Here is a 144,179-nt window from a genome sequence, read left to right on the forward strand (position 1 = left end):
TTACAAGCCAGTAAGACTCACAAGTACAGAAACAAAAATTTGATCCCTCAACAGCTTCCCATCTGCAGGCAATGACAAAGGGTAGATAAACACACTCAGCTGTGACAGAAGTACTATAGCCAGGGACTGAACCTGGGTCCTTATGGTACTATGACTCAAATTCAGGATTCATAATTCTACTGTTAAGAAGATGCATCTCCAGGTTATCCAACCAAGTTGACACCATGATCACACTGAACAGACATATATTCCAGGTGGGTGTAGAAGAGTAGCTCTGCATGCTAATCAAAAGGCATTTAAAAAATAGTTTTAATAGAAAAACAACCCTGGAATTGTCACTATCACCATGTAGGTCTTCAGGTAAACAGTTAAGAAGTAAGTGGAATAGCAGGAATGATAATATAGTCTGTTAAGCATAAGCTGTGTGTGGTGGCCTCTTGCACTGTGTATGTATAGCTGATGTGTTAATAGTGGGATGGGTGTAGGTGATAGCAGTGTAGCAGTGTTTAGTCCCATCCCACATATTAGCAGCTGCTTTCTATCCATCCATCACACACAGCCAGTGTGCCTGAAACACACCACCAAATAGACACATTTATCAAAGCCTCTGAAGATGGAAACACACATACACACACACACAAACACACACATGCACCTCAGCCAGGCCTACAGTAAATGCTTCTGTAGGACTGGTGTCAGTGTAACACACACACACACACACACACACACACACACACACACACACACACACACACACACCCTCTCTCTAATAGTGTTGTGGTTGACAGAGTTGTATGTGATGAATTGTATGTCTCTTCCAGACTTCTCAAAGTTAATTTTCTAAAGACTGCTGCCCATTGGAGAGGAGAAGAGATGATAGGAGACTGGACAGTGTGTGTGTGTGTGTGTGTGTGTGTGTGTGTGTGTGAGGGAGAGAGAGAGTGGGATGAGATGTCAGTATCATTCAGCTGGTTTTCTGTCTGAAGGTTTTACCAGCTCTGGTGGCTGTTTAGACAAAGGCTTTACTCTCATTCACTCCATTCTGCATCAGCCAAAGACTTAGTCAGTGTTTACTGGAGAGAGATGGCAGCTGTGGACACATGTTCGCACAATCCTGAGATGCACAAACAGTGATGCATTTTACACTGTGCTGTGAAATTCATAGAAGAAAACTCTCTGCACTGTCCAGAGCAAAGGTAGAGGAATGACCAAAAGGGAGACAAGATACAGCATTAGTGCAAATCTAAAGCTGAGGTCTTCATGTGTCCATGCAAAACAAGTTTGATGTCAACATGTGTCTGCAACACAACTAAAGTAGATGTGTCGTAATTATGCACTCTCACCCCTCTCTATGATACAAGTGTAGCCATTCAGAACAACTATACAACACTAATATATTTCTCCCACATAAACCAGTCCACCCATACAACTCCAACCACTGACTGTGTGCTCCACATATTTAGAGTTTAAAATCCAACTGAGTCCTTATACTGTGTGAATCTTTTTCATATTAGATATCATTGTATTTTGTTGTACCACACATTTTTGTATTTTTACCTTGGTCCTCTACAACAACCAAAGAAATGATGGACCGCTGCAGAGGAAGCTCAGAGTTTTAATGAGCGAATGAGTGAGTGTAATGAGTTAGTATATTGTGAGCTAATGAGTGGAAAGAGAGAGAGAAGAAAATAAGCCTAAAGGACAAGAAAAGCTGAAAGGTAGAAAGCATGGAGAGAAGAGAGGACTCAAGGAAGGATGTTAGCAAGAGAGGACAGAATCTGCTGAGTGTTAGCTACCTGTCATCATCTTCCATGTCCCTCTCTCTTTCTCTCCCTCTCTCTCTCACACACACACACTATGACAATTAGCTAGCCAGCTTGCCGTGTGTGTCCCTGTGTGTGTGTGTGTGTGTGTGTGTGTGTGTGGCTGTGTGTGTGTGTGTGTGTGTGTGTGTGTGTGTGACAAAGTGCTGCCATTATCCCCCTCTGACAAAAACCTCTCTGAGGGCAATTTCTAGAAATTATTTCAACAATGGAGCACGCCAAATGTCAGCATTCACTAATTATGTTTATGCTAATTGTTAATTAGTGTCTTAATGGGATGATCTTAATTAACAAAAGGTTTGTGGCTACTGCTGGCAACAGGGCTGCCATAAAGGAGATATAATTGCTGCACATTGCTTGATGAACATGGATTTATTGGGCATTTTAACTACAGTGCTTGTCGTTTAATTCAGTGATGGATAGAATGGACGAATAGAGCAGATAGAGGAGGCCTGATGAGAGTGTGTGTGTGTGTGTGTGTGTGTGTGTGTGTGTGTCGGGGGGTGGGGGGTGGGGGGGTGTTTTATGACAAGCAGCAAACAGCTAGAGTTGTAGAATTAAAGAGGTAAAACAAGAGAGTTATTTCTCGCTGATCTGTGGAGGTGCTGCAGCTCAGGGGAGTGAGATCCCTCACTGACTGTCTGACTATGGGACACACATTGTTTCACATTGTTACACTGTTTGAAAACACAAATTGGAGATATGAAAGTGAGATATGGACATGTGAGGGTAGCTTCTTCCAAGACCATGTTCACACACATAATTACAACTTTGATGTCAGTCCTTCCATCCACCTCCTGCTAAGAAAAGCAAACAAACTGACTTCCCAAAATGCTGAAAAACCTCTGACATAAGAATTTCAAACTGTACATTACTTCCTTGTTACCAAGTGATGCATTAATGCCTGACAAGGGATATGGACAATATCAAAATAAAGCTTTACAAGACTTGACAAGACAATGAAACATGGCTTTGAACTGTTGTTTAACTAATGAGGTTGATGGCAGCAGTATGCTGAGGCAGTGTCTGGAGATACATAGAATTCTTCAACCAAAGTGTCAAGTGGAAATCAATTGAAATTACTTTTACTGGTAAAGCCTACCTGGCTAGCTTTATAGTTACTTAAATAACTACAGCACATCTGCATTTCATGGGCAATGGCAGAACTGGGAGCAACGTATTCACAGCATCAGGTGACAAATGAGAGGAGAAGTAGAAAAAGAAGGAATGCAGATGCTTCCACACAGGTGCAGTGCATGGTACAGTGAAGACAGTAACATTCCGCCATGCTCTGTGGCATGTATAAAAATACTGAGCAGGCTCAGTTAATTTTGATTTTCTATCAAAATGGTCAGAGGAAAAGACCTAAGTGAAGAGGGTTCTTTGTTGGGACACAGACAGCTTCAGTCAGACTGCTCAACTGGCTGGTGTTTGAATAGAAACGATCCATGGGAAAGACGTCAGTAAATAGGGTTGGAACCTGTGGTCGATGGAGCACGTTTGATGGGTGTGATGCTCATTCATTGGTGTATATGTAAGGAAAAACACAAAGCAGCTCTTCCTCAGGGGACTGAGAATGTCAAAGCACAACGTGATCAGACTCTGTCAGCAACAACATCTGTCAGCTACAGCTACATAGAGAAGGACATTACAGTAGGACTGCAGTGAGCTCAATGGTGCAAAAACCACAGGCACTGGTTTACAGAGATGTTTAAAACAGTGATATGGTCAGATGAGTCATCCTTCACCATTTTCTCCACAAGTTGGCGAGTGCATATGTGTTGGACACCAAGACAGTGGTACAAACCTGAATGTTTGACCTCTACACTGAGGGGTCTGGGGCCTCTGTCATGCTGTGGGGGGTGTTTTACTGGCAGGGTTTGGTTCCACTTGTCCCCTTATAGGGAGGGGTCACTGCAAATCAATACAAAGGTGCTCTGAGTGATCAGCTTTATCCTATGATCAAACAGTTCTATCCTGATGGGAGTGGTCTCTTCTAGGATGAAGATGCTTCCTCTATAGGTCATGAGGGGTCGTTGAATGTTTTGATGAGTATGAGAGAGATGAGAATCTGATGCTGTGGCCTTCACAGTCACCACATAACAACTCAGTTGAATATCTATAAGAGATTTTGGACGAACATGTTAGACAGTACAAAACATCAAATGAGGGAATATCTGTGTTTCATCCCTCCAGTAGAGTTCAGAGACAATTCTTTACTGAGACATTTTATGCTTGTTTTTCCTTTAATTTGTCACCTGTCTGTGCTTTTAATGGTCATGTTGGTTTAATAGATTTTTTATAATTAGCTTCCACTGGCAGATATGCTATGTTTGGACCATCAGTTTTCTAATAATAAATTAAAAATGTATTGATACAATATCTGAAAACTTTGTTGCATACTTAAAATTGGCAACAAGCAATTAACAAGCATATTTTTAAGCAAGCAAAACAAAGCCATTGTCTTAGTTGAGAGTAACATTCATACCTGTACATTACTGCCTGCAGGTTGATCAGCAAAGCTCGTTCTCTACACTGTCAGGTTTTTACACATGTTGAGGGGAACAGTTGTGTTCTATGTTAAAAACAACCCTAACTGAGTGTAAAATAAATAAAGCAGCTGATAAATAAAGCACCTCACACCTCATATCCTACTAGAATCAAAAACGACACAGAGGACCATAAACACTCTTGGTCCACTCGTGTTACATTGCTCTTTCGAGTGTGTTCATATTTGTTGCGTGTGTGTGTGTGTGTTCATATTGCAGTCAGCAGTGTGTGCTGATAGGCCCATGGCTTGTGTTAGACTATGTGTGTGGTGGTGGTGTTGGTGGGGGGGGTGTGGGGGGTCATAAACAGCAGAGTGGATACATTGTGTTGTGGAGATAAAAGATTCCAGTGGACAGATCAATAGGCCATATCAGCCTGCTGTTAAATTACTGATAACACTATTTGCTTTATTTGCTTTTTTTCTGCTGCTGCACACATGCCACATTTCTCTGCCTGGAGCTCTGATGTTATACTTGACAGCTGTGTGTGTGTTTCTGTGTGTGTATCTCTGTGTGTGTGTGTGTGTGTGTGTGTGTGTGTGTGTGTGTGTGTGTGTTTGTGTACATAACATCTTCCCAGCAATAATAAAATGAGGAACAGTCTGCATGTCTGACATGTAAACTTCAGAGCTTCAGCTGCAGTTTCTCTGCATTTACATCTTTTCATAACAGATAAGTATAGATATAGATTGAGTACACATTTTTTTTTTTTCATTTAAATTTCATTTTATCATCACCATCATTGTGGTTCTTTGGTTTATTTGTGTTTTTGGTACCTGAAGCAGGTATCTGTCCCTCAGTGTTCTTGTGCATAAACACAGTAAAACTCACATCAGCAAAGTTTGTTCATGTATCACAGGTGGTGTCGGTACAGAACCCAAATCACACCTGCTCACTGTGCTAGCAGGTGAATATGTTTAATCAGCTCATGTGAAGAGTGAATCCACTGATCTCTGCATTTAGATGCTGAAGTTTCTACAGTCTTCAAAAAAGTAGCTGCCATGCATTCCCTCTGCACAGTGCACTGTAACATTACCTGTGTATATATGTATGATTATACTCTTTACTGTAGCTGTACAGAGATATAGAATGCAGGACTGGTCAGAAGGAAATACAGTATGCATGTGTGTGTGTTTGTGTGTGTGTGTGCATGCTCCAGAGGAGTTATTTAGTTTCTTATTCAGTCTGTGACAATACCGATGGCTATCAGTGTAATTCACTGGCTTAAGAGAAGTGATATGTCTAGTTTTTGTCCATTCTTAAACAGGATTCTCTCTGTTTTTTATGTGGTTTCAGCAGGTTTACACTCTCATTCACCTCAAGTGGCAGCCAGCAACGACTGATTCCTGCTTTAATAGGTACAAACAGTTTGTCTGTCTTCAGACCCCCAGTCCTCTGAAGTTAACTTCTACACAGTGTAGAAAAACTGCTTTCACAGTCTGTGACACTGAGGTATTAATGTCTCAGACATATTTTGTCGGTTTCTGGGATTTTCCGAGGCAGCTGTCTGTCAGTTCACGTATAGTTTTATTTATAATTAAATGTCTCACATGATCCATACACTTTGAATAGAATGTGTACTTCAGACAGTTTCCACAGTTTGTTATGGTGGAGGGTCAGCACCATGGACAGCACCCAGTCCAGTGTGGTACTTCTGAAACCTTCCTGTAGCTTCAGTAACTGCTATGTTTACAATGAATACAAGTATGACAATGCTGTTGTTCATTGTCCCGACTTAACTAAAATTATTCACTTATTCATTTAATCTGGCATTTTAACTACAGCATGACCATCCTATGTAAAATTAACTTGACAGTCGAAGACAAATTTTTGAAATTCCTACTGGAGTCAATCAGTTAATAGTTTAGATTAATTTTCTCCCCTGGTATGAAGTATAGAGTCATGTGACTCAGGTGGGGGAGCAGGTCCACTGGCTGATGTGTGATACGAACACCAGCATCTTGTCTTTAAGTGTTACTGAACCTCAAGTACAGTTCAGAAATCAAGACATGGTGAGAGTGTTCACACATACACAGTTTTATTTGACCTCCACAGTCTCATCCATGTTCGTCCATGAACGGTCAGAAGCTCCACAACAGGTGAATGAGTAGTCCTGGTAAGTCAAGATCAGAGAGCTCAACTTTTTAATGTTACAGTTCTGTGACAACTGGGTAAACTCCATTTGCTGATAAAAACTGGAGGATGGGGTCAAAAACTCTGAAACAAGAATGTAAGTGGGTTTAGAGAGGAGAGCATTGTTGTTGAATATATTCATTAATGGCTGGTATCACAGCACTGACACTGTAAAAGTGTTCACAGTGGATTTTTGTTTAGCACTGAGATATAGCTCTCTTCTTTACAGTGTATGGAGCTGGTGTAGCTTGACATTCTAATTGCCAGAGAATATGACTTAATTATCCAGGCTGCAGCTCCTCAGATTGGAACATCTTCTCCTAATTATGAAGAGTGGAAGTCTTTCTTCCACTGTGATTGGATGTGACAGAAACAAGATAGCTGATGACAGTGGGGACATGAAACGGTCAGAGAAGAAATAGAAGTTAGTGATGTTTTCTGTGACAACTACATTTGGTCATATACCTCAAAGTACTAATTACCATATTACTCCAAGAACATGTAAGCAATCTGCTGCGCTCTCCTGGAAGACATCCTATCATTTCCCCCTTCACTGAATCCACTCTGACTTCTTGGGGAATTATATATAAGTTTAAAAGGCCTGGTTATTATCAGAGCTGCATGAACCCATGAAGTTACACAATAACTTAAACCACACAATACATAAAACTATTTGCAACAGTAATGGTAAACATTCAAAAATATGTCATCCTGAAAAGGTGGTAGACTCTCAAAGGGTGTGTAAAGTGTGTGTGCTTATCCTCCCCTGTGTTCCCGTCCATAACATGTGGCTACAGAACAACAGCTCGCAGTTTCATTAGTTGAAGGAATGTGAGTGGACTGTGGTGGAGAGAAGATTTCCCTCTCTGTGTCCTTATAAATGTTGTCAAGTGGCCAGCTATGACCCGATAGCTGGCCACTGTGTGTGTGTCCGTGTGTGTGTAGTTGTGTGTGTGTAGGTGTCTCCTCCCAGCAGTAAAGTGTATTTTATTGGAGTTAACACTAAGGTCAAATAAAGCAGATTTATTTCTACGGATTACTAGCACTCTGCTAGCCAGTCCATAAAACAGAAACCAATCACTGACACACACACACACACACACACACACATACACATACACACACACACAGTGAAGACTGTGCAGTGAAGATATCATTGCTACTGTGTGAAAGAGCCACTCTGAGAATAAGGTGTTATGTTTAACCATTTTAGCCCTGAAGACTCACAAAGACCTTAAAGTGATTTCAGATGTTTAAAGCTGGACTGGTTTAAAGCTCTCACCCTCACTGCCTTCTCATCTCAGAGCAGTCTCTTCCCCCTGGTGTGCTGTATTAACATCTCTCCAAAATCCATTAGCCAATCATTTTCATGGTATTTTACATTGTATTTCACTGCTGTCCCACTGCAACTGCAGTGTTTACTGTGATGTTGGTGCAGATGCAGATGAGCTTTATGAACACTTTATTACTACCTGTTCAACTTTATTACTAAACACTACACTGTTTCCATGTGTCTGAAGGAGATGAGCACAAATTACTTCAATTCAAATGCAAAAAAATGCAACATTTATTTGAGTGGGACAGTTGTAATAACTTGGTTATGTGGTATGTGGTTGCCTGTTTCTTCCAGAAGGTGGATTCTCAGCAACTTCCCCCCGTAAGACGACTCCTGCACAGAGGTAGATTCAAAAGTGAGCAGCTGTTATCAGCCATTAGTGTGAATATTCACAGGTTCTGCACACACCAAATGATATGACTGTACTGTGATGGAACACATCAGTGTTGGTGTTGATATCAACATTTCCTACCAGACTTCTAAAAGTACGCCATCTGCTGTTTTAAATCCACCTGAACCTTACAAGGCCACTGCTGACAGAGTCCACCACCAGCAACATATACACAACATGAAATTGATATACTATAAAGAAAAAAATATAATGTGAAGGTTTTCTAATGAGAGGTGGAAGGGCCCACCTCCTGTCCTCATGTCTGTGAAGCCACACTTATTTTCAAATATACGCTGATTGAGACATTCACAGGATTTTTTTTCTTTTTTGTTCACTCTCTACTAAGGTTCCGAACTAAGGTTCTTTCCTTTCAGACCCTCATATGACTACATGCTCTGCTCAGAGAGCTCAGGGAATTTACTGGTGCTAGAGCCACCAGAGTCCTCCACACTGTAATGTCCAGTTCAAGGTATTGTGGATGGAGAAAAACCTCAAAACAGCTCTAACACAGGTGTCTTATGAGCACCAAACAGCAACCTAACTTCTATCCCACCAATGTCTTACTCTGCTCTGTGCAGACATGGGGCAGTGTTATTTTCTAGAAGCAGTATAGCAATACTGAGCAAGCTGATGAATGATTAACTGATTAATCAATTAGCAGACAATAAAATGGCATTTCTGAACTTTGACTGCACTGATTGGCTGCCATAATTTCCTGCTTTGTCAGGAGCATGATAGTTCATAAATATTGATCTGCTGGTCATCTGTGAATGTGTGTGTGTGTGTGTGTATGTGTGTGTCAGCACAGTGCTTGGTCAGCAGTTGACTGTCATTGTTTGTTAGATGGAGTGAAACCACTGAGGCCTTGTGCTGAAATATTAAAAACATTAATGTTGCAGGCCAGTTTAAGAGATTTGACCGTGAGCTTAAGAATGCATTGAGGGAAGCCATGTTGCGTCACTGTCTGCTGCTGTGTGAAATTAGAGTGAGGCATATATTAGTATCATCCCCCGGTTTGAATAAAGGAACAGTGGAGTTGGATGTTGGATGAAGCTTCAGACAGTTAATGTGTGATTAAAGAGTGGCGTGAGAGTTAGAAATACTCATTACGTAGATGTTGACATGAACTGTATTTACTGGGCCTCCTGTGTGACATGAACGCAGCATCGTCCTGTAACAGGGTCATCAGTGTTGTTGCCTGCTGATGCAGGTTGTAGTGATCTCTGCACAGTGATGCTGCTGGCTGTGTGGGCTCTACCTGGGGACTTTTCTGTGGCTTTTTGATGGGTAGCTGGAACAAACACACAATATCTCATTGGTGGATTATTCTGAGATGATTATTGATGAGACTGTTGGAAAGTCATGACCTTTCCTTTGGCACCACTCTTCCACCAAAATTTCCAGATGTTCTCATGTCATTATATTACACTGCTCACACTCATTGGTTTAGTTACTTTTCACTCATACCAATTAATCGCAGCATCATTCATGCTGCGATTACAGGAGATACACTGACTGAAAACTGCTGGTGTCTCGCTCTCTGCAGTGTGTTCGTTTCAGCTATATAGCTGAACTAACTGCTTTAGAACACACAGACACTGATCACTGAGCTGTGACTTCCACCAATAAAACTCATCTGTCCCCACTGCTTCACCCTAACCTCAGGGTTACCACAGGGATCGCCCAAAATGACGCCACCCGCCCACCCCTCCCACCCCCACCTCCCAGCCTTGCCTCCAGCCTTGCCTTGCCTCCCCACCTGACTGGTGGCTAAAGTCACCTCTCTGTCACTCTGAAACTAAGCATCCATCCATCTATCCCACTCCTCCTCTCTTCAGCTAAAAACAGTCCCCAACAAATGTGTCATTCCCATTATTAAAAGCTGCAATGACCAGCTGTACTTGTTTAAAAGAAGCTTTACATACGTGTCAGCTGTTTTTAAAGATGTATACATTAGGTGTGTGTGTGTTTGTGGTAATGAAGGTGGATCACTGGTGTGTTTTAACAGTTTTGGCACAACAGTGGAGCTCTGTGGCTCAGAGGGAGAAGATATATGAGGCTTTGATACATACACACAGTACTGGTTAGTGTGAGACATTCAGTGCTGGTCTCATTTTTAGGGGGAATTTGTTGACTATTAGAAAAACAAATAGAAAATCAGCAGCTGTATCATTTTAGTGCTGATAAAAGTACTGTAAATGAAATGATAAAATATAAATGAAAAGCATAAGAAAATCAGGTGAGAGAGAGAGAGACAGGCAGAGAGACATGGGGGAGACAGGGACAGGCAGACAGTAGAGTTTAATGATTCCAGATGAGCTGAGTGGTCTGCCTGACAACTGAAATGAACAGGAATCAATAGTGAGAGCGTCTGTCTGCAGCAGATAAGACACACACACACAATGTTGACTATTAAAGACGACAGCTTGAGATATTACACTATTAGTTATGCTATTTTTAATCAGCTATCATATTTAATTAATTCTTCAGGTCAGATGCTATCTGAGTGTCTAACTGTGGGTATGTATTTGTGTGTGTGTGTGTGTGTGTGTGTGTGTGTGTGTGTGGTGTGTGGGTGGGTGTGGGATGGGTGGGAGGGTCAAGTGTGTGTGAGTGGAGGATGGGGGACTATTACTCCTGTAATGGGGACAAGGAGGAGGGCTAATCTAAAATATAGAACCTTGAAAAGACACAAACTAGAAAAGCAGGACGGATGGAGGGAGCGGAGAGATGTATGAAAAAAGGAGGGAGACATGGAAGAGTCAGAGACAAAAAAAATCCTTTGAACTATACATTTAATCAGAATAAATCAGGTTTCTGAGCACTGTTTTTTGGGGGGGGACTGATGTCAGGTGTTTGTTGATAACAGACGCTTTGTGTCAGCGTTCAATATTTTATATCTAAGTATTCAGTGTTTCTGCTTCCTGTCAAACCTGTCAGACTTTGACAGGCCTCAGAAACATTCAGACTGTGAGACATTAAAACTCTGAAACTCTTAACTCAAATACAAACACACTGCACAACATCTGCTGAGCAAAATACATGTGGTGGCTGTGAGAGCTGAAGCTGACTGATGCAGTGTTTGAAGTCTGACTGACCACAGTTTTATAGTATTGGTTGTATGAGAGGAAGTGGCTTTAAAATGCTTGATGTTTAAGTACATTTAAATGGCGACGCTTATACGACTCATAATAATTCATAAACTGCATGTGTTATTATCATGAGTGTGTAACAGCATTTTGGAATCTGAGAGGAGTTGGTCCTGAACACAGCAGCTGAAATATGCATGTGATGGAACCATCTGCACTGAGTGTGGCTCGATTTAATCAGCAGTAATACACCTACATTTACATTTAGTCCTTTGGCACAGTATAGGCAGTACATATGGTTTTTGAGTATTAAGGGCTCCAGGAGAAATTATGCAGGAAAGCAAAAACATATAGCTAATAATAAGAAGATATATACTGGTGTGGACTGTGTCTCTAACGTACGTCGTTTGAGTGGAGTATGTGTTCAAACAGAGACAGAGGCAGCAGAGGGGTGAGGAGGGGAAGGTTGTAGGTTTGATGAAAGCCTCGCTGTGACCAGCCACCAGTGTGAGATCAGGCAACTCCAGCTGCTAATTATAGTAATTATGATTCATTACTGGCTGAGATTAATTTAATAAAGAGGAGGTTGAGCAGAGCTCATTAACCTTCATTAGAATAATTATAGACACAAGACACACAGACTCTCTGTGTCACACACACACACACGGAGACTGCTGAGAACGAGAGAGAGAGTGTGTGTGTGTGTGCAACACAATGCTACTACCATTGTGAGGAGCAAGTGTTCTCACAACAGTAACAATATCATGAGGTAAAAAGGACTGCAGACCCTCAGTTAAAGTGAGTCACTCATTAAGAGTCAGTGAACTCCTCCACACACACACACACACACACACACACACACACAATTACATTATGGTATTCTACCAATACTAGAGACTGGTGAATGTTTTTGCTATAATTGCATTACTACATAATTGTAAATAATTTGTTTATAATTATCATTACATTATAACTGACATTCTTCTTGTTATATTCCTCCTCTTATTATTCTAAAGCAGCAGTACAGTCATTACAAATGTCATGATGTCAGGGTGCTGTTAGACTACAGCTGTGCTGCAGATAAATCAATAATAATAATAATAATAATAATAATAATAATAATAATGACACTCCTCCATATCCAGGTGGCTGTGTCTCCTCCCTCTGTTCACTCTTCCTGTCGCAGTGTGAGCTTTACCATTTTCTTCCACTTGTTAAATGCTAATATTTCCCAAGGTGAATAAGCTGCCGTAATATTCAATGAAGTTAATACATTGACTGTTTTCAAATAAAGTCATAAAGCCTGCGGGCGGAAGCAGGAAGTAGATCAAAAGGCTCGTAATGGGTTCAGCTCTCTGATTGGCTAATCATGTCTCATTGTTTCAGTCATTATTTTGCTCAACTTTTAATTTCGTCCCCCCCTAAGGATCATTGAGCAAGGCAATTACATGGAGCTGACCTTGTGTATTAGGGCCGGGGAGGAGGACAGGAAAGATGTCCCATCGCCTCTCTTTCTTTTTTTTTTTTTTTCTTTTTTTTTTTTTTTTTTAAATTTCTTCCACAACAATATAAAAAGTGTGGCGTCAGAGCCTCATCACTGCTCCCTCCTCTGTGGCTCAAAATGAGAGTCAACGGAATATTAAGTCTCCGGCATTAGAATAAACACGTCGTGTGTTAAATCAAAATCCAATTCTGTGGTCTATTATTTTCTGGCATAGTAATGACTGCCAAGGATTAGGAATCAATATTTCACTGCAGCGGGGACATTACCGGCTTTATTCAGGCCGTAATTGAGTTTTGAGGAGAGAGGCCTTGCCCTGGAATCTGCATCCGAGATAAGAGCAGCGCTCGTGTGGATGCGCGAGTCGATCAGCTATAACACATCACTGTGAGCGCTGAGCTCCGCTCCGCTCACCGCCTACCTGTACACACCTGCAGGCCGCCCGGTGTCTCACCTGCGTACAGCGCGTGTCCCTACACAGACTCACACCAGAGGTAGAGGCGCCTCGGCGGACTGTAGACTACACTGAGGGAGAGCCAGCGCGCGCGCTTCCCGCTCTCTGTTTCCCCTCGTGCTCGGATAGCGAGCCGGGCCCGGACCGTACCGTTCCGTGCGCGCGACACCCCCCGAGATAATAGACTATTAGTGGAAGTGGGATTAATTTGTAGCCAATTACAACCCGCGGTGTTGAATAGGAATGCATAAATAAGGAGGCACACACACACACACACACACACACACACACACACGCGGACATATGTGAGTGCATGACGGAGGGTCCTCGAGGGGCCGGCTAAAAACCAAAAAAGGAGTTGAGAGCTGCACGAGCCAAGGGAGAGAGAGGGGAGGTCTTCACTTAACTAATGGGAGAGAGAGAGAGAGAGAGAGAGAGAGAGAGAGTCTTCACCATTAGAGAGATAGATCAGCGTCCGTCCCGCCTTCATCTCCTGTCAGGCTCGCAGAGCGCGCACCCACCGGTGACCAGACGAGCGCGCGAGGCTGGAGGTCGGGACGCCGCTGGAGCGCTGTGTTTATGTGTGTGTGTGCCAACACGGGATAACGGCACCGTGCGAGACAGACAGACGTTAGATGAGCGGTGGACGCGGAGGATGAGGGGGACAGAGCCGAGAGAAGAACTTTAAAGTTTGACGGGGACCGCGGACTGATCCAGCTCCAGCCCCGCACCTGTCCACACACACACCCCCAACCCCGATGGAAAACTTTACCGGGCTGACGACACCTCCTCAGACTGGATGCTGACCGGCCTGTGGCGCCAAGTTATTCTTTTGACATGAGTCTCATACAGTCCCTGTGAAACGGTTTAGTCGGAGTCTTTTTTTTTTTCCACTTCACACCGCTCCCGCGCTTTAATCCGGATTCTCACTTTATGGGAAAGGGAGAGTAAAGTGATGAACCGGGACAGAGCGGTACCGGGGCCCGGAGCGGACGGGGTCCAGACCGTAATAAGCCGGGACAGAGCCGTAGCGGGGCCCGTGGCGGACGCGGTCCAGCCCGTGATGAGCCGGGACAGAGCGATACCGGCGCCAGACGGGGACGGGATCCAGACCGTTGTGGGCCCGGACGGCGGAGACGTCCTGGACGGAGTCGCGGCCGGAGAGAAACGGCTCTTCTCTAACGCGGCGGCCGGAGGCAGAGACGCTCAGGCCGTGGAGAACCACACGGAGCCTCCGCCGACGAACCCGGTGTTAGTCCCGCCGCAGCAGGTAGATACACGGGGAGCAGAGGTGATGGATGTGTCAGAGAGTGGAGGTGTGACAGCAGACATAAACACACAGAGCAGGAGAGAGCGAACAGAGAGAGAGAGAGAGAAAGAGAGAGAGGTGACCCGCAGAAAAAGATGAGTGGAGGATGTTTAGGATGTTTTTCTGTCTTTCTTGTCTTTGCTGATGGTGGTGGAGGAGGAGGAGGTGGAGGTGGTTTGCCGGGCCCTGTGTGCTGCGGTTCAGACAGACAGATGAGGCCTCCATTGAGAAATATCAGTAAAATTAACAGCCAATTAGCTTCGCTGCTGTGACGCCAAACAATAAAAATTAACTGTATACGTCACATTAAAGCGTTTCCATAAACGCACAGAGTGAAACGGACTTTTTCTGTTTCTGCTCCAATCGAGAACAAAAATATTAATAATAAAAAAAAGATTGGAAACAGTTTGAAATTTTTAGCATGTCAGTGATCTAATCTGCCATCTCCCCTCAAATGAAATAATCCTCACATCGACGACAGCTTCACAGAACATTAGTTGAAGGACAGGTGTCATTTTGAAATGATGTTTCTGCTGCAGGTTTATCGTGAACAATCAGAAGTGAGATTCTCTGTTAATCCCAGCTCTGTGGGATTGTTCTTATCAGCTGATGTTAACAGGCCCCACGGTCCCGCCCGCTGCTGCCCGGATTATTTCAGGACAGAATAATAATATTATTAATGTGGGATTATTCATGTAGACATGCTCCAGACTGGCCTCATTAATAAATGAATGATCCTAATCAGGATGTAGCTGAGGAGAATAAAGACACGCTGAACCACTGCGCCACCTTTTATCTGCTTATTACACTCGGCCGCCTCCTTGGCCTGACATAAATCTGAAGGAAATAAATTCAGCGTGTATCCGCGCGCTCCAGGGTCAGACTGATGTGACGACCGGACGTTTATGGAAACCGTAAATTAACGCTTTCACTAAATTCGAAAAGAGAGAAATAAGTCGAGGCGCGTGTTCGTTTTACAGCTCACTCGGGAGAATAAAGAGAAGTTTTTCTTTTTCTTTCATCAGTAGAGGTTTAGAAATGTGATCTGACCGCTGCATGTCACAGAGAAAATATCAGACTCCTTCTCTTTATGAAAACTCTTTATTATCTGTGATGGTTCAACTCGAACACCAGTTTAACCCGAGCTACAAGCACAATGTGTCACCGCTGTATTTCAACGACTGTAGCCTACTTATTACAACTGTTATAATAATGACGATCATAACATTATTATTATTATTATTATTATTATTACAAATAATAATAATAATAATGTGACTATTATTAGAATTAGCTTATTATTGTTATTTTAATTATTATCATTAGTAGGCTGGTATAATAATATCAAAGTGTTATTATTATTATTATTATTATTATTATTATTATTATTATTATTATTACACCGAAATAATAATAATAACAACAACAACAACAATAATAATAATGATAGTAAATGCATGATGCTGTGGTCTCAGAGAGCACGTGCAGTGTGACTGTGAAATAACGGCAGACAGAAAGCTGATGAGTTCCGGTGTGTTGTTTTGTCAGGGCCCCACCGGGCACCGGACCACCTCTTTCTCCGTCCTGGACATCCTGGACCCCAACAAGTTCACGAGCAACCGAAGACATCACCAGCAGCAGCACGCGAGCAACCGGGGTGAGCGCGAGCTGAGCGCGTACGGAACGGAGAACCGGAGAGGAGGAGCCGGGGAGCGCGAGCCCAGTCTGGAGCCCAGCAAAGGCTGCTACGGTGCCGAGGAGTACCAGAGCAGTAAGTCTGAGTTTCTACACGGAATTAACCTTTAAAGCCGGACTCCTTAGAGAACCGCTCGAGCGCAGCTCTGTGTTTGGTTCTTTAGCGGGCTTTATTTACCCGCCTCTGTTCTCTGAGCCCTCAGTTTCCGACAGAACTGGTTTTATTTTTCAGACTATTTATTTATTTTTTCTCTGGGATCTGTGAGTGTGTTGATCCTGATCTGAGGTCTGCGAGGCAGCAGCAGATCAACACTGTGACTGTCAGGAAACTGATCCTCAATCAGCCAAACTTCGTAAAAGAATTGGTTGAAATTAAAGTGAAACGTTTTCCGGTTGGTGTTTTCTGCAGATGGTTTCAGTCTGTCTGTTTGTCTGGTTTTAATATGACGGAACCATCAGTTTGGTCTGTGTCTATTTACTGGGATGATTTCCGAAGTGTCTAAATCCCGGGTTATTGACGTGTCACAGAGAGGTGTGTGTCAGAGCCCAATGATCAGGACGAACAGGCCGAGTCACAGACTCACACTCTCACTCTCAGGTTTTAGTTTGAGCCGGAAAAAAAAAAACATCTTCAGCTGCAGCTCAGCTACAGGCACGAGGCAACTGTCAACGGTGTGTGTGTGTGTGTGTGTGTGTGTGATCGGTATTATTGATTGTTGAATATCTGTTTCAACCGGCAGTCTGTGTGTGTGTGTGTGTCAGCCTCCATTCCAACCCATTAACTGCAATCAGCTCCGTTTCCTCTGTTTGATCCACGTCTGTTTCTGTCGTTCCTCGGTTTCGTTTCTTTTTCTTCTTTCATTTTCTTAGTTTAAAGTTCGTTTAGACTGAATTCTCCTGACGCTTAGTCTCATCAGACTTTTTTAAAAAAAAAAAAAAAAAAAAAAACTTCTTTTACATTTTAAACGCACGTGGAGCAGATCTGAGCAGCTGGTGTCAGACTTCAGTCTGTCCTCTAGGAAAAATATTTTCATCTAATTAACAATAAATAAAATGTAGAGAGAAGAGAAGAATCATTTCATTTGCAGAAATCAGACCCAAATATTTTCCCTAACACTGTCCAGAATAAAGGCCCACATCTGACCTGTAACAGAGATTTCCTCTGTCCTCAAACACACCTTGTGATGCTTTTTAGTTTTTCCTGTAGTTTTCAGAGGAGAGGAAGAAATAACTGTGTCACGTGCTGGAAAGATTTTTTTTTTTTTTTTTTTTTTTACATGTTTTGAGCCCTCTGTTTAAAACCCTGTCGTAATATTCTCCATATGAACTGATCATTAAATATGTTTTTGGCCCAAAACAATGAAACTGCAAAAAGTCATACTCAGCAGAGGGCTGTTGTTCTGAAAAATAAAGTGAAGTAGAATATTAATAATCAAATGCTAAGTGTGTGTGTTTTAAACTGAGGCTTGTACAAAAAAATACAGACTAATAATAAATAACATTTCATGTTTACACTCCACACACACTGAACTGTTTCATGATCACACTTTCTCTCCCTCGTTAGAAATTAATGTGTGTGTGTGTGTGTGTGTGTGTGTGTGTGTGTGTGTGTTTGTGTGTTTTCTCCTGTGCCGTTGAAGCTCTCGTCCTCTGTGTGTGTGAGCTGGTCAGCTCAACCACAAACACATTTCATTCAGAGTTTTCCATATTTGTTCTGTGATATCTGACTCTCCGTCAGGCCTCCTGTCACATGACGGAAAATTTTGAAAAGTCACAGAGTTAATAAGGAATGTTTTTATTACACTGCACTAAGTTCTTTTGTTTATGTTGCTCTTGTTGTGTAACCTGAATTTTTCTAGATGTCTAGCTTTAGGATTTTTTTATATTTTAACTGGAGATTTTCAACACTGAGGCTCCGGCTCCTCTGGGCCTCAAAGCTGAGGTTTTACAATGTTTGTGATATTTTTAATAATTGACAATTAGTCTGGGATCAATTTTTAAAATAGAATCTTAAAGCACAAAATGAACTAAAATAACGAGGGTCAGAGTTTTATGGATCATTTCATATTAAGGCTGTGTGCCAAAATGTTGTCATCATAACTTTATTTTTTTTTTTCAGTTTGTTGTCATTGTTAAATACCTAAATACAGACCTACACCTAATTATGGATGAAAATAATTATCAGAGTTTATTTATTTATTTGGTGTGTTTCGTTATCATTTTTTTAAGATACTTAATTACTTTTATTTTTTTTAAATCTAGTGAGTGTATTTGACAGTAGATAGTACAGCAGGGCAGCAGTACCAACTGGACAAAACAGGAAACAAACACATTTCCACCTGGTGGTTCTCAGGACCTTGAAGGCCTCAGGAGGACGTCTGATAATTAATGTGTGGTCATTTGATTAAATAGAAATGAGTTAGTTAGTTATGACAGATGCTTTAAGGCCGGCCCTGTTTCAAAAGTTACATTTAATACCTTTATTATTTGAATTAATCATTAATGTAAATTTCAAACTATATTTGCTTTCAAACAAATAATCACAAACTAAGTGACACACCACTAAAATCTGAGGGAGATTTTTCTGGGCTCTGGGGCAAAAAACTGTGAATTAAAATCATCAGGATACAAATACAGACGGTGATAAATGAAAGGAAAAACCAACATAAATCGTCTCAGTGAGGCGTGGTGCACCACGAGCCTCCAGGACAGCCTCAGTGCTCCCAGCCTCTGAACTCTGACACCATTCTGCCAAGAGATATTCCCTCCATTTGGCGTTCTGATGATGGAGGTGTCGGTCCAAGATCTCCCACAGGTGTTTAAGTGAGACATGCGCTGTAAAAACTCCAGCGTGTAGTCTTTGGCATCAGTAACAGTCAAGACCAGTGAATCTGAGATTCATTACAAACAGAAAGTTCTGTTCTCTTGTTATTATTAGAACTGAACTGTTTAGTTATGACTTTCAGAACCAATAATCATGCGTTCAATTAACAAAATGTTAACTCATCAGTTTAATTTATGTAGAAACGTTTGTGTATATTTCCCAGAATGCACTGCAACCAGCTTAAAATTCCCCAGAAATCCTTCTTTGTTGTAACATAAAAGCGTGGAAGGACAGAGACTGTGGTGATGTGTCTCTGAGGAGTCGGTCCTTACTCTGGTTAACAGTAAAACAGAGTTAAACCATGATGAGGACACGTCTCATTCAGACACATCCTGTATCCTTCTGGTGATAATACTGAAGCATAGTGTGACTGCACTCACTGCATTTACTGACCAAACAGTAGAAGTCGTTGTGTTGAATAAAGAAAAGGACTGAAACAATAAAAAGTCACAGCTCCTTGATAAACAGGATTTTCCAGTCGGGTGCAGAGTACAGATCTGAGAGACTTTAACTTGGAGTGAATGAACAAAAGTAAAGATAACATGTTACTCAAATGTAAAAGATTTTCTTCAAATCTTAAAATTCAAAAACCTCGTTGTAAGCTGCCTTGAAATCTGTGCTGCTCACTGGGGTCCTGTTTCTGGGGACTGGGGGGGGTTAGCTGAGTGCAGCAGCCTGTAGTGGTGATTAGAGGAACTGCAGTGTGAGTGCTGAGGAGGGTTTACATCACAACTCACCTCTGACGATGGAAACAACTGTGATCTGACTTTGTCTTTGTTGTGTGTATCTCCAGAGGAAGGCTTTGTGTACAGAAGCCCAGATGAGGATGACTACCACAGATCTGGGACCCCAGACTCAGAGGCTCCAGATGGGCCCTACAGCAGTGAGGAGAGCAGCTCAGCCCTGCCCAGTAATGAGGAGAGGGATCTGGGCCAGCACAGCCACCAGGACCCTTCCAGAGACACCAAGAGCCCAGGAGGAGGTCCCGCAGGCCAGATCACCAACGTCCAGACCAACGGGGGCCAGGGGGCCAAGCCCAAGAGGAAGCGCTCTGGCTCAGACTCCAAGTCAGGGAAGCCCCGCAGAGCCCGGACTGCCTTCACCTACGAGCAGCTGGTGGCGCTGGAGAACAAGTTCAAGTCCACGCGGTACCTGTCAGTGTGCGAGCGGCTCAACCTGGCCCTGTCACTCTCCCTCACTGAGACCCAGGTCAAGATCTGGTTCCAGAACCGCCGGACCAAGTGGAAGAAACAAAACCCCGGAGCCGACACCTCTGCCCCGACCGGCGCGGGAGGGACCGGGGGTACGGGAGGCGCGGGGGGAGGGGCGGGAGGCCTGGGGAGCCTCAGCCCTCTCAGCCCCTCCCCGCCGGTCAGCGGGCACCTGGCCATGCACGCTGGCTACGCCGGCCACCATCACCCCCCCGCCGGCAGCCTGGTCCAGCTGCCTTTCCTCACAGCCAGCCACGTCCTGTCCCCCTTCATGCTGGGGACGCAGAGCTACGCTGCCCCCGCCTTCTACAGCACACACCTGTAGACACACACACACACACACACACACACACTAAATTGACAGATACACCCTCAAAGACACTCTGAGCCCAGAGAGACTGGAAGGTTTCAGCCTAGCAGACAGACTGTCAGTGCTCAGCTCTGCTCTTCTTTTTACTACCAACATTTGAAGGCTTTAATTTCAACGGATTATTTTGATAGAATGTGAATATCAACCAGAAACTGTACATAAATCTATGTTCTAGCTCCCTATTCTGAATGCTGTTTTAAACTATGTAATAGACAAATAGCTGATTTCTTTGTTTTGAAAAAAGTCTGTATGAATATTGAATGTTTATTTATGACTTAAGGAATGGCTTGATCTATTGTCAGTACTGTGTAACTCCAGCTGTGATTGTTTTCATTGGGACTGTTTCTGTTATTTATTGAATTTGTTGACAGTTTCCAGAAAATCCTTGGATGTACTGAATCCTCAGCTCAACATGATATACTGTCTTTGATATTAAAATAACCACAATTAAACACTGAAAACCTTCTCGGTGAGCTCATTTTAAATTTGATAATGCCCTGAAGTGTAGAGGGGTGCAGCTGATCAGTGATTGGCAGCCTGGGCTCCTGTGTCACAGCCGTCTGTGGAGCAGTTGGTCAGAGGTATGAACTGTGCGACAGACCTCGCCCACGTGTCCTTCAGTTTTAGTGAATCCACGGCTTGTGGCGTTTCCTTTAGAATGAACAGACTCAGGTCCAACTGGGCCCTGTGACCCTCAACAGGATGGTGTTAGATTGGATTCAGCTCAGTCTGACTTAGGCTGGCAGCTGGCAGCGGCAGTGACGCTCTCACAGGACAACTTTAAATCACATCAGTTACAATCATTAAGAAGAAGATTCCCACCAAATATCAGATTGTAAATGTCAAGAGGCACAGTTACAACCAGTCACTTCTCAGACAGCTTTATTTATACAGCAGCTTTGTGTTTTACATGAGGTGAAGAAATGCACTAAATTCAACTGAAACTCTTGAATTACTGGACAGCTGCTCAAACATCACTGTGAATCACTGACATTTAAAACTAAATGCTGTTAGTCTGACACACTCACTGAAACTCTACACGTCTCATCAGAGATCTGATCACAACACTGGACAAAGAGCTGCTCTTCACCTCAAAGCAGTGAGAAAACTGTACATAATGTCAGCTCAAACTGAGCTAACTAAACCCTGCATTACAGGGTGTTACTCTCAAACAAACAGGTGACAGGAAAGGACTTCTTTAATAATAACAAACATGTATTATGTATCAGTTTCATATCGTGAGGTTGGCAAGTGGTTGTCCAATCCTGTCTGAGTCATCGTCAGCATGGAGGTGGAGGTTTGTAGGCGCAGCCCAATTAGCACTGTTGACTTTCTGAACAGATACGAGTGACTACACCTGTGTGAACTACACACACTTTCTCTCACTCATCACTTTAGCTGTACAGCTCCAGCTTGTTACAGTCAGGATGTGCCAGCCTCTGCTGCTTTAGTCTTCTGAGTTCCTTTTCATAGCATGCTCACTCACCTCAAAGACTAAACATCTTTTCTGATCTACATCAATCCATTTCACCAAATTAAAATGCAAATATGAAACTGAATTCATGAATTCACATCTGTTCTCAGTTATTTCTTCAGTAGCTGCAGGTCCAGACTTGAATTACTCTTGTTAAGGACAGAATGGACAGACTTCTTGTGGAGGACAGAACAAAGACACAAACACAGTAGGCTGAGGACAGAGACTTCCACTTTACTACTACACTACAAATCATCACATGACTTCATCCCCCAGAAACCCCAAACACTTAGAAACATCAGCTAGAAATTCAACTAGACAACAGCAGAAAAAAGAAGTAGAAATTCAGTCAGTTACACAAAATGAACATTGGCAGATACAAAGGCAAAATGAAACTGAACCATCTGTTCAGTTATTATTAAATATAACTTTAATGATCATTTTCATTTTGTCATACTTGATCATTTTTCATAAATGTGATACATCTGAGTAACAACCATATTCCTTTAAGCAGTTAAAAAGCTCATAAAAAGGTTATCAAACACAAGTCAAATCATTCCAGCATTACAGTGTTCAAACACATAGTGTTTTAAATATTATTTCCTTCATAAATCAGTCTATTTACCTGCTAACCAGATTCATATACAGCACATGCACATCAGTATATTTCTATCAGTCTTTCAGTGAGTACAATAAAAGTCTGTTCATAGTCACAGAGAAGCACTCAGTCCATGTCATTCAGTTAAAGGCATATTGAACTGGCTTGGAGGTCAGTTGAGAGAGTAGTTGAACTGGTTGGAGAACTTGTCGTGTTTTCTTCTGTCAGCTTTAGCCATCACCTGAGCTACTCTGCGCATGGCGCTCCTGGAGGAGGGATAGAGTGGAGAACAGGAGAGGAAGAAGGTGAAAGAAAATAAGAGCGTTAACATCTTTCCACACAAAAACCAATGTTCTGAAGAGACATGGCTTTGCACTGTGAGGGATCATAAAGTGACAGACCACAACACAGGAGGAGCAGCTGACAACACACGGTGTGTCACCTCTACACTGAATACAAGCTAACACCATTCACTTCAACCAGTCTTCTTGACCCCATGCCCACCTGGCTTTAACATGTGATCAGTGCTATTATATACCACCTGGATGGTGACACCTGATCACAGGGCCTCAGCATTTACACATACATTACAAAGGTCTCAGTTATAAGGCCTCTGCCCACACTGTGATCAGACACATGAAGTCACTGCACGTACTTGTTGAAGACTTTCTTCTCGAGCCTGCAGCGGGACGTGTTGGCGCTCTGCTTCAGATCACTGAGGTTGGGGAACTTCTTCTTCTTCCCTTTTCCTTTTTTACCCACTCTGTCAGAACCCAGGTTTTCTCCTGTTGCCGCCTCAATGTCTCGCATCAGCTCTGCATCACGCCAGTCTACAACACACAGACAGAATCAGTTAGCTACTGAGGTACTGGACTAAGCTGCTTATTTCTGTTCTGTTTCTCCACAATAAAAAGTACCTTTAAAATGAAAACATTGGCAACATGTGTAACAATTTTCAACAACTACACAGTGCTGTGAGAAATGGGCTGATGGCCAGGAGCAGGACGTCCACTCATCCAAGGGTTTGGATCCTCCTGTCCACATGTTGAAGTGTCCACGGGAAACACACTGATCCACAAAATTCCTCCTGATGGTCAGGACCAGAACCTCATATAGCAGCTCGCTGCACACACATGCTGTGTGTGAGTGGGTGAATGATAAGCAAACTGTGACTGTGGAAAAACACTAAGTGTAGAACAAATATAGAATTCATTTCTAATCCCACTGAAATATTAGACAAGAAGCAGTGACACCAGTGGGACCAACCACGAAAGCAGTATTCTGCTATTTATTAAATGGTAAGCTAACGTAACATTAGCATGTGAACGCTAACATTACTAACATTACTTTTAGGCCACCACCCTCTGTGTTTGTGATCTCAGGATTACTGTGGGCTCTCCATCGTCAAAATCTCCCTGCAGGTCTTTGCTAAAGGAATATTATTACATCAATGGTATCTGATGTTTCAGGCCCTGGTCACATCAGAGATGGTAACAGCTGCAGCAAAATGAGGCTAACAGTGCACCGACAAAAACCAGACTGAGATCTCTTCACTTTTTCTTGACTAAAACTGAGACAAACAACATTCAAATAATAAATAACATTTTAAATATAATCTAAAATGTCGTCAAGACTTAAAGCAAATTAAATCTAAATCAGGTGCTAACATGAGGGGCGTGCAGAGACCCACAACAAAGTAAACTCAAGTCTTTCGTGCATGTTTCCATCATTTCTACATCAACTCTCTCTCTGCTGCAATTACAGACTGAAACTTTCACAAAAAGTAATCTGACTGAAACGTGTAATGAAGTCATTTCAGCTGATAACATAAATGAGCTCATACTGCCCACTTTTACAGAGCATAAGTAGTAAACAGTGTGTTGTACAGGATCATTTGGATCCAATTCTGGTGTTAATGAAAAGTGTAATGTCATAATTGTGGGTGATAAAGTAAAAGTGGCTGTAATGCAGAGTAATGACGGTCTAAACGAAGAGACACTTCTACTTAATGACGTACCCCAGTGGAATTAGAGATAAAGCTGCAGTAATGCAAAGTAATTACACTGTGATTGTGATGGGATTGAAGCGGGGCTCTGTGCTCTGTCAAAACACTGACCCCAGCTCAGTGTGTGTGTGTGTGGAGTTATTAATCAGCCGGCCTGACCCCGGGGTCTGACTGGACCTTCAACTATCCCTCATTACACAAACACACACACGCACACACACACAGGGAGAGGAGCAGTAATTGAAAAGCAGCTGGTGTATTTAGGAGAATCATTACTGCTAAAAGAAGAGCAGCTGCATTTACATTGTGTGTCTGTGTGTGTCCAAGGTGTGTGTCCTCTATTACAATTTGTTGTTGTGATCTTAGAGGAGTTTGAGAAAGAAAACAAAAAGGAGAGATGAAAGAAAAGAGAGGGAGAAATGGGAAATACAGAGAAGTAAAGAAAGAAAGGAAACAAGAGAAGAGAAGAGAAGAGAAGAGAAGAGAAGAGATAGCAAAGACAGATAGACAGTCTTCTGAATTTAATCTGTGTTGCAGCAGGGCTCTTCTCTCTGTCAACACCTCTTAGCCCTTCCAGCTGGGGTCTGTGTGTCTGTGTGTGTGTGTGTGTGTTTGTGTGTGTGTGTTCAACCAGGGAGCACCCAGGCCACACACTCATCCACTAAGGCATTTGGGGTCTTTTGGTTTGTTCAAATGTCTCTCAGCTACGCACCACTAAGCACAGTGTGTGTGTGTGTGTGTGTGTGTGTGTGTGTGAGAGAGAGAGTGTGAGTGTGTGTGTGTGTGTGTATCTGTGTTTGAGGGAGAGAGAATGAATCCAGAGCAGCACAGGGGAGCCGAGCATCTCTGTCTGTCACTCAGCTGCATGAACTCTCAGACAGTGAGACTCATTCAACACTTTACTTAAACACTGGTTCAGACAGACACAGAGCTACAACAACAAAGTGCACAAACTTCACCAGATACATCTCCAGCTATGGCTCATCAGAAGAAGCCTCTTCCTCTATTGACTACTACTTTTTTCTGTGGAACTGATGATGGAAAACATCTGTCTGTCCTGACTCTGAGCAGCAGGTCTGTCCTGTGGTGATGTGCGTCCTGTTTCTGCTGGTCTCAGGTTTAAGGAGGAAACACCAGGACTGGCTGAGTGTTTTAGACTTACATGTACATGAAGAATAGAAACAGTGGAAAAGAATGGGAGAGAGTCACAGGTCATCAACCAGGAGTCAGTGGACAGCTGGGGAAAGACCAAGGAGGACACATCTCACACCAGAGACGGAGGCTAACATCTCCCATATGTCACATGGTTCCAGCCTGACAAATTGTGCATTATGAGGTCAATACAAATATTTGAACTATATATAAACACTGAATACAACATTCCCACTAAGAATTCTTCAGCTGGTTGGTAAAGAACAGTGGGCACAGTGTTCTGAGCTGCTCGTTTTACATTTAGATAAATAACCTCATCTCAGTGCTCTGTGCTGGGAAAACTATTTAGGAGCAGCAGGGTTTCTACATAATATGTCAATAACACAGTGTCTTGTTACTAATCCTCTGACATATACACCAATGCAGACACAAATGCAGTGAGTTAATATCAGCTGATGTATTGGCCCTTCTGATTTATGGGTCAGGTTGAACATGTGATAACATCTACGTGTACACCTCTTTGAATTGAGGTTACTGCATCACACTGACAAAGTAAATGTAAAGGACATGTCCAACTCACTCAACCTATATATTTGTAACTCTGTTGAAATGATTCTGCTTGCAAAGCACTGTGTCACTTGGTGCTTAAAGCAAAACACAAAAGAAACATGGCTGCCTGTTTCCTCACATGTTCCTGACTAATATGTGGAGGCCAAGTGTATTGATCACTTTAATTCTCTCTGCCAACTGGGAATGACCAGTTCCCTCTGCACTATAGTCCATGGTACTCTCAGTCCTCACTCTTGTTTTGGAGAGGCAGCAGACAGCCGCCATGTCACCACCTGTCTCTTTTTATCTGTCAGTGAGAAGCTTCATAAGAAGCTTCATAATATCCCTCACTGCACTAAAGACTCCAGTAGAAGCAAGGTGACTGACAGGAGTCACTGGTATGATTGACAAGTGCAGTAGCAAACACATGATGCCTCCTCAGTGTCCCAGCCAGCAGCTCAGCCTGTTAGATTTAGTGGGGAACCTGGCCAAACAGGAAGCATGTCTGCTGAGAGCTCCAGCTCAGTGCTACAACATGCAGAGACAGCTTCACTCTCCAGAGACTGATATTACTGCAGTCACAGTCATCACACGGTCACGGTGTGGAAATACAGTTTAGAGTGCACGCTAACTATAAAAATACAATACAGTGTTCACTGTGATGAAGGACCTAACTCAAGAGGTTAGGAAATCTCTGCAAGGTTTTTTTTCCATTGACAACACTAATACATTTACTACGTCAGACAGACATCCACCAACCTTTAGACTTGAAGTTCTGTTATTATTATCTGTTACAGCAGCATACCATCATTTCACCTGACATGACTCTGAGGACACTCAACTATGAGTTTTATGTCAAACACAGGCCACAGTTGTGTTAATGGTCCGCTCACAAACATGTCAGTAAAATAGCCATGTTGGCTCCATATATGTTGCCATGGGAACTGGTCTCAGCTGACCTTCACAACGTCCCTCACTGTCTGTTTAATGTCACTGTATATAAACTGCATGCGTGTGTTGGAGTGTATATGTTTAAGTGTGAAGGTGTGTGTGAATAGGTGCAGGGAGCTGAGGCCAAAGGTCCATCAACTCATTCAGGCCACTGTCCCCCTTACTGTGAGATTGATTTGTGCCTCTGCTGTGTGTGTGTGTGTGTGTGTGTGTGTGTGGGAGAGAGAGGGAGAGAGTGAGAGTGTGTGTCTAGGTGTGAGATTGACTTGTGGATCAATAGCGTTGTTGGTAACAAAAGATGCTATTTCACAACTCACTGGACTGCATGCCATGGCCACACACACACACACACACACACACACACACACAGAGTGCTGCTGGTTAACAAGACACTGCAGGCAGCTGGTGGACATACTGCAGACTGGTGACTCTCTCACACACACACACACACATTGTCAGACAATGATAATGTGTAAAACAGACTATTACTACACAGATGACCTGTTCTGTTATTTTTCTTTACAAACTCTCATTGTGTCCTCTCAGTCCAGTGACTGGACACACACTGAGCTGTGATGGATGTTATCAGTAGTGCCTGAAAAGGAAAATATATCATCAAACCAAATCCACCCATCAAAGCCAGGTACTCACAAACTGATCTGAGGTGTTTACACCACCAGCAACAACAGCTAAAGCCACTAGACCACTGTTACTACCAGACTGATTCACATCAATGAGACTTTTGGAGAAAACTGACTGATGGTTACTGTACGGTGACAGTGGAGCTATTTCTACACAAGAAACCCATGAAACCCATGTAGATGTATACTCCAGAAAATGCTAGTGAATGGACCTTGATGTATTCAAAGTATACAGTATACAGTATAACCCCTTACTGTGTCCAAGCTCAAACATTAACTTTCATGCCTAGTAAAATATTTTTTAAAACTATATTTACTTTATATACCACATTTGTGTAGATAAAGGTGAAAGTCTGGAAAAAGGTAGTAAGTGGACCTTGAGTAACATAAACCCTGATATACAGAGCATTTAAGTACATTTTTCATCTTAGAAACATCAAGGTTTCCTCTGTGGATGGAGTTTGATCACTTTCTGACAGTAAATGTAACTCAAGGACCACTTACATTTCAGAATGAAATCTTTACCAAAAACTGAGAAGAGGAGAAGACTGAGAGGCGACTGACAGCTCCATAAGAAGCTAATACAAGGATCATGAGTTACAGGGTTTTGTTGTCCCAACTCCCAACTGAAATCCAGACTACAGGCATTACATCAGGACAGGTATGTTTTTAAAGCAAGTGGAGCCACACCAACGTTTGAATCCGTGCGTATGGATGCAGTTTTCTGTTTGCTCTGCTGTCTGTGAGAGTATAGTGTGTGTCTGTGTCGCTCCTCACCAGGCTGCTCCTCCCTCTTCCTCCTCTCCTCCTGCTCCTCCCTCAGTCGGTCCTCCTGCCTGCAGGGTCGACCCTCCTGGTCTCGAGGAACGATCTGGCCATGGAAAGGACACTGGAAGAAACACAGCCGCAGCTCAAACACACACACACACACTCACAGTATAGGAACCAGAGACAGATATAAATGTGTGTAGAATCACTTTGTGTTTGTCCTGTTACCTTGAGCCGATCCTGTCTCTGACACAGCTTTCCGTTGCCTAGTGGAGCTCTACAGTAATGGCTGACAGGAGTGAATCTTCCAGGGAAGGAGATGTATCTGCTCTTGCTCTCTGCCAGCAACTGCTCATTCTCCACCTCTTCCTCCACCTCGATGGGAACCCAGAACTGATGCTGAGAGGCCGCCCTGCACAAGGAAAAGCAATCCACATCATAGACAGTTCAAGACAGTTTTATTGCTATCTGGACATAAATGTAAAAACTAAGTAAAGAAAATCTAATTGTTAAGACAACAGCATATTTCTTATTCAACAGTACAAGAAGAAGGAGAGCGTGAAATTTAATTTCCAGATGCTGGGTTTATTATCATATTGTGTAAGAACTCAAACTGTAAATGTAGTGGATGTTTTGAAGGACTTTCATTGCAGACATTAAAGTTCTTCCACTGAAACATATGCACTGACAGTCATTCATTCTAATAATGCTTTTACAAAACAAAGTCAGGAATGTAATTACAGGTGATAATTCTACTATTATACTGGGATTATACTGACAAAAATGAGACTCACAGCCCAATGACCTGTACAGTTATGTGTATAATACATTTGAGTCTATCAGTGATAAATTGTGTGTGTGAGTGTGTCTTTATTACTTGATGATCTTGCCAGCATTGGGCTGCTCCTGGCCCCAGTAGTACAGGTCCAAACCAAATGGGACCACAGGAGCATCAGCAGGCTTCTGGTCTGAACTGGATTGAGATGAAGCGGGGTCTGAGGAGCTGCTGCTGCTGTGTGGACAGAGAGACAGAAACAAAGTCAACACAGTGCGTGTAGTCAACAGACAGAGTGACTTGGGGCACTGACCTGAAGGTAACACCACCTGAAGGTAACCACAACTTTTACACACTAGCCTGACAGACAGAGGACTGACAGTGTGTAATCACATGGAGCCTGTGAGTGTGTTTAATGCAAACAAGTAATAACAGAGCAGCCAATACATTCACAGTGTTTAACTGCCTGAACTACAAACATCCTTCTTAATTATTTATTTGGGGTTTTCATCAGACAGCAGCATTGCTCTGCACACACACACACACACACACACACACACACACATCTATACCACGAGTTCTTTGACTTTAAAATAGAGATGACTAATGGTGCGTTTCAGCTGAACACCCCCTGAAGTCAGAATTCTAACTTGGAAACCCCACCAACCCCGACATAAGAAATCAAGATGGCTGCTACTCACATCAATAGTAGTGAACACTCTGCTCATATTACTGTTTATAGCAGTTCTGTCTTATTAGTTTCACAATAAGTCAGTCATACACATAGTACTGTTCAATGTTTGTCCATGGACATGTTGCTATGCTGTTTGTACGTGCAAAATACTGCACAGTGTTGTTATCAACTGGAATTTGACAAATTAGCAATGACAGTGGCTTGGCTGGGATACATATGAAACAGTTCACGTTCATGGCGTTTCTTTTTTTCCTGAACAGGTCATTTGAACCACTTTTTAAAAACACTCTCAAGTGTTTGCATTAAAATCTAATGTTAACAACTGAGGTGTTTTTCAGGTGGAGCAGATTTGTTTAGAAGTTGTCTTTATACTAAAGAGCAACTATGAAGGCTCTGAGCGTCCATGTTTTTCTGACCTTTCAACTGGAACACTGTTAACCCAGAGGCGATGTCACTCCCAGGTCCCAGTTCTGACCTCAGATGTAAATGGAATGCAACATAAACTGACTGTTGCTATTGTTGAACAGGACCGGGTTCTCAGGTTGATGTGACTAGCCCGGTCATTAGGGGCTCGGCCTTTAAGGCCTGTGATAATGCCTGCTTTCAGAGGCCAGTGTAGTTTTGTCAACATCACTGAGGAAACATGGGCTAGTCTGCTTTGTCTTACATGATGCTGTACAGGAAATATCAACTGACAACATAATGGAGACATTAGGGCCAGTGCTTGTGTTTTGATATTAATGTTGATAATTAAATTCACTTCTTCCTCAAGAGAGTCATGTCAAAAAGTTTCAATTACACAGAACCATGCCTGTTAAACAGATTAAACTTAATCTGTCTAATTTATTTTTTTAAATAGCTATCTAATAAAGCCATGCAATTTTACCTGTATGTTTGACTGAGCCCACAACTAGTTATCAACTAGCAATATAATGTTCAAGCTGGAACTAAACTTTACTCTTCTTAAAAATGTTAACTTAAGTGCTTATCATATGACACATTTTAAGTGGACTTATGAGAAAAGCATAAAAATTAAAGTGCAGTAATTACATAACAGCACTCTACAATAAAAAGAGATGGAGGAGAACAGGTGAAAAGGCTGGAGAAGAGGAGAAATATGGTAAGAGGAGAAGGCGGAGGCTAACTGGGAGGACTTGTCACCTGGACTCTGCAGGCAGAGGGAGGTTCTGTCTGATGAGGCGCAGTGTTGCAGCTGCACAGGTTGGATCCTGCTCCTCTTCTATGATCCGCTTCAGACGCCTGGAAGTAGAGGAGGAGGAGGAGGAGGAAGAACGAGGGGGTGGAGCTGCAGGTCGTTTAGCAGGAGGTTTCCTTGTGACAGGTGCTGCTGAGGTGGAAGGAGAGGGATCCAAACCTGCCAACAAAGACGAGAGGAAAATAAGATCCAACTGTGCACTTTAATGTGATAGAACACACCCTCATCCTCATCATATGAGAAACACATGAAACATTTCAGTTCATTACAACCCATTTATCATCACTGAATTTTCTTTAAATATGTCTATGGTGTACAGTCAGTGTTCAAAGACTCTAAAACGCTCCACAGAGCTGAGGGGAACTGCAGGGTGGATAAGTATGTGAGGACTCATCGCTACGAGCAACACCTTCAACCTTAAACACATTTGATACATTATTAATGTCAAAATTTTAATTAATGCAGCTTTAAGCTTTTCTCCCTTGGAATGTTATTCCTGGCAGTATAGAGGAAGATATGAAACATGAGCTTTTACAGGAAGGTATAACTGAACATCTGACTTAATAAAATAACCCAAGTAGTTACAAAAAATTAGGAGACTTTTTTGGTTTCTGGTCAACATGAGAGGTAATGGGTGTGTTGAGGGGACTCATGATCCCAGTATTTATTGTATAAAATCCTGCTCATGGTCCTACAAAACGTTTTGATAGTCTGTGTAAAAGGCCGAGGACGCAACAATGCAGTTGCAATCATTGTTGCACTGTTCAGTTTCCAAAGTGAGATGTTTCTTTAACACAACCAGATATGTCAATAGTTAAGTGATGGTCCATTATCCCAGGCTCTCTCTGCCTCACCTCAGCTTCTCCTCCCTCTATCATCCCTCCCTCTCTCTCTCTCTGTCTGATGGTGAAATACAGACTCAATGTGCTCCTCTCAGACCTTTTCAGACCAAACAAAATGGCAGAGGTTTGTCTGGATTTCATGGATGTTAAGACACACAGATCAATGGGAAGAAAGCAGTGTAGTCGTAGTACTGGGTGGATGTGTGTGTGTGTGTGTGTGTGTGTGTGTGTGTGTGTGTGTGTGTTTGGGGGTGGGGGTTAAAAGAAAAGGAGAAAAAAAGAGAAAAAAGGGGGTTGAGAGGAGAGAAAGCAAAGAGAGAGGAAAGGCAGAAAGAGGTATTGATTTTCTTGGCTTAAGCAGGGCCTGTAATTAAAATGTTAATTTGGGAAAGAGAGATAGTGTCCTGACAGCACAGAGTGGGATAAGACGACTGATAATCAGAATGACAGAACAGGACATAGGAGAGGAAAGAGGAGAGAGAGGGGGAAAGATTTAAACTCACTGAGCTCTTTATTAGGAACACCACAGTAACACTGGGTAGATCCTCTCTTTGCTCTGGATTCCTCCAGATGTTGGAAACTTTCCTCTGAGATTCTGCTCCATGGTGACATGACTACATCACATCATTTCTGCTGATTTGTCAGCTGCACATTCAACCTGCCAATCTTCTGTTCTACCACACCCCAAAGGTGTTCTACTGGATTCAGATCTGGTGACTGAAGTGGTCGCTGAAGTTCACTGAACTCACTGTCATGTTCATGAAACCAGTTTGAGACTTTAGCTTTGTGACATGGAGCATTATCCTGCTGGAATTATCCATTAGAAGATGGTGAACTGTGGCCATAAAGGGATGAACATGGTCAGCAACAACACTCAGACTGTGACATTCAAACCATGACTGATTGGTATTAAGGGCCCAAAGTGACTGTTGACATAAGGCAGGTTGGCTCCATGGATTCATACTGTTGAAGCTATGTTCTGAGCCTACCATCTGCTGCCTCAGCAGAAATCCAGATCCATCAGACCAGACTACATGTTTCCAGTCTTCAACAGTCCAGTTCAGGTGAGCCTGTGTCCACTGCAGCCTCAGATTTCTGTTCTTGGCTGACAGGAGTGGAACCTGACGTGGTCTTCTGTTGTAGACCATCCACCTCAAGGTTGGAGGTGTTGTTCACTCTGATGTTTTTCTGTTCACCACAGTTGTAAAGAGTGGTTATCTGAGTTACTGTAGCCTTTCTGTCAGCTCCAACCAGTCTGACCATGACCTCTGACCTCTCTCATCAACAAGATGCTCACTGGATGAGTTTTGTTTTTGGCTCCTTTCTGAGTAAAAACTCTAGAGACTATTGTATGTGAAAATCCCAGAGTTTTCACACACACCAAGATAGTAAGTTAGCTTGCTTACTAACCAGACAAAACTTTTAACACAGATTATTCAAGAGAATATCTCTCATACAACTGTCTGAAAGCATCCATCTTTTGTCGATCAGTTTAAATTTCACAAGAGTGAGGTTATTTATGCGTGATGCAACACAGAACATTCTCCGTTTTAGATTCTTGGGTTCCCTTTTACTTCAAAGGTCAGCACTATCCAGACCAAAATTTTATGCTGTGAAGACTGTTATGAATACTGATCTGACAGGGCCCCAAAAGGGATTTTAATTTTAATCTTTTATTTACAAATTAAGTACCTTGCTTTTATATGACTATTTTATGCTTACGTCTTTCACCCTTCCTCCACATTAGACATTTCTCTAACCAAGGATGTACATTAACCTGAATAGGACTCAGTATCTTTTACAAGATAAGTACAACCAATTGCATTGGCTGAGTACCTAACAATAGCATACAAATATTTTACCTACATATTTATGTTTTCACATACCACAATATGTCATTTGGAAGCAAATGTGGACACTGCTGCCTTGGGTATTCACTAGCAAACCAAACATGTAGTCATCCACAGCTAAACATATACACTGTCCCGCTTACATTTACATATGTTAAAAACTGTCCAGCTGTCTTAGGAAATTACTGAAGCCTCAGTTAGCCTTGCGGACGCACTCATGGACAGCTGCAGACTCCACAGACGTATAGTTGTTCTTATCTGCTACTCCAGTAAAATTCTTAAGGAGATACAGAGGGTAAACAAACCGAAAATGTCTGCTAATTTGCAACACAAAAACATCATTCTGTGAGCCCAAGCCTAAATAACTTATAATATTTCACATAAGATTGTAGGTGTTTGTGTGTGTGTGTGTGTGTGTGTGTGTGTGTGTGTGTGTGTGTGTGGTGAGTGCAGGGCTAATAGGGGCTCATTAAAGAGGTTGCATTGTTAATTTGGTGTGGCCCCTGTAGATCGTAATGATCTAGCCCACTAATCACCCTGACACACACACACAGCTGTTTTGGACCCATCAGATACAATCTAATTACTTTTGTGTCTAATTGATTAGTAATGGAGGGAGGTAGGAGGAGAGAGGGACGGGCTCACAGGTAAAGAAAAGGCTCAGTGTGAATATAATGACTCAGGAGGCTGTTGGGGAGTACACACCAAGGATCAAAGGTCACCTCACAGTCACAACAATATGGCTGACCTAGCAATAACAGCACTGCCAACATGTTCTGTTATGGCGTCATTAACACAGACACAGATAAACACATAGAAGTTCATATATGAATCTATATGAGTGATGGTGAGAAGCTTGATTATGGCTGACAGAGCAGCACTGTCAGAGTTTTAGTGTTTACTGTTGCCTGGAGCCTTCACATAGCTACTGATAATGATATTAACAGCATTCAAATTCCATCTCATATTTAGAAAAAAAAACATGTTGCTATGTAGCTGACACAGCACTAAAATGAACAGGCAGTTGGTTAATGACCTGAGCATTTAACCTCTAACCTACTGCGCTGCCCAGAGGCTAGACATGATCCATACAAGTCCAATGCAACTTTGGTGCAGAAAGGAACAATACTATAACAGCCATTCATATGTAGGTAGTGCAAATGGATGTGTTGACAAGACAGTATCCATCAAAGATACACAGGGAAACGGTTGCGGAAAATCTGTCTCCATTAAAAGGCTCTGCCATATTCCAAATCAGACAAATACACATACATCCATACACATACTTCCATCAGAACCCAGCAGGTGAGACTAGGCTAGTACACTAACTCACTCAGTGTGGGCTGGGTAGACTCATTAGGCATTTATATTAGTGGCATTACTTTGCAAACGACAACAGTTTTCCTCCACTGGATAATCACACCAGTTGTTGGGCTGTGCTTGGTTTGTGCTTTAGGTTGTTAGAGCTAAACTATTAAAGTTTCTTACAAAAAATGCATTGTACATGGAAAAGGCGAACAGTTTTCCTGTGTTACCTGTTACCTGTGACATACTGTAGCTAGCTTTGGGAGACTAACACATCTAGAATGGTTCTTCTTTTGTTTTTTTGTCTGATGAAACACATGCATGTGTGTGTAGTTGGACTCACCGTACTCAGCTCGTAAATGCTCTGGAATGTGTGGCTCATATCCTTCTTTCTCTGGAACGTCATCGAAATCATCGTCGCCATCGTCATCATCATCATCTTCCTCTCCATTTGAAGAAGCCTTCATCTGAGAAAGAGGAAGTAAGACTCTGTTAATATCAAAATTAGGAAAACATGAATTCAATTTTAAATAGTTCAACAATTAACTTGTAGAAAATGGTCCGTATGATTCTGTACATTGTAGTGTATTGTGTGCAATGACAGACCAATTAACTGACTAACATAAGGTCGACTGACTTGTTCAACCACATTTCATCAGAGGACAGAGAAAATCCCAGCCCATAATAAAGAGTAAGAGGACCTTAAGTTGAGATTGATTTGTCAAATTTTCAAGGTTAAGAATGAACCTTTGCACTAAACTGGTATGTGTTGCTGCAGACTTTATACCTCCAGGTTATAGTTGTGAGCCAAGACTGCAGGGCAACAGTTGCCCAATAAGTGCAACAAATTGGTTAATACTTCAGCACTATCTCTGTTTACCTGCTGTACAGTCTTTGCGTATATGGGGCAACAAATATTACCAATTGTTGTCACCCTTCACCCACCATGTGTTGATCTTAACAGTCTTCAGTCTGGTGAGACTGAAAACGTGTGTTTGTGTGTGTGTGTGTAGGATTGTCAAGGATATTAACCCCAGTGGACAAAGCAGCCTGGCAGTCTGATGGACAGATAAGACAGAAGAGTACAGTGAGCCAATTATTAGAAGACTCTCTGAGTGTGGGGGAGACAGAGGGAGATGGACACAGGATGAGTCTGTTATTATGATGTACAGTATAATTTAGAACATAAAGAAGTAAGTAATCATATTCATAGATTACACATGACACAACAGACAAAAACAAACTCCTGTGCATGTACACACAGACTGTGGTGGAGGTGATTTGATGACAAATTAAAATTTGATCATATTTCACAAGGAGATGGTGATCATAATGACACATTCCAGTAACCTTCAGAACATTTAACAATAGTGAAGCTTTCCATTTTCCATATAAAAGAGGTGTTGAGAGGACTCAACAGAATCCAACTCACACTGCCAGATTTGAGACACAAACTCCCTGCCCCTTGGACATCTTACCAACTTCCTTTCTGAAGGAGTTTCTCCCCACTGTTGGTCCTCACATTTTGTCTATTGTTACCAGCTCTCTGAACTCTCTTTTCCCACCCACTCCCCTTGAGACTAAAGACTCAACAAACATCAGCAACCTCTTTGATAAGTTTCAGTCAGGTTTCCATGCCCTTCACAGCACCGACACTGCCCTCCTGAGGGTGACCTCCTGCTCAACTGTCTGGAGGACCAAATATTCATCTGTGGAGCTGCCCTTCAGTGGTTCACCTCCAATCTAACGGACACTTTTCAGGTAGTACAGGTGAATCTGTGTCTTCCTCAGCTCCTATCCACTATGGCGTCACTCAGGGCTCAATTTTAGGTCCCATCCTTTTATCCCATTACATGGTCCCCCTGAACAACAGCATATAAAACCACAACATTCAGTTCCATTTCTATGCTGATGACATGCAGGTATATCTTCCAAATAAACCCAATGATAAAGCCGGTCTACAAACCCTGCATAATTGCTTGACAGACATTGAAAGCTGAATGTGAGTTTACGTTTTACTGTTTTTACATACATAATTGTAATTTTCCCTGTTTTATTTGCCTTGCTTTCCTTGTGTTTTATTGCTTTGTTCTGTTTTATTTATGTACAGGATTTTGTAACTCTGTTTTGAAAAATGTTACATAAATAAAGTTATTATAAAACAAAAACAGTTTAGAGCCAAACAGCTCTTCATTGTAGGTTACACTACATGTTTAGGGACAGTTACATCACAGAAATCATAGCCAACACATATACTATACTATAATAAAGTGACGCTCTTCACCAGTGCAAAACAAAATATGAATACAATTAAGGTCTTCTCATAGGATTTGTTGACAATACGAAAACTGCAGAATATTGCCTGTCTTATCTTTCAAGCTCAAATGTGCAAAACTAAGCCTCACAACTAAAACTACATTCACATATATCCTTAACTCAACCAATCAACTGTCAGCAATGTGCTCAATGAAAACATCGGCCAAACTACATATACTTGATGGCGAGTAGTTACATACAGTTTCTCTTTCATTCCTTTACTCTCCATGGTTGTGTGATTTCTTTGGCTTGGGGGAGAAAGGGATGACAATGATTGTGTGTGTGTGTGTGTGTGTGTGTGTGTGTGTGTGTGTGTGTGTGTGTGTGTGATGAGCTGCTATCAACGCTAAGCAGAATTTATGGTTTTTAATTTCCAGTGAGGTTGTTAGCCATTGGCTGGGCTACAATGCAGAACACAACACTCCTATACACACAGGGGTCATTTCCATTACACAAATGTGAGTGTGTGTGTGTCTGTGTCCTCAGCTGTTAAAGGCAAAGCAGCCATTCAAGCAGCCACTTGTACACACACACACACACACACACACACACACTCTTCAGTCGAGCAGCATAATAATCACAGTGATTAGCGTTATGAGGAGCAGTAAAACCTAACGTTAAACTAACCTCTTATTCCCAAAGGCCTCTTTTTCATTAGTGTGTAATACCTGTGTCTGTGTGTGTGTGTGTGTGTGTGGTGTGTGTGTGAGTGATAGAAGGCTGCTGGGTTACTGCTGATAAAGCCCATTAAAATGTTAGAATTAGCTAACGAATGATGAGTCCTTAGATGATTATTTAAACATATCCACACACACAACTGAACCATAGGAGAGTCAGTTAACCATGGCACAGCTCTGTAGGCACCTTTTGATCCAACACAGAGAACTATTAAAACACTTCATATTACAAATCTCACTATTCAGTTAACCAGCAACTAAACAATTAATGCCTAATTAGTTGTCATTAATGCAGCCACAGACGGTGGGTGGTCTAAAAGGGAGAGAAATTAGGCCTCATTCATAAATTTAAGTATAGATACATGTGTTAATACCTTGACATTAAAAACAGCTCATTGCCCTGCGTGTATTCTTCCTTTGTCTCTCTCTATTGTCAAAGAAATTAGACAAAATAATGTAAACACTTTATGGAAAAAGACTTTACCTCCCAAATGAACCATTAACAAATTAAAATAAACACTGATACAAAGGTATTTGCTTGAAAGCCTATTAGCAGCAGTTGTCAGCTCCTAACTACCTGCCTGCTCACCGCTGCATCTCTGTTTATGGTTCAATAAGTTGGTCAGGCTTTTGAGTGAATGGCTAATACTGATCAAACACAAAGAAGTGTCAGTGACAGGCTCTTACAGTAATCTTGCTGATGCATTTTTGTTGTTAGTCTACCCGTCCATTTTATGTTTTCTCTTTTCACTTATTCTGTATATGTTCCTGCAAAATAAATGCCCTTAAACACAGTCAATTTATCAATTAGTCAACTGACAAAAAAATGGGGAACATTTATTTTGGTCATTTTCAAGCAAAAATACCCAACATTCACTGGTTCTAGCTTCTCAAATGTTAGGACTGTATCATTGGAAATCAAATATCTTTAGGTTTTGAGTGTTGGTTCAACAGATGATGATCCAACAAGAACTTCATTTGAAGCTTACTGACCTTTTAGAGGCTTTAATTCATCTAAGCTCTAATTTAAGTCACCACTCACCTTTGAAGACAACAAATGTGGTATAAGTGAAACTGTGGTGAAACCACCCATATGTACTACTCTGTCTACGTGTCAAAAATGTATTTTAGCATATCTGAATATCAACATCTCATGGACTTCCCTGTTTTCTGATGAAAGTTACACTTGTGATTCTTAACTAATATCAGTCTTGTTCTGAGCTGCATGATGTCTACTTTGTGGAAAAGAGTTATTTCAAAAAGAGTTGATAGCTGCTGTATGAGCCGCCCTTCAGAGTCTGGTAAAATGTGGTGAACACTATTGCTGTCCCACCACAGTTTACAGGAATGTGGTGAGTGAAACAGGATGGTTCACTGGCATTTATGATAGGGACAGAGTGAAAAAAAGCCTCTGCAGACTGATCTGAGGTCAGTTTGTGTTTGTTGAGGAGATATTATCTCTGGCTGTGAGATGTGAGGTGGAAGTGGAGTGAACAGTGTGTGGATTCTCCTTCATTCAGTCTGTCCCTGCTGCTAACAGCTGTCTGTCTCTTTAATCATTTGCCAAGGAGGATAAATCCTGGATCCACAGTTTTATAACCAGGAAATGTGTTGACACTTTAGCTGCTAATGTGCACTTTACACAGTTTTATATTCAAGGAAACAACAGTGTTTCTCACTTGTTGAATATAGAAGAAATGTCAGTTCCCAGTTCTGAGAAATACCTAATGCATCACTGGTATTTATCCAATGTTACTTAATCATCAAGAATCAGATCAAACCGATTCTGGACTCTGTGATTTTAAATCGAAACAGGAGATCAGTGTCAGCCCTTGTGATAATTCTTCGTGACACATATCTTTATGTTGACATCAAATTTCAAATATCCCTACCCTGACACTACGTGCCACCTCAACATCCTCTTTAAACTGTGGATATTTCATCTGCTGAAGATTACATGATTACTTGACACGATCAAAAGCTTAACACAACTACTAAATGGACCTTGTGGTGGGACTGTTACTGTTATTGTGAAACTTGTAAGTGCATGTGTCTTTATGTGTAAATGCACTATATGTCTCTCTTTTTCGTAGTGTTAGGAAATATATACCAGACACCAGACTACACTGAAGTCACCATAAAATGAAACAAGTGAATTCCACTATTACCATATAAAAATTAAGTGACTACTATCTGAGTGAGATGTAAAGTGCAGAAAGGTAAAATTCCCCTGACTCAGATAAAACAGAGCTGTTATTACTCCAAATGATCCTGTTAATCTAAGAAAAGATGTAGCAGAGACTGAATGTGAGCTGTGATCTTATTTATTTCTCAGAGAAAACCTGAGAGAATGCTCTTAGTCTTAAGAGAAACATTTTAAACACCAAACCAAACTTTCTCCATTACCCCACTCCACCGCTACACTTACTCATCCTCACAGTACAATGGATTCACACACAGCACACGTATATACACACACACATACACACAGATATAGTCTCTATAGGTTTTGTGCTTGTCTGCTTTAATCCTGGATGGTTTATTCTGCTCTGATCAATGACCTAAGACTAAGAAGTGATCACCCAGCTGGAGGAAAATCCTGCCCTAACATCATCCCTTTTTCCCCTCTTTCTGCCGCTTTGTCTCTAATTCACCTTAATTTAATCCTGATAGCATCGAGTGCTGTCGGCCGGCCTGGCAGAGCTGTAAGTCTCACAGTAGAATTAGCTTTCCCCCAGAAACATTTTGCTGACGGGGAGCATGGCTAAAATATGGCCTCTATTCCCCCACATGGCTGCATCGGGGGCTGCTTTGCATTTTAACAGAGCTTTGGTTTACTCTCTGGGACACACACGGGGAGAAAATCACACAGTAACACAGAGTTCCCCAGAGGAGATAAAACTGCTTCTTTACCTGAAACTCAAGATTTACCAGACAAATTAGAAGTGATGGTTTCAGTAAAGCAGGGCTATGTGTCACTGTAATAGAATAAAAGACAAAACAAATATTGGTAACTCTAACATTAAAACCTGGTGCAGATAGAAATAAAAATAGTTCAGAACAGAGTAGAAAAAAGAAAAAAGTTGTTTAAGTAAAGCAGGGTTATGTGTTACTGTAATGGCAATGTTTACTCAAAGATAAAATATAGGAGTCTCCTACAGGGAAAATAGCCAAGAAAGTCATATAAGTAGTTCTTTAACGACCAAATAAAGAAGCGATCTGTTGGAAGTGTTTGCTATTCAGTGCCATACGTTACTTCAAATGGTGGTGCAGCAACAACCACCTACAACTAATCAGGAATAGCTAATCAGGAGGACCATGTAAATGATAATAGATTGAGGCTGCAACTAACTGTTATTTTCACTTTCACTTTTTTGATGAAGCCATTAATTGTCATGGCTGAAAAGTGAAGAATGCCAACTACAGTTTTTCCAGAGCCTGGGATGACGTCTGTAAGCAGCTTGTTTGGTCTGAGTAACAGTCTAAAACCCAAAGACGCTGGATTTACAGTCATATATACAAGCAGAAAACCCTGACATCTGAGAGGCAGAAGTCGGGACATTTCTTGACATGTTTGCTTGATAGCAGCTTTATCAGCAGAAATTTGTTAATTTTCTGACGATTGACCAACTGACTAATCATTTGAGCACTACTGTAGAGTAACACATCACAATCCAGGCTAAAGACAACAGCATGTTTCACACTGACGATGCTGTCTGATCTTGTTTCAATGCATCAAGAATAGGACTGTATGAAAAAGATTTTCCAGTGACTTGAACAATCTGATATTGATTCTCTAAATTCTTAAAAGCACACAAAAAATCTTGTACAGCTGCTTGTGTGATGAGAACATAAAAAAACTGACAGAGGGTTGACATGTTTACTTAAAAGGAATTTTGTGTTCCTCAAAATAATGTATTCTCACAAATCCCATTTGTGGTGTTGGTTAGGTCCTCTTATAAGAGTTCCTCTGAAGGGTAATCTTAGAGCTACAACCATCATTTAGACAACAGTTTAAATTAGGCCCATTGCCCCACATACACAAAGGGGCTCCATAAAGAAATGGTTTTCCCAGTTTAGTTTAGAAGAGCCTGACTGGTCTGCACAGAGCCCTGAAATCAACACCTTTGGAATGCCGACCACGAGCCACGCCTTATCACCCAACATCAGTGTTGGACCTGGTGGACTGGTGCTCAAATCCCTACAGACAAGTTTAACATCTGGTAGAGAGACTGAAACCAAAAGGGTGGAGGCTGTTGCTGTTACAGCCGCATGTTAATGCCCATTCATTTGTGTAATGTCTGGGTGTCCACATACTGTTGGTCATATAATGTATCTTCGGTAGAGAGGAAGATCGAAAACTGAGTTAGAAAATGAAACATCTGAGCAGGATTCGAAACTAAAGTATGTTGCCGTATCCACAGGTGTCTTGCTTATTCAGCTTCTAAGGCATCTCACCCTCTCTCCTCCCCCCTCCTCTCCCTTAAATAAGACTCTTATCCTTTATAAAAATGATGTGAGGGCCCCGCCTCGGACAACTGCTCCCCTGACTTCATTTGTCTCTTGGCAAGTTTGATGGCACTGCATTTAAAAACCCATTCAATCTTATAAACCAAAAATTAAATGTAGTCGACTGTGATGGGCACTCAGTGCATCTGCTATTTATATGCTAATGTACACTCAGCCTGCCAAGGTCTGGCAAATTATTACTGCACAGCCATAAGTCAGGTGTATGGCAGAGAGGGGAGGGGCATGTTAACCATCACACTTACTCACATAGAGGAGGAGAGAAGGAGTGAGGGGAGGAGGAAGAGGAAGTGGGAGATGGGTGGAGGGAGGAGAGGAGGGGAGAACACAGGGAGGTGAAAAAACCCTTAGAGATGTCTCTATTGTCTCCCCTGACAAGTTAATATAGCTCTCTACCTGGTGCGCACACACACACACACATTACAATCTTGTTTCACTATCCCTGTGGGGACATTCCTTAGCCCCTTACCCTAACCTCACCTATCACAACTAAATGCCTAATGCCAACCATCACCCTAACCTAAACCTAATCCTAAACTGAACCCTAATTACGTTTTTACCCTCACAAAGCAGTCTCTACCTGTGGGGACCTCAGTTTTTGTCCTCACCAGGAATTAAGAACCTGAACACACACACAGAAGCGAGAAACAACTAGCTTAATGAAAACATGATACACAAATGCATTCATAAACACACAGCCGCCTTCCTGAGAATATTACACATCAGTTACACACACACACACACACACACACACACACATATAATAGAGGTTAGAGTGTAACAAATGAGTACTTACCTAAGTTTTTTTGTGCACCTAAAACCTGATATTGTGCCATTTAAAGAGGAAGGGTCCTGCAGGCCCCATAAAATGTTCCAGAGTGGGGCAGTGTTGGTAGAGCAGTGCTTACAGCACTGAATCCAAAACTGAGTGGGCAGTAGTAGATGACTAACTTTAAAAGTTAGGAAGCATGTGCCAGAAACCTGTCAACTCTGTGGTTCTTACTGAAGAGGAAGCCAAATCTCAAGTTTATTAGGACTGGGTAAAGAAACTGGAGCATGGAATTCCTTTTCCTTTTGATATCAGCCAAAATCCTGTCTATAGCATCTAATACTGAGAGGTGTCAAGTAACAAAGGCTGGCATCCAACGTCTAGTCAGACTCATAATCTCATAATCATTTTGGGATTATCCTGGTTATGTTTTCTGCATGTAAACAGCTAATCCTGAATTCAGAAACCCAGATAAGACTGTATCCAGGTTTTGAGAAACATGAATATACTACCTGGAGTATGCCAACAGAAACCAGGATACTGAGGCATGTAGATACCTTACCCAGGTTTCTGAGCCATCTCATAGTGTCTGAGGTAGTGAGAGAAGCACAGCTGCAGGCACGCCATCACAAACCTTGATACTGTTGACATGGTCTAACAGGGACATGAATAACCAGGTTTTTCATCTTCCATGTAAAAATCATATCCCAAATATCATCAAAAACAGGAATAAGGCTAAAAATCAGGATTCTAAACTACATGATGTTTTCACATTTAAGCCATTCTGCAAATTCACCAGCATCTACAACAATCACCTGTCTTAAGGTGATATATAACATGGAATTAAGCATTTAGATGGGAAGTCAACAACATCTCACCTTTATCGAAAAGTGAATGATTTGTTAACATTTTTTACAGCTGACTTTGGATCAGCCTCTAGTTGTAGCTCAGTACAGACTAAGGACAGAGCAGTGCTGGTACTAGCCCACAAACACCCTGCTCTTATAAACACTTTGAAGTACATTGTGACCCTCCATCATTGCCCTGTTCCAATATATTATTTTTTTATATTTGTTCTGCTGAAGAGGCTGTTAGTCTGCTGCCTCTGATTGATTTCAACATATTTACAAACTAATTAGGCTTAAAGCTTCCACTGGAGTCTGACCTATTCAGGGCTTGATTTGCCACAACATCCCACATCTCTATTACCACCTTGCACTCCTATTCATTACTACATAGAAAGGATCCCATGGGATCTCAGAGTAATGAGAAAAAAGCTTTCCACTCCCCCCTCTCTCCATAGCCTCTTCTCCACTGCTTTACCCCATTATACTCCTCCACCCCCACCCCCCCACACACCCACACACACCCACACACACGCACGCACAGACGCACCCTTTGTCTCTGGGGAGCAGTCAGCTTATATGATGTATAAGGTGACATCTTTATTTCACTAACCTAGCCTGGCAGGTCTATTAGCCAGTCCAGAGCGTTCCAAACCTTGCCCTGTCAATGAGCTTATTCTCAACTGTCTAGTTCACTTCCCCCTCCCAGTCTGTCTCAATCTGTGATCAAACTGGTCATTATTATACATTCTCGCCTACTGCCATAGTGAAATTATACAGTGCTATTCTTTATTTTACTGGGGGCCCCTGAAAGCTCTGTGAGGACACCAAGAATGTCCTGAAAAGGTGCAGGGGCCTTTCAAAGACCCCTGGGAGTTAGTAGAGCTCATGAGGCCAGTTTGGCCTGTGGTGTGGTTAGTGATATCACACTGGTCCAGAGATCTTCTGGATCTTCTCGTTTCACACTATCAGACGCACTCAGAATGTGTCCACACTGATTCAGTAATATCACTAGATTTTTCTCAGACTGTATTTTTTATTTCATCCAATTATTTTAGCCACATGATGAAACTAGTGGTTTGTTCTGAAAATCAATTAGCCCTAATAATCATTATATAACCATAATATGGTTAAAGTGAATGCACCTTAGGTTGTTCAGCTTGCATCAAAGTGAGTCGTCTAACGAAAGATATCAAAGATATAGGATTTCTTTTCTCATTTTGTTATATTTAAGTTGAATGTATGTCCTAAAGCACCACTCTGACATGTCCACAAGCTCCATTGTACATTTTTTTTCCTCATGAAATAAAAATCAGCACAAGGACTGTACCATCTGTGTAGTACATTATCCCATCAGCTGTGTGTGATTGGTCAAAGGGGTGGAGAATAACAGGAATGTCAGTCAGCAACACAATGCTACACTACTGTTTTCAATTTTCACACATCAACATGTGACATTCAGTTTAACAACAAAGACATGGTAGCACTAACAGTGGTTTAAGAGGTTAGAAAGGTTAAAAAACACTTGAACATAATTCATTTACTCAAATACGTATACAGTGATATACGTATGATATGACAACACCCCCACTCAGTGTATCTGCACATAATGAGCACTGATCTGACCAGTACTCTCTTTTCCCAAACTTTACAATCTGAATGAAACTCTCTGGAGTTATTTGTATACAATGATCAGCCACAACATTAAAAAATAACCTTGTGCTGACAAAACAGCTCTGACCCATTGAGACATTCACTCCACAGTGTCCTGTGGTATCAGGCTCCAAGACATTAGCAGCAGATCCTTTTAGCTCTGAGGAGGATCAGATGCTCCACTGAGTGGAGATCTGGGGACTCTGGAGGCCAAGTCAGCACTTTTAAATCTTTGTCATGTTCCTCAAACCATTCCTGAAAAGTTTTTGAAGCGTGACAGGGAGCATTATCCTGCTGAGAGAAGCTGTTGCCATCAGAGAATACCACTGTCATGAAGGGGTGTACTTTGCTTTGGAGATGCTCTGACCCAGTCGTCTAGCCATCACGATATCAGATACAGATAGGTGCATCCCTATAATTATCCATTTATTCTGAAGCTGGACCTGTGTTTAAGGTAATGTCAATCACAAGATTTTTATGGCATAAACTTGCCAAAGGGACCACCTCAGTTCACCAGGGGCTTTTCTGAGTGGAGGTTGCATGTTTTCCCTGTGGCTGCGTGGGTTCTCCAAAGACATGCAGGTTAACTGGTGACTCTAAATTGCCCGTAGTTGTGAATGTGAGTGTGAATGGTTGTTTGTTTATATATGATGGCCATGTGATGGACTGGTGTACCCTGCCTCTCGCCTAATGTCAGCTGGGATAGGCTCCAGCCACCCCACAACTCTTAAGGAAAGTGTCATTCTGACTTTGATTATTTATCTTGCATACATAGACATTAATTTGGCTTAGGTGGTGCCCAAAATGGCTGCTGCACTAAGTCTTACAATGTTAGAGAATAGCCTCTCAATTTACTGAGGTGTAATAAACACAACACCAAGATTCCCTACTAACATAATGTATAATGAGAATGAAACAGAGAAATAAAGGTAAAGAGAGGAGGAGAAAAACATATGGAGAACAACTGAGACAGAGAGAGACATTCCAAGAATGACTGTACAAATGAAAAGAAGGGAATGTTAGAAGAAAGAAATAGAGGGATAGTCTTTCTTTGTTTATCTCCAGTGAGAAACAGGCGGCCACATCCATTGTGCTGTGATAAGATGGGTTATCAGCAGTAAACAAGGCCTGGGCCTGTTTGAATGGGGCCCAGAGTGACTGAATACACTCTTAAAAACAGATATGTTCAAATAAGTCTGCATGTCTTATCCATTTCTAAACACAAGCCCATGTTTTCAGTTAGCAGCACTCAACAGATGCATTCAGGATTCTCCTGTTATAGCTCTTACTGAAAACTCCTTTCAAACACGTTCACTTTGCCAGAAAGTATGAAAGGTTCTACAGCAGCTGCCTGTTTAAATACAGCAACGCGTCCCCTTATTGTAATGCTACATATATACAGTACACAATATGAAATCACATTACTGCAAAAATATTACTGGCTTGGCTGATAACGGAAATTGAATTTCATTGTTTTTTACAAAATAAAAATCACAACTCCCAGTCCTCTTATTGGCTTTTTCCAAACAGCTGTTTATGACAACTGAGCAAATTCCATCTACTGATGAAAACCATGTAATGTGGTTGAAAGCTCAGAAAAAACTAGAGAGTGAACTATGATTAAAAGCTCAGAATTCAGTACATGAAGAAATAGATTGAGCATGATCTGTATTTCTAAACTGCATACAACTTCATGCAACCAAATAACCCTCACCAGCTGCCTCTGGCTATTCCATCATGAATTTAGCAGTTCCATCTACGAGAGGAAGAGACTGAGAGATCACAAACTGTGCTTTGTTTGTTTACCCAAGAGTGTGACAGTTTTTATTCAGTTTGTTCCCACCTGCCAGGTAGCTAATGCCAGCTAGTAGCTGTCTGCAGAGATCAGGCTAATGTCCAGTTCAGTTAAGAAGCAGCTAGAGCACATGAATTAGTATTAGTAATGGCTGTATGGAGTAACTTGTATTTTTGAATATGCACAATGATGACTACTTTGCAGGGGGTTCAGGTCTTAAGTCCTAAATACTATTACATCTGAGTCATGTTTAAAAGTCTTTTAAATTATGAATCAGTAGTTAGTAGTTAAATCCTGTTCAAAAGCTCACTAAATGTCATTAGATGATACAATACACAGATGAACATATTTGTGACATAATGTTGTTGTATTTGCATTCTGCCTCGTGTCTGCAGGTTCAGCACTTATCAGTTTGCTCCTGTGCTCATATATGCTGGATTTTAATAAAAATATTTTCTGTTTCTGTTTCTGCAAGTATGAAACAGTGACTGAAAAATGGTTCGTTCAAGCTGTATCAACCAGCAGTCACCTCCAAGCTGCTGCTCTGCTATGATCCTGATTTTATGACCACGACGTCATCTGACAGAATCACCACACACATAAGTTAAAGATAACAGTTGTGCTGTCCAAAGTTTTTTGGTGAGAAATAAAAACTCATATTTCTTTTACAAATATGAGCTGATTGTCCACCTCTTATTAAGACACCGCCATCACTTAGAACTATGGCTTAGACCAGTTGGTCAAATGGTGTCCTTTTAAAGAAACTCCCACTCTCAAAATTTTGGCCTCATCCTCCACTGGGTGAAAGCAAAGTTAGAAAATATTTAAACAAACTCTGCCAACAGTCTGATCACATATTTTGGCTCAGACAAAACATTCAAATATTATGAGCCCAAGAGCTCAAATGTGAAAAAACAGCCTTGTGCATTTCTATTTGCAATAGTCCTCCAACTTCATGTAGATGCTTCTTCACTTAACCCTCCCTCTGCCTTATTCTATCATTCAATAAACGAGCCTCTCTATCTACCTACATAACACTTCTCTCTCTTCAGCTCCCCGTTATGGGAGACTGTATTCAGAGGCATGTTGAGAGAGAAACCAATCGCGTGGTGTGTCAGCAGCCCGATAGAGAAGGACCCAGTAATGGAAGGCCTTTTAAGGCTAAAAAGGAAAAGCTAATTATGATAAAGGGGCTGTAAGTTGTGTGGTTATCGCGGTGCTGGGCCTGCTGGTGCAGCAGACTGGTCCCTGACAGTGATAACCAGGCAGAGTGAGACGCCCAGCGCTCTGTCACTGTCACTCTGCTGCTCTGTTCAGCTAAAGATGGATTTACACGCTACAACTTTTATGTCTTTTTTTTTTCAAACTCATAAAGCAGTTTGCATTCATTGGTCCTTTTAAACCTGAGACTGCAGCCTACCAGCAATTTCTCTTCATTTTTTTTTCTTTGTCTCTTTTTTCTATGTCTAGAGGACTGCAAGTACGCAGCCCGCATGCCATCTCTTAAATACTTTAAGACATTTCAACACCAATTAACCCCTCTCAAAAAGCAGTAAGTTTGACTGAATGCTTTCATGACACAACATTTATTCAAAACATCTCTAGCCTGGTTAGTTTGTGACTCCATTTTGTGCCAGCCTAACAACAGCAGAATGAAGATGCTAAGCTAGATACAGAGGCGCCCAGATAGACGTATCAGCTGTCAAGCCATGGGGCACATTAGTGGTAGTAAAGTGAATGAATGGGTACATCCTCCCCTTGCTCCAATTTCTTCTCTCTGTCTCTGATGCATTATGCATGATGGCCGTGCCTTTGCTATCTCACCACTCCCAAATGTTTTTACTATAAATATTTCCATCCTCCCTCTCTCTGATTCTATTACGATCCTTCGCATCTCTGGCATTTGCATGGGCACTGGGAGTCCTTGGAAATGCATGAATGAACAGACATTTATAGAAGAAAACAGGAAGGAGAACACATTTCAGAGCCATGCAAACTATCACAGAATAATACTGGGGTGTTTCAATGACTCTGAGATATACAGTGCATAAACAAAAGGGGCAAATGAATAGGACTGGTCATTTAACTTTCTGGCATTATGAACTGTACTTACCTAAGGTAGAGAGTGAAGAACGTGAGCAAGGGATAATTATTTCTCTTTTAATCAATTCAGGTCTTAATGTTGCTTAAATAATTACTATGCTTATAAGATATATCATGGACTGATTCCACGCAAGGAGCAAGCACCACAGCTGAGTGGTAGTAAACCTCTAAAGCTGCAGTTCTTTCAGTGCCCACTAGATGGTGTAGATGAAAGCTACACTCCACTGAGACTAATGTAGAATTTCCAATGTTCAATGTTCATTTAGTGAGCATCAGCTTTTTATCCCCTTTCACTGTTTTTACGTTTGATCCCTTTTTCTTGTTGAAAGTCTGACTGATATTTTATATGCACTGACTTCAGACAGTCAGACCTTTAACTATTTTGTACACTTATTGTGATGCAGATTTAAATGTACACTCAATAACCCACAACAACAAAGTGAAAAGATGTTTTTAGGCATTTTTTGATGAATGATAAACTGAAATCTCTTATTTATATTTATATTTATTTATTTGCTGTGGCTCCAAACTGTGGTCTGCTTCCTGTTTGCTCTAAATATCCTTGCAATGTGTCTATCAATTTACAATTAAATAAACAAAACAACTGAATATGCAGAAATTGCTAAATATTTTATAATGCCACTGCATGTTTTTTTCTGTTCAAACATGCATACAATGTTTGCCGGGATTTCTTGAAGGGAGCAGACAGAAAACTGCTTGTATAGGACTCCATTCCTTTTTTTTTTTTTTTTTTTTTTTTAATTTTTACAAATGAAAATTAAATTAAAACAGCACTTTTAATTAATGTGTGTTCTGGCTCACACATCACTAATCCACTAAAGAGTTCAACATGCCACTTCTCTGAAGCTGTTCCATCAAAGTACAAGGATGTGTAACATCTGTACAATCAGTGTGAAGTAATTTTGTTGTTGCACCTCAGATTTCTGGTAGAATGCTGCCATCTGCTGGTCATGCTCCATACTGATAATGACTTCACCTTTGGCCTATTATTTTTATATCATATTTCATTTACACCTCAGTGAAACAATGCTCTGTTCTTCCTGAAAATGTCGCAATTTAAAATGTTGTTTGTCATGTATATCTGCAGGCATTTAGTTTGCCATAGAACAAAACAAAGAAACAGTGAAGAGAGCTGAATTTTTGCTTAATCTACAAAGATCTTCTAAAATAAATGATGAGAAATAAGTGGATTGTGAAATTTCAAGCAGACTTGTTTCTTCAGTTTGGTCAATCAGTCATTCAGCTTATTTAAATGGAGAAAAGCACTCGGTGTTCGGTATCATTGTGTGCACCACACTGAACATGGAAGAAAATAATTGCTGAGTGTGGTCGATTCAAAGGCTACCAGACCATCTCCAAGCAGCTTGATATTCCTGTGGCCACAGCTGCTGAAAGCACAGCCTCGTGCTCATGGAGTAATACTAGTGACTCTCTCCTACAGAAAGTAGCTATGGTCTGTTCGAAATGTTGTCAGCAGATTAATCACTGGGTGTTTCTTTGAAAAAAGTTCAGCCTGAAAAGTCAGTGAACGTAACAACAAAGGTGCCAGGTTGGCTAATATTCACATTAATTCATTTTGAAGTCGGAAAAGCCAATGAGGAAGCTCAACACTCAGCTGGACGACCAGTGGTGTAATGTCATCAGTCAGTCACAGACATTCGTGTCTCTAAGGCTGGCCTTGCTGTTGCAGTTAAACCAAAAATGGCAAAATGTGTAAACATGTTCACACATTTTTCCCAAATGAACTGGAAAAACAACAATTAACAAAAGAATCTTGTCCTCCATTAGTGAAGTGAATGCCCAAGCAGATTGTATCATTTACCTTGAATTGGCTCAAGCAGGAGTTAGACTGTAATATTGTATGTAACTCACCACTTTTCGCACCCTGGTCTTATAGTCAATGTGAAGCTCTTCGTGTTTTTGCAGTGCAGCTTCTAAAGATCTCTTCAGATCCAGTGCTCTCCTCACCAGCTGCTCCTCTGCACCTGCCTTGGTGAAGACCTAAACATACAGGGTAGACAGAGCCTGAGGCTTTTGTCAACAGCCAATGAGAGATAATGTATGACAGACAGAGAGAAACTTGAGGTCTGCAGGGTTTGTCTGTACTAACCTGAACCCAGCCCTGCACAGCTGGCAGGTGTTTGGTTGTTATCAGTCTATGGAGGTCTCTCACTGTGGAAACCACTGCCTCGTTATCCTCCGTTTCCTTCACCTGAAGACCTGAGAGTAAAAAAGGAAAGGGAAAGCAAATAACATGATGAAGTAAGTTTAGAAATTCCTGGTATCTAATCAGCCAATCATTTAACACCAGAGCAAAATATGAAATCCTCTAAAAACTCCATGAAAGTTTCCAACATCTGGAGGAATCCAGTGTTGTGTGGTGTTCCTAATAAAGTGCTCACTGAGTGTATATCATGAATGGGCAGTTTATGAGCTACACCTAGCTCAGTGTAATGCAGCCCAGTAAGAAGAAGCAGCCATCTTCATGAAGTTCATGATGTTAAAGTTTTGTCCATCAATGCCTCTAAAACACTGTCAACAAAAACTGAACAAAGGTAGGATTTGTTGTGTGACAGTAGTAGCAGTATTACAGTATGCGGGTGTACTTGGTAAGCCAGTATTTCAGTGAACTATACACGGGCTGTACCCACCAGGACTGATGTTCAGGTCCAGACTGTAGGAGTGAGAGATGAGCCCTGAGTTCCGAATGAACATGTCTCCATCAAACCGCTCCTCTTCCTTGTCTTCACTACTTCCCTCCTCCTCTTCCATGTCTTCTTCCTCCTCTTCCTCCTTTCCCTCCCCCTGATCTTTCCTAGTCTCTTGCTTCCTCTCTTCCCCTATCTTCTACCTTCCCTCCCCTCTTCACCTCCTCCTGCTCATTCCCTTCCATCCTCTTCTTATCTCTCCTCTCCTCATCATCAGATATTTTCTCCTTCTTTCCCTTCCCTTTTTTCTCTCCCCTGTTGTTCCTCCCGTCTTCCTCCTCCTCCTCCTTCACCATTCCTTTGTCTTCTTCTCCCACCTCTCCTGTTCTCTTTTCTTCCCTGCTCTCCTCCCCTTTCCTGTTATCCCTCACGTCCTTGCTGCAGCAGGGCTGTTCATCATCTGACGGACATCCGTTGGTTGGCTGGGAGTTTGAAGAACAGCCGTTGACTGGCTGGATGTCTATGAGGCTGAACTCAGGGAAAAGCAGATTCATACAGGATTCCATCTCTGTCAGCGTCGCCTCAATTTCCTGGTACGACTCTGACAAAGACATATGGCTTTGTTAATAAACACTACAGTAGTTCAATACAACATAAAGCCATTGAGGACCAGTTTTTGGTTTTAGTGGAACTTTTTGCAAAGCATTTTGCCCTACCAAATGTAAAACTAATCCAGTGACATTCATTTTTACTTATATAAAATCAGAAATCAGTAGTGACCATCAATTACACAATACAGTAAAGCTCAGACAGAATGACAGACACATGAACACCTTCTTTAAGGGGAACAGAGGAAGACCTGGATATCCAGATTCTACAGCACCCAAAGACTGAGACATATCAAGAGTACAGTTAAGAAAACACAACAGATGATTTGGTTGAGCCAAAACAGCCTCAGCCTTTCTAAAAACATGCTCATTATAGATGTCAAAGAGCTGTGTCTCATTCACACCAGTACTTTCACTGGACACCTTGAAATGACTATTTCTACTGCAGAGGCTGAGGTTTCCAACCACCACAATGGAAAGAGATAAAACATAAGCATACATAAGCATATGGTTTGCTGTCAGTGACTGTCTACCACCGTGGTTTCAGAGCACTGTGTAACAGTTGATGTCCAGCAATGTTTTTTTTTTCCTGAAATCAACAATCGTCTTTTGTTGCAGTAACATTATGATGGAGAAATGACTGATGAAACCATGGCCCTGTTCCTGCTCCTGTACAAGACTGTCAGTGCTCCTGGCAGCAGTGTTGTTGAATGATGTGGTGTTTACCCTCCATGTCTCTGGAAGCTGCCTCCACTCTCTCCTTGTAGATCCTCTCCATTCTCCTTTGTCTCTCCTCCTCCCTCCTCCTCTCTGCTACCGTCCTGGCCTCAGCATCCTGGAAATCCACCTGACAACATGGACACGTCACATCACTCACATGTGGATTACAACACGGAGCATCTGAATTAACATGGTATCCATCTCCCAGTCCCATTAGGAGGCGTCTGATTGGATCCACAATCATTCTGCAGCAGAACAACAAGTCCAAACACACAGACAGAGTCATACAGAACTATCTTCAGATACAAGAAGAATAAGGAGTCCTGCAGCAGAGGGTCTGGTCTCCACAGAGCCTGGGTCTGGGGTTAAGAGACAGAAGACACTGAGGCAGCCTAAATCCACACAGCAACTGTGGAAACTTCTCCAAGATGCTGGAGCAACCTACCTTCCAAGTACCTGAGAAACCATGAGCAGGTGAACTGAGGCAAGGCAAAGGGGGGTCACAGCATACTGATCTTATCTAGGTTTCTACTCTTTACTGCACTTTAGAAATAAAACTATCACTACTACTAAATAGCATCCTCATTTACTTCAAGTGCCTAAAATTTTGCCACAGTACTATGTATGTGACTTTCTGATTGAAAAGAACCTTTCATGTACATACAGTACATAATTGTAATGTAATGTAACTCTAACTGTAACTGTAACAGAGGCCTTTTCACATGCAGCTTTATGTCTCCACCAACCAGTCCAGCTGCAGATGGTTAGTGTGTGAATTCTTGAATTATGGTCACATTGACACTGACCTTTGACCTGTGACCAACAAAATCTAATTAGTTTATCCTTGAGTCCAAGTGAATGTCTGTGCCAAATTTGAAGAAATTCCCTCAAGGCATTTCTGAGATATGACGTTCATTAGAATGGGACGTCTGTAAATATGGATGGACAGAGCACATCTAGTCCCACTTCACACCAGGTCCAACAGAATCCACATTTTTAATCAGTTTGAAGGTGCGGTAATAAACCTCAGCCAACATGAAGCTACTGGCCAGTTTGTCATAGAATCACATAAGAAACAGTCAGTCAGCAATACAGCATGCGGAGACTGAAAGTGTTTCATAGTTTCAGGGTCATCTCTCTCACCTTCTTAACCTGTTTGAGGAAGTGGTAGCCCAGTGCCAACTTCTTATACGAAGTCCCATAAGAGGCCTGCCATGACTGGACAGTCTGGATGGCCAGGGACCTCAGCTTCCTGGCTACTTCTTTAGGAGGAGGGAGGGGCTGCTCTGAGTCAGTCTCCACTGTCAGCTCCAAGAACTCCTGCAGGAAGAGTAGGGGGGGGGGGGACAAGGAGATGGTGGTGTGTGAAATGAAAACACAAGAAGACACACACAGCTGTGTGTTCAGACAGAGTTTTATCTCCACAGTTCACTTGGACAAAATGACTGTAGAAACAAAGTGACCTGGATAAGACCTCACAGAGTATGATGAGCTGAGAAGTTATAGTGGCACTGCCCTGTCAGTAAAGTCAGGTGCTGTAGAGTCTGGATTAAATACCTCCAGACAACTAGGTTCTGTTGATTTACCTGGAAGTTGTCTACCAGCAGCGTTCCTGAAGTGGTGTGACCTGGAGAAGAGCTCACTGGCTATCTGGAAGGCTGACAGTCGTATCTCACAATGTTCTTGGTTGAGCTGGTTCATCACTAAGTGGTACAGGTGGTCTACTGCAGTCATTAGACACTCTGGGAGGAATGAGGGACAGATAGTGAGCTTTGGTTTTTGATACAGAGTTGTATCACACAAAATGAAAGTTTTAACAAGGACAAGACCAGTATTCCTTGAAACAAAGACTGGGCATGGTCATGGTCACAGCACCCTAGAAAATAATCACACTGGTTGAATCAACACCATCTTAACACAGTTTCACTTGAACATCACAACCAGACTGTTGTATTAGACTGTAATACTTAGCTAGATGTTCCTAATAAACTGAGAACTGAGTGTATATTATTATCATGTGATGCACAAGATATGGTGCATTGTTACACTGATTTTCTATGTGAAGCTCTTATCAAATCTTAAATGTATGAGTGTTAAAATATCACTGTTATTAAACTGTGCTGTGTGTGGAAAGACTGCACACTTTCACTGTGAATGATACAACTCACCATTACTTTGCAATTAGTACCAGTGCTTTTCAGCAGAGCTGAAGTCACTTGGTTGACTTGGTCTCACACAGTTGTCTGTGGCCAACTAACCCGTCTGTGTAGACATGAGACATACCTGCAGATCTTCTTGATTTCCTTCATCTTGTCCTGGTTGAGCTGTGGCTGTCCTGATGTGGTCAGCTGCTCCACCAGCTCTGACAGCCGCTCCCTCTGAGACAACTCCATCACTGTTCATTAACACACCTGTGAGCACGGACATACTGGAGTTTAGCTGAAGTGAGGATATCAAACAAAACCACTGAACTGGACAAGAGATAAAAATATGACGACGAAGTAGTCAGAAACCATGACTGAAGAAAGAGAAAGACTACACTCAGTATATGTAGTTTATGGTAATGACTTAGTAACATGCCATATTTGGTGCTATTTTTTTTCCGTTATTTATTGTACCCGTGAAAATGCATGCAGCGTTAGCTAGTTATATATTGGCCTACTGGGGTAATTGCTTCACTGTTAGAGAACACAGAGAAACACTGTTAGTTACTGCCCAGGTTTGGTTGTATCATTTAAAGGCTAACACTATGCTGACTGCTGCAATGCTAACAAACGTAGCTAAACACTCACCAGCTGGTAAGTCTCAGATATATTACAACTGTTAGCTCCAAGTGAACCGTGTGAGTCGTTGTCCGTTCATGACAAATGTCGATAAACTGACAGCAGCTGCTTTGTCCTGTTTACATATTAGCATCCCTTTGTAGTTTATTATGTAGCTTCCTCGAACAGACATTTATTTCCGTTTGCTACTTGTTCTTCCGGTGTAACTTTTCAAAATAAAGTATTATTAAAGACACACTCCCTGCACTGTGTTCACGGTAAAGTGCTGTAAGACATTCAGATCTATACTCTTACGGTGACATTTAAGGATGACAGATATTTGCTGTGACATAACTGCAACACTGACCATTTGGAAGTCTGAAACTAGTGATAATAATACACTAATAACCCTGTAGCTAATAAAAACATCTAACATACAGTCACAGTATCAAGATTTGAACACATAGTCTGAATAAGTCGTGTTGTTGGTACATTATTATGTAAGTGATTAAATATAATCAAAAAGTAAACCTACACACTAGATATAGATGTTTCTCAGATGGCCCTGTCTCAACATGAGTAAGATTCTAACTTTTAACCCTGAATAATGTCTGATTTCATTTAAAGGGGCTTCCTGAACTCATGGGAGATTTGTTCCACAAAAACCACCACACTAAATATTTTACTTTCAATTTATTTTTAAATTATCAAAACAAAGTAAAAAATGCTTTACAATAGAGCCATCATTTTTCACAGCAGATATTCTGACATGTCAAAGCAGGAAAAGCAAAGTTGGAATTAATGACATTAATGATGGTTGCATTCCATTAAGTTGAGCCTCTTCCAGGGCTGTGGTATTGTGCTTGCTCACTGCTTGACATGGCCTACAAGGACACTTAATGGGATGGAGCCGTCCTTACACAGAAGTACATGTGCATACCTTTCCTGTGTTGTCAGATACATTCTGACTAACCTCTGGATCCATCATCTACAGGGTCAGCCCAACATCTGTGTCCTCAAAGGACTGTCCCTCATCCTTGTATTGCATGCAGCTGACTCTTGTCCTGAGGAGTTTGTTTTCTGTGGTTGGTCATGCAGACCATCAGTCAGCACACTCTTCACTGTCGGTTCATATAAAACGTCACTCTGCACAATCGTCTGGTCATTTCATTTTCACTTGTAGAGCATCTATAAGATCTACAATCTCTGCAAAGTAGCTGTTCTCCTCCCCTAGAATCATTTCTGACTGGACCATTTCCTGGTACTGGTCTCGGAGAGAGAGCAGAGAGCCCAGCAGAGCGCTGTCTGAGCGGTACTGATTCAAGCACGTCGGAGCCATCGCTAACAAAGCCCGCAGAGCCTGAAGGGACAATGACACAAACGCTTAGGCCAAGTTTATTTCACAGACTACGTTCATCTGTGAAGACAGCCTGGGTTTCTTAAAGCATTTGTTTGTTTATCATTTGTTATTATTTGCTTTCCATCTACAATGAATCCAATTCAGCCCACCTTCTCTCTGTAGTCATGTTCAGTGGACTCCAGCAGCTGTGGGACCAGACTGCACCAGCCATTCTCCAGCAGCCCCCCCTCCAGGGACACCTTGGAGTACTGACGCACACGCTCCTCATGGGAGGCATCCAGGACCGGGTCCAGACCAGTCTGAGAGATCAGCTCCTGGCATAACAGACAAGACCAACATCAGCATCACCTAACAAATCAGACTGGGTATTCTCATGAAGTCTGAACCACAACGTGAAAACCATACTTCATTACTACAGCCAGAAAAATAAACCTGGAGTCACTTCAGTTACTGGCTGACTGTTGTACCTTCTCGCTGATCATGTCATATAACATGGTGACAACGCGTGTTCGCAGGACTCCGCCTCCATCTGCCCTGAACAACTCCTGATAGGACCTGGAGTCCCCCATGTGACAGGAAGTTACGCTGTGCGTAGGGGAAGTGACGTAAGAGCGAGGCCACTGCAAACAGGACCTGACAGAAGGACAGTCCCACACACACAGCACATTACATTACATTACATTACAGCATCACACGTACACCCTGTGGACATTTAATCATGATGTGAGCAGGTGTAAGCACCTTCTTTTTGACTTGGAGTGGCTGTGCAGTGACCAGTGCAGTTAACAGCATCTGCAGAGCTCCACTCTCCACAGCTTTCACCTGAACCTCTGGGTTACTGCAGGACACAAACACAGCCGTTAGAGAGCTGGTACAGATGTACAGTGAGCTGTGGACACATGAATACACCAGTTCAGATTCACACAGTCATTGATGTGTAGCACCTAGGACCAGGCCCGTCAGTGTCAAACACTACACGTCTACATTTACAGGTCTAAATGACTTTCCTTGCCTACAGTTGGTAAAGGCTGACATGTATAGAACAGCTCCCACTGTGGAGAATCTTTGGCCAGTGAACACTGCTCAGTTACAGGATCTTTAGAAATTAAACCCTGATTTTTGATGTTGTTTGATATTGTACAGCTGTAGAGGGGAGCTGCTGTTTATTTGTATGATGTTGAGCTCTTCAGTCAGGTAGTGGCTGAATGTACTGACCATGTTCGGATTGTGCGTTTGACGTGTTTGTACCTGGACAAAGCAGACCCCAGGACAAAGGCAGAGCTTTCCTGTAATCTGACGTCAGAGCTGTTCAGACCCCCTAGGATCAACTGGAGACCCCCCATCGAGCACAGAGTCTGAGCATTATCCACCTAACACACACACACAGTTACAAACGTAAAAACTATAAGCTGACATCTTCAGAGCTGATGTATAGGTTTCCATGTGTATGGCTGGGTGTGTGATGCGTTACCTGGTGCACCAGATACTCCAGCTCGTGCAGGATGTTCAGTCTCTGCTCTGTAGTCGAGTTGCTGCTGTTGAATTGGTCAAGCAGACGCCTCATTATCTAGACAACACCACAACACACTCCATTCAGCTTAACCAACACCTGAGCAGAGACTACAGGTCGGGTACTGTGATGATAACATCATGTCCTACAGTTGATCCACAGTGAAAACAAACATTTTGGTGAGGATCCTTTAAGTTTGGATATTAAAGAATTATGGGTATGGAGCAGGACATTTAAACACCATCATTGTTTCTTGTATTTTTCTGCGCTACAGTCTCTTCATTGGTTTGTCCAAGCCTGAGTTCATTGATTCCTTTTCACAGTGCAACAGCCTGTAAATACAACACTGACATATACATAACCATTTCTCATGTTTGCCTTTTTACACATCCAACAGACACAGAGCAACATTAGCATTCGTTTAGCATTGTGTTCCTTTCTACATGATGAATGTTCAATCTTTATTCTCCTTTTAGCTCTGTGTTTGTCTCCTCCTCCTCCTGAGGGAAACATCTGGCTCTTTTAGCTGCTAAAGGCTCCACTGTGTTCACCAGCTGCTCTCTGACTGAGTCTGTCTGCTGTTTGCTGCTCAGCAGGTAGAGGACACAAATCATACCAACAAAAACATTCCATCCTGACTGACTCATAGCAAAGCAGTGATGTACCTGAACATCCGTCTCTATTAGCAGGTCCAGCTGAGCCATGTCTCTCTTTAACTCCTCTAGGGGGCGATACTTAGAGGCCACAGAGTCCTGCAAGCACACAGTGGAGAGGACAGGTGTAGTTTAAGTGTGACATGTTGTATTAGCCACGAAAAACTGTGCAGACCTGTTTGTATGTTTGGTCAGAGCTTGAATAAGAATATGAGTAGATGAATAAAAAGTTTAACATCATTGATAACTGTTGGTCTGTCTCTTTACTCACTGGGTTCAGGTCCTCCTTTATCTTCTTCATGGCCTGCTTCAGTTCATCAGGACTGAAGGTGGGCTGCGTTGCTTCTCTCTCCCTGAGAAAGACAGACTCTCTATTGACATAATATGCATTCATATTCCCATAGAGGCACACACTCAGACTCCAGGCTGTGATCAGTGTCACTGCTGCTTCTACAAGGTACAGGATAAGAAGAGGTTATCCTGAACCCACACCTGTGCTCCTGTGTCCAGTATTTGAGCTGCTCTTCTCCCAGTCTGACCTCTCTCTGACCTGTCTGCAGATTCAGCCTCACATGGGAACCTGCCGGCACTGCCTCCTCTGTAAACACACACACACACACACACACACACACACACACACACACACACAGGTAAGTCTAACACAGATTCATTTTTAATCTGCCCCCTCCAGCCTCCAGTACATCACCTGGTTTGAGTGTTTGCCACTGTGCAGTAGGTTTGACCACCTTTAAATCCACCATCACCTCCTCTTCTTCATCAGCACCTGCTCCTTCTCCTCCTTCTGCATCCTCCACCACAGTCAGGGCAGAGTCAGACTGAATGAACACACACACACACACAAATCCATATACCTGTGGTGCACTAAACAATAACTTGCTGTAATTTGCCTAATTTGTGTGCTTGCATATTAGTTTTTGAGACATGGGTCTGTTTTATTTCCCCAGTAATGGTCATAAATCACTACGAGACCTCTCAGCGTTTGAAGACTTCTGTGCAGTAAACCTCATCCTGTTACGTTGCTCCAATCCAGTGTAGCTTACCTTCTGGCCAAGAATACTGGCAACGTGATGGCAGGGCAGCAACAAGAGAAAAGCCAGGGTTAAGCTGCTGAGTGAAGCTCCTGTAGCACTGCAGGATATCAGCCTCATGGTGACTGAAACACACAGGGAGACACTGATACATCACTACTGCTGTCCTCACGTCCTACAGACCGACACGACCTGGACCTGCCACCTGCCGGCTGGTGACTCAGCAGACCAAACCTCATACACAAATCTGATGTTTTAATGTTTCCTTGTTGCGTCTCTGTGTTTGGTGTGACGCACCTGTGTAAATGTGAGTGTTGAGTGAGCAGCTGTCAGACGACCTGCTGCTGCCAGCGGAGACACAGCTGAAGACACTCGGAACCGCAACGTTACAGTCCGCTTCAGACCACTTCACGACAAGCTGGGTGAGGCTGTGAGGTTACAAACACACAACGTACGGTTCGTACACACTCACCTGTTTGAGCGGAATCACACGGCGAGACGTCGGTCAACCGCGGATTCACACAAACACACTGACGTCCCTCGCGTGCACCAGAAACATTCAGTCACTGTCCGCTCTGCTCTCATTGGTCCACGTCAAACAACTTTGAGTTTGGCGTGTTCCAGTGGGTGGGCGTTAAACAACAGCGCTCCGCATTAATTACCGCCATCTGCTGGTACGGAATAACCACAGGTCAACAGCAATAATATAACGTGATATACCCGGTCAGTTTTATTTATGTGGTCTACCATTAACACCACAACCTCTCCCCTGAGGACTTCATACTCTGTACTACACACCACACTCTGCACTCACAGCACGGGCTAAATAAAGAGTCGATATGGATCACAGCAGATATCCAGGAACCTCCAGGTGATGCAAGAGCCTGAAACACCTGAACCAAGAGGACAACACACAAACCCAAATGCGTAAGATAAAAACAAATATGCTGTATACTGTAGTGTAAATTGTATAAAATTTTATTGACGTTTCAGACATCTGAAATACTGAAAAACACATCCTGAATGTCTCACCATCAGGGAAAACACCATAGCAAACTTGCCTTTTTTTTCTTTTTCTTTTTTTTTTAAATACACAGTAACAGAAGTCACAGAACAGTTATATAATCTGGTATTATATGAACAGGAGCAGTTTCTAAACCTCAGGGTCAGGGCTCAGATGGTGTTTCATATGGTGTCTCATGCATTTGGAGCCAACAATATGCAAAATAATTTGTAGTAATTTCAAATGTCAGATGAATCTGTTGCACAGTAACAGAGAACAGATTCATATTCATGTTTTTAGAAAGTGGACACAGAATAGTTTTTGTTGCACGATTTAATTCTGCAACAGCATAGAGCAACTGCATAAATGGTAAATGGTAAAATCTCAATATCTGAATGGAAATAAAGACTCAGAAGTTACAGCTGCATACGTGCAGTACACATCCATGTGTGGCAGCATACACAGATGAGGCCTATTGTTGAGCACATTGGTTCTCCATGCTGCTGTTAGAGCTGACGTGGATCATCTCCACTGTTTTCTGTTTCTTTGTTCTCTCCTCCCTTTTGTTCTGCCGCTGGTTCTCCTCCATGTCTGTCTCCTTGCAGTCAGTCCCAGGAGAGCTTCAGAGGAACACAAAAACACAATCCAATATTACTCAATATTATTTCCTCATTTTAACACCTCATTCTACAGTAGTTCGACTCTGTTGACAATTTAGTTTTAATCACATCTCTTATTATCAGTCACATCTCAGTCTTGCATTTTTCATTTCTTGTCAAGCTGCTGGTTGATCAGGCATCCTGTTGGTCCAGAGGTTTAAGAGGCTGACCATGTAACTGCATCATCTCCTAGTTAAGTATGGCTGGCGACCTGTGTTCCATTCATTTCTCCTTTCTCTGAGTTTTCACCAAGAACCCAGCCAGTTTTACTTGTGCCTAATATAGTAACATCCAGAAAGATTTACAGCTACAGTTTGAAACTAAAGAAATTCAATGATGCACTTTTGTGTATTTATGTCCAAAATTAGTTGAAGGGACTGGCTCTGTCTACCTGTGCAACTATCCATTTATCTGATTTCACACCACTGTTTAATTTTTCATTTGTTGACACAGTTGTGATATATTTGGAATCTTCAGCAGTGTTGACAGTACACATACTGACCTGGGGTTGGGAATCACTACAGGTTCATCATTGATCTTCACACACTTTGCAGCCCGTGGTTCAGTCGGCTCTGAACCTGTAACATATGAACCATACGAACCATTGATGGTTCCATCATATCACAGCACTTAACACTTTCACTTTGCCCTTGTTGCTGTGTGTATGTTATAACATAAATGTATATATTAAGTTTTGACCCTGTGTCAAAACTCCAATGCACACACCTTGTTTAGAGCTGAGTGCCTGAGCTGTAGGACAGATGTCAGCCTCTGGCTCTGCAGTCTTCTGTGTGACATCCATCTCCACAGTGACAACCTGCTCACTCCTGTCACATGTGGTTTCCTCAGAGGAGGGTACGATGTCCACAGGAAGTTTCTCTTTCTTTCTCTTCTGAATCAGATTCTTTTTTGCTTCTACAGATAAAAATGCATGAGGTAGCAACATTACACTCCTACTTTAACATTGAAAATGTACCTGCATCCATGTCATTACATGCATCAAGATCTCTGTCCCTTTCTGCAGAGCTAAAACACCAGACACACACACCCAATGTGCAAATGTGGGATAAGTATTACTCTCCTCACCTCTGGGCTCATATTTGTGTTGTAGCTCCTCTACTCGCAGCTGTAGTTTGATCTTGTCACTCTGAGCCTGCAGCAGGGAACAGAAATACACAGTACAGTACTACAAATATCACAGTAAACTGCAGCATTCCCTTTGAGGAAAGTGTCAAAGTTCAATGTCTAAGACTGGCAGTCAAGCCTTCAGCCAAGAGAAATGGTTATAGGAGGAGGAGATGTTACTGTAACTCAGTCATCTTTGTATATGGACAGCAGTATCTTATTGTTTGTAGTGTTTATTAATAAAACAGTTAACATATGGATGGTAAATATGGATGTGTAATATTTCACAACTTTTTAGTTGATGTGTTTACTAACATTACATCATGGATCACTGTGTATCTAACTTGTATCCAGCAGACAGAACAGACTGCTAAAACCCTCTGGATCCAGGAACCAACATTAAGTGGGAGTGAATTTGAAGCCAAATCCTGTTCAGCTACTTCACTTTTGGCCTTGCGTATATTCCAGTGTCACAGATACCTGTAGTAAATGTCACATCACCAGCAAACATGACACACATGTTCTGGTCTTGTCTTCAAATACAAGGCCACTGGACTATTTTCAAACACCTTACAGAGGCTTTAAACATGGAGCTGACAACATGTGCAGAAAAGGCCATCTTCAGAATAAAACCTGCTCATCAAATAATCAGGAGGAAAACAAAGGACGGTATTGCTTTTGTATCCCTGTTGGTAGTGGAAGTCACCACTTCATCTCTACGAGTCAAGGACCTCATGATGTTCCTTAACTTGGAGAAAATATGTATAATTTATTCATCTAAAAGATCTGAGTCTACATAGTTTAAGAAACTACAGGACAAATTAAACCACTGACTTAACCTTTGTGAGAAAAAGAAGAGAACTTAATTATTCATTTATCATTATTATTACTATCATTATTATTATTATTATTAGTAGTAGTAGTAGTAGCAGTAGTAGTAGTATCATTATTATGGGTTTTTTAAAACTGAGTGAATGAATAAATATATTTATTAAAAAAGAACAGACTGGTAAACATTTTCACTTCCCAAACTAGACTGCTCAAAGGTGTGCTGCTGTGTCACTGCCCTCTCCAGCTTTGTACATACTGTATGTGCTCTTTGCACTTTACTACTTGGAAATGCAAGAAGTTTGACTTTGTTTGGTCCTGTTGAGGTGTTGCTGTAAGTGCTGCTTCCAGCTGCACTTCTACTTGACCTAGAGATAGAGTATTTATGGAGGAAGTCCTAACAGTCCGAGCAGCCTTTTACCTGTTTGAGCAGACGCTCAGATGTGAAGAGTTTCCTCTCCAGCTCCAGAGCTCTCTGGCTCTCTGACAAAGACTTCATCCTCTGCAGGGAAAGCTCATCTCCAAGACGTTCTGCGTCCTTACTGAGGACACACACACAGAATTTCACTGAACCAAGAAGTCCATGCATATAGATAAAGACAAGGACAAGTCTTCACACAATTAACAGTTGCTGAGCCAGGATGTGGGAGGATATACAGCCATCTGCCTGATAGACTGAGTGACTTGAATTTGTCTCCTGATTAGTGTGTATGATGGGAAAACAACTGGCACTATACACACTTTTATTCCTTTATTCACTCTTTAGTTTTGTGTCAAGGCAGTTTCACATCACCTCTGTATACCGTCTTATCTGGCCAGTTGAAGTCATCTACTTTGTGTCAGTTGATATAAAATACTCATATTACCACACTAAAGAGATTTTAAAAGCTTCCAATGATCTTGGTAGCTTTAAATGTGATGTAAAACATAGAAGTGATAAAACCAGACTGTTTGCTTTACTGAGGTGTAATACTACCTCAGATGAGGCATGATGAGTCAGACTCACACAGTGTTGTTGAGCTTCATTTTGAGCAGGTCAGTGTAGTAGGTTTCATCTTGGCCATCACTGCTCTCTGCTGGAGCTGGATTAGCTGGCTGAGACTTCAGTATCATCTACACACACACACACACACACACACGCACACTGTCAGATCAGTTTTTTTCAGACAACCTCTCCATGGTGAGCCAAAAGACAAACTAGACACATTTTTAAGCCAATGATTATGTGCAATATTTCACATCAGCCACTACCCTTTATATTAGTTAGGGTTAGGGTCTCTACTTTTTTTTTTATCTCTGATATGTGATGTTTCTCTCTCATTCCTCTTATTTCTTCTTTGTAAATGGTCTTGACAGAACTGTAATTTCATCACTCGACACTTCTTCAATCTTGAATCTATCTCCTTAAGTTAATTCCCTGTGACTATTTCTGTACAGTATATGATTTAATTTTGACTTCATTCTTCTTTTCTTTACTGATGATATATATGAATTGTAGGTTAATAAGCACTCACCTCCACCTTCTCCAGTCTCTGCAGTTTAGTCATGAGATTTTGGATCTCTCCGTTCTTCTCTGAGAGCATGGACTGGAGTCTCTCCAGCTGAGCAGGGTCAGCCCTGGAACCCTGGAGCTGCATCAGAGTAGCTATCTGAACCTGCACAACACATGCACATCCACATTGTCATTCAACTAAGAAACTCAGTGCATGTTTCTGTCCCATGTATTTATCCACTGTCCCTCTCTGTGACACACAGTACCTTCATGCGCTGCAGCTGCTGTTTGCTGAAGGTGTACTGTTTCTGCAGGGACTGATACTGGACCTTCATACTGATCAGCTGTCTCTCCATCTCAGCACGCTTATCCTCCAACTGAAACACAAACAGTAAACACATGCACACTCATTTTTGCAGAATCTAGTTTTTGTATTTCATTCTGACTCCCATTTAGCCTCTATGCCAAACATAAAATGGTGTTCTCAGTGGCATAACTTGGTTTTTACCTCAGCAAACAGAGAGTTCCCTCTGCTGTTGGGATCCTGGGCCTGTTGTAGAACCTGGTCCAACTGGATCTGGAGGTCCCGATTCACCTCGCGGGATTTCTGTGTGTTAAGAAAGAGAGACAATGAAGACAAGCAGTATTAGCATGCACAAAAACACAATACAGACACACACAGTGATGTCCATGTGATCCTGCACAGCACAGGGTGGCTAACAAATAATTCAAACACCTTGGTTTCTCTCTTTGCTTGAATCCTGACTTTACTGTTTTATGTAAATACAGCTTAAAAAATAAAACAAAAAAAAAATATGGACCAACAGAAGAACTTAAAATGGAAAATGGAAATGTATTATAATGGAAAGGTAATTTAATTGATAAATCTTGATGACCAAACAAAGAACATTATTGCACGCACACACACACACACACACACACAAGTTGAATAACCATAGCATTTGGATGTTTTTGTCTCCGCTGGTAACAGTTGTAGTTTAGCAGTGCTATTTACCTCTAATGCATTAAACCAGGAAACAGCCTCTTTCTCTCGCTCCTCTTTCTCCTCTGTGATTCGCTCCAGGTGACGCTGTAGGCTGCTATTGGTCAGCTCCAGCTGCTGCTCTCTGTACTGAGATTCTTGCAGAGTCTGCTCCAACTCCACCTGGTACAGACAGAAAATCACCTTATTTACTAATGCAACTCCACCTGAGGGAGAAAAGCAAGTATACCATTTGGAATTAGCTGAAAAACAAGTTGGCACTTTGTGACGAAGCAGCAAGAGCAGCACACAAGGTCTAAGATTAGACCCCATAGTTCAGATCAAGTTCTCAGTGAGAAAACAGTAACTGTACAAAGGACAGATGAACAGTTACACTCCAGATGTGATCAATTTTAGCAGCTGCATCTGCCTTCCCTCACCTTAATAGTCTCCAGCTCCATGATCTTCATCTGCACCTCCATCATCTCAGATGTCACTGAGCTCTGGGTGTGTTCATTTAGAGCCTGCAGCTCCTCCATTTTGTTATTCAGAGTCTCAGTCTGGACCTCAAGTTTGTGTTTCAGCTGTTTCTCTGTCAACTGAGATTCTTCCAGAGCAGACTGCAACCTCAGCATCTGAGGAAAAAAAATTACAGGGAGACACATCAACCATTACTTTAATTTACTGACCTGATATTGTTGTAACTTCTTTAATGTCAAAATGTTTTCATCTCTGAATTTCTTAGAAATTCTTTCCTTTAGAAGAGGACACAAAAAATCTATACTTTCAGATGGAAGATGTTTACTTGATAATTAAATTCTTTGACTGTCCATTTCATTTGAATACTGTAATGCAAACATTCAGATGGATATAAACAACTCTCTCAGCTGCTGTTCTTCTCTACAGAGGTCAAGTCATTCTGTCAGACAGGAAATATCTATCATAACAAACTAAAAAAACAAAACAAAACAAAAAAAAAAACAAGCTGACTACTTCTTTCACCCATCTGGACATTGTATGCACCTGTGGAAAACCCTGCCATAGGGTACCTTGTTGTTGAGCTCATTGAGTGCCATGCTGTGGTTCCTCTCCAGATGTTCTTGTTGTTCCTGAAGCTGCTGTTTCTGCTGGTTCTTCACACAATCGTAGTCTGACTGCAGTGACTCCAGCATCCGAGTCTTCAACTCCACTTCCTTCTGTAGGGAGTACTTGTCTTGTTCGAGGGCCTATGATACACACATCACACAAGGACAGATGGAGAAGTTTAAACCAGCGCCTGGTTGATCTACAGACCTCACTGTGAATGGGTTTCATTTGAAATACTTTGTTCAAGTTTGCTGTGGATGGTGGCAGAATTTATCTTAAAATCTGGGAACATAAAACTGAAACTAACTGCATGGAGAGAGAGGGAGAGGGAGAGAGAGAGAGAGAAAATGTGTGGTGTTCCTGCGATGTAGGTTACCTGACCCTCTAAAGTGTAGTGACATACCTCAAGAGCGTTGGTCATCTCTACTCTCTGTTCATCCAGTCTGTTCTGCAGTTCCATCTGCTGGTTGAGGAGATCTAAGCCAGCCTGAGCAGCCTGATGGACCTGCTCCTCCCTCTCCCTCAGCTGGCTCCTGAGGAGCTCCATCTCCTCCTCTGCTGCCATCTAGACAGAGGAGGGAAAGGTTGTGTTTGTAAAACCTGCTTTATGCTTCAAACACTGCGCTGACTGCAACTGAGCACATGCCTCACTAAACTTTAAACACTGTGCCCCAGATACTACAGCTTTGTACTGCTCATTGGTGACATGTGACTCCAGGTCCTTCAGATGTACACTTTTTGGCTCTCTTGCTCTCCTGGTTGTTTTTGGTGTTTGCGTGTTAGCCACGGATGAAACAGTGAAAGTGTGTAGTTTAGTGACACCGGGGATGTCGGGTGGGGGCTGATGTTCCTAAACCTGCTGTTGTTGTTCCAGCCTGGTTTACCCCAGACATGACATTTAGAACTGAGGCAAAACACTTCAGTCTTGGTTTCATGCCATTCAGATAAAAATCTTAGTTCTCACAGTCTGAGAGTGCTTTAGGTGCTTTCATATCTTTCACTGAGGAGAGGCTTTGTTTGGACACTCTGTCATAAAGCTCACATCAGTGAAGTGTTGCAGTGATGGCTGGAGTTCAGTCTGACCGACCATCGCTTCCTTGGTCACCTCTCAAGGCTGCCCCCCTTATTGCTCAGTTTGGCTGGTTGACCAACTCTAGGAAGAGTCCTTGTTGTTTTAAACCTCCTCCATGTAAGAATTATGGAGGCCCTTGTGCTCCTGGAAACCTTCAATGTGGCAGAATTTTTTGTAGATCCAGATCTGTGCCTCTGTCTTTGCTCTGATTTGCATTGTCAGCGTCAATAAATGTAATTTACCACATGTGGACACTAATCAAGGTGTAGAAACATGTTAAAGATGATACAGAGAAATGGGAGGAACCAGAGCTAAATTTCAGTTGTCATAGCAAAGGGTCTGAATACTTATGTCAATGTGATATTTCATTTTTCCTGTGTTGGCTTTGTCATTATGGGGTATGAAGTGTAAATTACTGAGAGGAAAAATACATTTTCTTTCTTTATCCACAGTGTTCCTGAACTATTCAGTCACTGAAAAGGAAATAGTGGCCTCAGTATGAGCTTTGTGGCATTTCAGTGTGGTCCCGTGCCTGTGGTGGTTTTTACAGACCATAATCCCCTAACCTGTCCCACTTCCTTAAGTGTCCGAACCTGATCCGTTATCCTGTCAGCAGGCTCATTAAGGGGCGGGACACTGCAGGCGGACGCTCCCTGCCAGCAGCATTGTGTTTACGTTTTCTGTTACGGTTATGAAAAAAAAAAAGAAAAAAAACAATATCGGCAATATACAATACAAAACACGACAAACCCCACACACATCGAAATCAGCATCAGACTTCATGTATCAATGAATAATTCACTGTAGTAGGAGAAATGGTGTCCGCAACTTTGGAAATGTCTGTTCAACCTAAAGCCAGTTGAAACATGATACCAACAATGAAATCCAAACAGCTGACAGAACCACTGCTGTCGGCCTCATAGATATTGAGTGTGGAATGCGTCAACAGATAGGTCGTGTTAGCTTAGCGCCGTCGACAAGAATGGCGTTTGAGCTATTTTCCTAACTGGTTTTTATCACACAACGGCCGTTGAGTCTTCAATTTTCCTTAAGGCAACCGTGTAAGTAAACACAAACAGTAGGTGTTGACAGGCAATAGCGTTACAAAATGGACACAGGACGACAACAACAACACAAAAGAACATGTTTACCTCGTCGACGAAAAATCTTCTGTCAAATACACAAACCGCCACAGTTCGAATGTAGTTCCCGTGAATTATCGCGACAAGAGACTGTCTGAACGAGAGTTGTACCTGACTGGAGCTGCTGGGCCAGCGCCCAGCGAAGTGCCACGAGCGGCCGTGTTGGATGGTGTTAACGTTGGAAAAGCTCTGATTTCAGATATCCAGAATAAAAAGCCATTCAAGATATTCATGATGGAATACTTAACATCCAAAATACATCCGAACCAGTAAAATGCCTTTCCAGATATGCCTGACTGTCATTCTGAATTGTAAAAATGCTGTTTCAGATACATTTATAATTACAACTACGACAAGAAACTATTATAAATATCCACAAAAGTATTGGGGATATCTGTAAAAAATAAAAAATAATGATTAGAAAAGAAAATGATGACTGGTGTCTCTGCAGACATCTGAAATGTAAAACTAGATCAGGTGGCCAAATATAGAACTGTGTGTGTGTGAGTGTGTGTGTGTGTGTGTGTGTGTGTGTGCTTACAGCTGAATGGGCCTGTTATGATTTTATGCACAGGTTTTTCTGCCTCAGTGAAGCTTCAGGTCTCGTCATGATCAAACTTTAATTACAGTAAATTTAAAGAAGTGGACAACTAGCTTACCTGATGGAGGTGTTATATGCCATGAGAGCAAAGTATTTCACCAAACATAAAGGGACTGGGGAAGTGTCTTCTGATTTTCCAACATATAACATCAATGCAAAAGTAAAACCATGTGGTAAAATGAACCACAGAAACCAAACAGAGACGTTTCCTCTTTCTGTCTTTGTATTTCAAACTTTTGTTTTTGAACAGTCTGATCATGACAAAACTCTTTGGAGAAACGTGCTTCACTTGTAGTTTGTGAAGCGGCAGTTCAGAGTTTTCTTGGCTGCAAAGGAAAACACAAGAGAAAAACGTTTCAGATTTTTTCTCAAGGTATTACATGTAAGGTAAAGCTGCTTTCAGACTGCTTTTCAGAGACGCTAGTTTCCTACCTTTATATGTGAGTGTTCACTCGTCATAATGTCCTCCACCTCCTCTCCTCTCCTCTCCTCTTTAATGTTTTTCCTCATCTCTTCATGTCTCTGTTTCTCCTCTCTGCAAAAATAAATGGCAGACAAAAGGGAGCAATGGTTAAAATCCTCAAATAATGAACAAAATCAACTTAAAAATCTGGAAATAACATGAGATAAATGAATGTTTACCTTTTTTATGAGCTGGTTTTCATGTCATGTTGCCCTCCACCTCCTCTCCTCTCCTCTCCTCCCCTTTGATCTTCTTGTTGTGTCTTCTTCTCTCCTCTTCCTAGTGTCTTCTTCTCTCCTCTTCCTAAAAAATGCAGACAAGTAGAATAATGGTAAATTTTCAGTAACTGAATGTGAACAGATGGATTATTCATGTGTATCATTTAGACAATATGAAATAAACTGATGGCATTTTTTAAATGATGGAGACGGTTCACTCTTCATAGCCCTCCACCTCCTCCTCTCCTCTCTTTGAAAGACAAAGAGAAAAGACAAAAACAAAACTTTAGAAATCAGGTAAACAGAAGTAGAATTCACGACTGCATGAAATCTGATGATAAGAAATATTTACCTTTTACATGAGAGGGTTTACATATCACCCCCACCTCCTCTCCTCTCCTCTCCTCTTCTTTTTAATGTTTTTCCTCATCTCTTCATGTCTCTGTTTCTCCTCTCTGCAAAAATAAATGGCAGACAAAAGGGAGCAATGGTTAAAATCCTCAAATAATGAACAAAATCAACTTAAAAATCTGGAAATAACATGAGATAAATGAATGTTTACCTTTTATATGAGAGGGTTTACACTTCATGTTGCCCTCCACCTCCTCTCCACCCTCTTCTCCTCTCGTCTCCATCCTCCTCTCCTCTCCTTTTTCATCATCTCTCTAAATGAAAAACAGAGGGCAAACAGGTTGTAGTTAAAAACTTTAGAAATCAGGTAAACAGAGGTTTCATTCATCACTGCATTAAATCTGATGAGAACATGAAATATTTACCTTTTACGTGAGAGGGTTTACATATCACCCCCACCTCCTCTCCTCTTCTCTTTAATGTTTTTCCTCATCTCTTCATGTCTCTGTTTCTCCTCTCTGCAAAAATAAATGGCAGACAAAAGGGAGCAATGGTTAAAATCCTCAAATAATGAACGAAATCAACTTAAAAATCTGGAAATAACATGAGATAAATGAATGTTTACCTTTTATATGAGCTGGTTTTCATGTCATGTTGCCCTCCACCTCCTCTCCTCTCCACCTCCTCTCCTCTCCTCTCCTCTCCCATCATCTCTCTAAATGAAAAGAAGTTGTAGTTAAAAACTCTAGAAATCAGGTAAACAGAGATAAACATGTCAAACATGTCAAGATACATGTCACAGTTCACGATCTCTGTGTTAACCGTGTGTATTGGTTTGTGATACGGTGACATAAAACTGAATAATATGTGTGTGTCGGTCTGTGTAAAATACTTCAAAAATATATAAGAGTTAAAAACTATTGTCACTACACATATTTCTTAAGGTCGTAAGTTAGAAGATAAGCAAACATTTTTTTTTTCGTAGGCTACCTCTCAGCATGCTAACAGTTGAAGGTGATTGAAGGAGACCATAAAACAAACCAAGAAATTAGCTTTTGGTTTCTTTGTGCAAATTTAAGTCAAGACAGTCAAAGTCAGTTCCATTTGGCAGTTGAAAATATTGCCAATATTAGCAGTCAATGTTGAACTCAATGGTAAAATGAAATGATTTTTTAAATCTCACTTTTCCAGAAAAACTCCGTCGGTGACAGTAGCTGTCAGGTAGCTGCTCGGATGCGACGCAAAGTCGATGTTCAAGTCTCTTTCTCGAAGGAACTGTGTCTTTTTCAAAGAAATCCAGTGCACATCGAAAGCCAAAGTTCCTGACCATCTGGAGTTCGTTTGTGTTTGAATGATGATCGAATCTGAACGATGCGCCTGAAAAAAATCCATGGCAACCATGGAACCTTCAGGTCTGTTCTGACGCGTGAGTTCTGACAGTTACGTCTCACCTGAGAGGTTTCATCATCAACATGGCGACGTCCGAACAGAAAACCAATTGACACTTTTGTGCAAATTTTAACAAGTCCCATAATTTCTTTGTGAAACACGCACGTGGCCATGCCCGGGGGTAAAAAAACAAACGAATCATCGACTTATTGTAAACAATGTCTGGGACACTAAACAACATTAAATAAAGAGACACAGATATGCTCACATCCTGTACTTTTTTAATCAGGTCTCAGTTATTGTCATAAATAACAATTTCATTTAATTTCATTAAAAAAAAAAAAAAAGTTTTTTATATTCCGTGTCCACAACAAATAAAACTACCTTCATTTAACCTTTGTAATACACGGAAATCACCTCTTACAGTCAGGTAATTCATGTAAATAAATTGTGAGTATGTGGACAAAATACTCAATATATTACATTTTCTTATGTAAAACCTGCAGTATCACAGAGTAGAAGTACTAGCATTATATTGTTGTATACACATACATTGTTGTATACACTGGTTGTAAGCTATAGGTTTTCCTGTAAAGCCCATAGTTTATGTCAGGGGTACCAGCTTTTACCGCTGGCTAGTAAATAGCTAGTACAGTTTAAAGTTGGATTAAACATAGACAGTGTGCACATTGACATAAACATAAATATATACATAGACAAAGACAAAAACATAGATATACATGTGTATACATAGACATAGTCATAAACACATACAAAGATAAAAACACAGGCATGTACATAGACAGACATAAAAAAGCACAAAAAAATATTTTTGGCACAAATGGAACACATATATATATATATATATATAGAGTCTGCAATATATATCCAGTCTGGCTGATAAATGTTAAAATGACCACAAATACTTTTTAGGGCTTTTTAGATGTCATCAAGTCATTTTGAGCAGTATGTTGTAATACTGTAGTTTCCTCTAGTAAGGGTGATATTGTGTATATTTGTAAATACCATTAAAACAAATAATATGATTTGGATTTGGAGAAATGTTCTTGTGGTATTCTAAAGAGTATGGTCTAGACCTGCTCTATGTGACAAGTGCCTTGAAATAACTTCTGTTGTGATTTGCCGCTATATAAAAAATTGAATTGAATTGGATATTGAAAATGTAATTACAGATAGAAGTGTGCTTCGATTAACTCTGTAACAGCTCGCTGTGTCTCCCCTCATCAGGAGAAGGATCCACATGAATACTGGAAACACAGGCTTTCTGGCACTATTTTCTTTTCTTTCAATCAAATGTCACTGTCATGTTAAAGCCTTGGAGACACCAGAGGTATACACACTTCTGGGTACATTACATTTTGTAATGTTTAATTTGGTAATCTCCTTAAATGTTCATGTTCTTCTCATTCATTTAAACATTAATCTAAATCACAGACTTTAGGCAGAAACTAAAAGCCACCGTCCTTTTTACTTTTCCAGCAGTAAGTAGCTTCTACACTTCTGTAGTGTAAATGTCATGTTTGCAGTGTTATAAAAGTACACACTTTTAAGTCTGCGTATAACAAATGCAAATGGCGCACAGCTGATTTACATCACTTCAGTTTAATTAAACCTTCATCACCTTTAGTTTCCATGTATTACACTCCTCCCAAACTTCCATACATTTCACACAAGATTTCATACAGGATTTATACTGTTATATGAACATGAGTGTATCGGTTCATTCACCAGCCTCCTGTCATGCTCACATCACGTCATCACATTCACTCTGAACAGAAACACTGTAAAACAAATGTCTCCCAATGGTCAACAGTTGTTTTTTCTGGTATGTTTTTACAGAACAATGTAAAACAAATAGTGTTAATATATCTGTGAGGAATCATACATCTAGAACAACGTACACAATGCTGCTTTGTTCTCATATTTACAGTCAACAGTTTGTGTTCTTCTCAAGCTGCAGCAATGGAGGCATCATCCAGCTGTCGACCCTGAGGCTGAGGACAAAGAATATATATTTATATAATGTATTATACCATGGCACAATGCAGAGTATTATCACATGCACATAACAATGATTTAGGTGCTAACTCAGTGGCGTGTATGTGTTTGTGTGTGTTACCTTAACAAAGATGCGCTGAGGCAGGAAGCGTCTCAGTGTGTGTGTGTTGGTGGTCGGGCAGCGGGGCAGGCTGATGTTGAGCTGGGGCAGTGTTTGGTAACCAGCCATCAGTGGGTAGTAGTTATACAGCATCTGCTGCTCTGAGCCAGGGAGGATACGGAGACGCACCTGCACACACAGTCACACTTGGTATAAATGGATCTTGTGGGCCATGCATGTGTGTTACTCAAATTCCAAACCTGACTGGTCTCTGGTCTCCAGTAAGGCTCGGCCAAGGTAGGCCTGGTGAGCCATAAATGAATGTTATGAATTAGTTCATTCTTATTTTTAGGTATTAAGATATTAGGTCTCTTTAATATTATAATCTGCTGCAGGTTTCCCTTAAAACTTGCAAACAGCGTTCCTACATGAGACACCCAGAGAGACTACAAACAAAGTGACACAGCACTTTGCAGTCACATTGGCCCAAAGTGGACACACTTGGTCACGTTTTCACTCTGTCCACGAGCTGAGGACTGAGGAGAGGACTGCATCATGTGTTTGCTGGTTAACAGCTGCTAGCTGTTTGGAACAGTTGTCCTTGATTCTGCATTTTTACTCACATACATTTGGTATGTGGATTGAAAACACAATAGCATTTACACTTGACCTCACTGTGAGTCCCTGATCCACCTGTGGTGGTGGTTTGGCCGGTCAGATCACAGTCCATCCTCAAAGCAACTTGGATACATTTTCCACCTGTACTCAGGTGGTCACACACTACCTGACTGCGCTCCCATCATACAAAACACATTTTAATGCCATTTTAATGCCAGGTGTAAACGGGCTGTACAGACATAACAGATGTTTTCAGGTAAGGTATTATTAGTTTAGACCCAGCTGATGGAAAAGAGAACACAGCTGTACCTGTTTGAGTCCAGAGAACATGAAGGCATCAGAGGGTTCAACAGCCATCTCCACCTCCTGCACCAGAGCTGTTCTGTTCTCTATGTGGTAACGAACTGGAAGAGATTCTCTGACTCGACCAAATGATGGTAAATCTATACCAGAAGAAAAGAAGAAATAGCATTACAAGCCATAAAGTGTCCATTTACAAAATGTGTACAGTGTGTGTGATGTGTGTATTCACTTAAACTGTGAGTACACTGACCAGCATGAATATACAGAGGGACAGACTCCAAGATGACATGAGGTAGAGTGACTGTAGTCTGGATTAGAGGGCTGTCTGCACTGGAGGGCTTTCTGTCCAACACAGTTAAAACAGAGTTCAGAGCTTAACAAACCCACACTGCCTCAGCAACAGCCTCTCAAAGTGTGTGTTTGTGTGTACACATACCTCCTCCATGATATCAAGTACTGCCCTGTAGCCACTGTGTTATTGCTGCTGGTCAGTGGTGGACATCGGAGACAGAAACACTCGCTGGCACACTCGCCTGTCTGCAAAACCACTGAACACAAACACACACACACACTGTGATAAAGCCATGGAATTTACATTTGATCTTTTCATTACAGCCATGAATTGAAAAAAGTCTCTGTGAGATAACTTTTAGAACTAGTCGGGTACCTTCCTGTAGCTGTGACTGAAGCTGTGGTGTGTTGCTGGTCATAGTAAGGAGCTGCAGAGAGGATGAGGCCAGCACAAGAGGCCAGGGAGATGAGGAGAGGATGTCTGTCATCAACAGGAAGGGAATGTCCACTGCTACCCGGTCCAATGGCTCAAACTGCAATCACACAGATATCCAGGGACAGGTAATAATCTAATATCATTGCTGATACTCTCACCAGGTATAAACCAAGGACTGGATGCCGGCTACATAATCACCATTACCACAACAAAGTGGCTCACTGTGTAAACCCAAACTAAGTAAACACATTCTGCTTTTTTCCATCAGTTCCTCCTGAATATAGGAGGAAGGAGTAAAAACAGAATAGGAAAATGGATTAAATTTAACAGCAAGAACCTAGAACTTAGCTACACAGACTCATGGCACATCTGATTTGTTAAGAACTAATGAGGCATCAGCTACACACCTTGGTGGATACAAACTTGACAGACACCTCGAATGGGACCACTGTCTCTATGGTAGCAGTCTCGTCCTGGAAGACAACAGAACAACAGAAGAGTAAACCAGGTGAAAAACAAAGTACTCAGCATCTAAAATAAAACATACAGCACAACATGGAAACCACTGAAACCACTGTGTCAAGTGTCAGTTATCTGCAGCTACAGGAGAGTGACCTTCTCTACCTTATGACATTTGCAGACAATCTGTCGTCCTTCCACTGTGGTATCAATGCTGTAGGCCACGTGGAACAGGAACACCCTTGGTCCAGTTGACACACACCTCACATATACACATCTCTCCAACTACAAACACGCACACACACAGAAACAGAGTTAACATTTTTCACTGTGGGGAGGCTGAAGGCAGCTGTGTAAAGGTACAATGCACAAAACATGATATACAAGTTTCTCAGGCAAATGAATGGGAGATATTTCCCTCTGAATGTGCCTGTACCTTTTCGCCTGGTTTCAGGTCTCCCAGGGGAACATCAGGGAGCAGAGCAGGTGCTGTGTCGTCACAAACCTTTGAGCCATCAAGTGTCACGTGTGTGGTCTGGCCTAGATTGGCATCCTGGCCTGGACAGACCAGATCAAGACAAACACAGAATTATATAATATACACTGATGTTATGCTGTACATTTCTAATTGAAAGCTTCTTTATCTGCTATAGCAGACAGAGCTCTATCATATCACTTTTCATACCATGGCTAACGTCTGTTTTTGGGAAGTATGATTTCTATCTCTGAGTAAGGTAAGGAGACGGACATCAGTCTCATGTCTGTGTGTTAGGCACAGAGCTGAAGTCAGGACATAGTTAGCCTCACTTAGCATAAACACAATGTGACTCTTTAACTAGTCAAAGTTAGACTATGTGTGCTCATACTTGTGCTGTGACAGTATTTCTGTTGTACTTGTATCAAGTGTACCTGGTTTGAGGCCAGCCGTCAGTTTGACTTCCTTTGCCACACCCTCCTCCTGTGATTGGACAGTGAGGCTGATGCAGTACATTTCATTGTTGAGTGCAGGAGGCTGGTGGCTCAGCTGAACAGAGATCTTTGGGACTCTGGAGATGATCCTAAACACACAAAAACAAACAAGCTGAACATTGCACATCCCTGTTGACCTCAGTGCAGTGGAGAAACTGACCGGTGATGTTTCCAGGAATACTGGGACTGTGTCTGAATCAAGCCTTACATGGTGCTGTGCTGCATGATAAGGTTGTCCCAGTCCAGCTCTGGCCGTGTCTCCATGCCTCGTCCCCATCGGCGTGACGACCTGCTGGCCTGCAAGGCTTCGTGATTAGAGGCTGCATCTCCACCTGCCCCTCTCCAGCTCAGAAACACACAGCGGCCACGGTCACTGCCCAGCATCACCTCAATACCTGTCATCTGAATGAAAACACAGAGTTAGCAACAATGTCTCTCTCGTTCCTACTCGCACTCGCACTCACACTCACCTCAATCTTCTTGCCAACGTCTTCAGTCTTTGCTACAAAGCTGAAGTTGTAGCATTTGGTTTTCCCCGGTATCAAGCTCATGCTCTCCTGGCCTGATGACTCCACCACACACCACTGGTTGTACTCCTACACACACAAACACATAATTGTTAAGCAATAAAAAAAAAAAAAGACTGAACACTGAATTTTTCTCTTTTTTCCAAAACTGTTTGGAGCAGCCTGTGGTCACTGATTCAAACTGATGGGATATTTGTGTTGAAAGTAAATTGAAAGTAATACTCTCTTTCTCTTCACTCTGTGTGCCATTCAAAATAACATTGGTCAAACAAGACTTATAGTGAATGTATTTAAACTGCAGTTTTCTCATCTTCCCTCAGTCTCTGACAAGGTAAAACTGCTTGGCTGTAGACAGCTCACTTTCCCAGTGGCCACTAGTCAGCTGACTGAGATACTGTAGCTAGTCGATTCCTCTCTCACTGTCTTTCCTCTGGTGTATTTATTTTCTCTGACTTAACATTTTTCAGACTTCAGTGTTTTAGAGCTCATCATCTGTGATAGCGCTAGCTCTCTGTTGTTAAACAGATTTTCTCCATGTTTCATTCTGCATTGAAGACGTCAGGAGACGCTGTCAACTCATTTTCACTCATCACAAATGTATTTCCTCTGTGGTAACACAGCATGTTACAGCTGGCTCTGCTAACATAATAAGATATCCAGAGGCAAGTTACTTGAAGGTGTCTTTTGTGCCTTTTGTGTGTGTATGTGTGTACCTGGTTACTGAGGCTGACAGCCAGCTTGTTAAGTGTTACAGGATGAGGACAGTCAGCTCGGAGGAAGACCTGTAGTTGGATGGGCTGGTCTACATGGAAACTGGGAGAGAAGAACTTGGCCTTACACTGGACTGGAGTCAGAGAGAGAAAGGCAGGTTAGAAACACCTACATACTCTAATGTCCATTTAGATAAAAGGCATGGAGGAAAGTAATTAAAGAGTGCATTGTCTATTACATGTAAACAGTTCTTTGAGTCAATGTATGAATGTGAATACTGACTGAATGGTATGTAGTCCTGCACTTCTATGGTGAACTCATTGGATCCAGATAAAGCCACGCGGTCGTTCCACAGCGACCTGGCTGCGCTGACAGAGGAGGGATCACACTCTGGCTCAGCGTCAGGAACCTCGTTCTGCCAGAGACGTAAGCAAGAGAACTAAATAAAGTCTGTGTGTGTGTGTTGTGGGTAACTTAGACCAAGTACAGGCCTGATAAAATACAGTAAGTGACTGTCAGAGCAAATCTTTCAATCACACACTCACTTCATGGACTAACATTATGACAACAGATATCTGCAAATGAAGCCTTAACATTGCCATGTTAGTTCTTTCACATTGCCAAGTATTCCGCAGTTTTGTTAACCCAATATATGTTGACACTGAATCCACACATTGTTTTGTGATTTACTGGAGTTTATGTGTTAAGTCCATCTACTCACCATCAGGACTTTTAGAAGATTCTTCTCAATCCTCCCTTTTTGCTCCTCCTTCAGTGTTGAAGCTAAAAGACAAGATGAGTGTGTCATTTCCTCTACTGGGCCCTTTGTGTTTTGACTTTATAATCACACATACGGCTTTGAGCTGGAAACAGTTTTGGATGACTGACACTGATATTTCTGGACTGAAGACGCTTTGGATAGTTGAATTGGTTTTATCATAATGTCAAAGTTTTTAGTATGGTTAGTTCTGAGCATCAGGACAATACCTACCTCAGAGTAAACAAAATAGAATAGAGGTGAGGGGGGCAGGTGTACATGTGGGATGATGGCTGATGGAGAAAGAAAACTAAACCTGTGAAAATTAAACTTGAGACAACTACTGACATTAATATCCTAAAGACATATCTCAATGATGGGTTAACAGCTAACACTGGATACAAGGTGTTGAGTCCGTTTTTTGGCAAATCTACCTCAGCAAATAATTTCTCAAAATTATTACAAAAAAGAAAAACAGCAGTATAAATGTTTTACAGGACAAAAATATGTGTTTTGACTTGAGAAATTTTATTGGGATTTTTTTCAGCCGATACTAAATATGAATAATTTTGCAAAAAATAATAATAATTTTCCTCACAGATTTTTATTCTAGAGGCATCTGACCATGGAACAAAGAAAATCTAGCAGAACACAGGCATGTGAAGTCAGGTCAAAATGCTACGTGATTTAAGGCACAGAGACTCAAAACGACACAAAGTCAAACAAACTGGATTCATCAATCCTACCAGAGGTGGATAAGTGATGGGTCACTGACAGCCTTGTTTGCTTACCTCTGCCCAGAAGCTCCATGCAGTATATGATGTAGTCTTTAACACTGGCCATCAGATAAGCACAGCGCAGAGCTGTGGTTAATATGGCCGTCAGTAGTCCCCACCATCGCTCTGTACGATAGTCACACATCACATAGTCCAACAGCCTGATGGTATAACACACACAGATATCAGATATCTTGCTGAAACAACTGAGTCGGCAGGTGTGAAAACATCCTGTGGATGTTCTGACCACCAGTAGTGCTATGAAGCAACGTTTTTACAAATAGGTGTCTCTTTGTTTGTCCATGCACATTAACTATTGCTGTTTTGTGTCTTTTTCCTTACTTTAGGGCTTTGGTGTAGTCTTTAGCGTGGTAGTATTCCTCTCCCATCTGCACCACTGAGACACAGACAGAAAGTGAGTGTGACGAGGTTAGACAGAGGTTTAACAAAACAACAAAGATCACCACTCATATTATATCAGTATCGTCAAACGATGGGTGCAGGTGTTTTATTAACTTCTACGTGTGAAAGAGGGAACGCGATGATAGAAAAGGGACTGGCAGTAACTGTACAGTGGATAATAGTGGATACCAGTGATTTCAATTATAGTGTATTCAATAATAATGAAAGTCAGCACTTTGGAGCCCCCTGTAGGGCCACTAGAAGAACTAAAGGGCCTGTAGAGATTAACAGAGCGCAATGATACTCACTGAGGTGACTCTTCATTCGGGGGCACTTGTACTTCTTAAACTGGGCAACAGCATTACTGAGAAGTGCTATGATCAGCTCCTGTAGTGGCAGATTCAGAGAGAAAAGCATGGTTTAATTTAATGCACAGCACAGCCTGACAGTAGCTGTAGAAGGTACACACTACAGGAACTTTTTAACTGCAAAAGTCAATATTTAACAGCAAGAGCTCCATCTCTCTCAAGAGTCTGCAGCAGTTTATACTCTATGTGCTTGAAATATCTATTTCTTGGAAAGCATTAAAACATCCACACAGTGGTGTGTTCCTCTGAGAAGAAAATGAACACAGTTGCACCACTGCTTTTATGGCTGGGTTTGAGAATTCTGAATTCTGGTATTTAAAGTCATAATGTGTAGAATTTGAACATTTTGGACTACTAGCCACCAGAAGAATCAAAAAAGTCTTGGTCTTTACTAGGGCTGCACAAATCTGGAAAAAATGAGAATCACCTTTTTTTTTTTTTGCTTAGAATTGAGATCACGGTTCTTTCTCGTGATTTTTTCAACATGTTTTTTGCACTCATTTAGCTGATACTTGAGGAAGCTGAACAGAAAATATAATGGTGCCTGTTATAGGACAGGCCATATCTTAAAGAGTACGGGTTAGACCTGCTCTATATGAAAAGTACCTTGAGATGACTTCTGTTGTGTCGCTATATAAATAAAATTGGACTGAACTGAATTTTTGAATTGAATGTTTGAATGTTTTAAATGTTTAGCTAAGTGGTTGTTGATGGAGTCTGTAATTTCCTTGTGTCTATGGGAGCTCATCAGGTATGGTAATAAACTGTGTAAGGTTCTAAGGCTGCCCTCTAAATGTCGACTATTGGATACATTAGTCAGGAGTACCCTGATCTGACTCAGAATGTCAGAGGAAGAGTCGTTACTCTTTTTGTAGCTGCCTCACAGTTCACACATAGAGAACTGGGCTGTAAACGTTACAACCAGATCTTCTCTTAAAATGACCAAACCACAAAACTAACTTTACAGTTAGATGCTTGATGAAAACAGAGGGCAGAACGACAGCGCGATGCAGGCAGTGTGACTCCCTCTGATTCTCTCTGCTCCAGTGTCAGGTGACTTCTACCTGCCTGCTGACAGCTGCATGCCCGCCACGAGAAACTGCACATCTAAAGCGGTGATGAGTTAAAACCAGCTGACAGTGTCTGTCTGCAGTGTTTTTGCTATATACATTTCAAAGCAGCAGCCCGCCACAGGAATATTACTGCCGCTGCTGAAATATTATAAAGCTGCACAATACTTGAGCTGAGAGGGAGAGAGAGAAAGAACTGAAAAAGAGAAAATGGTTAACTAGCTAATCTTTTTTCATCACGAGCACAGTGCCATCTGCGGGGCTTTCTTCTGGATTCATTTACACAACGTCTGGCCTCACACTGTTATTAGCTGCTGTCACTCACTTGCTCTCGCTGGGTTTATATGAGTTTCTGCTGCTCTCAATCACGTGGTGTAATGACACAATGTCATTGGCTGAGGGTCCCTGATGAAAACGCAGCAGAATCGTTGTCATTTAGAAATGAGATCGCATGAAACTGAACTACAATATGGGCACAACTGTATATTAACCCTTGTATTGTCCTCTGGGTCAAAGTGACCTGGTGGCCGACAATGTGCCTTTGTGTGTGTGTGTGTGTGTGTGTGTAGTAGGATTTGTTGTTGTGCATGATATTCATGATACTGAAGTGATTATCTTTTGTTTTTGGATAATAGTAAGAAGAAAAAAGTATACAGAATATGAAGGGCAAGGGGAGGGTTAAGTGAGTGTATGTACTTACAGAATGTGGTACATCTCGTTCTTTAATCTGCAGGGCCAGAATCCCTGTCTTCTCCTTCTCTGCATCTGGAGGATCGATACCTGAAGTACAAACAACACTGAGGTCATGTTTTACCCATATATTTCTAACACCATGTCAGAGACACTTAGTCATTAACAGATAATTATGTCATGATTCTCTAAATTATGTCATCCAACATTTTGTCACCCTTTACTTTCACACAACGCATTAACCCTTCGTTAGACAAGAGAGTGTCTAATGCCTACTCTGGTGTCCTTGTCTCCATGGTCTCTGCCCATAGAAGTCCAGTCCTCCACTCTGGGTGTCCAGTGGGTCAGGGGAGGGATAACTTGCTCCAGCCTAGAAGCATGAACCATTGATTTGTCTTTCAGCTGATATGGGTAAAACAGCACCATTCTGGTCAGATTTAAATGCTAAATAAAATGTGCACTTTTCTGCATCAGAACGTATTAAGATTTACTAAGAGCCAACAAAAAGTAAACACTAAGTAGAAGCATTTGTGTTACAAAAATAAGCTGTAATCTGTTTGCACTCTTCCTGTCCTGATTGAAACAAGTATTGTCTGTGTAAATTACTGGTAGCATCAGTATATATTATTAGTAGTACTACTAAAGGCAGTCGTACCAGGGCAGTTGTAGTAACTGAAGTAACAGCACGATCTGTTGGGGTAGTACTAGCAGTAACAGTTGGAGAGGTTTTACCATGAGCAGTATTGTCACCTGACAGAGCTGCTGTGCCAGCTGCTTCCTCTCCTGGCTGTAACAGGCAGCCTGCTGGTAGTAGAAACCAGGGTTCTGGGTCTGGATGGCTGTCAGACCAAGTTTTATCGCTTCATCAAACAGCTCACCAAACGACTGGAACCTGACAAGAAATACACGAGAGCACAGAAGAGTTGGTGTTGTGACCTATGGGTATTAGAGGCATGTAACTGTGCCTTGAGTAGAGATCAGGAGTAGATGCTGGCACAAATTATTATGATAACATACCGTAATGTTCGGACTATAAGCCGCTACTTTTTTCACACGCTTTGAAACTTGCGGCTTAAACAACGATGCGGCTAATTTATAGTTTTTTACGGGTTAACGGAGCTTCATGCCGCAAAAACATTTAGGACATCTGCGGCTTATAGAGAAGTGCAGCCTGTATATGTACTTTTTTTTTCTTTTTAAATTTACTGGGTGCGGCTTATAGTCAGGTGCGCTCAATAGTCTGGAAATTACGGTAGTTTATGGACAGCTGTGTTTTAAAAAGTACCTTGGATCAAAGTGTTGTTATAAATTCTCCCAACTACCCCTTTGAAATCTGCTGTGCTTGCCTTTCCTGAGCACTATATTTAAACGCCTTGCAGGAATGAAAATGAAGGTGACTGAAGGATATCACAACTGACTAAATGATGGCCAGAGGTTCAAAAATGTTGTAGATCCATCCACCTCCAGGTTGGAGGTGTTGTTCACGCTGATATTTTTCTGTTCACCACAGTTGTAAAGAGTGGTTATCTGAGTTACTGTAGCCTTTCTGTCAGCTCCAACCAGTCTGACCATGACCTCTGACCTCTCTCATCAACAAGGTATTTCCCTCCACAGTGAGTAAAACTGAGTAAAACTGTTGTGTGCGAAAATTCCAGGAGATCAACAAAAACACTCAAACCAGCCTGTCTGACACCAACAATCACAGTCAAAGACACTGAGATCACTTTAACTGATCTGTATCTGCACTGCTGCCACATGATTGGTGGATTGGATAATTGCATGAATAAACACGTGCACAGGTGTTCCTAATAAAGTGCTCATTGAATTTAATTCACAAAAGAGTGCTTTAGAACAGAGCTGAAAGGGATGGGTATGCTCAAAAAATGTAATGACAGAATGATTACTTGTGTGCCACAGTGTGTGTATGAGTACAATTTGCGGCCTGTGTCTTACTGTTTAGACATCCATGCAGCATGTTCAAAGGCCAGTTCAGCACTGCCAATCTTCTTTTTACACAGGTCAATGTGCTTCCTGAACTGAGCTATAGCATCTAGAGGAGTGTTATGCTGGAAACACAGACGACAGATCTAACGAGACAAAAGAAGGAGAGAGGCATTAAAAAAAAAAAAAAACACACTACAGTATCATAACCACATTTATAACCATTACTGGGTGATAGATTTTCAGACACAATTTTGCTGACTTTTTGTATTTCATATTTTTTTTAAAATATTAAATCTAAATCTTTGCTTGTTTAATCTCAATTCCAAATACGAGCTCCAGTCCACTCAACCCCTGCTGTCCTACTGCCCATTTCACAGTTTAAAAAAATCTTAGCTGAGAAGTGCTCATCATTCCAAACTGCGACAAGGATTTTCAAGAACAGTACAAAGTCTGGGCACACCTCACTATAAAAATCACTGCTGGAGAATCCACCATGAGCATTAATGCCAGACCCAGCATACACACATTATCCAGGTGGCGTATTAAGTCAGTGATTAATTAAGAAGATACATACATTTTCACTCACCAAATAGACAGACTGAAACATACCTTATAGTTGATGAATCCAGCCATAGTTTTGATCTCCAACATGTTGGTCTCATGGGCTCTGAGCTCATGGACAAGACTGTATGCAGTTCTGTAATACCTATGGAAAAAATATTTCATCCTGTCAATGTAAACACATCTAATTTTTCTGCCTCAGGTCATACAGTCCTACCCAGAGCTGATCACAGCAAAGTGTCAGTAGAAATAAGTGAATCTGTGGCCTTAGACTCACTTGAGAGCATTCTGCGTGTCCTGTTTCAGCTCACTGAAGAAAGCGATTTTAAACTGGTGTCTGACAAACAGCAGCTGGGAACACAGAGAGGGATCTGACATTTAAAAGTTGCAATATCAAGTAACTTTCAGGCTTGCCTTATACAGTGACAAGCTCTGTATTCTGTGGTCATGCTGTCTTAATCAGCACAGATTATTTTACTTTCTCTGCTCTATTAGTGTGTAGTGGGGCTGTGCATACCTGATGTGTTGTCTTGTTCAAGAACTCCTTGTGTGATTTGACACGACGAATCTCAGTGTAGTAGTAAGTCTGAGCGTGTTCATAGAAGGCATTCTCCAACCTGCAGGATCACAGTCATTATCTGAGTGGAACCAGTAGAGTGCCATGCCTGTGACACTTCCAGCTTCACCTTCCAACCCCACTAGTGACCATGCAGTATTTATTAAATTGTTAACTACCTTATAATGTAGCCCACCAAGTGGTCAGTGTGTGGCAGTACAAAGAGACTCTTGCCAGACAGATCACAGGCATTACAAAGAGATGATGCTCTCTCTGATGCTACCAGGTCCTCTCCTGTACACACAAGAAGGATACTGATGGTTTAGCTTGGTAAAGAAACAACATATATGCAATAAAACAAAAATGTCATGCATAGCCCTACATGTTGTTTGAAGCTACTTCTATTCTCATCTCATAGTGTCAGGGAGAGACAGCAGTTTATTTTTTGTGTTGCATTGACATTAAAATTGCAAAATTTATCTGGCATTTTCTTTTCAACCTTTTCAACATAAGACAAAATTAGTTATTATATCATTATGTTTGTTGGGTTTTTTTGACAGAATCTTTCCATAACTAGAAAACTACACAAATCTTTTTAAGTTTTCCCATGACATCTGGGAACATTGTTTATAAAATGTGCAGTACCACTTTGTACTGCTTCCTGTCAGAAAGAGAGACTGGGATTTACTGCCGATACGCTGTGAAGCTAATGTGGATGGGATGAAGCTAATCTAATATGATCTTTACCTGGGGGTAGAGGAGTTTTCTTCTGAATTAGAACCACAGCCACCTTGGTATTCCTGCCCTGAAGACTGGTCCTAATGACAAAACAAACACAGACAACTGCAGATGAGATTTACTGTCAATTTTCTGCCAGGGATGTCAGGATACTGTTACCTATATAAAACCCACTTCATTCCCAGTTCTTGCTTGTTTATTCCACAAATGGCAGCTGTCAGAAAAGCTTTTAGTAATAAAGTCAGTCACTACTTGAACAAGCTTTGGCAACATATTAGAAACACACCTAACTATGCTACAACAATCTTCCATCAAAGTAGCATCTCTATAAATGATGGTTGTGTAAACTTAATGAGTGCCAGTTACAACAGTGCTGACACAATCAAAACCAACCAGCAGAGATTAAAACCATCAAGGTTTCCCCTGTGTTGAACAGGCCCACAAATATACAGTACATAGAACGAGCTGAGACACCTAAACAAGTAAAACATACCAACCAAACCTGAGGAAGCTACTTGCTTTCTTACAGTCAATAAAACCTTCTTTAAAGGCTAACAGAAGGTACACCAACCTGACAATCTCCACTTTTGTGGCACATTCAGACTGTTTCTCTTTCCACTGAGGGTCGTCCCAGTCCAGTTCATAAAATAGAACAACCAGAGCAGGTACCAGGTTCAGATGTTTGTTCATCCAGCCTGTTTTCAGGATGCCTTTGGGAATGTACCACTCATAGGATGTTCGCTGCACAGACAAAGAAGATACATCTGTTTAGAAACACTTTCGAACACAAAAGTCGACATTTGCCATATAGACTATAATACTGTTGTCACCTTAAAAAAAAAAAAAAAAAAAAAAAAAAAAAAAAAACAACTTCACATTTTTCTTAGTTTGGGAATTTTTCCACATTTTAGGACTAACACAGTGATCTACAAGGGAGCAAAGCAAACGAGTTGTGTTCTGATTACATGTCATACTCACTACTAAATATCTTTGTTTGTTGATTGACTTTTCATGGATCTTTCTATCCACCACTCACCTTAGTGCGACATTTGGGGTACTCGTGGTCTCCTGGGAGCACTTTGAAAGAGATGGGGACTCTGTCTGCTCGCCTGTTGGCACAGAAGGCATCCCAGATGGCTCTGTGTACAGCATTGTACACCACATCCAGCCCGGTTAGAGCCACGAAGGCCATGGGCCGACAACACAGCTCTGGAGGAAGCTCCCACTGGGAACCCGCCATTATGATGGTTCGACAACGAATAGCCCTACACAACACAGAGCAACATCACAGGAGTCGGGATAGACGCAACTGGATAAATGTGTAATTTCTGAGTGTGTGAAAGTGCATGTCAAGAAGGATCATTAAAAACACAATACAACAGAAAACAATACAGGAGAATACAAAAGGATACACTGTGCTGACATAGCCACACTGTGAAAACACATTCAAGCTGCTTTTCTGTAGATTCTCTGTTGGTGTTGTTATCTGATCTAATGATTTGTTGGCTCACTGGCTTAAGAGCAATCAGTGTCCCCTATGTACCTTTGAAATAAATGGGTATTCATAAATCCATCCATCTTCTATACCACTCAACTGTAAGGATAAATGTGTATCCCATCATTCTATGAAGAAACATATTAACATACAAACGTACTGTGTAGGGATATTTGTGGGTTAAGGATGTCTTCTCCCTTAATAGTTTAGTTTGTTTTTAATCAACTTTTATCAACGACTTTATAAACTGGGCATGTATTATCCTGGTGGGGTCTGGCAAACAAAAACTATTTAGTTTGGTCCTAAACTGTGGATTAGCCAGTTTTAATTTCAAAATATTTTATTAAATGTGGGGAGCAATCTGTACCTTGGGAAGGGTTCAATGAGGCAATGTTTCTAAAACAGTTAGTCAATAGTTTATTCTATTCCAACAATTCTACACAAAAAAGCGACAAGAGCACATATTGCATTGCATCCTGTTGATATTCTACTGTTCCTACTATCTGAGGACGAAACTGATCACGTTATTGTGACTTTTGATTTGACTGGAAGGACATTACTAAAATGACTTTCGTGTGGTAAATTAGTGGAGTATCATTAGAGAAGTACAACACAAAACGTTGATCCAAGCGGCAGGCAGGGACAGGCAGGGACTTTATGGAGAACAACTTGCAGGTCACAAGACTGAAGATTAGCACCGGCTGTGCAAACTGTAGCTAATTAGCTGCTAACAATGACGCTTCACTTGTTTACATCGTACAGACTAGAGCTCGACTGCTTCACCCCCGCCGGGGTTTACAAATTTCTTGTCATGGAGATATTTGTCATCCACATAACAATCATTCTGTACATTCAAAAAGCGGGTGATATATTATTTTTTGTTAGCAATGTAAACACATAAATCCAGACACTTTTAAGACGAAAGCGGAAGTAAGATAATGTCACTCGGCTAACGGTGCTAGCATTGCTGATGTCCTGGTAGTATTCTCAATATACCCGTAATAGAAATGTGATTAAAAATGCGAACTAAGTGATACATTAGACAGCAACATACCTCTACAGCATCACTTCAAGTGAACTGGTTACGGTGCTAGGCACAGCTAGCCTGGTCGAGCTAGCAAGCTCCTATTGACAGACTGTTAACAGATCAGCGGGTTGTCTCATAAGTAGCTTTAGCTAGTGGGCGAGGTTGCAAATTTAACATGCAAATAAACGTCAGTGCAGTTTTGGTTCTACACTGCCTGACTTCGCTTTAGCCAAGTCACAACTCTGGTCACCACTAGACAGCTAGTAACCGATGTGTCAACCTCTTCAGAGCCAGAAAATAATGTATAATTCAGCAGCTGTTGCTGAAGCAACTACAAACTGGCTAACTGGTTAGCTGGATGTGGCAGAAATTAAGTAACACTTCCGGTTCGACTTTTCAAAATTAAACGGCTACTCACAATCTACATTATTTGCAATTGATGGCAGCATTTTTATTTTATTTATTTTATTCATTTTTTTTTTTTTTACAAAAAAAATGCAAATTATGAAAAAAAAAACTAATTTAAAAATATGAATGATGACAATGATAACAGTAATAATGAAAATAGGTCAAATTTATTCATAAAGCACACTTTAAAACAACAGCTGACCAAAGTGCTGTTCAATCAAAATAGCACAAACTATGAAACAACACAATAAAAACACAAAGACATGTTATGCTAGCTGAATTGTCCTGACATGAGTGTTAAGCTGCAGTTGGCTGGTGTTGGACAATTCCTTTATTTGCAGAGCACATCACATTATTACTTATTAACACAGTTAGGGAAGTCTCTGCATATCAGCTTATTTAGAATTTGGAACCTATGCTTCAACAAACAGTAATGAGATGACCCCTGAAGGGATGAGATTTGGAGCACATGGTTATAAATAAAGCTTTCAATGACATCAGCTAGCAAGATTTCCATAGATGCAACACATCAGGTGCTGCAGCTTTTGCATACTTCCTGTGCATAGAAGGGATTGAAAGAATTTAAAGCAGGTGGATTAAACAACAAGAGTAGAAATGGATCAAAATGTGTGAGGGCAATAGTGGTGGATGCAGTGAAGACTATGGAGACTAGTCTGCTAAAAAGAAGATGCGAGAGGGTGGAAGGTGATTAACTTGATTTAAATAAAGGAATAAAAGCGGCTTTGCAGACTCTAACTCTCATGAAAACATAATTTTAATTGCAAGGACAGTGACTCAGGATGGGAATTCATTGATTAATGCAAAAACAGCTCAAGCAGGTGACCATGGCCAAAGGTGACTGTAGAAGTAAATTGATAAAAAGTATTGATTTCAGGGTTCCTGTGTGAGAGAGAGAGAAAGAAAGTGCAGGTCAAGAAGAATCATTAAGAACAGACATCAGGACATATTGAGTGAGCTGCAGGGGTTCAAGCAGCCTTCCTGTGGATCCTCTGATAATGTTGTTATCTGATGGTAGCTCACTGGCCCCAACCCATTTTGGAACAAGTACCCCTGAAATAAACATGTATTCAATCACTGTGGGAAAAAAAAAGAAAAACAAAAGAACACACATATTGATCATTATTGATGTCAAGATACAAAAACATAAGGATAGTTTACCCTGTTACTTTTTGGAGAAACAGGCATACTGCTCATCAACTGCTGAACTTTGAAGATTTTGACAACTATCATCATTGTTGCTGTTGTCATTTTAAGTTCAGTAATTCTTTGTTTGTTTTCCTGGTGGAACACAGCTTCCATTGGAGATGAAGAACTATTAATTTTTGTGCAAACAGCACCAAAAGATCATCACTTATTACAGTAGATCATTCCAGCTTTGTGTAAGATTTTAATGGGTGGAGAGTGACACCGGATTAATAAAAAAAAGACAGTCGCGGTTTCTCTGAGTCCCTGTGAAGAGGAGCTCAGTTGACTCTCTGGATAAACAGAGGTTAAATTAAAACTTGCTGCAGGACCAGCCTATGGAGAGCACACACAGATGCCTCCTAGCTTCCTGTCACTCTGCCCTCCACAGCAGACAGCAACATCCTCCTGTCCCGGCCCCGAGGACACGGACTCGGCTGCAGCCATGGAACAAGCATCCCAGCAGCAGGAATACCACCAGAGAGGACCGGGCTGTGTCCCTGCCTGACTGAAGGTGAGTATCTCGGCTGGATGTCAGCTGTTGTGGTGCGTGTGGACCAGTTATCTTAATATACTGACTCGTTAAGTATTTAACCTTCATACCGATAAGGTCTCACTGTATGTGCATGACCGTGGACGAGGACCGCGACGTTGTCCTGTGGCTGATCGCTGAGCGCCTGTAGTGATGAAGGTGACGGTGTGGTTGGTGTGTTATTGCCTGGGTGGGAAGGATGGTGCAGTGAATCAGCGCTACAGTAGGAAGGATAGATGCCGTCCTGTATCCTACATGAAAAATGACACGCCACACTCCATTCAAAACTCTCTAAATATTTCTTGGCATATCTGAAGGTAGACTTATGTGATAAACAACAAGAAGAAATATGTCAGGAATGCATGGGGTCCTGTGGTTAATTCGGCTGAAAAAGGTGAGTTTATTTAATAAACTTAAACTTTAAATAATGCTTGCCCAGCTGTACACTGCACTACCCAGGGGTTGCAAAAGGTGAGCTAAAGGTGAGGTCAATTAAATATTAAAACGACATTATTGTCTTCTGTAGTTGCCGAATTAAAGTGTAGAGCCATGCACTCACTGTAATGCATTTGGATGCTTTGTTAAGAGCTGTGTAGCTTCCCACAAGAAAAGCCGCGATAAATTGAAACATTTTCGATTGAGGTCTGGTGTGCGGGATTCTCCGGCGCGTAGACTGGGAGGTTGACGCCAGTAACAGCTCTCAATCCTCCTTAAAGGAGAACTGCAGGTTAAACGCAGAGCTGTTGTGGTTCGAGTCCGAGTGTGGAACAAACTGGTGACCTCTGGATAAGGTTATGGATTTTAGTTGTCATGGTCGCCCCACTGTCGTCCTGGAATGTGGAGACAGTTGCCGGCGTTAGTCGCGGGAAAACTGTAGTCGTCTAGTTCCCAGCCTTCCCAAGGGAAGTTAGTCAAACATTTATGATGAAGTGCGCGCGCACTACTGACCAGATACACAGAGGCTTTATTCATATGAATTAATCAAACTAGCCCACTATCAACACTACTTCTGTGGCGCTTGTTAAATCGATGGGAGGCCCACACACCCCCTGTCCCCTAAACGTCCCATCTAGAAATCAAAGATTCAGTCAAAACATCTCCAGTCTCCAGGGACATGAGGAGAAAAGAAAAGAAAACAAACAAAAAATACACACATGCACATTTTCCCTCAACTGACATTTCATCCACTTCAGGGGTTGTATGCTTATTTAGAAAACTTCACATTTACATTTAATGGAGATCTTTCAAGTTTGGGAAGAGAATCCCATTAATCAGATTCAGAGATGAATTGTGTACATTTTTCCTGTGTGCAGGTGGATTTATTTGAGCAGTAAAGCAGAAGACATGTACCTGTCATACCTGATTATTCCTCTGTGGTCGTGGGTGGTCTGGAGGCTCTCCCACACTGTCTGCAGGATATCCCAGTCACATCCCAGAGAAAAACATCTGGACAACCAGAAACACACACACACACACACACACAAACACACACATACACACACAGACACACACACTATGGGGAATGTGTCTTCAGTTTAACAGAGATGTGTGAAATGTGGACAGTCTTTGGACTTGCATGCATTTTGGATGAAGAAGAAATCCACACAAACACAGAAACCGTGGCACATGGAAACATGTAACAGTAAAGAGAAAGGCTGGCATTAAAGCTGTACACAGTGGAAAGAATAAGCCAAAGAATACAAATTCCATACAATCAGTCTGGGATGATACACTCTTTAAAGTGTGAGGTCTGCAGTGAAATATTTCATTGTTTTACTGATTGTTGGATTTTTGTTTTATTTATTTATTTATTTTTAACTTTCCTCAAGAGTTAGATAAACATATGGATTCCTGTTATGTCTTTTTAATGTGATACTACATAGAAAAAAAAAATCATGTCCAGTAATGTAATGCAGGTCAAGATGATAAGATTAATGATAATGAGGTTGTGTTTGAACAAATACCAATAAATTAGTCAATGGGCTGTTTCTGAGTTTTCTCTGCTGCTGAGGGTGGATTCTTTTGGTGAGCAGAAGTGCAGCAGTGCATGCAGAAGTGATAATGACATTATCGTTGTTTTCCAACACTGGAGACTGCTTGTGGCGAGTAAAGGAATGAAGCTGATGCTGACCTTGCAACATTTCTTCTGGACTAAAGTAAAGTGGACTAATAATCCATCAGTGGGGAAGATAAGCATCACTTCAAGCTCCAAGTGGTCAGTGATTCAGGTCTAGTCTATTGAAACCATTTCAGCTCCAGGACAGTATCAGGTTACTGGCCTGGCCTTTCCTTTAATGAAGTAATTCAGTAGCATTCATCCTGTCAGTGCTCTGCCACAGAAAGTATAGAATAGACAAACACATAAAACATAGAGGAATGGATCAGACCAAGGGGACCTCTGGTGTGTTTGTCCGATGGGGTCTAGTCTGTGTATTATGATGCATACACACAAATATTAACAAATGTAACATTCTAGCTGCCTCCACAGAGGTTTAGCCCTGACCAACCTCAAAAAACACCACAGTCAGATGAGTGACCCAGTGTGAAACACCACTAAATCACTCAGCTAAAGAACAACAAAGTTCTAACAAAGACTCTTCACAAGTTAAAACAGGACTTAATACTCTTTAAAACAGACCAGCCAGAGTCAAAGATCATTCCTGAGGACAAGTCTATTGTGAACTTAATAGAGACACAAAAGACTTTCCAATTAGTGTGCTGTATCTGGACACCTGAAAGAGCTAGCCTCAGTCCAGGACTATCAGAGGCCATTATCCCTCTTGTGACATGAAGATTTGTGAAAGAACACACAGCACTTGAAGCAACTGAGCAGACTTATTATTACTTACTAAAGAGTGTGTCTGCCTGGCTACTGTTCAGTATGTTATCCTCTGAGGAGACACAGCTTAATGTGATTGTTTAGCTACTTTTTCCATCTCTGCGTTGATTGTCTTTGTCTTTTTTTGGGGGGGGTTACACCTTTATTTAGACAGGAGAGTGGAGATGAGACAGGAAACAGGGAGAGAGAGACATGCAGTAAAGGTCCGGCCGAACCTGGAGTTGATCCGGGGACCAGCTGCTCAGAGCACTTAAGCCCATGTGGTACAGGCCCCAACCATTCGGCTACAGCACCCCTGACTGTCTTTGTCTTTGACTGTGAGAAAAAATAACCATCAACTACCTGGCTTTCTTTGGCTGGATTTTTGAGGCCAATAATGACATTGACAATCTGGTACTGGCCAATAGTGTAGTTGTTTTGTTTTTTTTAGTCATAAACAGAACTGAAAAATAATACTGATCAAGATATACTGAGCATCAACTTGTCAAAATGTGATGGAGGTCAATTTCTGGTCACTTGGCCGGTTGCTTGGTGTGTGTCACCATACATGTGCACTGACATACACAGATACAGATATATCAGCCTGGCTGATTCATCATGGCTTAAATTACCCACCCAGGTTGTCTTAACGGGGCAGGTCACACACACACACCACACACACACAAAGATAGGCTGACACATTGCAGATTGGGGTTTTAATGCTCAGTGAGATCAGCAGTAGCAACACTTTTGCATTAGGGAGATGAACATTTGCTGATATGAGTTTTTCTTTTTCTGCAGGACATTAAACTAATGTACAGTCTGCCTGCATGACACAGGTGCACAGTTCATCTGTGTAAAGCAAATGAATACTGCTGAACTGAATGATCTTACTATTAATGATAGCAGTGTACTAAAAATAGTGTTAATGACATTTTCCATCACTCAGAGGTCATGGACAAAGTGAAAGAAAGTGTAATGACGTCTAAGAGTCCTGCAGCAAGGGATATCTCTGTTGAGTTTAATTTGACCATTCACAGTCTACACACTGTGTAGGGTTTTACTGCATCATTACAGCACAACACGTGTATAACAAGTAATCCAACCACCCCACCCTCTCTCCTCTCTGTCCTGACACTCAGATCTCAGTGGTGTTAGAGTTCTCTGTCATAATGATGGGTATACTCAAACAGATCCATCCCCTGCACACACACATCTGCTCCTCTCCTTCACTGTGTCTCAATCAATCTTTATTTTTTTATGAGACTACATGCTGAGCAACACACTGCAGTCGTGAAGCACCAAACACGCACACAAACGTCACAGGGAGGCGACTCTGTCGAGGTCACAGTGATGCTGAGTCATCTTTCTGCCTCTCTCAGCTCGATGCCTCTTTAAGCTGCGAGTGTGTGTATAGGACAGAGAAAGAGACTGTGCATCAGCTACCTTCCTCTCAGCATCACATCTTATTCTTTCATCCACTGAGTACAATAAGAAAAGGGATATTGAGCTTAAATGTTCTTTATAAGCTATAACCTGATTCTTGTCAGATTCTTGCGATGGTTGATCGCTTGACTGTGATTATCCATTGTATGCAGAGGATGATTCATGCTGATTTTAGTAACACCATGAACTTATGTCTGCAGCCACCATTAGTTCAAGTTTTCCTCTCGACCAACACATTGTTTCAAGACAAGGTATGTTGAAAACTTCAGTGAAAGAAAAATTTCTATGGATATTCATGATCCCCTGAGGATAATTCTTAATGCGCTGATGACCGACCCTGCTGTTTCTCTGGCAATAGCATCTGCTTAATTCACACTTGTACAAAATAAACACCTAAACCTGGTAACAGAAAAACATGGAGTATTCCCTGAGGGCGCTAATGCTCCCCAGAGGATAGACCCTGTGCATTCATGCCAATGGACAGACGCTCCATATGCTTCTGTTGGTGCCACCTGTCGACCAAAGTGTCCTCCTTTACCATGTTTCTTCAGGGTGTAATAAAATCTATTTTGTCCATGTAGTATTTCAAAATGATCTCTCCCCCAGAAAATGTCCTGATAAAGGTCTACATCTATTTTTAGAGAATTTTACTCTGGTCTGTTGTCTGGTTGTTTCTGGTAACACAAGCTGACCTTGTTGGCACTGTCAATACCTCTGGTCAAAAAAGAGACATTAAAATCTAGCATTTAAAGAATGTTGAGATTGAATCAAAAGATGTTTAATGGATTACCATTTACCATTAGCTTGCTGCCATCGCAATACTGTGACGGTGACAGAATTAATGTTTGCAAACTGATCAATTGCAATAATATGCACAGGTGATTGCTCTGCTGCTAAAGTTCAGGTGAAGTATTGTAGTACAGTACGGTGTAGTACAGTTGCCCACATCTTTCTTCTTGTTTTCCTTTGTAAGTAAAACTTCTAAAAGTAATACTCCCTTTCTCTTTTTCCTTTTTTCTCTTGTTTTTCAAATTGATCAGGAGATCTATGTTTATATTGAGTAAGAGCACCCACTTCATGACCGGTCAGTCGAACCATTCACTGTGAGCATAGCTGTGTCTTTTTGGCTGTGTAGAAAGGGCAAATTACTGTGTCATGTTAGTTAAGTTAACATACAAGATCAGTAAAATTGTTCAGTGTCAGCTTTACTCCATTAACTACACTGATTGTGTATTTGGGTTGTGGGGATTGTCAAAACTCTTTTTATCCTCCACTATTACTACTACTACTCTTATTATTATTATTACTACTAACTAGTAGTAATAACTACTGTCGTAGTAGTAGTATTAGTAGTAGTAGTAGTGGTAAACATCCCTGTGTGGAACTCACATTGTGCTATGTTCTCTTTCCTCCTGTACAGCCTAAATGTTGTCTGTGTATTTAAGAGCTCTTGAGAGCAGCTCACTCATATGGTTGTTTCTAAGTGAGTGTTACGTGTGAGTGTGTTTGTGTGTGTGTGTGAGTGACCCCTTACTCTCACAGAAAACAGGAAATGCTTTTTTTTTTGGCTGTGGTTTAGAGTGACGGCAGGGTTACTTGAATGCATCATTCAAGTCTACTCAGTGTTTAACACAGAAAGCAGGGTTATAGTTAATACATCGTGGACAATGTGAAGATGCGATTCCTCTGCTGTTAAAATGATGTGACAGCAGCAGGCTGAGGTGTTGTTCTGTTAAACTGACAGTGAAGCTTTGATGGCTGAGGTTAAAACAGCATAGTCAAGAATAGGTGAAGGTTTTGGTCATGGTTAGATAAGAGGATTCAAACTTTCTGTGGTAAACATGCTGTCACTGGACTTCAGGGTAAATATATCTTCACTCTGGAAACTTTCCACTGCACTAACTCAGTGTCTCCATGTCAAACAACAACTATTTATACTCCATTTATAGTCTCCTCTCATCCATATAGTCCCTACATGGTGGGATAATAGACTTTTATCACTTGCTTACAACATCACTGCATTTTAAAACATCCTGTTCATTTCATAGAATGGAGCAGAGAGCTGTGAGAGTAAAAGTGTTTAGCGGTAAAATGCTCTGTAGACTCCTTTTTACATTACACGATCTAGTCAGTTGATCCATTATACCTGCACGTCATTTATTTGAATAGATCAGATGCAACTTTCTAGCCTCTGTGATGTTTCCTATAGATTAATGTAAAAAGAAAACAGTGCTGCAGAAATGACCTCCTGAGTCTTTTTCATTCCTCTGTTTCCCATTTTTTGAGGCTAATTTGGACTGAAATGTTTAAAATGTAAGTATGTTTGCGAAGGCCACAGCATGAGGTTCACATCATTTTCATACTTATCAAACCATTCAGTGTCTCCTCATGCCCAATGGATATATGTGTTCATTTGTTTCAGTTACTCGACAGGCATGACAATGGGTGTATTAAAAATAGAAAGGGGGCCCACTGAGGTATTGCAGTTATTACAGTGCTGTCATCAGCAATAATCTTAACCAGCAGCAGTAAGTGCTCTGTGGACTTCATTTGCCCACAAACCCACAGACAGTTCCACCTTGAGGTTTCCATAATTTTCTGAAAAACTGTTATTCACAATAATAAAATATTAATATGGAAACAGAGAGCTTTGTAAGAGATAGTAACATGAATGTAATAAAGCATGGCCAGTGGATGCCAGTGGACAATATGTTGTCAGCATTAAATTTTACAAGTGAGAAGTGAATGAGGAGCATTTTGTACCATGTGACACAACTTGTTGCATGACAGATATACTGTCCATATAAATTACACTGTGAATTATCTCCAAACATTTATTGGAACTCACAAAGATAGTCAAATAAAAATAAAGTGTTTAGCGGTGAGTACTAATGATGTCTTATCAATGCTTAACCACCCTAAAACATTTCAGAGGTGCTGATATGTGTGAGTGTGTGTGTTGTTGCTGGATGCTGATAAGCCAGTGGGAGGGCAGCACTGATAAGCTGTTATATGTTAGCTCATAATTTACGCGTGTATATATATGGATTTTGGTGCAGAAGTATGTTACAGGTTAGAAGTAGTATCACAGGCCTCTGCCTGTTCACAGTTTATGTGTGTTTTGTTGTAATTAAACCAATGACAGTGAAGTTACCTTGAATAATCTTTGTCTCTCTTCCTTCTCTCACTGTCTCTGGGCCTCCTTCCTCCTCTGGAGATAGACAGAAAAGGTGGGGCTAAGGGGAACCCATGCTGCACAGGAGGGGCATGCGCTCTCTGCGAGTTTTGGCTTCTTATCCAACACACACACTTTTACATTGTTTATCAACCAAATCTCAACAGTTTTTCTCTGTGTTTTTGTTGGCACACTTTAGACTGACCATGCCGACTTTCACATGTTTGGATGGGTCAGCTGTTGACAGGCAGGAAAATGGTAAGGACCACCTATTTGTTGAGTAATAGGCATAAAAAGGCACTCTGCTGTAAATGTATTTGGTTGTAAATGTAAATGGGTTATACAGGCACATACATATTCACATGCACTTGCCTGAAGGATATTACTGCAATAAAAGAAGAATATCAAAACAGATAATGTTTGCTTTTCTAGTTTTGGCATAATAGTATTTAATTCTGTATGTAATAAAATTACCAGCTACAACTTAACACTGAACGCTGATGGTAACATTGTTTTCTTTTGCATGACCAAAGAACAGCTGACAATTCTCTTTCACTTAAAAATGAGTCTATAGTTAATGTATATTGTCAGCAGTAATATAAAGTAATATGATATGTAGTAACAACCTGCAAAACATGCACTGACCCTTGAGTCAAGAGTTCAATTTTCCACCATTAACTTGTCTTTTTAAAAAATAAAATGGTTTTACCTCATTTATATTTTTCTTAACTGGCAGGCTGTATTTGTATTTTGCTTGTTTGTGGTTTATAAGTCTGTAGTTTTCAGGGTTCCCTTTGGTTGGGGGGCCCAGGGCAGCTGCCTGCTTTACTGTGGTTGATAATCTTGCCTTAACCACATTTTGTCTCTGATACTGCTGTAAGTGTGTGTCTGCTAGAGGAGACAAAGTGTCTCACACTCTCACTTAACCCTTTGATTCAGTAGGGAAATCAGTCCAATAGACTGTGTGACCACTTATCTTCTAGAAAAGAGCTGCAGGACATGTTGACCAAAATCCATTTAGAAATGATTGTTGACATTTAAACCCATTAATTATGACATAAAAACCCTTAATAAATGTTGCTTTATCGGGAAGTGGTACAGCATACATTCAGCTGAACTAAAAGGATCTATACAGTGTTTCTATCTGATTTTACTTTGTAATGAAATGCTACAAAAACAAAGTGGCCAATGTAGGTTGTTTAAATGATGTAACTACAATGCTAGCAGTAGGGGAGACCATCTTGGAATAATGTTTAAACACTTCCAGGGCTGAATAACATGAGGTTTCTTTGCTCCTCCAATTCTGCCACCATTGAGTAAAAGCAGTAGAGGGGCAGCAATGGAACATCATTTTGAAAAGAAAAAAAAAAGCCCAGGTGAAACTAATAACATTTGTGTGTTTCCTACACGTAGTAAGCCATGCCTGTCAGCCAGCATGTACACAGTATCATTAGCGGTATTAATTATACATGTGCTTTAAAGCCTTACTGGAAGTACGACTGTCTATTTAGCAAACAAGGGAGAATAATAGAAGTGTTACTAAAAGCGATACTAAACCAGCTGCAGCTGTGTCAATCCACTTTGAAGCATATTTTATTAGAATAATTTGTTGGTGAGATCCCAGTCATGGATATCTCCAGCAGTGAGTCCTGTAAACCCTGAAGTCTTTTTGTACACTTGTAATGTGCTGATCCCCCTGATCTTTCTTCTCTTTAGACACAAACTGACTATATGGATATAATTGTTGTTTGTTTTAAGACAAAATAGCGATGTGCTGCAAAGTGACCATTTATTACCAGGATTTAAATGACAATAATAATTGACAAATATGAATTTATAAATTAACAGTGCATTTGGTTTTATTTTATAGGGCCTCTTTTCAGTTGGAATATCCAGTGAACTCAGTAAACCAGAGCAATTTTCTTGACAGACCGTATTCCTGTATCTCTGAAGATACAAACCTTGAGCTCCATAAGGAACTGAATTTAGCGGAGGTCTCCAGCGTCACTCCTCCTAACATTACAGGTGGTAAAGTGGCAGAGCCCAATGGGCTCCCAATGACATTTCAAATTATTTGAGGAAAACAAATAGTCCCTTTGTTTGATATATATGTAGAATCATTTGAATAAGGTTACCATTCTCCTCCACCTACAGAGGTGTGTGGCTCCTACAGCCCAATTTCATTTGTGAATGCTGATGTAAAGATTATTGTTAAAGCTTTGGCTGTGAGACTTGAGAGGGTCCTGCCACCCAAACTACATCCAGATCAAAACACTTTTGTTCAAATTCATCAGGGGTTCCATAATGTGAAGAGGGTGAATGTAATCTGTGTATATGACACCACCATCTTGTCACTTGATACTGAAAAGGTATTTGACAGAGTCTAATGGCCCTATTTACTGGAAGCACTTAGGCATGCTGTTGATACATCTGCAAGTCTCCACACATAATTTGTGATTGTTTTTATCATTACTACTACTGTATTATTGGCATCATCTCTCCTTCTTAACCCAACCAGTCGAGGCAGATGGCCGCCCACCCTGAGTCTGGTTCTGCTCGAGGTTTCTGCCTCTTAAAAGGAAGTTTTTCTTGCCTCTGTCGCCTAGTGCTGCTCATGGTGTCTCTCTCTGTAAATACCTATTTTAAAGAGTACGGTCTAGACCTGCTCTTTATGAAAAGTGCCTTGTGATGACTGTTGTTCTTTGAGAAGTGACAGGTTAAAGTCAGTTCATTCTGACATTTGATCTCTAACTTGATTCTCCTCCTCTCTCTGTCTCTTTCACACAGACTCTTGATGTCCTTGATGTTCACCAGTCTACAACAGAGAAAAACATGATTTGAACCAAATACAAAGCCTGTACATTTTTTCTTCATACGACAGGATATTTCTGTCTCTCTTGATTGAGGTGAGGGTTGGAAAATGTTACAGTATCAGTCTGTTTATTTGTACTCACACAGACTTCTTAAAGACATCCTCTAGTAATGGTAAAGCCTTGAAAAAGCCCTGAAACACTCACAGCTTGACTGTCAGTAAAGACAAAACATGTTTGCCAACATGCTCTTGCTTTAATGGTTAAAAATCAAGATACTGAAGGTACAGGAAAACCTGTGCCATGGCAGCATTAATACATAAGAATTTTCTCTCAATCTCAGGTTAAACCCACACTATGACTGAATTAGAAGCCACAGGGGTGGGGGAGCATCCCCCTCCCTACATGATCTTTCTGGTGGTCTTCCTCTTTTTTATCACTGGACTGCTGGGCTTCCTCATCTGCCACCTGCTGAAGAAGAAGGGCTACCGCTGCCGAACCGGAGACATGGACGATGACGAAGAGGAGGAGGAGAAAATTGGAGGAAATGCAGATGGTTAGTTGAGAAATAAAATAAAATAATGGACTAAAAGAAAAAGCTCAGTTAAACTGAAAGGAACTCACAGAGCATTATTTTGGTGATAATGCTCTGTGAGTTCTCCACATATAACTGCACCTTTCACATTACACTTATTTTGGCCACTGTTAATATAAAGTATTAACTAATGTAGCTTAGAAATAAAGGACAAAGTGGATAGTCTGCTTTCAAACTGACTCTCATGTTGAAGTCAGAAACTGCTTACTTTGTATATCTAAGTCTAAAGTGTGTAGTCAATTTTTATAAAACTGAAAGTGATGGTAATGATGCTGGTAATGGAGGAGCAATACTAACAAAGAAAAAAACTTATTTCTGTCTTTCTTTTCATCTCTTTCTTCCTCCTGAGAAATATACAAGCATTCACACATATACATAAAGTAATTCAAACATACACTCACTTTGATACATAGAACTGTTTATGCACACACAGGCATTCACACGCTGGTAAACACACACAGAGACACACATATACAAGTAAGGGACGAGTTGCTCTGAAAGGCATAATGACTTTTTAGAAAATCTTTTTCCTACACCACACTGCATACTAATCTCCAGATCAACAAATTATTTTTTCATTTATCATTAAAACAAAGTACTTGTCAGTAATGTCAGTAAAACTTCAGTGCTAATAGCCTTCAAAAATGTTGCATAAATCTTAGCAACAACATTTCTTTCTTAAAAAGTGCCTGTGTTGCTAGGGTAAATCTACAGAAATCACAATCAGCAGTGTTCAGTGGCGCTATTTTCTCCCAAAGAAACTAAAATTAGGTGTCCAACTCTTTAACCAATCTTGGTTGACATACAGCACAGGGTTTGGTGTTTGGCTAAAAGTTATGATCTAAAAGATATGGGTTTACTATGTTTTTTGTTTTGCTGTATTTTAGATGAGGATGAAGAGAACCAGGACACAGTGGAGCAAATCCTCAAATGCATCATTGAAAATGAAGGTGACTAATATAAAAATTGCTGGATGGACTGTCTAATTTAGTTTAAGTTGAAGTCAGTCCTCTTTCTTATCCTCTGTTTTACTGTCCTACTTCACTGTATTCTATTTTACTGTTTGCTGCTATGTCGAGTCTTATGGCAGAAAATACACAGATTTTATTCTTATCAGATTATATCAGTATGAATCAGAAAATCCAACTGACAGTTCTCGATTAGTGCTGCTCTAATATGGATTCTTCTTGTCATCTCTAGCTAACATGGAAGCCTTCAACGAGATGTTTGGAAACCACAATATCTGTGTGCGCCATGACCCAAGGTAAGCTCATTCAGCTTAGCTTTTATCACTATTACACATTTACAGCTGTTACTTGTAGGTTAATGTCACAGAGAATCAGCACTTTAATTAGTCTTCTTCTGTATAAACTTTGGCAGGCTACTAGTCCTGCAGCTTAGAGAAAACCCCAGCCAAACATACATCAAAATGTGTGTTTCAGGGATACTGTGTATGCTGTCTTTTAGTAACATTTTTAGTAACCATGATGATGTGAATTGTGAAAAACTGCGAAAAGTTTCCCATTGAAAATGAATGGGAAGTTGTTGCGAAAATGATCAACTGATTTTGTCATACTTTCACAAAGAAACATGGTTGAAGCTTTAAATGGGTCACAAGAATTGAGACTTTTTTGGATTAAATCTGCATTTTGATAGCTATTACATTTTTTATGAAATCCCAGTTTAAGTTTTCTGGTTGCTTTTCTTTAACTGTTGCAGATTTTATAATGGGTGTATATTGCGCAGAATGTTCTGGGCAACAGTGCGTGACATCATCTGCACTCTAACTGCCACTTCTGAAGATTTTTCCAAAAAATCTCATTCAATTCTCTTTTAATTCCAATAATTTCCACCCTGTACAGACACATTATATATTTAATAGTAGAGAAATTTGTCCTCTCTCACCCAGTGTGACTCCTGTTGAGACATAACTCACAGTTTATGAATAAATCACCTTGAAATGCAGAAAACCACTGACTGATAGTTCCATAGCCTGCCATGTTAAACTGAGTTCTGAAGTTCTGGTTAAACACAGAGATGGTGGGTGTTTTAAAACTGACACTGTGCCCAAAACATTAACAGTATGTACGCATATAATGCATCACTGTCTTTATTAGCTTTGTGAAGAAATTTTGTTAATTTTTACTTTTTGAGCTATGAGGGCATTTTTGATGGCAAGTTGTGGCTTATGAGCAGTAAACAACAGTTCCTTTTGAGACCCACCACCTTTAGGGGCCCCAGTCACCATAGCAACCAGTTACTCTGCAGTTGGTAATGACTCAGCAGTTGCTGGGCAGAAGTGGACTAAGCTGATTCTGGCTAATTAGACTGATTCACTCTTTTTTACTACTACTCCATTTTTATAGCTGACAGCTGATTATCCACACCAAGCAGCAGACACATTAAAATTTTCTTCTGCAATTTTCTAGTAATAATAATAATTATTAAAATAATGATTATGTTAATGTCCAGGTTGCGTAAGGACTCTATTGGCGGTGTTCCTCCCCATCACCACACAGTCCACTCAGGCACCGACCACAACTCCTGCCACCTCTGTGCTCAGGTTCGGTCTAAAAAAGGCCGCAGACAAAGCAGAACCCCCCGATCCAAACAACGGCCTGGAGAACAGACTGTCTTCTCTGTTGGCAGGTAACAACACATGCTTATGTTGTGGTTGGATAATGTGAAGAGACAATGTATGACAAATGGAAAAGTATTTTGGAAAAATTATAAATGTTTCATCCTTTATGTATCATTATCTCCTCAGATTTCGGGTGACGCACACTGATAAGAAGCTCCATGGAGGTCCCAATCCATTGGTCAGTTCAGGGGACCACCTGGATCAGTCCCAAGACAGCGAGGAGCGGAAGGAGAGTGGGTATAACCTGAGGAGTATGTTCAAGGATGTCCGACCAGAAAGTGTCAATGGGGTCGCCCCAAATGTAGGAAAACGAAGGAAGAGTGTGACCATATTTGGGCTAAGGCGGGGAAGTGACCCTGTTGGCATTAAAGGAGTGGAAGGGACAGGGAGAGAGACTGGGGGTGTTAAATTTGCTATTCAACAGCAACCTGTAGTGCTGGAGGAGCTGATCCAGACAGAGAACATTGAGATTGTTCCTGAACATGGCACTAAACCTGGTTCCAAACCTGAAACCAAGCTCTCAAAGAATCAAACCGCTGTTCCATTGCAAGGTGAGGCTAAAACAGCAGGTTCTGTAAATTCTTTCTCTTCCCAAGGTAAGAAACAGGCCCCCAGCTCTAGCTCTGTCCCTGTGTATGGTTCTAAACATGGGCCCAATCCTGAACCTCAAACAAACTTTACAATCAAACCTTCAGTTGAGAGTACAACAACTTCTGCCCCCAGCTCACTTCTCATTCCATCTTCCACTCATTCCACTTTGTCCGGACAGATATCTACAATAACAGAGAATAAAGTGTTAAAACATGAGGAGGCTTTTGATCCCGGGCCCCTTCAGACCTCTACACCTATTGTCCCCATGCCAGGATCCACTCTAGGTTTCACTCCTGTTATTCCTACTGGTCAACCTGAATCCTGTTATAACACAGTTTTTCCAGTTATACAAACTCCCCCTGACCCAAGCTCCAGCCCAGACCTGGAACCAGATTTTGGTACTAACCTAGCTTTAATAAGTCTAGGCTCATCACCTCCGTCTTCATTCCCAATCAAAACCCCATCATCAGCCTCTTCGTTAAAAACTCCTACCTCACCCCAGGTGATCATGCCAAGCCCCAAACTAAGCTCCAGAAATACACCATCAGAGGCAGAAAATATTGCCTTTTCCCCTGCCCTCACTCCAAGCCCCAAACTCCCTTCAGGCAGGGCAATGTCCAGCCAATCCCCTATTTCATCAAAAATTGGTAGTCCATTGCAGGTCCGAACTCCCTCACCTGCTCTTAGTGCCCACCCCAAACTTGAAACAATACCATCATCACATACACCCTCTTCTCCAGCTGACCAAAACCCATCCTCTGGAAGTTCACTTCATCTGACTTTGAATTCAGGAAGTGTGATGTCTGTAACATCTATGGCGAAAAGGAATATGGCTTCAAGCTCATTATCTCCAAAGGAACAAGAGCTCGAAGTGGCAAGAATCCCAAAGACAGAAGAAAAGACAGAAATAAAGAGGGCTGGGATTCTCAAAACAGCTAAACTTTCTCCAGTTGAGGGAGGTTTCAAGGGTTCTGCCCTTTCCTCTCCCTCAGACCAGCTCTCTAAAGACAGACTGAGCAGTTTCTCTCTGTCACCCTCCAGCTCTTTGTCCCCCTCCTCACCTGTAAGGAACAAAGTAAGTAGCGTGACCATTGTCAAAGCCAGCCCTGACAGCACGAGAGAGTTTTCTGTTGTCACTATGGTGGAGGATGAAGAATCCTCTACATCAATCAAAGACCAGGAAGGAGAGACTTCTGAACTTGGGGCTGAATCTGAAAAAGTTGGATTAAGTCCAGCTGTTGGTCGGGGAGGAGAGGTTTCTGTTTCAGGTATTGGAAAACAAAGAGGAGAGACTTCTGCAGCACAGGGTGGACCAACATTAAGCCAAGAGAGAGATGACATGGTGGAGATGGAAGATATCAGAGACTGCAAAGTGATGCAGGTGCGAGAAGCTGAGGGGGTGGAGGAGGAAGTGGAGAAGATGGTACACACTCAGTCAAAACAGGACTGAGAGCTGAAAGCTCTCAAGACTGTGAAAAGTTCAAGAATGGCACCTCTCAGCAGATGATAGGAAAAGAAGTGTATTAATAATAAAATTAAGTAATTATGAACACGCCTTTGATGATTTATCCACAGCGGTAGATATGTTGTATTGGGGCTGGACTGGCTGGTTAAATGACTAGCCAGTTGTGGAAAATCATCCCGTTTCACCCAGCTTTTGAACCCTTAAACCACAAATCACATACACAACTTGTGTTTGAGTTTGAGCCATTTTTAGCCATATAGGCAACTTGGCTCTAATGACGGAAATGTCCAGACTAAAATATCTCAGCTGTTGTTCCTTTCGTGGTTTAAGAGATAATGATCTTTGTTAACTTTAGTGAACTATCTCACAAATGTCTCATCAGTATGTTATTACTACAAACACACCCATAAAGGGAGGGAAAACAAAACTGAACAACACAAAAACAAGAGAACACACACACACACACACACACACACACGAAAACCTCAATTAAAAACCAAACACAACAGAAGGACAGTCAGTTACAGTACTTCAAACATTTTACAAATGCACCGTTTTATGTACAGCATCAATCCACTCACTGCCTTTTAATGCAGTGAATTCAAGGGGAAATGGAACCAAACTTGCTTAAATTTTCCCTTTTTGTATTGTTCAATCTAGCCATTGAGTGTTCAAAAGAAGCAGTTTCAGTCATGAATTTAGCCCATTTAGTGAGCAAAGTTGTGCCCATTTATGTATAATTTTGTAGTGAGTAAATTTACATATAGCTCAGCCAGTTTTGTATATCATGTCTCCTCTCCAAGATCATATCCTAAGTGGCAAATTGTCAAAAGTTCTCAAACTTCTCACCTTGTGGAATTGTAATGATGTTTGGTGATCTCCTGATTTTTCATCTAGTTACACCAATGGGTTGTTCACCACAAAATTGTGTACACACAGTTTTGGTCCCCAACAGATGAATACCCATGACTTTGCCACTCCCCTGACTTCCTAGTGCCATAAGCAGGTCAAGGTTCCTGCCTATCCAGTGAAATATTTACTTGATTAATTGGCACAACTGTTGTCTGTAGAGTCATGGTTTCCATATGATCAATTTTAATGAGTTTGGTGATCTTCTGACTTTTCATTTTGGGCTTCCATGATGTGCACATTTATAGTTTTGAATGAAATGCCTCAACAACTGCCATTACATTTGGTTCACAATCTCATGTTCCCTTGAGAATTAAGTGATTATGATCCTCTGACTTCTTATTTAGCGCCATCATCGGGTCAGCAATTTCATTTGTCTAATATTTTGGTTGACTAAACAGATACTAAACTAATTACATTCCCATTAGCCTGAGCTTTCTTTTGAGTTTCGCACTAATTAGCAAATGCAAGAATGCCAACACACTAAACCAAGACAGTGGACATAGTCCAACAACATCTCATGGTGTCTCATGGTGGGTCCTTTTTTTTTCCTTTCTCCAATCCATACAATAATTATTGACATAGTGTTTAATTTGTATGTGTGTGTGTTTTAAAATTGATTCTCTTGTCTGAATCAAAGTGATGGGTCAATCAAGTGACTGAACAACAATCTGACAAACTAATATTGCCAAATATTAAATACTGGCCTTTTGTATTATATTTTGAGGACACAATCTTTACTAAGTCTTGCCCTTAATTTGGCATCAATGCAGACTTGATGCTTACTGTCATGGATTACACAACTCAAGGAAGCTTCAAGATTCTTATACTATTTCATATGAAATGGTAAGACTATGGAAGTGAATGGAACCAAATGGCCTCAGACTTGATCCCTCACTGGTTTCCCACCACACAAACACTACCAGTTGTTTTAAACACGGGCTTTATGTGATGATAAGAATGTGATTAATTTTCTTAGCACCACCCAAACACCATGCCCGCAGTCATTGACCTGATCATATACACTAGTCACACCAGTAATATCAGTGTAGTAGTAGTAGGTTCCTGAACTAGTGTAATCAGGTACTTTGCCTAGTAAATATCCTACATTTCTTGTATATCCCCCCACCCCAATATAAAAAAACTACTTCCTTTTAGTTTTCTGGAATTGTGATACGTATTCATTCATATATTGGCTCTTTTACCAATCATTCTATCCATCCATCCATCCATGCAGCGAACATAAATTAAATGCTTACCAGGAGAATGCAAACATGACAGCTATGATGGAAAGTACAATCATAGACTTTGGACATGTGGAGTCCAATATGTGAAATAAGCTCTCAGACCACAGTCATGAAATTTACACCAAATAAAGTCAACAGTCCTTAAAGCTGTGAAACATATAAATTATATATTTTAAAATATGACGTATATTTTGAAGTATAAGAGTATTGTAAAGTCTACCTTGTAAAGCTTCTACATCAGATATGAGACAGGTGATGTTGTACATTGATGCCTTTAGTAGAACTCTCCACTAATATATGCTTTTTGTTCCCCCACAGTTGACTATACAGTAGAACTCACTGAGACATGTTAGGACAACCTACCAATGAAAATATTAATTATGAAGGACTAAAAACAAAATCCTGTGTCCTGTATCAGAGCCGCCTGCTTACAGAGCTGTGGTTTCTATTATAATTACAGGTCTATGATGTTTTACAGAAAGTATTTATGCACAGCTTTACACAAACTTTACACATCATCTTTACTGTATCTATATACTCTCTTACTACAACTACTACAATAACATGGCCATTACATATCCTGCAACAACAATCTAAAGGTATATTCCAGAGAACATATGTTGTACAATTATTTCCATTTTGCACAATGTTATGGAAAATTACATTTTTTAACAACCTGGGTGGTAAGGTGACATGTTGTTGACTAAACAGAGTTTCCATGGTGAAAACCCAAGTTCTATGTAAACTATGTAAGTGTACAATAATAACCTATAGGTATGGTGGCCAAAATTGCAGGAAGAAAAAGACCCAAGTTGAAAAAAATTTAATTTACCTTTATGTAGAACAAAAGAAATTGGGTTCAAAAGCACTTAAGACAGATAAAGGAGAAAACAGCTTTCTCAATTCTAAGATTTAGTTTGTATTATAATAATTAAGGATAAGAAAAAATATCATGAATAAAATCTTAAGCATTTTTATTATCAACCCACATTCAGTTTAAATTTGTACATATCTGCTTGGCTGGAATGATCAGACAAGATATTTACTGTGAATGAGCCTGACTGAAGAAAATAAATAGACATCACAGAGCTGGACACACATTGCGGCACAAAACACGTCTCTTAAAAGTTTGAGTTTGTCCTCATAACAATTTTTTTTCTGAAAACATTTCAACTTTATTCTTGAAATCTCAAGTTTTTATATCCCAACAGTGGATCTAATACACTACTGTACAGAACTCAAATCCTCTCTGTCTGTCTAACCATTAAAAAGATGAAACAATGAAAAAATCAAAAAATGCATCATATCTCTTACAGTCACTTCTCTCAGTGGTTGACCGTGCGGATGGTCTTGGATTTATATGCTCAGGTTATAGATCTTCAATCACCACCCACAGTAAAGGTGAATGAAATTTTCTTTGAGTGAACCAAACCTTTAGAGAGCGTCCCTTTTGTTTGTCATGAGAAACATCATGGTGACATAAAATCCAAAATCATAATCTGTACTTATTTAGAATTGTACTAGCTGGTGCTCACCCAGAGTACATTCCAACCTCCTGCCCTGGAGACTATTTCACTAGAGACAGAACATGGGGGAGAGGGAGTGTGATGATGGTAGATAGTGTGTCATTTCCTCTGCTGGTCACTAAACACATCACACCCGCACCGTCACAGTATGTTGCTGAGTCATTGTCAACATATTTCTGATTATGTTAACAATAAGCTGTTGTGTTACTTTTCTACACAGAGTGTGCTCTTGTGTTAACCTGATGAAAAGTTACATAATAATCATGGAAATGACACAGCTAAAAGTGCATACGTATGTTTTTTTTTTTTTTTAAACTTATGTAATATAGAGTATCTGAAGCCATTTTAGAGTTATAAGAAATGACTAAATGTATCATATATGTATACTGTACTGCAAATATAGAACAATGTATATAAACATATGAGATGTCCCAGCAGGGCAGCTATCAGCCATATTATTCACAGAACATTGTGAAGCTCTGTCTCTATATTTTTCCTCTCAATAAAGAGCAGTTTGCTGTGAATGTTACATTTGCATTAATTCAATCAGATGGTTGTACTGTACTGCAGCTGTTCTGCAACAATATTCATCTCAATAGCTCCCTCACAGTTTTCTCCCTTTGTCAGTTTTCCTGAGGTATGTCTAGAAAACCATGTGGATCAACATCAGCACAGAGTCATTCATGTCATTTTGCTTCATACAATATTTGACTGAAGCCTCAACAACAACTAGATTTGAAGGCACAATGCCATCTTCATGTTTGTGATGGGTCACATAAATCAAATATAGTTGACAAACTAATATGTCTGTGATTAAGAGTCTTATATAGCAGAGTCCTGGTGGAAAACAATACAGCATAATATTTAAAAAATATTTAGCAGGAATTGAGGCCCAGAGCTCGGGAGATTTATTGATCTCTATTTATTCAAATAGTTCTGAGCAAACAAAAGAAACCCCAGTCCACTGTCTGTTTAAACATTCATAGTCTCAGATATAATATCACAGGACTCTTCTTCATCTTTGTAGAAAAGTATCCATCTTCATTTGTAATTATGTTGTAATACATGCACTGAGCACTTTATTAGGAACACCTATACACATGCTTATTCAAGCAATTATGCAATCATCATGTGGCAGTAGTGCAGTGTATAAAATCCTGAAGACACAGCTCAGGTGCTTCAGTCAGTGTCCACATCAAACATCAGGATGAGGAGAAATGTGATCTCAGTGACTTTGGCTGTCTCAGGCGGGCTGGTTAGAGTGTCTCTGAAACTGCTGATCTCCTTGGATTTTCACACAGATAGTCTCTGGAGTTTTTACTCCAAACAGAACCAAAAACAAAAATCATCCAGTGAGCAGCAGTTCTGTGGAGGGAAACACCTTGTTGATGAGAGAGGTCAGAGGACATGGTCAGACTGGTTGGAGCTGACAGAAAGGCTACAGTAACTCAGATAACCACTCTTTACAACTGTGGTGAACAGAAAAACATCAGAGTGAACAACACCTCCAACCTTGAGGTGGATGGTCTACAACAGCATCAGTCCTTCTGTTCCTCAGTTATGGTGTTAAATAGATAGATTATCTATACCGCTGGAGCTGGAGCTTTTCCCAGCTGACAATGAGCAAAATGTGGGATACACCCTTTACAGATCACTGGTCTGTCACAGGGTCAACATACAGAGACAACCATTCACACTCACATTCACACCTACAACCACCTACAGTTACCTAATTTGCATGTCTTTGGACTGGAGTGAACTGAGGTTCGAGCCCAGAATCTTCTTGCTGTGAAGCAACAGTGCTAACCATTGCACCACCGTGCCGCCCAGTGTGGTTGTTGTGTCACAGTGAATTTGATTTTGACCATGTGGAAAATGTAATCACTCCATCTTTTTGCCCTCTCAGACATCTGTGTATAATTTGTGTAAATGTAAAATGTGTTTTGTAGTGACCTTAACTTTTGACTGTTGACCACCAAAATCTCATCCTTCAGTCCAAGCGATTGTTTGTGTTGAATTTGAAGAAATTCCCTCAAGGCATTCCTGCGATATCATGTTCATGACAATGGGGTGGACTGCCCAAAAATATAACTCCTCTAGCGGTGGCTGTCACTGCTGAAGAGGCTGCAGAACCTGGCTGAGAATCAGTTTCTAAATTTTCTTCAGTATTGTAGTAATCCAGTGATAGTTTTGATGGGTACACTGCAGGCACTTTCACATGAAAGGGACAATATTTGCTGCAAACATGCACAGGTCAAAGAGCAGCAGAGTGTAGTATTTTACAAAGAGCAAACTATAGTATCAGACAAATACAAATCACCTAATCCAGGCTAAAAGAAACACAGCTGTAGCTACTTCACTAGGGAGGGCAGCTGCTGAAACATATCTGACTGTGTGAATGTGTAAGTTAGCAGACTTATAATATCACTGCCCCATCATTAGGGCACAAGTAGATCATGAAATGTGCCAATGTACTCACAACACACATAATGATGTCCTGTGCAAGGTGCCATGACATTTGCTGAGTATGTTCATGCTCTTGGTGGAAAAACCTTCACCAACATCTCCTGTGTGGTGGCACTTCGAGGTCAAACATTATTTAGACCCCCTTAGCTACAAGTCTCCAAGAGTAGTAATACGGTCTTTATACAGTTTTATATCCCCTGTCAATCAGCTCCATCTAGTGGTTCAAGGTGAACATTACAGCCTGTAGCTGTTTGCTGGGCTTTCACCCCCTGACAAAAATCAAAGGTAAGAATAATAATCACAACCACACACTTGAATGTACCTTGAACCCCTCCACCCTCTACCACCCTCTCCAGCTTCTCTCTTCCTCTCTCCCCTCTTCCAGGCCTCTGAGGGTACTGACCTTCTCACAGTACTGGTCCATGAGCTTGGCAATGTTCTGGACCTAGCTCACTCGTCATCCCACCACTCAGTCCTAGAGTCCTGCTGGAGACCCCCCGACTACCCCATGATCTGGAGCACGTCACCCAGCTCAATGGTGAGACCTTTCTCATACCTGTGTGTGAGAAGTCCAAATACCCACCAAAAGAATTTAGGGTGTACACTTCTTTTTTCATGGAGTATACATATACTGAAAGAACCAGACCACAGCATGTCAGCATCATCACAGAAAGAATGACTTCATTATTATGACGTTGACTATTATGAGGCCAGCTGTGAACCAGTGGCCTGGAGTGACCTCTAGTGTGTTACTGAGGAAGTACAGTCACACAGTACTGTATGTTGTCAGTCCCATTCTGCACATTATGCTCAGATGCTCATGTGAAAGCCCAATATTTTACAGATTCAAAGGATCAAAAGCAAGAAATATTTTCTATGATGTTGTTTAGAAAGACAGTTCTTAATTCATCTTGCCTTTGTATAAAGCCATGCATGCCTCCTCCCAACCCACCAGCAACTCTTGACTGGCTGTTTTTTATTCTTTACATCCTTCCACTAAGTTCCATTTTGGATGTAGAGGTTTACTTCATCTGTCTTTAAGGGTTCCATATTTGAAGTTTAATACATTTTGATATATTTGTGGTTTTAAATAACAAAAACCATCTTGGTATGGTTTTGTATCTCCTCTCTTACGTTTCTCTTGGGAGTTCAAACTGGGTGCATTGCATCTGTCTCTGAGCCTCTCCTCTGATTGGCTGATTATTTTCTTAGTGACCAACAGCCAGATCAACCACATGTAACAGATTATGGCATACTGAAGCTTGTAAAACTTACAGGTAAATGAAAATGGCGATGGCCATCGCTGAGGAAAATGTGAAGTGCAGAGTGCTGAAATGTGCAGAGTGGCGAATGGCGAAAGCATATTCAAGAGGAATAATTATTCCATATGCTTTTAACCAAAAGAAGTGATGACTTACTAAGTGAACTTTAGACTTCATTAGAGGCAATATTAACTCACAAACTGATCACTTATTTATTTACTGGCTAAACAAAAACTGCATGAATTTGCTAATGAGCCTAATAAATAATTAGCAAGACTGCTTTGTGCTCATCCCTCTGGTCAGACTGCTTTGTCTGTAGGTCTGTAGGAGACACCACTTGTATAAAGACAAAAATACAAAGGGACCAGTGTTGGCCAAATGACATGACAACCTTCAAAAACCTCCAAAGTAAAGCCAGGTTGGTTATCACCTGGCTCAAGTGGCCACAAGGAGAGACACAGCACGGGTAACGATCAATAATTCATATTTTATTAGACCAAATTATATGTTTACAACACAGAGTGTGGTAATCAGTAAAGTCGATGGCATGTGGAGTGTAGGAGTAAAGGATGTGGATGCCACAGGTGTTCCAGATCACACTAATTAGTTTCCTGCAGAGAGGTACAGATGAACCCAAGAGGACCCCAGGGGTCATCAAAGGGTTAATAACTGCAAAGTTCTAATTCCTCAGGTACTTCTGCTCTACTTTTTCTGTGCTTGCAAAATAGAGTAGGTACAGGTCACACACATTAACAAAATGTAATCAAGAAAAAGAACATGTGGCAAACAACCATTCACACCTACAGGCAATTTATAGTCACCAGTCAACCTAACTTGCATGTCTTTGGACTATGGGAGGAAGCTGGAGTACCTGGAGAGAAGCCACACAGGCACAGGGAGAACATGCAGACTCCACAGAGAAAAGCCCCGAGCTTGAACCCGGAACCTTCTTGCTGTGACAGCTAGATGGCTTCCCCTGTACTATATCTTTCTTTTGACTCTGGCAAACTCCTGAGTTCTTCAATGGAAGTTAGTATATCCTTGATATTTAAAAAAACATAAACCACTGTAAGAATGTCCATCATACCAGCCTGCTTCTCTGCTAAATGTGGACTCTGAACTAAATCTTAATTAAAGCTGTAGCTTTGAGATTGGAAATAGTGCTCTCCTGTTGACCATAGAGGTTTTGTTAAGGGGAAAAACTTTGCCCACACTATTAGGAGATTTATTCATAAATTCAGCAAAGCTTTTTTGCTTCAGGATCTTTTGTTGTAGCCATATTTATCTGCAGTATTTCTTATATTTCTGTTTTATTAAACAGTGTAATTTAGGATCAGGGACTGGACAGAGTTGTCCCCTATCCCCTGAACATACAGACAAAATGAACTTTTCAGGATGAAGCGGTGGAATATCATTAACTGGTTGAGTCAAACAGAAGATCTCAACCCAACTGAGCATACATTTCACATGTAGAGCTAGAGGTGGGTGCAGTGAAGGCATTACCAGGGAAGATACAAAGTCATTGACTGCAAAGGATTTCCCACATCTTAAATATGATAACTTTGTTTGAATTCATGTTTTTCTGTAGCACTACTTGGGGCTATGTGTTAAAATGTGTCAAAAAGACTATATCTCCCACACAGCTCTTTCTATAGTGATGTAAACCAATTCAAATAAAGCTTAGACTAAGCACTATATGTAGTTCCCCAAACTTTATTTCAAAGCGAATGTGCTGAAACTATCCAAATACCAATGAACTGTACACACACACACACACACTTTGATATGTTATTATGCAATGTAGCTTTAACATCATTAACTCTAATCCCGCAGTTCCCTGCATGTGGTGGTTGAATTTTTCGTCATCACTGCAGTAGCTGCAGCCTATATTATTGTGGGAAATATATTTCTTTTAACTAGCTATTCCCATGGGCATAAGCTTCTCTCACGTAGGCAAAGACACACACACACACACACACACACACACCCTGTGGCGCAGCCCATTCTGGGTCATGGCATGTCATTAAGCCTTCTTCCCCTTTTCCCTCTAATGGATGATTGATTAGCTAATTAGTTTTAAGATTAATGTGTCTATGCTTATGTTTAACCTAACAGCCCCCATCTGAGGATCCCATGCATATTATAGCCATGGTACACTGGTGGAAAATTAAATTTTAAAGATATGGACAGTAATCTTGTTAGCCAAGTACAATGTATGGAAATAAATCCATGTTAATTTGTGCCCAAATTTAATTTCTATTCTCTAATGGACCTTTCTCCATTTATTTAACCATTTGCTCAAAATTCCATTGTGGCTGCATAAGACTCACTTCAGGATCACATGCATGTTTATTTCGCTTAAAGAACTAGCTTTTCCTTACATTTTTGGACACTGTGCCATTGGTTACCACTTAAGTGATGAGAAAAACTGGAGTCATATGTGTCTGGCAGATCATTAGCATCTTTCAGACATGCGCCCCTTTGTGTTGTTTATGTTGATGGCAGTTTAATATGTTGGTCTCACTTCTGAATAAGCCTCCTGGCCAACCTTACATTACAGTAACCACAAAGCACAAATATGAATTGAATGCAGTCAAATTAAAGTACAATCTGCAGTAGTACGAGGTTAAACATGCAGAGTCTTGTACCACATTTTGTAAGCACCAGTTTTCAGTTGTTGAGGAGCTGTAAAACTGTAAGGTGCTCCTCTCTGAGGGGCATGGAAGAGTTGTGGAGGAACCATCATGAAATTAGATGCATACTGACTTTTTGGGGTTACAGCGCTGTCTACGCAAAACTGGACAGTTCCTATAGAAATCAATATATTTCTGAAGACATTTCTGACGCCTACAGCTGATTTACTGCCACAGATTACTCACATGCAGATTTTGCTCTCTTGGACAGATATCCAGTCTCAATGAGGATGAAGAGAATGTATTAAAAAGGGAGGTACTTGGACAGTGGGGTGGTTTGGTCAAATACTCTGGAGTATCTGTGTTTTTAAAGCCTTACACTTTGGCATGTATAGTTGGCTTTTCTTTTGCCTGCTGTTCTATGGCTGCCAGTATAAAACTGCATCAATGAAGAGACCATGCTCCTGCTTACCAAAATGTTTGAACACTTTTTTGAGAGCATTGTGCCTGGCCCAACACTGTGTCTCTCCAACTGGATAAATACATCTGCGGTGTTTGTCTTTGATTTGTTTCTCCCACAAATTGATCCTCCAGGATTAAGTGCATGAGCATGGAACCACACATGCACATGACTGGGAGACTGGGAGTGCATTATTACTGAACAACCTTTATTCTGAAAATTGGACACTCCATTGGTTGTATTCTCTATATACATGGCCCTGTCTAGTTTTAGGCACTTTAAAACTTCTGAGGGCAATTTCACAAAGTACTTCCTAGCAGATGCATGGTACTCTAGTACAGCTGTCACGCTCAGCCTCAGTATTTTAATATTACTGAACAATAAGAGGTTATGTCCTGGACATCACTTGAGAAACACTCCTTCAAGTTTCAATGGTCTGTGGTATTGTCATCCAGCATATATGCTGCTTCATTCTCCACCTGCCTGTAGCTCAGCCCCCTCTTCCCAAGCACTCTAAGTACATCCACAACAAGCTCCAAAACCTGGAATATGAGGAGAACAATAGGATCAAAATAGGACTACTAATACTTTTTACAAATTTTTACTTTTACTGATTGAATTCTGTTGGTTATATGGAAATAATAGTTCTGTTATGTCCATAATGTGCTGGAAAGCAGCAGCGATGGCACAACCAAAAGTTAGACATGGAGTACAATATCATGCATCAACATCACACTGATGACACTTTATGATGAGAGACAAAAGAGACTATGAGACAAAACCAAGGTGCACAATGGAACCAGGGACAGACCCAACTCTGTGTCAGTTCTATGAAGAGGCCCGGTCATTACCCCACTGTGTCATTTGAGGACATGGAGTCCTACAGTGTGTAGGATTCAGTGATAGTCCTGTCAAATAACAGTTTGCCTTTACCCTACTGGTACTGCAGGCGATTTACAGTTGATTACAGTTGAGTTCAGTCTTTATCTACAAAATAATATTCTTGTAGGTTGGTGTTTGAGTTTATAGTCACAATTCTAATTATGATTTTGCTTATTCCCAAAATGCATCCTTTCCTCTAAAGATTATTGCATTCATACAAAAAATATGTTTACACACAATAATTTGTACAGGTTGCTTCATATTCAGCTGTTTAAATAACATGCTGTAAATAAGTTTTCATGTTAACATGTGTCTGGAGCTTTTATAGTGAGAAACAGGAAGCTGAGTTTGTTTGTATGCATGGGTGTCCGTTGAGTACTCTGGCTTCCTATAGTTCAGAGAAATGCAGATTATGTGACTCTAAAATGCCCTTAGATGTGAATATGTGAGTGAATCATTGTTTGTCTGATATGACAGTCCTGTCAGCATTTGTCGGCTGTCTCAGCTGATGCTTAACTGTGAGTAATGACAAGTCTGAAATCTTCTCTCTACCTTGGATGGTGTCCTCGATCATTGATCACCTCTGCCTCACTCTCAGTTTGTCTGAAAATGAAAATCAAGCTTGTCCACAGTTCAGAGACACCCTGGATGATTAATTGGAGAAAACACTTGTAATGGTCTTGAGGATTTTTGACAGCATATGGTTCATCAAATTTGGCAAAATTGAACAGCATCTGAGCAAAGTCACCTCGGTTTTCAATTTAAACCTCTGCTCTCGTTTTCTCCCTTTTCATTCTGTCTCTTTCTGTCAGTGGCTCCAAACCTTGTTCCTTCTTTATTGCATTCCACTGCTATGACTGAGTGGTTATCTTTTTGTAACAACAATACCAGTGAAACACTGAGCTGACTTTGGTGTATTTTGATGTAGTGTATATATACCACACCAAAGTACACATATAGTGACTAGACTACAAGAATAAATACCTAATACACAGTATGCATTATGATTGATTGAAATTATTATTATTAATTGAAACCACAAAATGCAATATCCAAAGCTGCAATTTTATGATAAAGGTAAAATGAGTCACAACACACCATTAAAAATATTATAAATGCAGCATTGTGTTGTTCCAGAGATCCCTGGCTGACAAATCATATTTTTCAGATGTAAGGAAGCATATTGTTCAGTTCTTGTATACATTACTGTAATCTGCACAGATACACACATAAGTCAATAGAATAGAATGCGTTTTGCTTGTGGTTTGTGGGTCCTTGTATCTTTTCATCTGGTGTCAAGGCAGCCAAAACATTAAATATGATTGTGGGTGGAATTTTGTCAATAACGGTGGCCTTGCAGCCAAGGGCTTTGGCCTTGTGTAAAACTGCATGTATATCACAATAAAAGATGTAAAAGAAAATAAAATGTAAAAAAAATACATATATATATTATAAATTATGTATCCTTGCAGTAGACAAAAACGCTGGATAAAAATGATTACAAAATCAACAATAATTCATATGTTTGGTTATAATTTTCCTTGCAAGGATCCAGGGAAGAAACATAACACAGATTTGACACAGTGAAGGTGTCTGGTTTCTTCAGAATGTGAAACTGAGATTCTAGTTGCTCAGGGACTGCAGGAAACATACATTTCCATTCAACAGGGATCCCTTCAGTGCACGTGAAGACCATATCAAGGTCACTGCTGTGGGTAAAAGGGGCCCCTTAGCTCTCTTCACCCTCAGTGCATCTTGTCTCAATAATAAGCAAAGCTTTTCCTAGTCAATTCAGTCTCTCTGCACCAAGGTGACACATACAGCTGTAAATATAAGTGCTGCAAGGTAATACTCTCTTCGGAGCTGTACTGTAATGTTTTAGGTTTCACCTTGAACAATTTATACCAACTGAAGCATATCTGATGCTCCTCTTAATGCCAATGTGCTATTCACTCAGAGAAGTCGAGCACTCATAATTGAAGCTTAACAACAGCTGTATGTCATTTCTCAACTGAATTCACACATTGCAATGCATCTTCATCTGAGACAGTTGGATGTTTTTATTCATTGAATTATTTGTTTTATATCCTCAGTCCACCACAGCTCTATATTAAGCTTAAAGTGTGAATCATAACGTGTTGGTCTTTTTCTAGTCTTTTTTTCTGAGTTTACTTTGCATTTCACCATTTGTCATTGTGGTAAATTATTTATTATTATTATTATTGTTTCCACAGGAACAGAGCTAGCTAAGCTTTCTTTTGTGGGTGCAATTTGTTCACTGCTGCATCTGTCACAAAAATTGCAGTTGTGCACAGTGCTTATTTTAGACAGGAGGATTACCTTCCTATGAATATAATAGAATTCAGAATACAATGCAGTTTCTGAAGTACACACAGCTGCTTCAGTATCACCGTCAGCAGCAGCTTCTCTTGTGTCAAATTTGTTTCCCCTTCAGATAGTGTTTCTCTCCCTTTAAAATTGTGTCTCCTGTGTCCAGGACTGCCCATGGTCAAACTGGGCCCCAAGCCCCTTGTTTAAATTGGGGCCATGGTCAAATTGTCATTTGATGAGGTAACTTCAATTTGCTAACATTAGAACCCTGAAGTCTAGTTACATAGCTTGCTGACTTGTTTGCACAATACATTTGTAATTTATTTTCAAACTGAGTGGAACAATTGCACCTACAGCCAGTGCTGGAGTGCTTGTGTGTGTGTGTGTGTGTGTGTCCAAGATGGCGCCACGGATGGCTGCCTTGGTGTGTTGGCGCGTTGTGTTTTGATATTTTGTTTGTTAATTCAGTGTTGTGTGGAAGTACTGGTTGCTCTTTCACTAGAGAAGAGCTCATGGACATCAGGGCCACTACCCCTGCAGATTTATTACCCACTTTCATCACATCTGTGGAATTACTGGACATTCTGGTCAAAGGTGCCCTCACCTTGATCAAGATTTAAGAGGAGGTTTAATTACAGCTACTATTAGGACTGTGGTACATAGCCTGTTAATATAGACAGACTGTGTCATGACCTGTCCCCAGAGTGACTTTCAGTCTTCGTTTTATTTTGGCATTCCTTCCCTTTGTTTCTCCTACTGTCTTTGTCTCTTTCCTGCCTCTTTTCAGTCCCTCTTGTGTCCCATCAGTAATTTTCCTGTCTACATGTAGTCTTGCCTCTTCCCTGTTAGTTGCCTGAGTATTGTGCTTTATGGAGTTGTTTGCTCTGTATTGTGATATTTGTCCTTACAACATTTGTGAAGGCTTTTAATGACATGAAGACCTGGAAAAAATGTTTGCAACCACAGTGGGATTGATTCATAATTTGAAATGCTATGCCAGGTGAGGTTACCTTCTTTGTTAGCTAAGCTACAAATGTATAAGCCCCTTTTTGGTTACTGAAGTTGTGGGTCCTGTGTTTGCATGTAATTCCTTTGAAGATGTTTTATATTACGCTTGTTTGCTCAATTCCACCATTTTGCTCCTCGCCTACTTGTTAGTGTGGGTTTCCTTGGTGATGCACATCCGTGAGTTTGGGGGGTAAGAGCTGTCTTTCTCCAGGATGGCTTACTCTGCCTTTAACAGGGGATGCTGCTCCTTGACCTCTGAGAGGCCTGCCTGAAGAGGAGGCCTGCACTGGACCGAACCTTGGTAGCAACTTAAGAGCCTGTCTAAGGAATTAAAAGTAATATACACCAGCAGGTATAGCACAACTAATGACAAAATTCCCCACACTGGCTAAAACACTGATGCTGGACACTGATGCTGTGTTCACCAATATAAATCAGGACCAGATTAGATGGAAGAGTTGTATTTTTGAATGGTCAGTTTCATCTTTGTTCTGATTGGACCTAGGTGAAAACCCCATCAATCTGTTTTGACCTTTGATTTCACTGCCTTGGATTTGACTCCCTTTAATTTAATCAGCATTAACTGAATTATTCCAAACTGCATAGTCAATGATAAAGTCAACTCTTTTCTTGCATGTCTCTACTCTGTTGGGAGTGAAAAGTTATGTTGTCTTCTAAAACTGAAATAGCACAAATTTCTCTTCTGTCCCCATTACTTCCACTAGACCACACAACAAAAATCAATCCACATCAATAAATAAACAACAGAAATGGTAACTAAACATGGTGTGAAAGTAGAAAACCCTGCTAGTTTCTTCCAGGGCTTTTCCCTCAGTGCATTGCTTTCGCCTGCCCTCAAAACCCTCAAACCATCAAGAAGTCCCAGATGATATTTGAAGGAAAACTTAGTTGCATTTCATCAATAATAATGTTAAATATTCTTTATATACTTAGTTGCACGCTTATGGATAATCATCATTCATATCCACTTTGAATAATTTTTATATAATTTTTTATATACACATAATAAGTTCTATGTTGTTTTGGAGTATTATGGGGGTTCAGTCTGACACAATGGATTTGAATCTGTGATATTGTGTGCAGTGTCCAGTCTAGTATGAAATCTCTAGGGGCATGTTGAATCTCAGAACCTCAGGTCTGGGCCAGGATTAAAGACCTGAGCCACAACATCTTGTTTCTCTGTTCTGTTTTGTAGAATCAAAGAAACATAACTCAAAAAGGTCACTGGAGATGAACAAAACCTGATGCAAAGTAGTTTACTGAGTTGTCACACAGATGGTAACACTCAGTAAACCAAGCTCCCCGGGGTGAGGGGTGAGTCCACAGACTAAAGAAAAGCTCCTGAGAGCCTGATATTATAGTAAACGCACATTTTCCAAAAAAACCAAAACATAACTACAATGATGTCTATGTGTGTCAAATCTTAGTACTCATAAGCACACCTGGCTCCATGTTGAATAAGGCTAACATGCTCTCACACTCCTTTCCAGTGCATCCTCAGGATTTTCAAGGCCAACTCCTGATATAACCTGATATAAGCATTTCTATGGCCTACTCATCAGTTCAAAAAAAAAAAAAAAAAAAAAAGAAAAAAAAAAAGAAAAAGGTCAGCTGTGGTTGTGTAACAAGGTAACTTCAGGTCAGGCCTGTAGAGGGAAGGTAACTTTAGGTCAAGCCCATAGAGAGAAGGTAAAAAAGAGGATCACAGTGGTTCTAATTTTTCCAGTGTTTTAACTTTTGATATATTAATACAAACATAGTGAAAATAAGTAAAAAAATGCACATGTGCTCTGTTAATGTTTATTTTCAGTATATGTCTTAATCACTGTAACAATCTAAATATTTAATTGAGATGGTATAATACACAATATGAGAGGATTTTTAAGACACTACAGGCATCTCTACATTCTTTTGACTTTTTGAATCTTTTGACAGTTATTGTTATTGAATACAGTGTACAATATATAATCCTCATCAACGTGCAAGTGTTTTTTGGGATTTCTCCCTATCCTTGCTGTAAGTCATACTGGTACCAGCAGACATACAGTATTACTTTTCTGCTTTAAACCAGTGGCTGTCCTGGTTGATACAGCAGTAAAATGTTGGTTGTTGTAGCTGTGATGTGATGATGAGATGACACATAAGGACTTCGCTGGAACTGTTATTTAGTATCTCCTCCTGAACAGTGCCAAAACTGAGAGAAATGACCCAAATGTGTGGAGAACAGAAGCCTGTACTGCGAAGTGAGGTTACTGTCTTATCAGGGTAACTTCAGGAGTAACTTGGTGACGTCAGGTGTAACTTCCTGATTAACCTGTACTATGAAAGGTGGATAGGTTTTACCTGAAGTCTGTTGCCATGGTAATTTACGCTGCATCTCTAAACTGCTCCGAGCAGTTTATGTTCATGGTTAACTCAGTGTTACTGGCGTTACTTCTACCTAAGCTCCGCCCCACAGGTGGAACAACCAATCAATACTGGCACAACGACTGAGAGGCTGGCTCTGCAGGACGGGGGTTGTCTAAAGACTGTCAGTCCCCTCCACCCCCAACCCCCATCCAAAAACAAACAAACAAACAAACAAACAAAAAAAAGTGTGTAGTGGATGGTAGAGGTATGTGGACCAATAAATGGTGTTTTTTATTTTCCATTTTCAATTTCAATTATTTTAATTTGTAAATTTGTTTTTTCTCACAGTCAAGCAGCAGAATTTAGCATCATTAGTGTTGCATATTATATTTGAATAATCCTTTAAATGGGGGGGGGGGGGGTTATTGTCCTGAAAGACAATATCATGCGACAGGCTGTTGTAATTGTAGACTACATATCAACACATGCAATATTAATGATGGGAAATATGAATATGTAGCTCTTTATAGAATGTTTCTATTTGATCCAGGTTCAGTTTCCACTGAGGCTGAAATGCTGTTAACATGATGTTCATACTGAACATAACAGCATTACATTCATACATATACAGCCTGAGTGTTCCAGGCCGAACATCATTAACAGGAACAGCTCATTCTCAGACATGTGACCCACGTGTTGACTGTAATCCAAGTATCTGAAAAATCATCACATATGTTCCGTGACCTTACATCTCATATTACAGATTAAGAATCCAGAGAACATCGTTGTCAGCCACGGTTTTACATTCTTCATAAACCGAATTAACGTGCGCTCTTCATCTGAGAGATACGGTGCACACCTGTTTTATGCTCGCGCACTAACTCCGATTAAGATAACACTAACTCAACTTACTGACATCTTAATCACTGTCGTAGTACCGTTTAACACAGATCGAGGCAGTCAGGGTTTGTCAACCCTGTCTTTCCTTGATAACCCCGAGTTAAATCAGAGGAGGTTAAACTACAGTACAGAAGTACAGGCCTCAGGAGGAAAAAACAAACAACAACAAAACAGACCTTAAAGAAATGGCTACACATTTAGTTCTAGGGACTCAGGGGTGAAGACCCAAAATGCAGACACTCACAAGACTCTAACAGTTATTACTGTTAACAATGATTTAACTATTTAACAATAATTTATTCAGAAAAAATAAAAAGCAACAAAAGATGTACCATTTGGAAGGAAGGCTAAAGTCCAACAAACACAAAACTCCAAAGAGGGGAGGCAAACAGACACTGGGGAACCACAACCACAGAATGCAGAACGCAGGACAGAAACTCAATACACTGACAACTAAACAGGGGAGAGACAAGACTATATATACACTGGGGAATGATTAACCAATTGAACACAGATGTGATAGGGAACAGGTGGGAAACAGAACAAAGACAAGAAGTAAAAACACCACAGACAAAACAGAACAAGGGACTAAACCGGGAGTACAAACCAAGGAACATGAGGGTAAGGAATACCAAAATAAAACCAAGAATGAAATGATAATTACTAAAATGCTAGAAACACAAGAAATCTTACAAAACCAAACTAACCACAGGAGGCAGGCGGGTCATGACGTACACAATATTTTACATAAAGATACACACACACACACACACACACTCCACACATGTATAACAGCACAAAGCAATAAGTGCCTGCTCCTCCACAGTCAATGTATAAGTTGTTTTAGTGTGTTCCAGTTGTGAATGAAGTAAACTGGCAATGACTGCAATGCCAGCCCCACCAAATCTAAATCTTGTATACTTGTTCATCACTTGTGTACTCAAGTTGTTCTGGGCATGCAATGTTCAGCCTTTGGCTATAATTTCTATTTTGCTTTCTGCTTTCAAGTCTGCACAATTAACTTCCCAGTTCACACCTGAGCACTGAGGCTAATGAGTTGGGAGAACGATTTGTTACCCTTGTTACCCTCCTGTTGAGGCAGACCCTAAAGATCCCCTGGTCAGTGACAAACAACAGCAAGAGGACCCTCACTCCCTAGAACCCTAGAACCACCCCTTAAGAGGCGATGTCCAGAAAAATAGCCCAAGAGTCAAGATGACTGTGGAGCTCTGTTGAGGAAAGAAACAGGGCAGAGAAAGAGGTCTCTCTGTCTGAGGAGCAGATTACACTGAACCTGCCTCAACAGAGGGAAACAAAATGTTACATTTGCCCTCTTGAAATACTGTCAATTTCACTTTCACAGGAAGAAATGTGAAATTCTTGTTTTTGCACCTACCCATTTTTTCTGACAGCTTGGTATTTGTGTGTGTGTGTGTGTGTGTGTGTGTGTGTGTGTGTTCTACCTGAAAATATGGCCATCCAACAATGGTCCCTCTTTCAAAGCTACTTAGATCTTTTCCTCTTGTCATCTTGAAACAAAATCTGGATCCACTGGGTCTGAATTATACCATGCAGTGCACCTGTTTTTGCTGTTTCTCCACTCATTTGTTCAGGTTTTTCCTTTAATTTGTCACCAGTCTCTAATATATTATTGGATTGGTAATACTTATTTATTAATGTGTAAGTAGCATTTTGCTGTTGAGCTAATCTGAACTTTATACTTTTAAAAGCTAAAAATTATTATAATAATAACTAAATTATTATAATTGTTATATAATTTGCATTTGTAGCTGGGAACTATGCCTGTAATATTAAAGTAATATAGAGTCAAAAGTATAGTATATCACACTAAATTACTGGGGAGTGTGAAGAGGTACTGCACAGTAGATGGATATATGTACTTATATTTCATATAGTCACCACTTGTGTCATGATGCGGCAGCTGGGTGCCGCATCGGGGAGGGTTCAGGGATTATTTTCTGTTTTGTGTTCTTTTCTCGTTTGCTGCAGGCTGGGAGGCGGAGCCGGAAGTTGAGTTCTCTGAGTAGCGACGACCAGGCACACCTGCGCAGCCTTCCACACCTGTCTCCACTTTCCCCTCATCACTCTCCCTATTTAACCTGCCCTCTGCTTTCCCTTCCTCGCCAGTTCTTCATAGCAGTGCACCACTGATTATACCATATGCTCCAGGCTGTACTAACGCCTCCTGCTGCTCCCCGGTTCTTCGTCCCTAGCGTGTTTCCACACCGCTGTGCCTCCCTTGGGTTCCTGGCTGTTCCCTCGCCTGCCTTCTACCTGCGCTATTCCCGGGACCCCGCTCTGGTCACGGACCCAGACCCTGCCAGACCCACCGCTCTTTGGCGGCCTCTTTGTGTTCTCCCCCAGCCCTTTCGGCTCTTTGTTTTCTTTGGACAATAAAACGCCCTGGTGAATCCGCATCTTTGAGTCCTCCCTTTTTCAGCGCCAAGGCGCTTCATAACAACTTGGTTCTGGTCAATATTTGGGAAATGGTATGGATAAGTGTATGCTATCTTTCCAGGGAGTCAGTGTGATGTGACTGACTGGGGGGGGCTTTTGGAAACTTTTAGGATCAACAATTTGGGCATTTACAGATGTTCTGCTACACTTTCTGAGTAATGAAGTTCCACAAGCTTTCAGAAATGTAACATTCTTATCTTTTCTGCAATTGTGGTGTTCCAGTTTGCAGAGCTGCCTTCTGCGGCTTCAAACTTTGAGATAATGCCGAGACCAAATCTGGTTCTAGAAACTGAGGATTAAGAATTTGAAAATTCAATTTCTGTCTACAAATATTCAATACTGTGTCCCTAAATGCACTACTGAAGGCTCAGTTGTCCAGTCTGGCAGTCTGAATGTCTGTCTGTCTGTTTCATTTTGTTATTGCTTATTTGTTAATTACAGAGGTGTGTCTTCATGCATGTGTGTAGAAGAATAATTGAATACAATCAATTCCCATAAAAGGGAATTAAATGATTTGCCCAAGTCTGACATGTTTTTATCCAGTAAAATACAGACAAAACCTAATGGATCTCTGTTAATTGGAACACTAATTTAGTGCCTTAAGACAATCTAATTAAGATTTAAATAAAAGCTGAATCATTTTATTTAGTATTCAAACACAGAAAACTGAGAAAACACAAACAGATACAGGGAATATCTACTACTAAATTACTTTATATGTGTAATGGCTCATGCAAACAAAATATTAATGCAGTTTATCGTAATTACAACATGGGGATGAGAAGAATGTTTATTACTGGCTCCACATTACATGTGAGATGTGAGGCGGAATAGATTAGGGCTAAAGAAAAGAGAAATAAAGAGGTGAGCAGAGATTCTAGAAACAACAGCTTTTCACATATGATCTTTTCTTTTATTGTCAGGATATTAGAGAGCATGAGAATTTCAGATTGTCAGGATATGTGTAAAAAATAAAACAAAGGTGCTTAAATTTAATAAAATATATGTATAGTATATTATATATAGTTGTATCTGAATTTGTAAGAAAATTACAAAGAGAGAAAGAGTGTATTTAGGTTTGGATTTATTGGATGCCATTGTTAATGGAGATACAAGTGGTTTTGAGGCTGAGTCAGTGAACAGTGATAGCGATGAAGAAAACATAGCACAGGATGGTCAGGATCAGGACTTTTCAACTGGCAATGAAAGTGAGAACGATGAGCAGTGACAGTGAGGATATGCCCGGTACAACTCAGCTCAGGCAGAATGCAAAGGCAGAGAGCTTCACTGATTAAAGAAAGAGTTCATCAACTCTGAAATAACCTTCACGGGTGCTGATTTTGTGGCTGCCCCCAACTGTATAATACAAACTTCAAACCCCTGCTGTCATCCGTCCACTTTGGTGGACATCACTGCTCCAGATGAACAGAAGGACAAACTTTTGTTGGATGCATTCAGAGGTAGTGTCAGAGGAGCATAACTCTGGATGAAATAATGATTCATTTTAAGGGGAAATTCAGTGGAAATCTGACAAAACATCCATGGGAAACCCCACCCTTGGGGGTGGGCTGAGAGTTTCAGAATTGATCCTGTTACACTTTATTGCAGACAGGATATATATAATCATTTATCCATATAGTATGCTAACAACTTTGGTGGGATTAACCTTAATACAAGAGAAAATCTAACTAACTAACTAAGCAGGAGAGACTGTCCCCCTGTAGAAAGACCAAACACATTGCTTGTGCAGCAGCTTATTAGTGTCCAAAGTTACATCTTCTTCTTAAGCTACTAGTGGCTGTGGTAATTATGACATCTAAGATAAGATAAGATGATCTTTTATTAGTCCCACAGTGGGGAAATTTGGGGATTGTAAAAATATTAAAAGGTGTAATTATTGGTAAAATACCAAACAGTATATAAACAAGAAAATATAATAAGAATTATAAACAAAAGAACAGTATATACAGGACTATATTCATAGAAACAGATTGAATGAATACTGATATTGCACTCTTTAAAATAACATAAATAATATTATGCAGAATGATTGAGTGATAAGCAGCTGATTTGTCAGTGGTGTATGATCTACTGGGAGCAGTGCTGATTGTAGAGTCTGACAGCAGCATGGAAGAAAAGACCTGTGATACCTCTCCTTCACACACTTTGGGTGAAGCAGCCAATGAATCACTGAAGGAGCTGCTCAGTGCTGTCAGACTGTCCTGCATGAGGTAGAACTTGTTTACTATCATCCTCCTCTTTCCCACCACTTCCACCAGGTCGAGGGGGCGTCCCAGGACAGAGCTAGCCCTCTTGGTCAGTTCATCAAGTCTCCCACTGTCCACTGTTGAGATGCTGCTGCCCCAGCAGACCACTCCATAGAAGATGGCTGATGCTATAACAGTCTCATTAAAGGTCCTCAGGAGTGCCATCTGCACTCCAAATGATCCAAGGCTCCGCAGCAGGTAGAGTCTGCTCTGACCTTTCTTATAAAGTGCAGTCATGTTGTTTGTCCAGTCTATTGTCCCATCCCTGGATGTTCACTGGTGTTGGAGGGACTGTCTGCTCCTAAGCATAAAGTTCTGCAGGCACCATTCCTCAGTCCTCGTTTGTGATGAATCTGTTAGTTATCATTGGTTCTTTCACCAGGCAATTTTAGCAAGAACACATTTTTTCCCCAAAACCTAACCTGTAACTGTTTATACCAAAACCCAACCAAGTAGTTTTTATGTCTAAACCTAACCAAACAGAGACCGTTCCATGTTAACCGTGTTAGAGGTGGGAACAAATGACCTGTGTGGTTGTTTAGGCTGGAGGACTTGTTGAAGCATGGGCAGGGCTCACATACATTTTCTTCATCTTACCATCATTTCTCTCTAAATATTTACCTGACACTGTCTGAATTAAAAAAAAAAAAAAGTGTTGTTGTTTTCACACTGGGTGAATTGGCTCTGCTCTTCAAATGGTGCACAGTGCTAGATAGAAATGTCACTGCAGGACCTCAATAGTTATGTTTAGCATATCTCTGTATATCTGTAGAATACATATGTAGCTCTGTGTGTGCAAATGTATGTGTGTGTGTGTGTGTCTGTGAATGAGAGAGAGTGACAAGGGGATCTAATGTAGAGTGATGTTGGGAGAGGCAGAGAGAAATCACACCATCATATATAATCCTCAAGGTTTCACTGATTGAAGGGTCTCACCACGCACGCACGCACACACACGCACACACACACACCCGGAGTAACAAAGAGAGTCATAAATATACCCCAATACACACTGATGCACAGACACACACACACACAGAAACACAGTCATAACATTCTGCTGATTATCATTTATCCAGTTTGCATTGTTTGTAGTGAGGCTGTCAAAAGTGTCAGACTGATTATATGCTGACAGACTGACAGACTCTCTCTCTCTCTCTCTCTCTGTGTGTGTGTGGCTAGGCATAGCAGCTAATGCATATGTGTAATTTATGCATCTAGTTGCCAGTTAATAGTCATATTTCAAGCATTTAGATGTTTGTAAGGTGATTAATTAACTGACAAAATTAACATTGACATATGAAGTGACATTCTTGCTTCTACCACAGAAGGTAGAGGTACCTTTTGTCCCTATTTTCTTAAAGTTTAAATGTTGTTTTATTAACATCAGGACATCAGACATCAGAAGCCATATTTATCCTCCACCTCAGCTGATGATATGATGACAGCAGCACAATGAATACTGAAGCTCTTCTGGAACAAAGGATGGTTCCAGCCCATTTTGGCTGCTAAATAATCAAGGCGTTTGATACTGAGGTATAGCTGTTTAAATGCTGCTGTAATACAGCGTTACCTACCTCTTTGCAGAGTATGTAATCTGTGCTGTGTACTGTGCACAAGACCCTGGCTTTAGCCTTTAAGGCTGCACTGTCTCAAATATAAACTCCCTGCAAATAGCCTGCAAATCTCTTTCTATCATACACAACCACATAATTAAGCAAATATACTAAAGCAAGTTATTAAAAATATAATAATGATGACACCAACAACACTCATAAAGTAGAGAGGCAACCTCAGACCGTGACAACGAGACAGATGAAAATGTTTGCAGGGCATGTATTTGCACTACCTGCAACTTAGTTTGATCAGTGCCATTCAATTACTCATTTACTTGCATTCCTGAAAACATCTGAAGCAGAAAAATAAATCCCAAAAGAATATTCATATTCAACTATAAAGTATTTGAACTATTTAAGTTATTTAATTGTGGCATTACATCAGTTCCAAAATATCTGAAACCCTCCTGTATCCAGTGAAAAGGAGGCTTAATTTTTAACTGCTGAGTTCAGGTTATGTGCAAGAGACAACCATTTGGTTTATTAAAATGATTAAATACCTCCAAAGTGATTTTATTTTGTTAAGAACGTATGATAGTGATTTACAGACAGGTGACAAAATTAGAGGAAAAACCTGAAAAATGAATTCAGTAACCTCAATGCTCAATACACCTGTGCAATCGCGCACTGCTCCCGCTTTCTCCGCGCACAGCAAAACTATGTAGCGCATAAAATTACAGTGTGCGACAGTGTGCACGTCTGATGTTGCTCACAGTGGTCCAAGGAATTTTGCAGGGAGTTTGTGTGTATGCTCAGACACATGAAAAATTAGGGGGAACATATTTTTTGGGCGAATGGTGTTCCATCCCTCATAGAATCAATGGCAATGGCAAACTCCCTTCCATTGAGGTCAAAGAAAGATATGAGGACGAATTGATGAGGGCCTCTTTAAACCAACTTTATTTGTAACTCATGGAAGATACATACGAGTGGCACAGTGGTGCAGTGGTTAGCACTGTTGCGTCACAGCAAGATGTTTGCAGATTTGAACACCAGTTCACCTGGGACTTATCTGTGTCATGTTCTCCAGTAACTCTGAATTACTCGTAGGTGTGAATGTGAGTGTAAATGGTTGTCTTCAGTTGCCTTCAATCTTAGCACTTAAGACTACCATGAGCTACCACTGAGACTCAGAGTCATCACTCAGCCAGGAAGTTTCCTAATAATAATAATTGCCAAACACTCTCTGGGCTATGCGGCAGTTAGGAAAACAAGTGCTGCTAAACAAAAGTTCCATGTTATTTTTTTCACAGGGTCATCTTGTAGGATACATAAAATGCACTAGATAATGCTCATTACAATAGTGTAATTTACAAGGGATCAAATAACTGTGTGATGACTGTGTGTGTGACCTCCTCAGCTCTACACAGACTCTTACAGTTACTTACTCTTACTCTTACTCTTACATATATAAACTCCACATAATGTCTGGGGAATAAAATCCAGACATCGTCCGGAGTTGTCCTCTCACACATTATTTGTGTGTGTTCTCACCTACTGGAAATACTGTGTTTGGTTTGAGCGGATACTGTGAATACTGTGGACAATGTGTGGCTCTACTGATTCAGCAGCTTAGTTGTCAAATGACTGTCAGCTGATTGGGACATTCATGTTCACACATGCAGCTCCTCTGGGTAATGTCTAGAAAGGTTCAGGGTTGCAGTGCATGTATGAAAGTAGGTATAGTCTGTACAGTTGTGATGATTTTGTTTCAGTTGTTTCATGATGAAGTAGAATAAAATCAGTGTGATAACTTTACAAGTATTCTATAAAAAAATCTACAAAGCAATACAGATATTATACAGAACCAGCATTTTACACACACACACACACACACACACACACACACACACACACACAGGGCATGTATTTACACTCTTTTCTCTCTCCATGTTATTCACAATGAGCTGAATGTGACACCTCATGGTTGAGCAGGCAGGAATCAAATTTTCGTTTTGGAGTAAGCATAATATACTGCAGGCTATGACAACTGAATCAAGTCAAAAGTTGCTAGATCCACAAATGTATCCTGACAATGAATGTGTGTGTGCGTGTTTTTTTTTTTGTTTTTTTTTGGGTTTGTTTTTTTTTCGCTTGCAGTGTGTGTTGTACTCACAGTTTGTGTTTAATGCCAGAGATTTTGGCCAGCAGGGTCAAATCCTCAGTGTGGTCAAATTGAGTTGAGAAAACAAATAAATGGTGCTTGTGTTTGGTTGTGAGTGTTAGCCCTCTAAACACAATATTTTTCCAAGTTGTGGAATAAAATGTCATCAAAGTACAAAGCCTGATCTAGTTTAAAAAAACACATCAGAATAAAAACTTCCATGTATTTTGCTTGAAGGAGTTTGAGCTAAATGTTCCATTTGTTAAGAACCATCTGCAGTGTGCACAATCATGTCTTGGAAATGCTGACATTATTTACCTACCATAATGTTTTTGCATGGCAAAAAACATTATGGTAGCTTGTCATTATGACATTAGCCCACATTATATGCTCCTGTTGTCACACTGATTACATACAGAAAGAAATGTTTGAGTCCATGAGTAGGTAACTGTGCTGTGGTAACTGACCTTGACCATCTACTGTCTTCAGATCCCAGTGCTATGGAAGTCTAATGTACATTGCATTTAAGTGGTCCTGCAGTGGCTCACTGTCTACAGGCTGGCAGGTATTTGTGTCTGATTATTGATATTGTTAGATCCTGTGGTATGCCTGTGTGGAGTTATCTGACACTTGATACTCCAGCAGTAGACAGGCAGTTGGTATGGAGAAGAATAAAAATAGGAGATGAGGAAATACGAACCAAAAAAGGAGTCATTAGAGGGTTGATGCCCATTATAGCAATCGTTATTTAAATTAATGAATCCTCCGGTGTCTGTAAATGGCTGCATGTATGCAGAGAGCAGTATGATTAAAAGACTACTCCACAGAGTTGGCATTGCATTTCTATAATGTTGTTTTAAAAAGGAAGGTCAATATTAATGCAGCAGAGCCACAGGTTTTTTTATTCCATTCATTCTTGTTCCTTGTCAAACCTGACACTGTATTACTCACAATGAAACTCAACACAACTTAACTGTTGTTGCTTGAGTATGCTGTTCTAGTGACATACTGCATGTTGTAGAATTGAGCTGCTAGCCTTAACCAGAGATGAGGAGCAGGCTACAACAAAGTCTGGTAGGCTCACTTCAAGTCCGCAGTGCAAGTTTTTTTAAATTTCAAACTTGTAGTCTTCAGCCTCAGTTAATGCTGACTTAAGTAACATCAGTTCATTGTGGTAAGGATATCAGGTATTTATGTCTATCTTCATTGTATCTGTTTCACAGATTATATCCCTGCCTTGTTTGCTGCCATGCATGGTCATACATTTAATACATATTTTAACATATACAGTATCACATTTTGACTAAAAGTCTAAGCCAGTGTCACTTTGAATGTTGAACTTTATATGAGCTCTCTGTTGACAAGCTGACTTCTTGTCTTTCCCTTCAGCAACAGGTCAATGTCACGCTATGTTTTTGAAAAGGAGCTCAGTTAGTCACCATACAGTGTGTTATGTGGAAATTTGACACAGATTAAAACAAAATCTACACCAACCAACCAACCAACCGTTAAACCAGGGGCTGTATATTCAGACACAAAGACAAACAAATGAATTTTATTTTCAAGTGCTTTATTTGAATTGAATTCACCTGAGTTTCATGTTTTGTTTTTTTTTTAGTGTGGGAGGAAACTGGAGTGCCCGGAGAAAACCCACGCAAGCACGAAGAGAACATGTGAACTCCACACAGAGAGAAGAATGGAGAAATCAAGAGGATGTCTGTATCCTCTTTCTGTGGGACCACAGTGCTAATCACAGAGCCACCGTGCTGCCCATGAAGGGTATGTGCATGTGTGTGTATGGCTACAAGGAAAGGGAAGGATGGGATGGGTGGGGATGTGAAGAAAAAAGATGAAAAACAGGAGAGGTGGAGGATGGAGGAGGAAAGATGAAGAAGGGCCTCACTCCCCATCCACAAAAGAGACAGAAACGATGGAGACTGGAAGGGGAGGTACAGGGAGGAGGAAAAAGGAGAGCAAGGGTGGAGTCCATTTCAAACAGAGAAGAGGGAATACAAATGAAGGGAAGGAGGGGACAAGGAGGAAGATAAAGGACAGGAAGGGTGGAGAGGCAAAAGAGGGAAGAGAGAGAGAAGAGACATTTTAAGATCCCAGATTATATTTTGTACAGTGCACTGTTACCACAACGTATTAATATTAATTAAATATGAATTCAGTAACACTTTATATTAGGCTGCACTTATTCACCATTAACTAGAAGCATGCATATTGGCTCTTTATTAGTCATTATTAAGCACTGATTAATCCCTTATTCTGCATGATCATATTCTACAGCTATTAGTCCATTAGACAGTATGCTCAGTAAGGTAGTAGTAGCAGTAATTCTTCCTTATTAACACCTGATAAATATGGTCTATTCTTACACAACAGAACACAAAACTACAAGTGTTAACAGTGTCCAAATAAGTCTAAATTAAGTCTCTGTAACTCCCTAGTTCCCTATTCTAAAGTCTTGATCGCGCTTAGTGTTTAGTTAGAAAAGTTTTCTTGTGTTACTACTACCTTATAGTACTACCTTATAGTTGTAGTGTAGTTGTTTTTTTCAACTAACCTTGGTACCAGTGTCTGAGTCTGCTCTGGGGCTCAGTCTGTGTGGATGGATGGGTCAACATGGGAGAGACATGTTTGTTTCCTGTTAGTCAGCACTGCTTTTTGTTTGTTTGTTTGTTTTTTGGTTATACATGACCATTTTTAATATTACAGAAGTCAGTCAGTTTAACCCAGACCATGGTGGTTTGTAACCCTTTTGGATGGCACAGACAAATGATCAGGGTGGCACATCAGACAACACCCTTATGTATGGTTCCACAGGGCATAGACAAATATTTGCCATTTAATCTGGAGGACGTGTTGGCCATTTTGGATGTGGCCCTGGTAGAAGGGTGACATATTGTTTTTAATGTGCCATATGCAAGTTGAACAACAGGAACAAACCACTAGTCAAAGTGACATACCACTCAGACACACACTTACAAGCTGTCAGCACCAGATGTATTTTAGTCACATTTTTTCAGTTGTTTCTCTGATGGAACAGATACACCTAAACACATCTGTTAGCAGCAGTACTGATGCTTATCCAGTGTAGGCACTGATAGATAACTGAAGCCTCTGCTGATGTACTGTTTCCACTACATAGCTAGTTTAGGTAAGGTACTTTGAAACATAAAGGAAACTTTCTGCCACTGGTACTGGATGTTGGCATTGTACCGACATTGTGCAATGCAGCAAATTAAATATAAACATTACACCTAGGGATACTGGCTAGGAAAGGTAGTCAAACACAGTTAACATGCTTAACAGCTGGCACTTAAATTCCATAAGATAATGAGTGTTTTTGTGGCTGTGTGTGTGTGTGTGTGTGTGTGAAGGGGTTAAGGGGGCATATAGGGATGGGTGGGCTAGGTGGTGGCAAGAGGGCATAAATTGCAGTTTGGAGAGAAATTGTGAGCAACTCATAATCATGATGTGCTAGCACATTCAGCATGCATCACAGAGTTTTATCCTTTGAGTTTTAATTAATTTAAAGCAAGAAAATTGGATTCAGTCAGAGGGAAAGAAAAGATAAGACATCCCTGCACATCTCTCTCTTACCTGCTGTGTTTCTGTGTCTCTCATCTCCTGCTCCTTCCATAGTGTGTCTGTAACAAAGCAGAGTGATCCTGTTATTAAAACTCATTACAAAAAGATATTTGCATTGCAGCTTGTTCTAATTCATCTCATGGAGCTGTGAGCTTTGAAGGAGGTAGTGAGTGAGACAGCGGAGCTCTGCTTCTGTGCACTGACTGCAAGGTAATGACAGTATGACATCTAATTTCATCTTTTTTCATCTCAAACCGACGTGCAGATTTAAGCATCACAGAGGAGTGACTGTTCAGCTGCGAGCTCCACAGTGAGGCCCTGCTGCACTGGCACTTCCTGGAGGGAATTAAATCATTTGAAATTCAGGTTCTGATTACTCCTGCAATCTGACTGTGGTTTGGTTACTGACTAAGAGAGATTATTCTCTTCCTTGGAGATACTTCAACTGCAATAGCCACTAAAGTACTAATGGATATATTTCCCAGAAAAGTGTTATATCACTGATTTTATTCAGGCTTTATAGTAATCACGCTCTGCATTATTTCAGTTTCACATTACTTTATATACAGGTAAAGAAATGAAAGCTGACGACTGCAATAGGACACTTCCTAGCATGTGTTTGGCCATTCTCTACAACTATTTTAGTTCTTCCCAGTAAAACGTTATCACACATTCCAACTTGAAATATCTCATTAAGATGAATTTTCTGTCTGTATTTCTGAATCAGATGTAACCAGCCAGAACAAAAGCTGTAAAGTAGTGACAGAGACGGACAGATTAAATGTACATCTGGTCCTTGTCCACATTGTCGTCATTAGTGTGGACACAACCTCACTTCAGGTCCAGTCTAGGCATAATGTAATTTGATATCATCAAAACCCAGCAGTTGGCCAACTTTATGCACAAGGTAACTAAAAGGAGAGAGTGATTTTCTTCCTGTCTGATTTCTGATGCATAAGTCACTCTGGTTTGCATAGGAAGGTAAACAGCTATATGTGGTAGTAACCTCAGGTGGTGACTTCACACACATTCTCAGTGGGGAGTGGATTATGGACAATTACACTGAATGATATACATGCATTAAAGCAAATATTGCAATACATCAAATATTACACAAGCCTTCTAACTGATGGAGTCATAAGATGAAGGGATCTGCTCTTTCTTTGACATGTTGTAAACTCCTGGTGAGCAGATCCTGGAGGTGATGTTCAAAAAGATGGAAGATGAAACAAAGATTAAAACATCAGTAAAGAGAACAAATACTGACAGTGGCCCTGCTAAGTAGTTATTTCCCCCAGATGTTAGTTGCTTATACCTGCACTAACAGTAATCCTTTATTTATACAGTATGAACAATGGGCTATGTTACAGTGGGGTTGCTCTTTAGTTCCCTCTCATGGCTCTAATTAACCTAATCAACCCAGCAGCACCAGGCAGCTGTTTCCAGTGAAAAAGGTCTGATCAACCCACTGTACACTACCTGCCCAGGAAAAGCACATCACCAACACAGGGCTGATATGTCTAGCAGCTAAAATACTAGATATTTTTTCAGGAGCTGGTGAATACCAGAGCTAAAAGTAAATATTGGACTGATTAATGCAGCTTCAAATAAAATTGTGCTTCAGATGTGGAATTTCAGATATTTTCCAGACATTTCTCTGTAATATAAACATCAGTAAGAAGACTCTTGTGAAATACATCATGGTGAATATCAAATCACACATTTTTGTAAATTCTCAGGAGGGTTTCAAAGGCCCTAAAAACATATTTTTTTTCACCCCGCTGCTTATTATGAGTGATGTGATTCTACATGAACACATTGGGCCAGATGAACAAAAAAGTGATATGCAATTGTGCACTTTGCCAATCTGTGTATATTCAGCTTTTGATCTACTAAGACAACAGCTCATTACACAGCCAACTCCTGAACTGTACCTGACTTCAGAGGTGGGATTTCTATATGATTGCTAGGCTAAGAAAAGAAATAACATAGTGATGTTGATTACAAGAGACACTTCAGCTTCAGCTGATGAAAACTTACAACTTTTTGAGGGAAACTACTCCAAATATTACTCATGAAATTTTAAAATTATAATCTAAATATCAAATTTGTAATACATTAGAAAGCAATAAACATGTTTAAAAAAGGAGATAAAGTGTAAGATGCACAAAATATACACCAGGTACACACAGCAGTGCAACCAGAGGAAAGAGAGCAAAAGAGAGAGACATGGATGGAGCTGGTTTGGCAGAGTGGAAATGGTGTTGATATAGATGTCAATACTGAGCTTAATACAGCTTGATGAACATAAACCACAATTCCCTGTCTTCTATTCTTTTGTGATGCAGTAATGACATGTTGCACTCATTAATAATGGCCTAATGGCTTAATTTATGTGTCTAAAAATCAGGTCTTAATTGTATTTTTAATGAACATTTATTTCCACAACTACAACCTTTATTTTAGCTCTTGCAAATCTCATCAGCATTGTGTTTAGAGATGGAGACGTTTCCCTACAAAACTGAAAATCCAGCAGAATACACAATCATCCTCTGTTAACATGTCTTCTCCTGTTTATATGATCCTTCCTTAAATGCAGATGCGCTGAGGAGTGAGGCACATGCTTGAGCAAATGACACGCAAAGTGTGACTCCAGCCTGCTGCAACATATCCTGTGTTTGGGGCAAAATCCATCACATCTGTGCCTGAAAAACCAGCACAAAGTACATCTGGTCCACTGTTTTCTGCCAAAACCAGAGATTTTTGTATTTCTGTTTCTCTCTAATTTCTTCTCACTGGTTCGAAGTCACAAATAAAGACATAGCAACATTGGAATTAAAATCTGATGATCAGTTGGTTAGCTGTTTGTTCATATTCACTTTCATACCATACATAGATTAATTAAATCCAATGACACACTTGAGGGTCTGAGAGATCAGTTACCTATTACTGTCATCTGCTCTTTTGTAATGCAATATTTAAACAGTTGTGGTCCCAAAGGACACTTTGAATAGTGAGTAAATCTACTAAGCATAAACCACAACTACTACAGTTCTTTATATCAAATAAAGATTATATAATGTGAGGTGCGCGGGTTCATTTTTTAGTTCATAGCTGTTAGATAGCTATATAGATTTATTGCACTATTGCAAGTATTAATTTGTCACTCTCTGTGACTGTACAGACACCAGAATTAGTACAAATCTGTAGCATCTCTGTTAGGGGGTGAACATTTTCCTCTCAGCTGCAGCTCTACTTTGTGATTTATCTTTTTCTATTTAAACTAAATTCTGCAGCTGTAGTCATTGGTGAGCAGCTACTAAAGGTGTGAATGTGTGGAGCTTGTCAAGTATTGGCCATGAGCACTGTATCAAACCTTTCAAATGGATGATGTTAGCTAAGGTTGTATATTTCATGTTATAAACCAGTGTCGGGAATCTGTTGTTGAGCAATTCCCTTGGGCTGAACCAGGCATTGTCTTTATTTTGGGGCAAGTGATGAAAAGAAAATATTCACACCTCAAGCTGCAATGAATTCTAATTTCATTTGACAGTCCGTCAAGACATGATCAACCATTTCTCCTCCATAGCTGTTGATCTTCCTTTGTCGATCGCCCTTGCGTTAATGGAGAGGTGAGCAGCTAATGGCTGGCTAACAAGTCATACATACACATTTCCTGTACTTGCACTCGTTATTTCACATGGTAGTGTGATATCACACTAACAATTATGTGAAACACACACACACACACACTCAACCTTCAGAGTCTGGTGCTCAGCTGTCCTTATCACAGCTCTAGTCAGCAGCTGTGCCAGAGACATTCTACATGTGCACAGCCTCTCATTAGCCCTAGTTCAAAGTTTGCTGTGGTGGTGCTGGTGGTTTATCAGTATTCTAGAATACTGTGAGCTTACTGACACACAGAGCTGATCTGAGGAAGTAAACTCATAAACTATGCCTTGGGTAAAAGGGTGGTGATCATACTGTTCCTGGATACAATCTGATCAATGGTTCCTGGCATAGTGATATGACAGGGTGAAATTACAGCTGGGATCAAAGAAGAAATGGGTATTTGCATTCACATGCGTTGTGGTTTGATACAAGGACAAGACAAGGACAAGGAGGTGGTGGTGGTGGAGGGACATCTGGTTTTGTGCTGGTATATCCCAAAGCCAGAAACCAGAACAAAACCAATTCTACTCTGTATATTTCTGTGTATTTCAGAATTCCAACTTAGTTATTCCCCACCTTTACTGAAACACTAGCTTACTAATGAAGATAAGGAGTGGAGGAAAGCAAAAGATGAGATTTTCTTTTCAGTAAAGGTCAAATAAGGAGCAGGAGACCGACAAAAGACAGAATGAAAACTCAGGCTGAGAAAGAGTGGGTAATGAGTGGGTCTCCAAGAAAGAAACAGAGATAAAGGAATGCTATAGTTTATATTAACACCTATAAGACAGTATGGAAAAGAGCTGAATACACACAGGCAGTGAGGGAGAAAGTACAAGTGAAATTGCATTTAGAGTAGTGTAAGAGGCTGGGTAAGAGCTGGAATGAGTTAGATAGACAGTAATAAGTGGGTTCCAATCTGCACATGCACATGCTGTGTTACAAATAACAGAGTTAAACTTGCAAAGAACATATGCTGCTTAACACTGATTTAAACTATCAAGTTATTATTAGTAGGTTACTTGGATGTAAAAGATAACAAAAAATGTCGCCAAGATTGAATTCCAAATGTGATGTTGGACTGAAACAAGCACAGCTGAAACTAATCCAAAATTCCCATTTCTATCAACATTACATAATTATACTAAAAGGTAAACACTATGGCTGCATGCTTCAGGGTCTCCTTGCTTGACTGACAGACACTCCAATCAGACACAACATTAAAATGTTCTGCTGGGAAACCTTGGCTACTGACATTCATCTGGATGTCCTTTAGCATGTATCACCCACATAAGCATTGTTGTAAACCATACCAGTGTCTGTGGAACCTGCATAATATTGTGTAGATTCCCTTTATGCTACCAAAACATCCCTGACCCATCCCTGTCCCATGGTGTCTGGCATTGGTACATTGGTAGTGGATCCTTTTGGTCCTGTGGGGCCTCCGTGGGCTTCTTCCAACCCATCCCACAGATCCTGAATCAGATTGGGATCTAGGGAGTTTGGAGGCCAGGTCAAAGTAACATCTAGATGAATGTCAGGACCCAAGGCTTCCCAGCAGCACATTGTATTGTAACGAGGTGATCAATGTTATTCACTTCATCCATCAGTGGTTTTAATGTTGTGGCTGATCAGTGTACATCGTGCTATTGCAGTGCACCAGAATGGTTGTCTATGTGATGAGAAGCTCTAGCTTTCCCCTCTTTGTCCAAAGTTTTTCAGTTCTGGGATCATAAACAAAAGTGAAATTAAACCAAGGATATTTCAAGGCTTGACTTGGTGTTTACTTATTGGTGTGTAGAGAAGGTAAAGGCAGAGTAAAGCATCCTGGAAAGAGAGTGATGATATTTGAACTCAGCAGCAAAACAAACACCCTTCAGTGCTCCTTCAGAATCTCCATCCTTCAAACTTGCGGGTGCATCAGCATTTTTGTAGCTGAAGCAAAGATTGTTTAGATTGTT

At 40.8% G+C, this 144,179-nt stretch overlaps 6 protein-coding genes and 2 long non-coding RNA genes across 14 annotated transcripts; 2 read left to right on the forward strand and 6 right to left on the reverse strand.

Annotated features, from left to right (window-relative positions):
• Positions 1–14,161: 14,161 nt before the first annotated feature.
• Positions 14,162–21,192, forward strand: nkx1.2lb (NK1 transcription factor related 2-like,b). Its single transcript, XM_018694365.2, has 3 exons — positions 14,162–14,546; positions 16,134–16,356; positions 19,958–21,192. Exons 1-3 carry the CDS (start codon positions 14,232–14,234, stop codon positions 20,698–20,700), a joined length of 1,281 nt encoding a protein of 426 aa, XP_018549881.1. The 5' UTR covers positions 14,162–14,231; the 3' UTR covers positions 20,701–21,192.
• A 1,241-nt stretch (positions 21,193–22,433) lies between these two features.
• On the reverse strand, positions 22,434–57,224 carry uvssa (UV-stimulated scaffold protein A). The gene is given in 18 exon segments (XM_018694392.2): positions 22,434–23,083; positions 23,473–23,647; positions 28,893–29,004; positions 29,112–29,295; positions 29,761–29,895; positions 31,514–31,727; positions 35,909–36,032; positions 52,144–52,272; positions 52,382–52,491; positions 52,923–53,097; positions 53,273–53,520; positions 54,254–54,374; positions 55,391–55,567; positions 55,834–55,857; positions 55,859–55,972; positions 55,974–55,989; positions 56,531–56,658; positions 57,040–57,224. Coding segments are annotated over 17 exon segments (2,262 nt in total). The 5' UTR covers positions 56,641–56,658; positions 57,040–57,224; the 3' UTR covers positions 22,434–22,989.
• A 463-nt stretch (positions 57,225–57,687) lies between these two features.
• sil1 (SIL1 nucleotide exchange factor) lies at positions 57,688–62,173 on the reverse strand. The gene is given in 13 exon segments (XM_051072140.1): positions 57,688–58,369; positions 58,519–58,683; positions 58,837–58,914; positions 58,916–59,002; positions 59,111–59,207; positions 59,618–59,739; positions 59,841–59,936; positions 60,545–60,631; positions 60,804–60,885; positions 61,025–61,130; positions 61,239–61,368; positions 61,594–61,706; positions 61,879–62,173. Coding segments are annotated over 12 exon segments (1,356 nt in total). The 5' UTR covers positions 61,702–61,706; positions 61,879–62,173; the 3' UTR covers positions 57,688–58,171.
• A 370-nt stretch (positions 62,174–62,543) lies between these two features.
• On the reverse strand, positions 62,544–71,116 carry spdl1 (spindle apparatus coiled-coil protein 1). Of its 3 annotated transcripts, none has more exons than XM_018694394.2 (15): positions 70,980–71,046; positions 70,422–70,508; positions 69,160–69,321; positions 68,720–68,896; positions 68,111–68,305; positions 67,704–67,853; positions 67,197–67,295; positions 66,955–67,065; positions 66,711–66,851; positions 66,203–66,309; positions 65,618–65,738; positions 64,330–64,396; positions 63,970–64,158; positions 63,746–63,821; positions 62,544–63,204 (listed from the first exon to the last, which is right to left on the reverse strand). In XM_018694394.2, the coding sequence occupies exons 3-15, from the start codon at positions 69,319–69,321 to the stop codon at positions 63,057–63,059; spliced, it is 1,743 nt and encodes a 580-aa protein (XP_018549910.1). In that variant the 5' UTR covers positions 70,422–70,508; positions 70,980–71,046; the 3' UTR covers positions 62,544–63,056. The 3 variants fall into 3 exon arrangements, with proteins under 3 accessions (XP_018549910.1, XP_018549911.1, XP_018549909.1); XM_018694395.2 differs by having other exon boundaries at positions 70,395–70,508; XM_018694393.2 differs by lacking the exon at positions 70,422–70,508 and having other exon boundaries at positions 70,980–71,116.
• Positions 71,117–72,322: 1,206 nt separating this feature from the next.
• LOC127142740 (uncharacterized) lies at positions 72,323–73,309 on the reverse strand. Its single transcript, XR_007813773.1, has 5 exons — positions 73,229–73,309; positions 73,029–73,121; positions 72,815–72,917; positions 72,605–72,707; positions 72,323–72,502 (listed from the first exon to the last, which is right to left on the reverse strand). It is a non-coding gene; the product is annotated as an uncharacterized LOC127142740 (long non-coding RNA).
• Positions 73,310–75,596: 2,287 nt separating this feature from the next.
• trappc11 (trafficking protein particle complex subunit 11) lies at positions 75,597–91,183 on the reverse strand. The gene is made up of 30 exons (XM_018694401.2): positions 90,837–91,183; positions 89,324–89,552; positions 88,859–89,028; positions 88,297–88,367; positions 87,729–87,843; positions 87,511–87,610; positions 87,271–87,344; positions 87,042–87,138; positions 86,442–86,575; positions 85,239–85,380; positions 84,765–84,858; positions 84,499–84,578; positions 82,669–82,747; positions 82,301–82,355; positions 81,974–82,119; positions 81,147–81,208; positions 80,708–80,840; positions 80,428–80,558; positions 79,658–79,783; positions 79,396–79,589; positions 79,128–79,276; positions 78,655–78,776; positions 78,384–78,503; positions 78,167–78,232; positions 77,700–77,856; positions 77,469–77,580; positions 77,283–77,374; positions 77,039–77,172; positions 76,133–76,300; positions 75,597–76,007 (listed from the first exon to the last, which is right to left on the reverse strand). Exons 2-30 carry the CDS (start codon positions 89,525–89,527, stop codon positions 75,963–75,965), a joined length of 3,372 nt encoding a protein of 1,123 aa, XP_018549917.1. The 5' UTR covers positions 89,528–89,552; positions 90,837–91,183; the 3' UTR covers positions 75,597–75,962.
• A 182-nt stretch (positions 91,184–91,365) lies between these two features.
• Positions 91,366–100,504, reverse strand: LOC127142693 (uncharacterized). 3 transcript variants are annotated; one of them, XR_007813653.1, is made up of 3 exons: positions 100,371–100,504; positions 94,312–94,398; positions 91,366–92,117 (listed from the first exon to the last, which is right to left on the reverse strand). It is a non-coding gene; the product is annotated as an uncharacterized LOC127142693 (long non-coding RNA). The 3 variants fall into 3 exon arrangements; XR_007813655.1 differs by having other exon boundaries at positions 91,366–92,288; positions 100,371–100,487; XR_007813654.1 differs by having other exon boundaries at positions 91,366–92,312; positions 100,371–100,487.
• On the forward strand, positions 92,324–112,704 carry rell2 (RELT like 2). Of its 3 annotated transcripts, XM_051072142.1 has the most exons (8): positions 100,524–100,649; positions 102,262–102,416; positions 103,179–103,297; positions 103,545–103,757; positions 104,684–104,746; positions 104,997–105,060; positions 106,269–106,445; positions 106,564–112,704. In XM_051072142.1, exons 4-8 carry the CDS (start codon positions 103,559–103,561, stop codon positions 108,476–108,478), a joined length of 2,418 nt encoding a protein of 805 aa, XP_050928099.1. In that variant the 5' UTR covers positions 100,524–100,649; positions 102,262–102,416; positions 103,179–103,297; positions 103,545–103,558; the 3' UTR covers positions 108,479–112,704. The 3 variants fall into 3 exon arrangements, with proteins under 3 accessions (XP_018549928.1, XP_050928098.1, XP_050928099.1); XM_018694412.2 differs by lacking the exons at positions 100,524–100,649; positions 102,262–102,416 and adding an exon at positions 92,324–92,934; XM_051072141.1 differs by lacking the exon at positions 102,262–102,416 and having other exon boundaries at positions 100,509–100,649.
• Positions 112,705–144,179: the final 31,475 nt, after the last annotated feature.

The sequence above is a fragment of the Lates calcarifer genome, linkage group LG8 (assembly GCF_001640805.2).
Source record: "Lates calcarifer isolate ASB-BC8 linkage group LG8, TLL_Latcal_v3, whole genome shotgun sequence".
NCBI classification, from domain to species: Eukaryota; Metazoa; Chordata; class Actinopteri; family Centropomidae; genus Lates; species Lates calcarifer.

Excerpts from the sequence above, each read along its gene's own strand:
- nkx1.2lb (XM_018694365.2), top strand. The coding sequence starts at position 14,232 with ATGAACCGGGACAGAGCGGTACCGGGGCCCGGAGCGGACGGGGTCCAG. Across the intron at positions 14,547-16,133 it reads TGTTAGTCCCGCCGCAGCAG|GGCCCCACCGGGCACCGGAC; the intron begins GTAGATACACGG and ends TTGTTTTGTCAG. Across the intron at positions 16,357-19,957 it reads TGCCGAGGAGTACCAGAGCA|AGGAAGGCTTTGTGTACAGA; the intron begins GTAAGTCTGAGT and ends GTGTATCTCCAG.
- spdl1 (XM_018694393.2), bottom strand. The coding sequence starts at position 69,321 with ATGGCAGCAGAGGAGGAGATGGAGCTCCTCAGGAGCCAGCTGAGGGAG. Across the intron at positions 66,852-66,954 it reads AGCAGCTGCAGCGCATGAAG|GTTCAGATAGCTACTCTGAT; the intron begins GTACTGTGTGTC and ends TGTGTTGTGCAG. Across the intron at positions 64,397-65,617 it reads CTGAGCGTCTGCTCAAACAG|GCTCAGAGTGACAAGATCAA; the intron begins GTAAAAGGCTGC and ends TCCCTGCTGCAG.
- trappc11 (XM_018694401.2), bottom strand. The coding sequence starts at position 89,527 with ATGGCGGGTTCCCAGTGGGAGCTTCCTCCAGAGCTGTGTTGTCGGCCC. Across the intron at positions 87,139-87,270 it reads GACACGCAGAATGCTCTCAA|GTATTACAGAACTGCATACA; the intron begins GTGAGTCTAAGG and ends TTTTTTCCATAG. Across the intron at positions 85,381-86,441 it reads GCTGCATGGATGTCTAAACA|GTTCCAGTCGTTTGGTGAGC; the intron begins GTAAGACACAGG and ends ATTTCTTGTCAG.
- rell2 (XM_018694412.2), top strand. The coding sequence starts at position 103,559 with ATGACTGAATTAGAAGCCACAGGGGTGGGGGAGCATCCCCCTCCCTAC. Across the intron at positions 105,061-106,268 it reads TGTGTGCGCCATGACCCAAG|GTTGCGTAAGGACTCTATTG; the intron begins GTAAGCTCATTC and ends GTTAATGTCCAG. Across the intron at positions 106,446-106,563 it reads ACTGTCTTCTCTGTTGGCAG|ATTTCGGGTGACGCACACTG; the intron begins GTAACAACACAT and ends TTATCTCCTCAG.